This window comes from Euprymna scolopes, chromosome 12, assembly GCF_053919585.1.
Source record: "Euprymna scolopes isolate OS-2025 chromosome 12, ASM5391958v1, whole genome shotgun sequence".
Classification (NCBI taxonomy): Eukaryota; Metazoa; Mollusca; class Cephalopoda; order Sepiida; family Sepiolidae; genus Euprymna; species Euprymna scolopes.
The window spans coordinates 75,675,394-75,819,572 of NC_136493.1; the positions used below are offsets into that span (position 1 = coordinate 75,675,394).

General features: G+C 33.2%; 2 protein-coding genes across 2 annotated transcripts in view; one reads left to right on the top strand and one right to left on the bottom strand.

The window, feature by feature from the left end:
* Nucleotides 1-12,275: 12,275 nt before the first annotated feature.
* LOC145291346 (GATOR2 complex protein MIOS-like) lies at nt 12,276-119,281 on the top strand. Its single transcript, XM_080137112.1, has 28 exons — nt 12,276-12,649; nt 20,092-20,235; nt 21,255-21,328; nt 33,014-33,093; nt 35,182-35,225; nt 37,321-37,379; nt 40,441-40,591; nt 48,111-48,209; nt 49,398-49,492; nt 55,348-55,389; nt 58,532-58,587; nt 59,619-59,692; nt 66,684-66,728; nt 67,005-67,123; nt 72,198-72,332; nt 73,298-73,373; nt 74,868-75,033; nt 76,978-77,049; nt 81,772-81,884; nt 85,863-86,044; nt 88,148-88,213; nt 90,050-90,122; nt 95,059-95,197; nt 102,608-102,649; nt 108,345-108,516; nt 110,365-110,467; nt 113,893-113,983; nt 118,131-119,281. Exons 2-28 carry the CDS (start codon nt 20,112-20,114, stop codon nt 118,201-118,203), a joined length of 2,565 nt encoding a protein of 854 aa, XP_079993238.1. The 5' UTR covers nt 12,276-12,649; nt 20,092-20,111; the 3' UTR covers nt 118,204-119,281.
* An 11,583-nt stretch (nt 119,282-130,864) lies between these two features.
* The window catches only part of LOC145291347 (uncharacterized), a 21,042-nt gene continuing 7,727 nt past the window's right edge, over nt 130,865-144,179 (bottom strand). The window contains exons 3-6 of the mRNA XM_080137113.1: nt 137,380-137,540; nt 135,372-135,600; nt 132,925-133,005; nt 130,865-131,975 (exon numbers count right to left, since the gene is read on the bottom strand). Of these exons, the coding sequence (XP_079993239.1) occupies nt 131,188-131,975; nt 132,925-133,005; nt 135,372-135,600; nt 137,380-137,540 (1,259 nt within the window). The 3' untranslated portion in view covers nt 130,865-131,187. The remainder of the gene's footprint in view (nt 131,976-132,924; nt 133,006-135,371; nt 135,601-137,379; nt 137,541-144,179) is intronic.

A 144,179-nucleotide genomic window follows, 5' to 3' on the forward strand; every position in this document is an offset into this window, starting at 1 on the left:
CTTTGACGTGCGTTTTGTTTGACAAAACTGATATTGCCGGCTGTTTGCTTGCTGGCAATAATTACACCTGATTTTGACCTCACATGCAAGAAAAATATACACATTTCTTTTCTTCATCTTCGTTATTAAGTACTTAGATGCTTGAAATTGGATTCCGAAATAAATTATTGGAAATTTATTAATCAATCATCAATGTAAAATATTCCACTCTATAATAAAGACCAATGTGTATTTATTTGTATCTATATAAATATCCACCTGTTACCCAAAAGTTAACGAGTATAAAAACTGCCGGACGGAAATATTTCAAGTGTTTAGGCGAAAAGACAAAGCAAATAACAAGTTAAACAATACTGCCCTCCACCCTCCACCCTCCATAATTCTTCACTCAATTTCCATAATGAGACATTTATTTTTCTTTGTTCTTTCTATACTAATTGCTATGTTTTTTTTTTTTTCTTATTTTTAACTTTCCAGTTTGGGATGTTTTCTTCTTTCTTTTTTAAACTTCACAGATTTAAACGTTAATAAATATGGATATAAATATTAGTACGAACACTGGGGAAGTATGATTTTTTTTCCTGTTACGTTTTGATGAGGAATGTACATTTGTTTGGTATAAAACACTGAAAAAAAAAGCTAAAGCAACTATTTAAAAGTGACTAAAAAATATCGGTTAGTATTTTCCAAACCACCTAATACAATTAAACAATTTTTTTCCAAATAAACCAAGTATAAATTAATCCATTTCAATATAAGCATGGATTTTCTTCAAATTTACAGGACTTTTTTGTTCTATTAAAAAAATTTCTAAGTATTAAAAAACATATTTTGTAAGTATTTTTATATCTGTGCTTGCTTTACAAAAGTTTTGATGTTTTAAGTTCATTATATCTTAAAATATTTATTCATAAAGTTTGGTTTGGTTGCTTTGTTTTACAAAATATTCAGGTTATTTAATACTGAAGCCAGTAATCTTGAAAAAGTTTTTATGCTTCAAGTTCTTTATTTCTTCAAATAGTTCTTCAATGTGTTTGATTTGCTTTTTTTTCTTTGTATTAGAAAATTGTTATTTTTTTTTTTACTTTGCAGAACATGATTGAGTTTTGCAAAGGAAAACGAAAAGGAAAAAAAACAAAAACAATAACATTAATGTTTGGTGCATTTTAGGTCAGAAAGCCAATATCTTCAGACAGTCTGATCTGGTAACACCAGGGCTGGAAAATGTAATGTAAACATGCATCTTGTTGCCCAACTCCCCACCCAGGTTTCCACATATAAATTTGGCCCCGATCATACTAGCCACTTACAGTGGCCTTGTGTGAGGTGGAGAAAAGTAAAAAAAAAACAAAAACGGTTCTCTTCTAATGTGTGATCTACCGAATGGTTTCTAATTCAATATGTAATCTATAGTTATTTCCATTCCAATATGGTTAGGCTTGGGATAAACTTCTAAGCTACTTAAACCATACTTTCAGTAGTTAATGGCTAGATCACATATTGGATTAGAAGCCATTAAGTAGATCACAACATATTGGATGAGAACCCCCAAAACAAGAGTGATTAAATGAAAGTGAAACAAATCCCTAATATAAATAAAAACATAATATAGTAACCTACACCGTTGAGTGTATGTTGCTGAAAGTTAAAACAGTGCAAGAAGTAAGAAAGTAAGAAAGTTCGGCTGTCACTTTTCTGTGAACTGTATATCTTTCGGTGAAGAATAGCCTTGCTCGACTGTGCAATAGAGACAGAGGCAGAAGAGAAGATGTGTTTCTTAATTGATTCCATTAAGCTCTCTGTCTAACCTGCAAATCTCAAAGGGTCTGGATGTAGTTCTTCAAATGGTGATTCGAAATTAATACATCCTGAAGTCTGATTGATCACTTTGTGACCAAACCATCTTGCAGGGGCTGCTCTCGGCAAGAAGAAATAAACGTTAAATGTTTATGACTGCCGGTGTTGCTCATCATGCACAATTGAGTTTTAAAAAGAAGCTAAATATGGGAAAAAGTTAAAATTAATTTTTGTAAATGTATATAAAATGTATAGATATTATTTAAACATAAGAACAATGATAAAGTCTGACAGAATAGCCCCATCGTCACCACCGTCACATAAAAACAACAAATTCTTGTATCATTCAAATTATGAAAATATCACCACAACTCATTACCAAATTAACAAATTTGATAACTTTATTTTGTTGTTGTTGTTAAAAAATTGTATTGCAATATATTATCATTGAAAGTTTCCAGTGACCAATATTGTGTTAACATTGAAGTTTGTTATAAATTGCAAAATATATTTGTAAATGCCACATAAGAATGTAGATATGTTACCATGGAAACAATTCTATGTACTTTTTGTTATTCACTTCAATAAATAAAACTTTTGAGAATTGAAAATTTTGGTTGAGTTTTTCAATTGTACATTATTGTTTGCTTCCTTTTTCTTTTGTATTTTTCTCAAATATTTTGCCATATGTTCACAATGATCGCTCACGTGCCCCCCCATATATATATATATATATATATATATATATATATATATATATATACTAGCAGTTCAGTCCGGCTTTCTGGGGCCCTATGTACTGTTCATAACTTGTCCTATGTGTGGATACATTTTATGTAAGATTTCAAATGTTTAGACCAAAAATTGTCTGAGTGATTTCGTAGAGACCGTGGAGGTCAAATTTTTTTAACTTTGACCCCAATTTTGACCTCTTAACATTTATTATTTTGGTCTCAAATCAAAAGAAAAGTTTTACCCATGTCTAAGTTACCTACATCTTAAATTTCAAGTGTTTAGACCCAAAATTGGTGGAGAAATTTGGTAGAATCTGCAAAGGTTAACTCTTTCAACTTTGACCTTTTGGCAACCAAATTTTTGACCCAAAACTAATTAAAATGCTTGCCGCATATCTGAATACTCATTATATACAAATTTCAAATGTTTAGACCCAAAATTGGCTGAGTAGTTTGCTAGACACCGCAAACTTTGAACTTTGACCCCTTGGTAGCTCAAATTTTCGACCCAAACCACTTAAAAAACTTGCCTCATTTCTGAATACCCTTTATGTAAAATTTCAAATGTTTAGACCAGAAATTGGCTGAGTAATTTGGTAGAGACTGCAGAGGTCAAATTTTTTTATAACTTTGACCCTAATTTTGACTCCTTAACATTTATATTTTGGGGCTCAAATCAAATTAAAAAGTTTGATCCATGTCCAAGTAACCTACATTTAAAATTTCAAATGTTTAGACCAAAAATTGGTGGAGGAGTTTGGTAGAATTTTCAAAGGTCAAATCGTTGAAGGTTAACCCCTTGACAGTCAAATTTCTGGTGGAAAACCGATTAAAAAGATTTTCTGAGATCTCAGTACTCCTTATGTCAAATCTCGAGTCTATAGACTGAAAATTGACAGAGTTATTTGGTAGGAAATGTACACACACACACACACACACACATACATTTTCACTTATGTATGCATGTAGAAGGACAAATTCAAGATGATTTAGATGCATCTTGGTTCCAAGCCATGGCACTTGATAGACTATGTGTTAGTCAGAAAACGTGAGATGAGAGATGTCTGCAGTATTCGTGTCATGCGGGGTGCAGAGTGCTGGACCGACCATCAGTTGGTCTGTGCAAAGGTTAAGTTTGTTGTGAAGCCCAAAGTGAAGGGACTTGGTGTGGCTATCCCAAAGTGGCTAATGTTGATTGTCTAAGGGACAATATTGTGAAGGAGAAACTAGTTAAGGAGATGGAAGAGATTGACTTAAAACTGTTGGCCTGCTTTTAGAGAATCTGTCTATGAAGTATGTGAGAGAGTTCTAGGTTAATGTAAATGTAGACATCAGGATTGGTTCAATGAGAATGATACTGAAATTCAGGCTCTGCTTGATTCAAAGGCCAGGGTGTTGCATGCTTATCTATTGAGGTAGTTTGATGCATGGTGAGCAAGATCAATGGAGGGCCAATTTTAAATCAATCAAAGGTGAGGTGCAAAGGAGGTTGCGAAACATGCAGGACAAATGGCAGAAAGCTGAGGAAGTACAGCTTGTCTCGGTTTCTAATAACACCAAGGTCATATACAGCCTACTGCGTGTGGTTTATGGACCATCCAGAGCACCTATCACTCGATTACATTCGAGGAATGGTCGGGATCTTCTTTGAGACCCTATTGACATTCTTCATAGATGGAGGGAGCATTTTGATGATCTCCCTTTCACATTGATCAGGAGTTTGTTTGGTCGATTCCTAGCAACCCAGGCAAGGATATCTTGGCAGAGGTTTCGTCTCTCTAGGAGGTTGTAGTGGTTGTCCAAAGGGTGAACAATGGAAAGTCCCCTAACATGAATCGTTTGCATGCAGAGATTTTAAAATGTTTTGGCCCCAAGATGATGCAGCGCTTGGTGGACTTGTTGCAGACTGCTTGGCATGATGAGTGTGTTCCGCAGGATTAGCGGGATGCATTGATGGTAGTGCTATACAAAGGAAGGGGTGCCAGAGATGACTGTGGAAACTATCGGGGCTTCTCCTTGCTGTCAGTAGTCGCCAATGTGCTCTGTAGGATCATGCTAGACAGAATGCTGGAGCACATTGCTAACAATGATCTGCCTGAGTCACAGTGTGGTTTCAGAAGTGGTCGAGGGACAGTGGATATGATTTTCACAGCCAGGCAACTACAGGATAAATGTATAGAACAGCGAAAGAGTCTGTATAAAGTGTCCATCAATTTAACCAAGGCCTTTGATACAGTAAATAGGGATGCTTTATGGCAGATTCTGAAAAAGCTTTGCTGTCCTGACAAGTTCATATACATCTTAAAGCTCTTCCATGATATGAAGGCTGTGATCAATGTTGAAGGAAAACTGGTTGATCCTATTTCAGTAGAAAATGGTGTTAAGCAGGGAGACATTCCAGCACCCTCACTGTTTGCTTTGTATTTCATCATGGTCTTTCGGGTGGCATTCAGGGGTTGTTCTGATGGTGTCTATATTCACTACCGGGCTACGGGAGGGGGGGTGTCAACACAATTTGTGTCTTGCTCTATGCAGATGACTGTGATCTTGTGTCTCATCCAGGCGCTGATATGCAGCATCTTGTGGATGCCTTTGCGGTTAACTGTAGCACTTTGGGCTGACTGTCAGTCTGAAAAAGACTGTCTTAATGTATCATTCTGCACCAGGCATGCCATACTATGAACCATCAATTTATGTCTATAGGTCGAAGATAGTGGTTGTTGCTAAGTTTGTGTACCTGGATAGCATGCTAAGTATGACTGGTGGCCTGGATGACAAGGTTTTATTACGGATCAATTGATGAGCGGGGACGTCAAATTGGTCTGGAGTGTGAAGCATGCGGAAGACTATGTCTGCATTCCCATTGGTCACTAAGGACACTTAGGCCTACATCATGCAAAATAATGTTATTTATTAATTTAATTGCCAGTGCCTGCTGGCTATGTGGGTCGAATCTCCTTGAAAGACACACATCAACCAACATATGCTGGCAGAAATTAGACTAGGCAAGCCAAATCATTTTTGCTCTTCTGCTTTGGAATCTGCCATTGACCAACATCTAATTGGAAATCCAGCTTGTGCCAATGTCTATAAAATGGATTGTTTCAGAATATTGTACCGAGCTGATTCTCAAAATCACAAAGATATTGAAGTCAGCCTCAATTCTTTATGCAAGCCGTTGCTTTGCTGATAAAAAAGAATTCAGTAAATCATTAGACTTGCTTGGAGATATATCTTAATCATTCTCATATTACCTCCATCTCAATTGCACATATATTTTATATTATTGTATATTTCACATGAATTCCCATTCACAATTTCTTTCCCCACCTTTTTGCATATCTCTGAGTATTTGCTCTTGTGTGACAATTTAATTTGTCTTTTTGCATCTGTTGATACCCAACAATTACCTCCTGATGAGTTTGTTGGTGAAAGGGACCCTTAGGGGTTGTGCATATATTATTTTCAAAGCGCTGTATAGTTTCTGTACTGCTAAAAAGTTATATATATGTTATATTCGCATATCTCTCCACATTCCATGAATAAACCAGAAATCAGCAAGGCAATGACGGCAGCAACAATGGCGACCCTAAGACAAATCTGTTCGCCGTTACAACGTAGTCAAACACAATAAATACACAGGACAATTTCAAATCCCATCTCTTTAGATACACACATCATTAAAATAACTCGCACCTTACTTCAACATAGAAAACCTCCAGAGAAAGCTGCACAGCAAAAGAAAAAACCTAAATAAAAAATCACAAACACTACCGTAAACGCAACTCAGATAGCATAAAAACGCAAATAATGATTCCACAAAACACCCCAACAATACGACACCGACTAGGTTACATTCACAACTTTCTCAGCCTTAAATCGATGCAACACACGCACACACACACCAAACAGATAATTCTCTACAATTCATTAAAGCACGAAAAACAAACACAAATAAAAAATACGACGGCCATTTTGACGCCGGAGCCGATGTGCCTTTTACTACGTCCGCACGTGCTGTATAAATAAGCCGGCCATCAGAGAAAAGTCAGTCTTCCAGCAGATCGCTGGCCAGAGCAGGTCGCCTCGCTACCAGCAGAAGCGGACACAGCTGTTCCCCTCAACTCTTTGCAGCAGCTCAGCGACAGCTGTTCCCCTCAACCTTCTAGCAGCAGCAGCGGCAGCAGCAATAGCCGTTCCCTTCAGCTCCATCCAGCAGTAGCAGCTCAGCGACAGCCGTTCCCCTCAACCTTCTAGCAGCAGCAGCGGCAGCAGCAATAGCCGTTCCCTTCAGCTCCATCCAGCAGTAGCAGCTCAGCGACAGCCGTTCCCCTCAACTTTCTAGCAGCAGCAGCGGCAACAGCAATAGCCGTTCCCTTCAGCTCCATCCAGCAGTAGCAGCAGCGACAGCCGTTCCCCTCAACTTTCTAGCAGCAGCAGCGGCAGCAGCAATAGCCGTTCCCTTCAGCTCCATCCAGCAGTAGCAGCAGCGACAGCCGTTCCCCTCAACTTTCTAGCAGCAGCAGCGGCAGCAGCAATAGCCGTTCCCTTCAGCTCCATCCAGCAGTAGCAGCGGCAGCTCAGCGACAGCAGTTGATTCAAAGTGCCTAGTCACCATATCACCGCTTGTTCCCTTGAGGAATACCACCAGCGAACCCCGACTCATCCCAGCGACTCCTCAGCGGCAACAGCGGTGGCGATGTTCCAGTCCCGGACGTCATCCCTAGACCGTACCAGCATCTAGGCCCCTGTACCTGCCCGAACCTGATCAGGCCAGGATCCCAACCTCTCTAATCCCTATTCCGGCCTTCCTGACGCCCGGCTGACCGTTCCGGCCTTGATTGAGGATATATATACTTATTCACATTGACCCTCAATAAAGGTTTAAACCAAATTACTTCGTTTGTTCTCCTTGCTTCCATACGCTCGTGTTATTTTATAACATATATATACACACACACACACACACACACACACACACACACACACACACACAAGGGGCGTTCCAAAAGTAAAACCTCTTATTTTCTTAACTAAAAAGTTGAAGACCTACGAAGATGAGAGTGGTACCATTAAAACGAGCGACCTTTTGTGCTTCAGAATTTATTTTTCTACATAGCATCATTCTCAATGCGGTTTTGCCAGGAATTCAATGATGTATCTCTGCTTCTAACACACGTCCATGATAGTTGCTTTCTTAGAGTCGCACATGTCAATATCTGCAATAGAGCTGAGCTTTGCAATCCCTTCTGATCCATTCAAATGGAATAAAAAAAATAGAAGGCATTAATATTCCATCAGTCACACGATTCAAATCCTGACCTTAAGTCTTAAGTTATTTTTGACTCTCATCCAATGCCTTTATCAACATGGCTATCATTAGCAGCGACATGATGGTCGACCCAGCCCCAAGCAAGCTAGAGCCAAGTGCAAGAATGTTCCAAGTAAGTATATTAGGATATTTAATTGTTTCTCCCTGCAGCAAAATGTGATACAAGGCCAGAAAATGGAAAAACCAGCTCCTCTTGAGGTGGTGAATCTGCTTGGGTACAAAAATAGTTGAGAACTGACTCATCAGCATTTCCCAATAGAGGCATCTCAAGCGACAGGCAATAAACCAATTCCTCCCCAAAGAAAGAAGGTAATGTCTGCGAGGAGGCACTATCTAGAATTGAACAATGCTCCAGCACCTGAGCAAGCTTTCACTAAGTGAGAAAAATGCCAATATTTTTATCTCTGTGCCAGGCAAGAAGGTATTTATCTCCCTTATGTGACACAAGGTTTGAAAGTGAGAATTGAAAAAGCCAGTGCACAAAATGTAACAAAAACTAAGTCCCATCAGTATTCATCAGGTAAGAGTGCTGAAAGTAATAAGTAATAAACTAACTCCTTCCCAAATAAAAAAGATGTGGTGATTGAATCGTAAAGTGATTTGTAGGAGTGCTAAAATGCAAATGGCCTTGATTGCTTACTCTCTTTCCTTCTCCGCTTTATTGGAATTCACATTCCTCCTGGCTTCCTAACGATAACACCTTTTAACATGAAGGCGTTAAATCAAATAATTTTCAACCAATGAAAATATTTCTAAGGCCCCTCCCCCTCCAAGTAACATGTACATACAAAAGTAATAAACCAATACGATTTTAGGAACCCATATAAGGCCAATGCACCTACCTGACATTTCAAAATACAACGGCTGAGAGACAACACTTGGGTATTTACTATTGACTTTTCTTGCTCCAACTTTACAACATGGCAAGAAAGAAGAAAAAAGAAAGAAAATACTGAGGAAGGAATTTAACTCTGAAATATATGTAAATTATAAATTTCAAACAAGTAAAATATTTGTTTATTTTCTTAAAATTGCGTTGTAATTTGGCTTTCAAGCGCACTTGATGCCTATTTCATTTTATTCAAATTAAATTGATGCTTCTATAACGGAACTCACACCCCTGACATATATATATATATATATATATATATATATATATATATATATATATATAGCTTTTATATTTTTATTTATATATTCGTTCATTTTTTTTTCCTTTGTTAAAACAATGACTTTTTTTTTTTATTCATATTAAATATTGGTATGGTTCTTCACTAAATACTAAGATGTTCCACGATGGCCTCTACCAAAACCAGGGACCATGCTACAAAGGTAAAACCTGGTGGGATGGACTGCCTAGAACTGCATTGAACGATACCTTTGCTTGACAGTAACAAGGACATCATCTACTCAAAAAATGACCCAGATTCTGTCAAACTGATTGTCCAGAACGTATTCTCGACTGGCATAGAGTTGTGTAACTTTATAGAAGATGTTCTCATTTCGTTCTTCCTCTCGTCTGTCGACCCCATTGAAGTGCCAAAAGAATAAATGAATTTTTTTAGAGACACTTTTATTTCCTGTCCGTGCTTTCCATACTATATAACAAATTTTTTTTTTTTTTTTTTTTTTACACAGTGGTCACCACTTACCAAGGCCCGGAAGCCATTCAGGGATAAGGGTAGTGTGGAGATTTGATGAAGTGTTTACTTAAGGGGGCGGTTCATTAGGAATTTGTTAACGTTGGACTTGAAGACATCCAAGTTGTAGTCAGGTAGGAAGCAGGCAGACGGAACAGAGTTCCACAGGCGTGCAGTTCTAAGAAAGAAGCTTTGTTCATGGAATCCACGTTTTGATTTAGGCACAGATAAAGAGTGTGGGAAATTTTTCACAGTGGATTCAGCTAGACGGGTGTTTTTCGTGAAAGATTGGCGAAGGGGGACCAGAGATTGGAGTTCAGACGAGCACCTGCCATGAAAATAACGATAAAACTAGGCTCGCAACGTCTCTTCTGTGGGAGAGAGGTTGCAGGGTAGAGAAAAGGGCTCGCAACGTCTCTTCTGTGGGAGCACCTGCCATGAAAATAACGATAAAACTAGGCTCGCAACGTCTCTTCTGTGGGAGAGAGGTTGCAGGGTAGAGAAAAGGGCATCTCCCACTAAGCCACGAAGTCTATTTTGTACTCTGTCAAGGCAGGATAGGCTGTTTTTAGCAGCTCCTGCCCAGATATGGCAGCAGTATTCCATCCTTGGACGTACTTGGCTTTTATATAGATAGAGAATTGCATCAGTAGTGAGATATCTTCTGGAGCGGTAGAAGGATCCCACCATCTTTCCAGCGACCTTGGCAACAGACTTGATGTACGTGTTCCATTTCAGATCAGGAGTAAAGGTCAAACCCAGAAGCTTGTCAAAACATGGGGCCTCTCCCAGACGAGAGCCATCCATCCCAATTGATGCCAGCTGGGGATCAGAGCGTTGATGATGTAAGGATAGGAGTTTGGTTTTAGATGCATTAAAGGTAACCAGCCACATCTTCCCCCACTGAACCACGCGCTCGAGATCAGAGGAGAGAGAATCGGAGAGAACTTTGTCATTTACAGCCTTGTATGTGTTGCCATAGATGGTCGTGTCATCAGCATAGATGTCAACGAATGATTTAAGTATGTGCTTAGGGAGGTCATTGATGTAGATCAGGAAGAGAGTTGGGCCCAGGATTGACCCCTGAGGGACTCCAGCATTAATACTGCAGGCCTCTGAGTTTTGTCCATCGACCACTACTCTTATAAGCCTATCGGAGAGAAATGATTTAATGATTGAGAAAACATTTCCAGTTATACCGTAGCTAGAAATCTTGTGAAGTAGATCCTTATGCCATACCTTATTTATACAGGACTGTCACCAGCTAGCAGGAATACATTGCCGTTTGTTCTCTGTTGTTCATACTCCACTCTCTCCGTCTTACTTCCCTGCTGCTATCTCCACATGACATCACCAGCCCTGCTACCTCCTACTGTTCCTCTCTCTATTTTATTGCAGGACTATTGTCTACATGGCGTTGCCGCACATTATGGTACATTCGGCACCTGTGCATTTAACATTGTGTATAAATTTAGAAAACTATACTTAATACTTTGTTAACTCTTCCCTTACCGCAGATGGAATTGGGTGCTTGTTTCTATTGAGACTTATGGTGGCAATTAAAAATAAAGCACAGAAATGTCTGTATGATGAGTCACGGAACGAAGATGGAATATTTACAAAATTACGTAATTTTATGAAGTTTTTTTATTAAAAAAAAAATCAAATTTTATTCCGTGTCAATGCGGTGGGGGTGGAGAGGGGAAGCAGCGCCCATGAAGGAATTAAGGGCAGACAACCGACTTTCATTTCGACCTTTTTAAAGACAACTGAAACGTACGAGTTACAACCAAACGATAATTTATTAACGTAACGTGTGATTTAAAAAAAAAAAAATTTCAGAACATAAAATCGACAAATAATAAAAAAATTATTTTAGAAGGATCATTTTTATATAAGTTTTTGCCTCCTCAATTTGAAGTCATTTTTTTTAAATTGATGTGAACACTAGAATATTTCAATTAAAAGTCAAATACAAACAGGTAAAGTTATAGAGGAATAAAAGGCCAATCAAATGAGGTATAGCTTGTTTAAACAGTTACATTAAATTTAGCTTAAATTTGCAGTTTTTGAAAAAATTACAAGTGCGGACTTACTTTTTGCCGGCAATTAATATATATATATATATATATATATATATATATATATATGTGTGTGTGTGTGTATATATATAGGTGTGTGTGTGTGTATGTATATATGTGTGCATATGTATATGTATTTTTATGAACATACCATTTGACACTCTTCGAAGGAAGATGGTCAAACCTTGACATATAGTCTCAATACACTTTACTTAAGATATAATATTAAAATGGCTTTGGCCTTCACTAATCGGTAAAAAACGGAAAATTTATTTTCAAAAAGAAAAAAAACAAAAACAAATTACTTGATCAACTTTTGCGATTTTTTTTAATATACACTCTTCATTCCGTGATAAGTATGTACAATATAAAAGTTTTTCTTCCTTTTTGTTTATCGCCATAAGTGGTAAATCAAGCACCGGCACCCAGTATTCTCCTAAAATGAAAATAAAAAATGTTAAGGTAATTTGTCCCGGTCAATGGAGGGGAGACTCTCTATACTATATTTTTGGTCCCAACCAGAGTGTCCCTATTGCCTTTTTTTTCGGGGAGCTCGTTTAACCCCACATTAAAAACGACCCTGTGTCACATTTTGCTTTGGTGGGAAAGCAAATAAATACTAAAAATGTTAGAAGTGCCGGTGAGTTAGGTAAATATATGAAATATATTAACTTTCTTTCGAGCAGTTTTATTTCAGTAGCGCCATCTAACGGCATTAGTGTTTTTACCGGTGTCGGTGGAAACTTTAGATAAGATTAATTTCCATTTGAACAAAGTAAAAAAGAATGAAAAATCTAGAATCAGTGTTATTTACTGATACCGAACAGTAAACGAACATACATTTTTATAACCACAAAGAAAAGCAAATACAAAAAAAAAAAAAAAAAAAAAAGAAACATGACGAAGTTGTCTTTCTTCGAAACGGTCCGAGTAAGTGAATTGGCTGCTAATTTGCTGGCGGTGTTGTCATAAGATGTCCGCACGGGACACGTGCTCCTCAGTCCAAAGGCAACTCGTATCTTTTTACAAGCGGATTTTTACTTCACTCAACCAATAAAAAAAGGGGTGAGTATTCGAAATAATGTTAACATTTTCAAGAAATTGCTTGTCTCTTGGGATGAAATGATTGTCGATATATTTACTATTTTCGTATTATTATTATTATTATTTAATCTAGCCGGATGTGAAGATGTTCGTTTTAAACGAAGAGGGGGTAAAAATTGAAATGTGAGAACACTCGAAAACAAAAACAAAAACACTTGAATGACATGTTTCGTCGACTACACCTCTAATTATCCACATCAATCGACACACAAGATAACAGTTATTATTATCTGACTTTGTACGATGCATACAATAAAACAAAAGTTAACTAGACATATTATTATTACCAGAAATTATCAATAAAGCTGTGCTCTTTTAAAAATTCTTCCAAAAGATCAAAGACAAGCAACAATAACTAAGAATAACGTAAGTGAACATATCTACCTGATCATTGCTGACTGAATAAGAACAATCTACTCCTAGGGATTAAATAAAAGATTTAGTTCGAAGTTCACGAATTCGACTATTAGGGTCCCAAGTCTGAAAAGATCACTTGAAGAAGGTAGGAGATTACATCGACCGGTGCTAATGCACTTACTGATCCGCGCTATTTTTTAAATCCTATTTCTAAGTTTAATTAAAGTTTTATGATGTTTTTTTTTTTTTTTAATTCAGTTGTAAGGTTAAAGTATAGAATAGTTTACAAAACACCCTCCCCTCCTAATATTAAGAATGGCTTTTTAAATAATAACGTTATTATTTCAGCGCGGATCAATAAGTGCATGAGTACCCTTTTGGGACTTACGCAGAATACAGACTGTGCTATTAAAAAATGATGTTATTATTTAGAAATCCATTCTTAACATGGAAAGCGGGGAGCGTTTTGTAACTCTTCCTTACTTTCACCTAGAAACAAAAAAAAACTGGTGCTGACTGCTGCTCACTGCTGCAGCTGCAGTGCTGCTGCAGTGCTGCACTGCACCTTTTCTGTTCTCGGTCAGTGGAAGAGAAATCCTTTATGACTGAGATAGTTTTTATTTTTGTCCTTATTTTTGGGGAGGTAAGTAAGTAGGAACAATTTAATAAATAAAACATACCGTGAAAGTTGAGTTGAACTTCCCCCATCCCGAAATAGCACGGTCCGTATTCTGCATAAGTGCTCTGCTCCTCTTTTGTAGCTGTAATAAATATCGGTACTCAGTGACCGTGCTGAAATAATAACGTTATTATTTAAAAACCTATTTTTAACATGGTGAGGGTGTTTTCTACCTATTCTGTACTTTAACCTTACAATTGAATAAAAAAACATATAAGACTCTAATTAAACGTGGAAATACGATAAAAAAAAAAAAAAAAAATAGCGCGGATCACACTCTGCAATATCTTTTGATGTAAGGCAATGCTCGTGAGTTTTTGTTTATTGTGTTGAAACTTTCAACGCAATAAACAAAAATTCACGAGCATTGCCTTACATCAAAAGATATTTAGGTGCTGAAAGTAAAAAGCACGTATGAAATGGTGTTTTTTAGTGTTCACTAAAATGTTTAAATAAGACTTTTTTTTTAGTGCTGATGATGCTGATCCGCGCTATTTTTTTTAAATCGTATTTCCAAGTTTAATTAAAGTTTTATCTGCTTTTTTTTATTCAATTGTAAGGTTAAAGTATAGAATAGTTACAAAACAAACACCCTCCCCTCCCGATGTTAAGAATGGCTTTTTAAATAACATTATTATTTCAGCACGGATCAATAAGTGCATGAGTACCTTCTTTTTTTTTTTAAACTACTTTGTTTTTCTTAATCTACTTTCTAGCTTAAATTGAAATCATTATTGATATTAGGTTGATGCAAAAATGTAGTTTCTTATGTTAAATTTATAGAGAAAAAACGACATTATTTTTGCACCAACAAAAGTTTCAAAACGATTTTAATGCAGAAATAAACTCCAATGTCCAGTTATAGTTAACAGTCAAAAACTCGTAAAATATATAACTGAAAACGTAATGATGATTTATAGCAAAGGCAGTAGAATTAAATTCCCTACCGGCTTGTATAAGCTTTTATTTATTTATTTTTTTTTTCGGTATTCGTGAGTCACACACGGAAACTGTAATAGGGGTCAAGGTGATGATTTAACTTTGGTTGACTTAATGCTAAAAAGAAAAATACTCTGTCACTAACCTTAAGTTTGAGTGGCAAGTCCCATCCCAAACAAAAACACTCGTAAAACGATACTTAATTGCCTAAATTTAACGGTAATCATGATCGCCATGTTATTATTCATGTGTCGATAAGATACTCGAACATTAACATCAAATTTAGAAACAAAAACATTCTTACACTTCCCACAAATATATATGGGTGGGTAAAGCATCTGATCCAGTGGATCGAAAGGATGAAGGTGCCAATTGACCACACAACTAAGAAAGTAGGCACAAGGCAAAAAGCTAACAGTAATAACAAAGAGAGATGACAGACATAGATGGTCAGTTAAAGACGATGAGTATTGTTTTATTTTACCAAGTGAAAATACTAAATTGTATGGCAATGAAGATCGTAAATCAAGATCGGTAGCTGATCATTAATGGGAACTGAAACTGCTGGTAGCCAGACATCAATAGTCACTGGAACTGGTAGTTAAACATCAGCAGGAACTAGAGCTGGTAGGAGGACATCAACAGGTACTGGAACAGTTAATTTGACATCAGTGGGCACTGGAAACTACTAGCTGGACATCAGTGGATACTGGAAACCGGAGACTGGATGTCCATGATCATTTGACCAGGTAGCTAGAACTGCTTAGCTGTTGGAGCTGCAGGAGAGGTAGCTGGAGGCTACCAGAGTCACTGGGAGCTGCAGGAGTGAACTGGAGTGACTGGATGCTGCTGAAGTTGCTGGCTGTAAAAGGGAGTCTTGGGAAACAGGCAGTAGCAAAGAGTGAAGTGTGTATCACATGCAGATAATTTGAAAATCTGAAAAGGGCTGTTTGAACTACTACTTCTGAGTTCCTCCGATTACTGGATTTGAACAGCTTGACTAAGCATGTCATGATTCGAGAGACTTCTTGTTCTCTAGCTGTCTTAAGGAGGTTTTTGCAGAAAAAGCATTTGCTTTATGAAAGAATATTGATGCTCCAGAAATAGTGCCAATAAACAAACAAATGGCTAAAATGAATTCCAAATCGACAGTTTTACAGTCAAAAGCTATCTGGTCCAGTGTCCACTGACATCTAACTACCATTTTCTGTGCTCAGTGATGTCCAACTAGCAATATCCAGTACACACTGATGTCCTCATACCAGCTCCAGTACTCACTGACATTCAACTACATTTTTGAGGTATTTATTGACTGCGTCTATATTAATTTTCGTTGTAAATTAAAAGTCTGTTGTTTTTGTTTAGTTACAAGTTTTATGTCTCTTCTTTGTGATCAAAACAAATAGAAATTGTTAGCATGCATGTTCGTGACATGTTGGTCACATGACTTTCACTGCCAGCAAGTGTATTTTCTTGTTTGAAAATAATAAAAGCAGTAATCTGACACACCATGACAAAGGTTGTTTCCCTTGTGATTTTTCCAAAAAAGCTGGTTTGACTCTATCACTGGAGATAGTGTCCATTCGATTTACCTTTGTTCGATGGTGAGATGCTTCTCTGACTATTTTAAAACTTTGAAGGGATCCTGGTATGGTGTTAGTGGTCTTGTTACCACATCATTTCAGAAAAAGTCTTGAAGTTGTTGTGGGATGGGGATAGTTGATGATGGTTGTCTGTGTGGTGTGTACTTCCGGATAGTTGATGATGGTTGTCTGTGTGGTGTGTACTTCCGGATAGTTGATGATGGTTGTCTGTGTGGTGTGTAGTTCCTGAGTGCAGAACTTGCAGTAGTGAGGTTGGATATGGTGTCATTGAAATGTTAGCCAGGTAAAGAGTGCTGTACTGAAGACTATTTCAACTGGAGCGCATTCTAGGTTGTCTTTGAGTGAGTTGCAGATTGACAAGAGGATTTAGGGTAGCTCCTCTACTCAGTTGCTGATGTTTTGTAGTTCGAGAGACTTTTAGTGCCAAGCAATTGGGTGAATTCCTGAAAAAGTGAAAACGGCAGTCTGTAGTGATAATGCTGAGTACACCAAAAATTGCTAATCACCTCTGAAAGATGGTCTTTGCTACTGTGTTAGCTGAGGTACCTCTGATGGGTACTGCTGTACTGTTACTGGCCACCTGAAGAAACATTCAACCACTGTGAGGAGGTACCAGTAATCCTGGCACATCAGGAGAGGTCCGATATGTCGATGTGGATATGACTGAAATGTGCCTAGCAGGGATTTTGTGTGATAGTGTATTTTGCATTTCTGACACTGAAATCACAGATATTGGTGTTCATGCTGGGCTAAACAAATCGATCAGCAATAATTTGACCATTGCACATTTGCTGGGATGTGACAAACCATGTAGGTAGTTCACAGTTTGCTTTCTGAGTGCCAGAGGTATATAGGGTCTGGGGTTATCCAGTTTTGTCTCACAAGTACAATATGTGTTGGCTAAAACTTCAGGGATCGTTGTGTCAGATTCGTAGGCCTATGTGTTGACATCGCATTTGGACAGGGCGTCAACTGTTGTCTTTTCTTTTGACATACTAGATATCGGACGTGAACTGTGAGATATCCAATCTCCTGAGCCATATGTTTGTCTGAGTTGTTTGATAAGGAAGTTGTCTAGGATTTCTGGTCGGTCAAAATGTGAAATTTTAGTCTTCCAGTAGATGATAGAAGTGTTTAATGATGAGGCATATAGCCAAAAGTTCTTTTGAGAAAGTGCTGTATCTGAACTGAGCTGGTGGTAGTTTAGCGGAGAAGAATGCGATGGGTTTGTGCTGGTCACCAAACTCCTGTTCTACCACAGCTCCAGTGTTCAAGGCATCTGTTGTTAGATATATCTGGGTCCGACTGTCTTTGTTGAGATGCACTAATTAGAGGCTGTAATGTGTTAGATGGTGGAACACTTCTAAGTGTTGTTCATGAAAATCAGTGTCCATGCTAGCCACTAAGATGTCGTCAATATATGCATAGACATATGGTAGGCCACACAAGACTTCATCTATCAGCCTCTGGATCGCGCAGTCCAAAGGGCATTTTGAGGAATTCAAAGTCCAAAAGACTGCTGTCTTTGGGATGTAGGCCTGAGGCAAAATCGTGGATGTGGGACAGGATACTGGTTGAGTACTGTGTATTCCACACAGATTCTGAATTCCCTGTTGAGTTTGGGTACAAGATACAGTGGTGAGATGTATGGACTGTCTGAGGGATGATATTATCTGTCAACATTTACTCAAACACTTTGGCATATGCTAATTTATGTGAAGGGAGTTGTTGTGGCCATGAATATGCTGTCTGTCCAACGGTCATTATGTGGTGTTAAGTTTGATGTTTGCTTGCATTAGTAGGCTTAATAGGTTGCGTAAGGTCCTTATACCAGCCCAAGATTTCTGTGTAGTGTTGGTCATGCTGTGTTGCCACGCTAATCCTAATCATGTTTAAAATCGATGGAGTCTCTGTGATCTTGATGAAGTTATGTTGTCAAACAAGGTACTTGTCATCATGGACAGCCAGGTTGTAATATGTCAAGAAGTTGGAACCAAGGAAGGGTGTTCTGACATTTGCTATAGTAAATGATCACTTAAAGTTTTGCATAAGATTGATGTTCAAGGTTAGTTCTTTGTTCCTATAAGTTTCTATGATGGAATCATTTGCTGCCCGAAGTTGAAATGGGATGGGTTTCAAGGTGCATCTGTTGGTGGGTTGTAGGACACTGATGGCCACACTAATGTCATCTAGGAATTTGAGGCCATTGTTATGGTCTCCCATGTAAAAGAGACAACTATGTAAGTGTGTACAAACAAATATTGTTGCTGCCTGTTAGTTTATTCATTTCCTTGGGTCCTATTGTGTCTGCAAAGAGGTTAGTATTTGTGGATCTGATCATCGAAAAATTGATAATACCAACATTCATCCAAGTTGTTTCTCTGTCCTCAACTTGACCTGCGGGTATGGCTCTGATTCTGTGTGCGTGATGCTGGGCTTTGCTGCCTCTGGCGTGACTGTTTCAGGTTTCTTAACTCAGCATGTATCTGGGTCATCTCATCTTTGAGATGTTGTGTGTGGTTTTCAAGGTAATTTTCAACTTGGTGGACCTTTTGATGGGTCAGAGAGTATATTTTATTGGCTGAATCAGCCGCAACATTTAGGTATGTCTCTACTAGGGCTAGGACTTGGATTATGTTTGGTGATGAATAATCCATCTATAGGCCCCTGAGGATGAGTTCAGCCATAGTGTTGTTCCTGAGGCAGCTCTTCATCAGGCACAGGAGCTGGGATGGGGTTCTATCACCCAGAGACACATAAGAGAATAAGTCTCTGATGAGAGCTTTGCCCGAACATCCTGTTCACTTGGGGATGGTCTGGAATGTTGAGAAGGATGTCTTCTATTTCTTCCACTATTGATGATGATAGGGCACACAAAATTCTCTCGAAACACAACTATATGCAAAATTAGACACTCGTCTTTTTATTTACATTACATTTTTGTACATTCAACTCACTGAATCGAACCATTTGCCTGATGACACACTTAAATTATGTTTCTTTTTGCATTCTGAAGGCTGTGTGTTAACTCTAGGAAGGCAAGATGCACCTGGGTTCTTACATTTTTGTATCGATATGCCATTAATCTTGTCACATTTCATCTGATCTTGTCTCATCTTGTAACTGGTAACATAGCATTTCGAAAACTTGGGTGGTTATTTGCATTCCGTCCAACTTATTGAGGCAGTCGATGCCTTCTTGTATTAAGAAACATGACTGATCTATCGTCATCACAACTCCCATGTGTATGATGTGGACACCACCCAACAACTTGATGGTCATGCCTGAACAGTAAATTTAAATTCGCTGGCTTCTCAGATACTATCACAGTAATAGATTGTGGCTGCTCTCCTTTTACAATAATTTTTGCATAGTCCAGCAACTGGTCGGTCCAATGGCAATTTGTCTACACTGGGATTTGCATGATAACAAGTGTTTGGAGCCCACCAGAAACAATTAGGCCATCTGTTGTTGAAATGCGACAATACACAATGCTGAAAACCTTCAATGTGACATCCAACAAGAGTGTGAATGTGACAAAATATTGATTTTTAATCACTTGAATTAAATCATTTACCCCCCCCCCCCCCAACATCATGTTTAAATCATTTTTGTGTAATTCAAACGATAAGAGTTTGATCCAGACTAGCATGATTCACCTAGGTTCTCTTGCACTGCTGTACTAATACTAAAGATTGGACTCAGCTGAGCACCTTCTATGAATTTTGCATTAAAAAAATGGTTCTTTTACGAAAACAAAGTTTCATTTTATTAATTTTATTTTGTCATGTACTTTTTCCCTTTTTTCTTTTTTTGCTGACCAGGTCATCGTTTACTTCCTGCCATGAGTATTTGTAAAGGGGATGTATTGTGGTCAAATATAAACCATGATAATTTCATTGTATGCGGAACAACTGTTACTTTACATAAAGTTGAGAAGACTTCCAACTTAACGAACAAAGCCAAATGTAAGTATAGTTTTACCAATTCTAAATTCACGATTCCAATACAATTAGTGATTCTGATTCTAAAATGACTTAAAAAAAGTAGGATTTCATTATTTTTGTGAAGGATTGATTTTCTTCTACTTTTAAATGTAGATCTAATTTTCTTTTTAATTTGTCAAACTTCATAATGTTTTCGCTTGTTTGTATTCAAGATTTTGATAAACTCATTTTGAGATTTCCATCTATATTTTTCACTTGTGTCATTTTTTCCCTACTTATCCACTTGTGTCATTTTTTCCCTACTTATCCACTTGTGTCATGGGTCGTTTTTACCTAAATTGGTATTATGATTATGAATTTTTATTTTACTACTAAATTTAAAATCTATTAATATTTATCATTTTATCAGCAACAACAATGGAAAATAAAGTTTTAAACAAACAAAAAAATGAATTGTTTTTGGAATTAGAAATCAGGCTAAAATTTTTCCAATCCCAATACTGATTCTAATACCTCAAATATTCCTGATTAAGATTATTACTTAATTGACAAATCAGGTCACTGAAGAAATTATCTCATAAGATCAGGAACTTCACAATTAAAAATTAAAATGTTTTTCAGCAGTTGTAACCTTTTACTCGTATGGTATCTTATATGATGTAAAGGAACATGATGCTTATATATTTTAACACTTGTATTATTAACTGCTGAGAGTACGTAATTTTTTTATGAAGACTTATGCTACGTGGTAGCTGTTTATTCACTTACTAGAGAGTTTAATCTATGCGTGGAGAGGAAATGCATTAATTTTTAATTGTAGCCAAAAAATAATTTTTGATAAAAGAAGGTAAAAAAAGGTATGAGTGTATATTTCAAGAGATTGGCTCTTAAATACCTTTTTATCCTATTCAAACATTTTTCAAATTATATTTGATATTTTGCTATCATAGATACACTAGTAAAAATTATTAATGGAGACGATAAAGAAAAACAAAGAAAAAAGTGAATTATCTAAATTGTGCAATAATTTGTCTTCACAGGTATTCCTCTATCAGCAACAACAAGTGCTGTTCCTCTTTATACTTGCCCACCTACAGATATTCACTACATGAAAGTAAGTATACATTTTAGTATGATAAATCTTTTTCGTTTTTTATTTTTTGCTTCATGTGTGCAAGCAGTACACCCCCCCCCCCCCACTCCCAATATACTTTTTTGTCTTTTTTTCACAATTTTTTTCAGCGGATTACAATCGAATGGACACTAATCTACCCAATTATATACATATTAAAAAAAGAATACAAAATCAATATTTAAATATTTGCAGAAGGTGCTCAGTTTCTAGTTAAGTTCCTATTTACTTGCCTCCCCACGAGGACAGTTAGACACAAGGTCAGTTAATGTGAGGAAAATCCAGCTTCCCAAAAAGGGTCAATCTGGATAGAAACCAACATAAACATTGTCTCAGTCATGAAGGATTTCTCCTTCACTGACAGAGGACAGAAAAGGCGAAGTGTAGCATCAGAATACTACACTGTGATCTTGGCCCAAAGTCCAGGTAGAGAAATAAAAAAAACAAAAAAAAACGTCTTAAACTGGAAAGTTTAATGAAATAATGTGTCACTCGGACAAGAAATGTAATTGAAAATAAAAACCAAATTTATCAAAAATTTGTGAACGATTTGTTAGCTTTAGCAAAAAAAGTTTTTCGATATTTAAATAAGTGGGCAAAAATACTTAATAAGTTTTCCAAACATCTCGTTTTCCGTTAGTGACGTCACTTGTTTTAACTGATATTTATTTTGTCTATTTGTTGTAATTCTTGTTAAGTTTCACACCCCTTAAGAATTACGACAAACAAACAAAAATAAATTTCATATTTAAAAGTAATTTGATGTCCAAAATCTAAGGCATAACATTTTCAAAAGCCAATAATTATGACCCACTAGGTGTAAATATGGGGGTCAAATGCCTTCTTGAACCCCCCCCAAAAAAACTCCCTTAATCTTACCTTTTAACCCTACGTACGAGTGGCAAGCCTCCTCCTCTTAAAACCTTCTTGAGCCCTAACAATAACGCTAGTGGCAAGCTCCTCATCAAACAAAGTTCCTTGGTAAGCTACATACAAGTGTCTAAAAAAACCCCTTCCTTAAAGAAAAATACACCATTTATTACCCATAAAAAAATAAATTATCAACTGTCCTAAAACACTAGAATGGTCTCGAAATGGTGAATTATTTTACATTAAATTTATGTGAAACTAACCCCCACTCTAAATTTTAAAATTGTTTTTTTGTTTCTATCGAGTCTTCAGAGTGTTCACAAATAATTTTTCTTAGCTCTATCATTAACCCAAAGTCAGAGTGACAACCTCCCCACCCTCTCATAATTGCACAATGACCCTCTTAAAACCACACATAATCGTCTTTAGAAAAAAAAAAAGCACACAGGATTTATCTCCGATAGAAAAAAAATGGTTAACTGCCCTAAAACGCTAGAATGGCTCAAAATGGGGAATCATTTTACATTAAATTCTAAAATAATACTTGTTTATCTTTCATTAAAGTTTTTTTAAGGTATTCACACGTAATTGCCTACAAAGGTAAAATTGCATATTTTGGAGAGGTGGTCAGATGGGGTGGGGGGTTAACGGAGGTATTAATCTACAATAATACCAAAAAAATATTGCAATATATTCATTTTTAAACAGTCGTAGATTTCGATTTCAGTTATTTGTACATATAATGCATTACAATTCAGCTTTGAGTTCTTTAACTTCTTTTCTTTTAATGGATACATGGCATTTTTAAGGAATTGCAGCATATTTATGTGCATTTACTGCAGATTATTTGGAAAGCATTAATTTTTGGAGATTTTCAGTAGCATATTCTAATTCCTAGCGCAAAAATACACTGATATGGTAAATTTCATTGCTTAATCTTCTGTTTTAACAAAGATATAGCATTTTTACTGAAAAAGTAGTGCAAAAAATGTGACAAAATACATATGGTGTTAAAGAGGGAAAAATATCCAAACGTGTGAGGCACAAAAATAGTCACAACTTCCTTAATTTTAACTGGATTTAAAAAATTTAAAAAGATTCTTCAAGCTCTTTCTATAGATACCAATATTGAAATATTTTAAGCCATTTCAATTTTTTCATGTGTATTGCTAGTAGAAACTGTGCTCAAATGCTATTTAATAGAGAACATAATTTCTTTTTTCCTAAAATTTGAAAAGAATTGGATAAATAGTTTTTATGCACATGTCGATGAAAATGGTGACAAACGCATGTCATATGAGAATTTTTGTGTGCTGTTACTCGCAGAAAAAATCTTATATAAATGAAATGTTCGTTGTTATTATTTAGAAAGCATAAGTTTGTAATTATGGAAAGGAAATGAATGTTTTAAATTCTTTGAAAAAGAATGACCGACAATGAGCATTATTTTTTGTTGTTGTTCTTGGTTTTTGAGTCGCAATAGAACATCTCAAAGTTGAGGTTTTGTAGTACAAATATAAGTAAAGGCACAAACTGTGTTCAAACATTATTTAATAGAGAATATAGTAATTTCTTTTTTCCTAAAATTTGAAAAGAATTGGATAAAAACTTTTGCACAAATAGATAAAAGTAGTCACAATTGCATATAAACATGAGAATTTTTGTGTGCTGAGATGCACACAAAAAATATGTAAACAAGTGTTCATCAACTAACTTATGAACAGAACAGTATTCATTTTATTTTTAATAGAGGAGGTTGGGGTAAAATGGATGCTTTTTTTTTTTACATTTTTTGTATTTATTAACAATCTTTGAAATATTCATGGTAAAAAGTTAGACCAAAATAACATTTCACATCCCTGAAAATATCTTGCAGAAGCTTTTCTTTCTCAGAGCAGCTATTCTTATAAAAATTTTGATTTGAAAATCATTGATAGAACTGCCCAACTTACCCCAAGCTTGAAGTAAGATGGTCACGCTATTGGGGTAAGATGGGCATTCTACTATCTACAAACATGCTGTAAACTCCTAAAAAGGAAGCAAACGTGAACTTTGTTAAGAGCAAATATCTCTTAACCATCACTTGCTAGAAAATTGTTAAGAGCAAATATCTCTTAACCATCACTTGGCTACAAAATTTCTCTTTTAGAGCAGCAACACAACATCTTTAAATGCAGTTTCATCTTACTTTTGATAAATTTTCAGTAATTCAATTGCATCAGTTTATGTGATCTAGGGAATTACCACAGCTAATAGCATGAACCTGGACTAAGGATAAAAAGAAACAATTTGCACCACATTTTGTTTATGATAACACCTGTATTCATGTATTTGTCTAACATGTATTTGCTTGTTTTACAGACATTTTTTTTATAAGTGTAAAATAATTCGAACTTTACAATCAAAGTTTCCTCATCCTGCCAAATTTTCAAATTACATAGACCCCCCCTCTTCCTTTGTAAATTTGACCCAAACGAATATGATCATCGAACATTTGCACAATCCATAAATTGACAAAGCATCGAACATTTGCACAATCCATAAATTGACAAAGCATGAAGTGCCCAATTTGCAAGTTGAAACCAACAATACCATCAAACATGCTCTAACAAAAGAAGGTAAAGTAACACTAACAGAGTGTCCTTGAAAAAGTAAGCAACCCATCAATAGTGTCAACAGAGTGTCATTGAATAGTTAAGCAACACAACAGTAACATCAAGAGTGTCATTGAAATGGTTAACAATGCACAGTAGAGTCCATATTTATTCTGCAGGTAATTAGCTAGATGTCAAACTTTGATGGTCCTGAAAAATTTTCAAGTTCACAAACAACTCCCTAAAAAATTGGATATGTGAATAAAATTCTGGTAGGCAAATTAAATCCAACTAATATGATCAAGCTTCAAGAGTCAGACAAGCTTCAACTAACAATAGCACCAAACGAGTTCCTTAATGAAATCAAACAAAACAAGATGAAGTAGCAACAACAGCATATCATTGAATAGGTTAGCAACACAACAGTAATGTTAGCAACACAACATGCCAGGAAAGTGTCACTGAACAGTTAAGCAACACAGCAGTAACAATAAGAGTGTCATTGAAAAGGTGAACAATGTGCAGATGAATTCCTGTCCATTCTACTCGTAATTGAGTTCATATTTGTCTTACTTGCACAAGAAAGACAGCTTTGCACAGCGTCTCTCTGATCCTCTCAAGACAGTAGGAACTGATAATTTCCGAAGAATGTCATCTTTCTGAACATTTCCGTAATCATCATGGTCTGCAACAAACACAGCTGTGTCTTGACTGACATCTCCACTGACTTTTCTCAGGAATAAGCTCCCATATGAATCCTCTTCAGAATCTAAGAAGTCAATTCGAAAGATGTAGTTGGCTTTTCTTCTTTTGCCTGTGACTTGAGCCACAACGAAATCACATTCAATGATTTCATCATCATCATGGCCACTACTTTCACTACTAGATTCAACTAATTGGTCTGCGTCAGATTCATCCACATCTCATTCAGACTCGGACTGATTTTCGTTGTGGAAAAGCTTTTTACTAACTTTTTTTGGTTGTTTCTTCTGAGCTTTGCTCTAGCTAGCAATTTCATCTTGGACAGGTGTGGCTGTAAGTATTTTGTGTTCCCTTCCTTTCTTCCTCTACCAGTTATTTTCTTAGGTTGTGCTTTCGGCACTTGCACAATCACAGATGGTGATACATAACTGTCCATCTTCTCAATACTTAGATCAACCAAACTGTCAGTGTGTTTATCAGCATTATCCTCATCAACGTTGATCATTGGCTGATTTGTTGTTTTGGAAACAGCAAAATCCAAGTCTGTAAATACTTGGCTGTTGTACGGATAAATGCCAGTTTTACTGAAGCCAGCAATTGCATTTGCAGGTCTCATTCATCTGTGCCTGACAGACAAGTTGGGAAAGGTCATAAATCATAACCGTTCTTCTTGGATTCGAACATAGCCATGCATCCATTGTGAGGTTGAATGCAGTTTTGAAAGGACCAAATACAGATCTATCAAGAGGCTGCAGACGATGTGAAGTGTGGGGTGGAATAGTTAGCATAACAATCCCCTGCTCTTTTGCCAAATCAATGAGAGGCATGATTGTCGAGAATCATCAGAACAGGTCCTGATTTTGGCAATGTACATGCTTGATGAAATAGTGCATGTATTGGATAAAGGCAGATTCATCAATCCACCCTGACTGTCTAGCTGTACCAATAGAACCAGGTGGTGCTCCATTTATGAAGTGCTCCTTATAATTCACTCATGGAAAAATAAACATAGGCGGGACACACTGTCCTGTTGCAGAAATGGCATTAACAACTGTCTCAAGGCAACCTTTCTCAGCTAACGTTATGCTGCCAACCTGCTTTTGTCCCTTAGCTGCAACAACTGCTTTGGGTGTTTGGACAGTTGTGCACCCAGTCTCATCCACATTATAAATTTGACAAGGGCTAAAGTTGTACTTGTCCATTAGGTCGGCCAAATTATCAAAAAACATAGTTTGTTAAAGGCAGATGCATGTGCAAATGATTTAGCTTCAGGCTTTCGGATAGACAGCTGATTGCGATCACTAAAAGTTAACCACCAGTCCCAACCAGCTTTCTTTTTCTCCCTCCAATTCAAAGGCATTGTGCATACTCATAAGCCAGCTCGACTTAGTGACACTTAAGCCATGAAACATATTTGCCAATAACTTAATATGCATAGCCAGATCTTCTCCCATTTCATGAGAAAAAAACCATCTTGTTCTTTTTTAATGCATCATAGCTGTAATCAACATTGTTGCCTTCCTGATATTTCATAGAATATCTTTTAAGTGTCATTCTTGGCACAGCAAGTTGTTTTGCCACTGTTGAAACTTTTCCTCCATGACTGCACGACATGCACACCTCATCACATCTTCTGAAGTCTTTCCACGGTCTGTCTTGCATTTGTAATTGCGTGGCATTGTCAGGGAAATTGCTTTTTGCTTGTAGCTGCATAAGAGAAAAAGTCATTATCAGGGAAATCTTCAAAGGGCAGGGTAATCCAAAGAACATTCAAACAATCATATCTAGTATGCGATGGACATAGTAACAACTTTTGTGAAAAACACAACTAACACTTTGATATTGAGAAACTTTGACTACTTTACAAAATACATAATTTTTATATAATTTTGATTTCATGACATGACCATAAGCAAAAGAAAGCTAACTTCCCAAAATTTAAATAGCATGCCATGACTATGATACTACCACATAGCAGTAGTGTCATGCCAAAAAGAGCTCAATGATCTTACAACAATCCTATCTATGTGCCCCAACAAGGGAGTTTTCCAAGGATTATTGCGCATTCATCCATCATGTGTTGCCCTACATAATTACCTATGTGCCAGCAAGTGTTAAAGCAATGCCTGGGAGGTCATCAAATTTAGTTATCCATTGCTTGTGGTTTTGAATTTTAAAAAGAAATTAACCAAACTTGTTCCAGTGGCAATTGGGGTAAGTTGGTCACATGCCCATCTTTCCCCAAATGAAGATGCCCATCTTACCCCAAATTAAACTTTTGAGTTCCACCCAATTTTTTCCTAGACAGTGGTAGATTAAGAGGTTTTTCACTTTGCATGAAGATAGTGCAAGTAGAAGAGGTCAGAAGAATGCCTGAACCTTTCTACTAGGAACACAATGGTGGCTAGCGGGAAAAAATTTGTTCACATGGAAATATTTATTTTTTATGTGCAAAATTGGATTTTTCCATTTATTTTGACCATCAAAAATTTTTTAGGGCAATTAAACTAGGGTAAAGCAAGAGTTTTCCACAAGCAATATCGACTCATGAAAATCACAGCTGATATCATTTCCAATAGGGTGCCCAACTTACCCCAACCTCCCATATTATTTAGAAAACATAAATTTTTAATTATGGACAGGAAAAGAATATTTAAAAAAAATAAATTCTTTGAAAAAGAATAACTGACAATGACCATGCTTTTAAATGTGTTAAAACACACAAACCATTTATCCAGTTAAGTAAAAGAATAACTTTTATTGGGTTTGTTTTACAATCCACAGAGGTATGAAAAAGTCAAAAAACAAATATATAACAAATAAATGTTACTGAAGGCAAGTTCTTCTTCTACCTATCTCTGTAAATTTTTGGTGTTGTAAGTTTATTCTGTTAAAAAAATAAGTGTCAAGCGTTACATGAAAACAAGAAAAAATGTCCGCGTTGTCTCTTGAAGTCTTGACAATGACATAATGATAAAAAATTATACAATATAGTGGTAGGAACTCACCTGATAATTGTCACGATAACCTGAAGCCGTTAAAATGAAATTTAACTATCCTAATTAGTTTAATGTACTTGAAAACATAATTGTAATCTGTACAAAATTTCCTTTCATTTGATATGCTACAAGCCATATTTTGTTAATAATTTCTTTGAATTGTGTTGTGGTGGCCATCTTGGACCTGGTTACCATCTTAAATTTCTTGGTTGCCATCTTGGATTTTTCACGGTGTAATGATGACAAATGATAATGTCCATCAGAATAATATTTCACATAATGATAAAGCCTTACCTCCCATTTTTTTAAACTGTTCTTTTATGATGCTTCTACTTAAAGCTGTTAAAATGAACCTTAATTATGCTAATTAGTTTAATGTACTTGAAAATGTATTTCTGATCTGTACAAAATTTCCTTTAATTTGATATGACACAAGCCATATTTTGTTAATAATTTCTTTGAATTGTGTCATGGCGGCCATTTTGGATTTCTTGGTTGCCATCTTGGATTTTTCATGATGCTATAATAGCAAATGATAATGTCCATCAGAATAATACTTCCTATGATGATAAAGCCTTACTTACCAATTTTCTTAGCCGTTTTTATGATGTTTCTACTTAAAATGAAACTGAAATATGCTAATTAGTATGCAAGTTACAAGGTGAGATAGTTGTAAATAACACTAACTGAACCTTGATGGCATTATGATATGTTCAAAATTTCATCATAATATCTTAAAAAGATCTGAAAATACTGCCCTTTTTAAAGATGGGTTAGTCCGTAAATTGTGCAAATTTCCTACCATTTTCAGTCACAAGCTTATAAGCATTTGAATAGGACTGGCTTAAGGCAAAATATCCAGTGAACCACACATTTTTTGATACTTTGAATGATCGTAACTTCAGTTATAATTAGCCGATTTTAAAAAAACTAAAGATATTTCTTTGTTTTTATGCTCTTTTCAATAATGCTTGATTTGAGTTTATTCGATCTAAAGAAAAAAAAATGGTGTGGTATTGCTAGTTTTAACTATATATTTGTGATAGACTCTCATGATCTATTTACAATTTCTGATCATTTTTTTTTTTTTTTTTTTTTACACGGTGGTCACCACTTATCAAGGCCCGGAAGCCACTCAGGGATAAGGGTTATTGCAAGTACAGTACGTTAGTGTGGAGATTTGATGAAGTGTTTACTTAAGGGGGCAGTTCATTAGGAATTTGTTAACGTTGGACTTGAAGACATCCAAGTTGTAGTCAGGTGGGAAGCAAGCAGATGGAACAGAGTTCCACAGGCGTGCAGTTCTAAGAAAGAAGCTTTGTTTATGGAATCCACATCTTGATTTAGGCACAGATAAAGAGTGGGGGAAACTTTTCACAGTGGATTCAGCTAGACGGGTATTTTTCGTGAAAGATTGGCGAGGGGGGACCAGAGATTGGAGTTCAGATGAGCACCTGCCATAGAAATAACGATAAAACAAGGATAGGCTTGCAACGTCTCTTCTGTGGGAGAGAGGTTGCAGGGTAGAGAAAAGGGCATCCCCCACTAAGCCACGAAGTCTATTTTGTACTCTGTCAAGGCAGGATAGGCTGTTTTTAGCAGCTCCTGCCCAGATATGGCAGCATTATTCCATCCTTGGACATACTTGGCTTTTATATAGATAGAGAATTGCATCAGTAGTGAGATATCTTCTGGAGCGGTAGAAGGATCCCACCATCTTTCCAGCGATCTTGGCAACAGACTTGATGTACGTGTTCCATTTCAGATCAGGAGTAAAGGTCAAACCCAGAAGCTTGTCAAAACACGGGGCCTCTCCCAGACGAGAGCCATCCATCCCAATTGATGCCAGATGGGGATCAGAGCATTGATGATGTAAAGAGAGGAGTTTGGTTTTAGATGCATTAAAGGTAACCAGCCACATCTTCCCCCACTGAACCACGCGCTCGAGATCAGAGGAGAGAGAATCAGAGAGAACTTTGTCATTTACAGCCTTTGATGTGTTGCCATAGATGGTCGTGTCATCAGCATAGATGTCAACGAATGATTTAAGTATGTGCTTAGGGAGGTCATTGATGTAGATCAGGAAGAGAGTTAGGCCCAGGATGGACCCTTGAGGGACTCCAGCATTAATACTGCAGGCCTCTGATTTTTGTCCATCGACCACTACTCTTATGAGCCTATCGGAGAGAAATGATTTAATGATTGAGAAAACATTTCCAGTTATACCGTAGCAGGAAATCTTGTGAAGTAGACCCTTATGCCATACCTTGTCGAAGGCCTTTGATATGTCAAGAGCAATTGCCCTAGAAAGGAAGCCTTTGTCAAGAGATTCACTAATCCCGTGAGATATAACCGTTAGCACATCTGCAGTAGATCTTGCAGAACGGAAACCATATTGTGTGTCACTAAGAAGGTTGTTTCTGCTGAGGTGGTTGACTATTTAATATGGATTCCAGCAACTTACTCATAACACACAGGAGACTTATTTGTCTGTACTGAGAGGGAGATGACTTATCACCTGAATTCTTAAATACAGGGCAAACTGATGAGGTTTTCCAGGGAATTGGAAAGCACTTCTCCTTAAGGCAGCGCTTAAACAGTTTCGTAAGTATGGGAACAAGTTCTGGTTGAAGCTTTTTTAACACTATAATTGGGATGCCGTCAGGGCCAGTTGCTTTACTGGAATCAAGGTTCTTGATTAGCTTGGCGACCTCATGCACGAATATTTGTATGTTACCTAGCGTGTTCTGTGTTATAGGAGGAAATATGGGGAGTTGATGGCCTTTGTCGCATAGGGTAGAATTAGCTGCAAAGTTCTTGGCAAATAATTTGGCCTTGTCTGATGCTGACAAGATGGCCTCTGGTCCATTGATAATGGTTGGGATAGAATGCACACTTCTGTTCAGGATCCTATTTGTTATTTGCCAAACCTTGGATTTAACAGACTGGACATATAGCTCTCTTGCATTTTTTATTACTCTTTTACAGTGGTTGCTGGCAGTCCTGAAAGCAGCTTTAGTTTCAGTGCATCTATTACGTTGATAGTTATGGAAAAAGTGATTTCTGTGCGCGATAGCAGCAGCACATTCTGAGGTGAACCATGGCTGGCTGTTAGGTTTTTGTTGGAATTTTTTAGATGGTATGAATTGGTCTATGCCTACAATTAACCATTCGATCAGATCTGATACTATAGAGGACATTTCCTTTTTAAACATGGAGTGCAGAGGTAAATCAGATATAAATGTACGGAAGCTATCCCAGTCAGCCATAGAGTATCAGTATACAGTACGGTGGAGGGGTATGTCTGGGGACTTATTACATTTCGTTTTTATCTTAACTGATATGACGGAGTGGTCGGAGGATCCTAGAGGAGAATGAACGGAATATGAACATAGCTCAGGGGAAGTTGAGAGAAAAAGGTCTAGGAGGCTTGCATATTGACCGGGTGTATCGGGCACATGGGTGGGTTCGCGAACAATCTGAGTGAGGTCATAAGCAATGGCAAAATCATGACAAAACCTCCCCTCATCGTCTGTCTTATGGACGTTGAAGTCACCACAGATGTGGATGTTAGCCGAGGGATGTGCAGACAGGATGTGGTCTATTTTCTCAGATATGCTCTTAAAGATAGTAACTCCGCTGTTGTGGGGCCGATAGAGGGCAAATATAAATGCAGTGGTGTTAGCAAGTGCAACCCGGAAGCACATATAGGGTAAATTAGGATCTTCTCTAGAGATATCCCTGCCACACGGGAAGCCATCTTTAATGTAGGCACATATTCCATGCCCATGGCGATTTTGGGGGTCAGATTTAGCTGTTAAGTTAGAGTATCCATTAATTATGAACTCATTTAGGGAAGTGGTCGGCCCTATTCCAGTTTCGCTTAGAAATAATATGTTCGGTTTCGTCTCCTGTAATTGGGTTTCAACCTCTGGAAGGTTGGAACGTAGACCCCTGATGTTGGAGAAGGAGACCTGGTAAATATTTTAAATAACTTGTAAGCATTAATAATTTTCTGTAAGTTTCTTAAAGAAATAAAATATATATTTGTTTAAATAAAAATCAAATATTCAAACTATATTTTTACTTGCTTCTATAAAAGAAAAATAAATTCTTGAGCTTGTAAATTTAGTTTCAGTGATAATATGCAAGTACAAATTGTAAAAAGGAAATCATATGAAAACTCTGGATAATCAGCGATGAGATTAAATATGGCCATCCTGACTTTGCTGTAATTTTACATTTATTGATTATTATTATTAACATAGAATTCCTTGAGGAATGGCTAATGAAATAGTTGAAAGCACTAATACAAATGGAAATAAAAACATTGAAACATCAATTGCTAGTTTTCTTTATTTTATTCAAATATCAGTACTTGTGAGCTCATGAAAATACAAACTGAAGAGGCACTTCTTATATTTTTTTTTTTTGTTTTTTTTTTTGGTAACTATACAAGTAAATTTTTACTATTTTTAAAAAGAATATTTTTTTTATTGCAGTGTGTTGCTCTATATCCTAAACCGGATTATCCAAATTTGCTAGCCGTTGGTCAGGTAATCGGGAAAGTGGCACTTACAAAGTAAGTTAACATTTTATGAAATTGACTATTTTTATTTTATTTTTTTTTTACCTAAACTACAATCATCTATAAAAAAAAAAGTGAATGTATGTGTGTCCAGCTCACTTCAATAATCATGTATGCAAGTCTATTTTTATGAGCAAAAAAGAGACTTTTTTAACTTCAGTATTAACTGGTCATAATAAAGAAGGAAAGAATGACCCTATATGCAAATTGGGACTTTTAAATAAATAAATATTTGAATAAAATAAAATACGCATCAAGTGCGCTTGAAAGCCAAATACAATATAATATTAGGAAAATAAACATATTTTACTTGTTTGAAATTTATCACAAATATATTTCAGAAGTATCCTCCATCGTCAGTGTGTTGTCTCTTTTTTTTTTTTCTTTTACTTTTCTTCTTCCTTGCCATGTTGTAAATTTGGAGAAAGAAGTCTGTAAAGAGCCGCGCATTGTTTCTAGCGGTTGTATTTTGAAATGTTTGAACTGTGCGTGGGCAATGTGAGAATAATGTCAAAGAATGAGGGTTCATATAGAAACGTTCTTTTAATTTGAAATTTAATTTTAATTTAAAATAACGTTTCTATATGAACCCTCATTCTTTGATGTTATTCTCGCGTTGCGCACACACAATTCAAACATTTCAAAATACAACTGCTAGAAACAACGTGCGGCTCTTTACAAACAGATTACTTTCTCCAAATTAAAAACATGGCAAGGAAGAAGAAAAGGAAAAAAGAGACAACACACTGAAGATGGAGGATACCTCTGAAATATATTTGTGATAAATTTCAAACAAGTAAAATATTTGTTTATTTTCCTAATATTACATTGTATTTGGCTTTCAAGTACACTTGATGCGTATTTTATTTTATTCAAATTAAAACAACGTTTCTATATGAACTCTCATTCTTTGAAATAAATATTTATTTAAAACAAAATACATTGACTTCAAACCATTTTTTTAATAAAAATATAATAATACATTCATGTAGGGCCACTCTACAATTTCTTATCTCAAAATGCGTATTCATGCATATTTTCTTGCTAATTTTGATATTTAAACTGTTGTCATATCAACAGGAAACAGATTTCTTATGAGTGATAAACATGTCACTAAAAAATGAAGAGAGAGAAAAAAATAACTTATATTTTTTTTTACATTGAAAATTTAAGACTTTTAAATAAATAACTATTTAATCAGAATTATGGAATACATGTTTTCAAAACATTGTTGTAATAGGAATGTATTTGAATTTGGAAAATCTTAAACAATATGTTATTTATTTTATGTATTTATTTTTATCATTAATAAAAGAAATTTATTTTAAGTCTTAGCTTTTAGAGATATAACTCCCTTGTTAAAGTAAAAAAAAAAGTTTTTTTCTCATTGTCATAGATGAAATGTAGACTTGTGGTTAAAGTAAAAATAAATATTTCTTTCAAACTAGTGGGAGGTATCTAGTCTTGCTGGGTTGTAAAATATGCTTAAATATATTTTAATTCATCCAGATTTTGTATTTATTATTACAGAGTCAATTGTCTATTGAATATTATATTTTACCTAATATATAGTAGTGATTCTAAAAGTAAAAAAAAAAATGATTTGGGTGCCATTAACTAGAATCCAAACCAAAACATTTAGTGCTCCAGCTGCATCTCCTACTGATGTAGCTATCAAAAGATAAATGAGGAAGATTTAATATTAAATGACTTGAAGAAATGAATTGAATTTGAGCACCCACAGAAAGAAGTAAAAATATGTCAACAAGTTGAAATGAACAGTTGCATTTCAACTTGTCGATATATCTCTCTATGTGTTATTCATCTAAACAAAGATTTTACTCATTATAAATAGTCCTTGGTGTATGGTTACTATTACCTGTTAAATTCAATATTATGTGGCCAGTAGTTTAAGAGTTTATTGATTAAATCTTTTCACACACACATAGATACATGCACACATATGCACATACATCTACCGTTTTATTTATATAGAGAATGCATTATTTGGCCTCTAACAGCTTTTTTAAATTGACTGAAATCTGTTTATAATTAATTTTTTTTTTTTCTATTATTTTTTAGTATTGGAGATTCTAAAAATGGTGATTTAGTCGGAAAAGAATTTGGTAAGAGCAATTGAAAATTTTTTTTTTATGTGTGGAGGAAGTACAATTTTTTTTATTTATACAGTGTCTTAAAGCTAATAACAAAATAAATTATATAATGCAATAAAAAAAAAGGCTCTTCACAATTCTTATAACACCAAAGCAAAATCCACCTCCATCTCAACTATAACCCTCATCACTACATTGCAGAACAGTTACCTTTTATTGCATATTATCCAAACACAACTTTAAAACCATATAATGCATTTTGCTCACTATCAAAAAACACTTAACAAATATTAAAACACTGATCCTTAGCTTCTATCTCTCTCTCTCTCTCTATATATATATAGAGAGAGAGAGAGAGATAGAGATAGATAGAAGCTAAGGATCAGTGTTTGAATAATATATATATAAAGTAGTAGCGTTCATGTGTGTGTGTAACTCTCCTACAGCCCACGTCAGTGAACCGCTCATGACCAAACCTGGCATGATAATGGTCCCTCATAGTGCACACAATTTCAAGGTTAAGGTCAAAGATCATGTAGAGATACTCTCCTACAGCCTACATCAGTGGACTGATCTTGACCAAACTTGGCATGATGATGATCCCCCACCTAGGGATGGTGTACACCATTTTCCAAGGTAAAGATCATTATCATAACCTATGTATATATACTCTCGTACAACCCACACCACTGAATCGATCATGACCAAACGTGACATGATGTTCTCTGACCTAGGGATGGGGGTACACTATTTTTCAAGGTCAAGGGTTAAGTTTGGGACTTTGCTAGTTTATCATAATCAGAATTATAACATACATTTAGAAAACCCAATATCACCTAAAAAGTTTATGAGTAGAACAGGCTCATTAAGTCAGGTGATAGTTTAAGTGCACTTGTCACGCACATACTATCCTGAAATCACAACTTCAACACACAAAATTCTGTTATAGTTATACATGTGGACTACACTAATGTCAGATGCTTAATCGAATCAAGTCTCCTTTCACAAACTGATGAATACGTGAGTACAATAGTTATTCTTATTACAAGAGTTTTACTGTTCAATTTTTAGAAGGGAGTTTTTATTTCTTTTAAAAACTGGTTAAAATATTAAGGAATATAGTTTCGGGGGCTAACACTTGATTTCTACATAACATACATAAGATACATAAGATACAAAGATATCAGAATGTTCAATCAAAATTCTCCTCTACTTCTCAAACAGTGAAGAATACTAATTTTCCTCTTGCTAATTTGTCACTTAATCATGTTATAGTTTATCTTTATTATGGTCTTTTCTGAATTTTGCTAGATTTCAGGACAAAAATTCATTTTATTTGGTGAAGTATCCAGCTAAGTGCTATTACTTGAGGTAACATCACTTGGAGAAAGTGCACCATTCCTCATATGAGTCAATCCATAGCTGTGTTGAGAGGATCATATGTGGCTTTGAAGACTGTTATTTTGAATATTTGGTCCGTGTTTACTTGTAGAGTGAAATATTCTCAAATCAGATTGTCCTGACAAACCCATTATACAGAGTGTCTGAAGACATTTGAGGATAATAGGCAATTCAAACTCTCCTGACCATTTGTATAAACTACAGTGCAATGACAGATCCATGATTAGATGGACCAATTGCAAAATATAAGTAAAATGTCTTGCTTGATTATTTCCTGATTTTTATGTTTGTAATTTAATTTACAGGAAAAGTTGAATTCATCTAAAAACAATATTTAGTGGATGTGCATGATGTATATCCTCATAAAAATGTTAAAGAAAAATTTAGAGGGTGATGAAGAAATTCATAAGAAATATCTAAACCAGGAATATCAGTTTACATTAAACTTACAGAATAAACTGCACTCTAAAAATTGAACAAGAAATATTAAAAAAGAATGTTATAATCTGAAAATGTGGCACTTATTCAATATTCTTCTAAAAAAATTTTTAAAAGAAAAAATATTCACCAAATATTTTATTCTTGATGTTGATTTTTAGTTTTATTTTCATAATTTTATGAATGTAAATCTCTCATTTTTATCATATGTAAATAATATGCTAAATGGTTGAACTTTGCTTATCAGAATGTTTGTTTTTATTTGTAGCTCAAAGACATTCACGGCAGTGCAACTACCTGGCATGGAATCCTATCGAATCAAATTTTGTAAGAAAAATCTAATTCAGTGAACCAATATTGTCTGCTTGAATAATCCTTTTGTATATTAAGTGTTATAAAATTTTTCATTTGGCCTAAGGAGATTCTGTAAGAATTTTTTCAATGAAAAATAGCTTCAATAGATATTTAGTGTAAAGACAAAATGTGGATATGTAGTTAAATGACGTCATTGTGTTTCAAACTGGCACCGCATGTTAAGATGCCAGCATTAAACTCTTTCTCTATTTTTACATTTATTTCTCTCTCCATCTTGAAAAGTCACAAAGAAATTTGTTTATGTATGTATATGTACAGGTTCTGCCATATGTATTAGGTTGGTGCAAAAATAATGCTTTTCCTCTATAAATTTAACAATATAAACTTTTTAAAATTTAAAAAGACATTATTTTTGAACCGATCTAATAACTATATATTCTTTTGTTTGTAACTTTGGTTACACATTAGTTTTCTTCTATTTCATGTATCATTTGAAAGTAGAAACTTTTATTGTTATTTGATAAACATTTTATCATTTATTTAAAATCTTTTTGTCTCATGCTTGAAGTTAGATATTTCGTGAATGATTTCTAACTTTTCATACTTGTTGCCATTTTGTTTGTGTTGTTTGCCAGAATCTTCAACTGATTCTCTCTATATCTTAAGCATCCTAAAAACAAAAATTATAAATTTATAAATGTCATAAAATTTTGTTTTATTTTCATTTCAGAGACACATTGTGTCCACTTGTTATGTATTTGTGTTACATTTAATATGTGGAAATAAAGTTATATAGTTACTTATGATGGACTCTTTTTTTTTTTTTTTTTTTTTTTTTTTTTACAAGGGTGTCACCACTTATCAAGGCCCAGAGGCCACTCAAGGATAAGGGTTAATAGGTATACATTAGTCATTGTGATTTTAGCATAGTAAACAGTGGGAATTTTGAAACTTGGATTACTTAGGGGGACGATTCAATTAGAACTTGTTCACATTGGTCTTTTTCTTTTTTTTTTTTTCATAGGTATCAACTCATTATCAAGGTCAAGAGGCCACTCAAGGATAAGGGTTAAAGAGTGTACAGTAGAAATTGGACAATATAATAATCATTAGTAATGAAAATTTGGTAAATTTGATAACTTATATGGAACGGCTCATCAAGAACTTATTTACGTTAGACTTGAAGACAACCATATTGTAGTCAGCCGGAAAGCAGGAAAACGGAAGACAATTCCACAGGCGTGCAGTTCTAATAAAAAAGCTTTGTTCATGGAATCTACGTTTAGGTTTAGGCACAGATAAAGAGTGGGGGAAATTATTGATAGTGTTTACAGCTAGACGAGTGTTTCTTGTGAAAGTTTTGCGAGGGGGGACCATAGATTGAAGCTCAGTCGAACACTTTCCATGAAAATAACGATACATCAGAGACAAACTCGCAACATCTCTTCTGTGAGATAGAGGTTGCAAGGAAGAGAAAAGGACATCTCCTACGAGGCTACGAAGTCTATTTTGAACTCTATCAAGGCAGGCCAAGTCCTTTCTAGCAGCTCCTGCCCAGATGTGGCAACAGTATTCCATCCTTGGACGTACCTGGCTCTTATATAGATAGAAAATTGCATCAGCAGTGAGATATTTACTGGATCGATAGAAAGATCCCACCATTTTTCCAGCGGCCTTGGCAACAGATTTGATGTACGTGTTCCATTTAAGATCAGGAGTAATGGTCAAGCCCAGAAGCTTGTCAAAACTTGAGGCCTCCTGAAGACGAGAGCCATTCATTTCAATTGATGCCAGATGTGGATCAGAATGTTGATGATGTAAAGAGAGAAGCTTGGTTTTAGATGCATTAAAAGTAACCAGCCACTCCTTTCCCCATTGTACTACATGCTCAAGATCAGAGGAGAGAGAATTGGAGAGAACTTGGTCGTTTACTGTCTTAGATGTGCTACCATAAATGGTAGTGTCGTCAGCATAAATGTCTACAAATGATGTAAGGATGTGATTTGGAAGATCATTAATGTAGATCAGGAAAAGAGTTGGGCCCAGGATTGACCCCTGAGGGACACCGGCATTAATACTGTGGGCTTCTGATTTTTGCCCATCAACAACTACTCTTATGAACCTATCAGAAAGAAATGATTTAATAATTGAGAAGACATTTCCAGCTATACCATAGCTAGAGATCTTATGAAGTAAACCTTTATGCCATACCCTATCAAAGGCCTTAGATATGTCAAGAGCAATTGCCCTAGAAAGGTTGCCTCCGTCGAGAGATTTGCTAATCCTATGAGATATAACTGTAAGCACATCTGCTGTAGATCTAGCAGAACGGAAACCATATTGAGTGTCACTAAGAATATATATATATGTATATGTAATGACACTCTAACACAAGCTGACAATGCTCGTTAATCTTAAATAACTGTCTAGAAGTAGAATCATTCTGATTTCAAAACTAGATGGCGTTTTTCAGCCAGGAAAGAAACTCTTAAATCCTGTGGCTAAAATGATCATTTTGTCTTGATTACCAGATTATAATCATAGAGGCTCAGAGAGTTGTACTCATATTTTACAAGCATTTGTCACTAATTATCCAATGGTGTAGAGTTGTTTCTCTGCAATCTCATCTGTCACGTGAATATACTAAAAGTCCTATGTTGATGGTGAAGTGGCAAAGTGTTCAGATATGATCTTTTTGGAGGCATATAGTCACAGTTGTGCACATATCGGACCATGCAGATTTGCAGCTGGCCTACAAAAGACACCTACAAAGTTCAGGATGATGAAGAGATGATAGTTGAAAAAGGTAATATGATACAGGAAATCATGCGTTTATATGATGGAATAATCAAGGGGGAGGGATATTTAATGGATGCTTGAGTGTTGTTTTTGCAGTTGTATAATAAGTAATAACTTTGTATAATGTGCTAAAAGTGTTTTGTCATTGTAATAACTTTGTATAATGTGCTAAAAGTGTTTTGTCAGATGCAAAATAGAGAAAATGAAATTGAATTCTTTTCTTTATGTTTTTCTTTTTGTTTGAATCTTATTTTATTTATGCATTAAATTCCAGTTGGCTGCTGGCTTAGAGAAGAACCGACATGATGGATGCATTGCAATTTGGGATGTAAACAGTAAGGTGGCTGAATCTAGCCTTCCCCCAGAACGAATGCGTTACAGCAGCAGTGAGTCATCTGTGATAACAAAACCCTATCTGGATATAGGTCAGTGAAAAAGACTTATAAATCTAATAAGTGTCTCGGGTAATCTCTCTCTCTTTCTCTGTCTCTCTCTCTCTATTTGTGCGTGTGTCTATTTCTATGACTATCTATCTATCCATCTATGTAATAACTAATAAATGCACATGTATGCATTTATTAGTTACTAGCATTTCAGCCTGGCGTTGCCCGGGTGTTTGGAGGTGTATGTTGAGCAAAAAAAAAATTTTTTTTAAATGTGACCCCTATTATGACCCCTTACAATTTATTGTTTTGGGTTATTATTATGTATTAAGTTAGACCCATGTCCAAGGAACCTATATATCAAATTTCAAGTGTTTGAACCCACAATTATCGGAGGAGTTTGGTACAGTTCTCAAAGGTCAAATCGTTGAACTTTGACCCCTTAACAGCCAAATTTCTGGCTAAAAAAGAATTATAAAGATTTTCCCGAATCTCAGTACCCTATATATCAAATTTTGAGTCTGTAGACTGAAAATTGACATATATATATATTAGTAATACACACGGACGAAAAAACGCTTGGGATAATCACAGATTTCAAGGTAGTTCTACTAAAATAGCCATATTTTTTAAACCAAAGCACTTCAAGTCTTCAAATTACTACTGTTTTGTTCGGAAATGAATATACTTTCAAATGAATTAATAAATATGAATGTACATTATATATTTTAAGAGTTTTAAGCAAATAAAGTGATAAAAATGTGAACGTCATAAAATGGCGTTTTCGGTAAGGTTTTGTAATGACCCCCCCCCCCTGTTTTCTAAAGGTCCGTACTGTGATTGTATGAAGAATTTCGTCATGAAATTTGGGAACCAATCAGAAGAGATGTTAATCTTAATACTGTCAAGTGTCCGAAATATTTTTGACCATTTCTTTTTTTGTCGTGTTAAAAATAAGACTTTAATATGACGAGTATCGAACATTTTGAAAAAAAAATTCTTCGGACACCCAGTAGTAAGTAAATCAATCTTTTTTACTATCTTTATCAATTAAAAGTATTATTTTATGTTGAGTAGGACCGCGGTAATTGATAATTTAAAAGGACCTACCCGAAAAAAAAATTGTTTCTATTTCTTGAATTTGGTCAAATGAAGTTAGTATTACTAGAAGCAGCAGCAGCAGCTCCAGCCTGTAGAATCAGCAATAGCACAGTGTATAAACAACACGCGTTCTTTAATTTTTATTCAAGAACGAATTAAGAAAAACATGAAAATATGAATATAAATGTTCTTATATGTTTAATGAGAGCTATTTTGTTATCAGAATAACATTAGTTTAGAACTATTCGGTTTTCAGAATGTATAATAACAACAATCCCAACCAATTCGGCATTATGAATCTGTTGCGATTTCTCACATTGCTCGTCAAATTTAAAAACATGGTTAAAAAAACAAAATAAACTTTTGTAGATATATAGCTTGCATGCACTTTTATTCTTTAAATTAGTTTTGAACAACGAATTAAAACAATGTTTTACTGCGAACAGCCACAAATGTTTTTTTTTCAAAATCAAAATAAGTATCAAAATCTCGTTTATACATAGATTCGAAAAAGTTGTCAAAAAACAAATATATAACAAATAAATGTTATCAAAGGCTTAAAAGTTACTTTTCTACCTAACTGGATAATTTTCTAGTGTTTTTATTTAATGTAACATGTTTATTCAGCTCGAAAAACGTACAGTGTTTACCGATGTATTGGAAAATTAAAAATGGCGCCCGGCCCGACTCTCTTTGACACAGTAAGTTTGAGAAAAGGAGTTAAAAATAAAAAAAAAAAACTATACAAAATACTGTTAAAAACTCACCGAATATATGTCAGCCTATGTCACGGTAACATATATTGAGCGAGTTTCTAGCAGTATTTTGTCTACTTTTTTATTTTTAATTCTTTTCCCCAAACTTACCGTTTCAAGAGAGTCGGGCGCCATTTTAAATTTTCCAAAACATCGGTAAACACTGTTTTCAAGCTGAATAAACATGTTACATTAAATAAAAACACTAAAAAATTATCCAGTTAGGTAGAAAAGTAACTTGCTTTTGATAACATTTATTTGTTATATATTTGTTTTTTTGACAACTTTTTCGAACCTATGTGTATAGTAATACAAACCCTCAAAATCTATATCAATATTCTTGAAATTTTAAAAGCAGTTAGAAAACACATCAAACTACAATTAGGAAGCTTTTTATTTCGTTATTTTTTTTTTCTACTTATTAAGCGAAAGATATTTTTACAACCTGCTCCAGCGTAGTATAAACGGCCTATGGAATTAACACCTTCAACCTCGAAAATAGAAATCAACAAATTTTTGAACGCTCTCTTTGAAAAAAAGCTCTCTTAACTTCACCTCTAATCCAAATTATGTGTGGCAAGTCTCCTCCTAAAACACTCTTTAACCCTAACAATAACACTAAGTTTGAGTGGCAAGCCCCCCCCCCCAACAAAATACCTCTGTAAGCCACATACAAGCATCTAAAACAAACAAAAAATAGATCCTTCCTTAAAGAAAAATACACATAAAAATAAATTGGTTAACTGTCCTAAAATGCTAGAATGGCCAGGAAATGATGAATTATTTTACATTAAATTTTTGTGAAACTAACCGCTCCCCCCTCTAATATTGTTTTTGTTAGCTTTGTCTCTGTCAAGTTTTCAGTATGTTCACACATAATTTTCCTTAGCCCTACAATTAATTCAAAGTCCGAATGGCAACCCTCCCCATATTCTCATTGCATAGAAACCCTCTTAAAACTACACATAATCATCTTAAAAAAAAAAAAAAGCATGCATATTTTCCCCATAGAAAAAAAAACAGTTAACTGCCCTAAAATGCTAGAATGACCTGTAATAGGAAATTATTTTACATTCAATTCTAAAATAATTTGTTTATCTTTCATTAAAGTTTTTCATGGCATTTTATACATAATTTCCTAAAAAGGTAGAATCACATTTTGGAGGGGTGGTCAGAAGGAGTTGAGTGGGGTTAAACAGAAGGTGTTAATCTACAATAATACCAAAGAAATATTGCAATATATTCATTTTTAAATGTTCTTATGTTTAGATTTAAGTTTTTTGTACATAAAGCACATTACAATTCACATTTGAGTTCTCCAACTTCTTTTCTGTTTATGGATACATGGCATTTTTAAGGAATTGCTGCATATTTATGCACATTTACTGCAGATTATTTGGAAACCATAAACTTTGGGAGATTTTCAGTTGCATATTCTGATTCCTTGTACAAAAATACACTTATATGGTAAATTTCATTTCTTAGTCTTGTGTTTTAACAAAGATATGACATTTTTACTGAAAAAGTAGTGTAAAAAATGTGACGAAACGCATAGAGGGAAAAATATCCAAACGTGTGAGGCACAAAAATAGCCATAACTTCCTTAATTTTAATCAGATTTTAAAAATTTAAAAAGATTCTTTCTTAGCTCATCAAGCTTTTTCTATGCATACCAATATTGAAATATTTCAAGGTATTTCAATTTTTTCATGTGTATTGCTATATATATATATATACTCACTCGTAGCCAAATTGAATATTGAAATGCTCATATATTTGGTTCTATGGGATGAAACTACATAAACATTTGTAGGCTTTTTGAAAATTATAATATTATTCTATGGTTAAAATTTTATGACAATTTGTTAAAAAGAACCTATATTTTCAAACCAATAAAATATGACCAAATTTGCCTACACTTGTATGAATAATGTCCTGCCGGGAAATTCGGTTTTGCTGCTTCAGTTGTCTCCTCTACATTTGTCGCTTTTGTTGCTTCGGTTGTCTTCCCTGTGGCCTTGCCAGGCCACTAATATATATATATATATACACACACAGGGTGGAACGATAAGTGTTGCCTTAAAGAAAACAGCACTACTGCTTTATTTTAAAACTTTTATTGAAAAAATCAATTCAGGTAAATTGATTATGTAGTAGAGCTGACATCTATTCAATGTATCCGCCTTCAGCCGCAATCACCGCCTCAATATACGTCCGGAACTGGAAGCATGCCTTTTTCATAAGCGCTGACGGGAGCTTGGTGAATACTCGGCGAATGGCGGCAATCAAGCTGGCTTTGGTGTTGTGGGAGGTCATGTTGGTGATGTTTTCGACGTATGACCAAATGAAGTAATCCAGCGGATTCAAGTCGGAAGGAAAGGAGCCCGTGAGAGAAGATTATAAAGTTGTAGCACTCTTTCTGAAGCCAAGCCTGGGTCTCTTTGGATTTGTGGGCTGGCACCAAGTCCTGCGGCCACATTCAGGGTCTACCAACAGCCATCAGATTGCATCAGGGAATCACCACACTCTTCAGCACATCCAGGTACACTTTAATATTAACTTTCAAGCCAATTTTGAAGATGTGAGGTGGCATGATGTGACCTTCATCTAACATCACATCAAAGACCATAACTGTGGCCGGAAACTTTATTTTCATCACCCTCGGCATGTCCCTGTTATTCATCGCAATTCAGCAGTACATTTTGAGGGTGCTGGCAATGGTCCTGTTATCATAACTTGGATCGGTAGAGAGCATGAGTTGTACAGCAGCACATCTCCGATCGCGCTCATTAAACATTGTGTCACTTCCAGACATGATAGAAGGCTCTTATTGCCCTTGGGATTTGTACAAAACTGGCCAATTCGTAAATGATCTGTAACAAAAAAGAAAACTGCTTTTCATCAAACAGTAATGGATTAATGTCGTCTTTTTGTAGGGTGACAATTTTATCATTACACCTTGTGTGTGTGTATATATATATATATATATATATATTTGTCATCCACATACAGTACTGTTTCGTTGTATCAAAACTCATCAGTGTGGCTAGACAAACACCTTTCCCCAGCCGTGGATTGAACCTACAACCGTCGCATTGACAGTCGGCAGCTCTCGCCATTTGGCTACGAATTAGTGCCGTAAATATTTCTCCTAGAGTGTGAATTAAATCCACACCCTCCCGTCGCACAGTGCTCAAACCATCAGCTTGTTTACAAACAAATTAATAGTGCGCTTCGCTTAATTGCTTTTAAATACGCGTCGGGTGAAAATATATTTACAAAGTGCTCAACCCAAAGTGGGGGGCTTTAATTGTCATCCACATACAGTACTGTTTCGTTGTATATATATGTTTATTGTGTGTATATATATATATATATATATACATACACACAGTAACATTTTTGTTTATTTTTAACTTTTGCTCTGAATTCTCTATTTACATCTAGTTTCAAACTTACTTTCTATCTTTTCAACTCTTGCCTTTATTCTGTTTTTTTTTTCTCCACCTCTCGTTTTTTGTTTTCTACTTATATTCAATTCATCTCATGCTGAGGAAGTTTAACTAATGACATGATGTCCCTATGTATATACTGATTTTTCATAGACTTCAGAATTTTGAATCACTCTTGAATTTTAATGAAATTCATTATCCTCTTTTTTATTAAAAAAATTTTTTTTATCAGTTTGTTCAAGCTGGGGATGAAACATCCTACCGGATGCCAAACATTTATGTGCTAACTCAGATATTCCAACCGAAAAATCCTTTGTCTCTTTAAGTGCAATTATTTGAATCTCTCTCACACTTAATTCACCGGGTATATTTGCCAGGTAGTTTTTGAAATTCTTTTTCATGAGTCCAGTTGATTCTATAATTACTGAAATGATAGAGATCTTCCTAAGATTCCAGTTTCTTTTCATGTCACACATAAAACCTTGGTATTTCGTTGTCTTTTCTCTCTCAGCTCTGTTTAATCCAGCATCATCGGGGACACTAACTTCTCCTAAGGTTGCTTCTTTTTCCGTTTTTGTCCCATACCATTATACCAGGTTTTATGGCACCGTTTTCTAGGTATATAGCTGTAGGAATTGTATAGTTAAAGTGGATGGTGCATGACTTTTTTCAGACTATTCTTTCTGGTATTTGTTCCCAGGATTTGTTGCTGCATTCGATATTCAACTTTGTACAGATCGTTCAGTAGAAATATTTATCCTCTACTATATAATATGTTTTTAATTAGATTTTTTTTTCCACCAACTGCACTCATACATTCATGACTAAAAGTGTTTTTTGCTTGTTATTGAAACATCTTTATCTATTTTTGTTTAAGCATAACTTAAAAATTGTGTTGTAAATTTTCCAATTAATACTTAGCAATCTATTGTTTTTTTTTTTTTTTACTTTCTAAGCAAATTTTTGGAAACCCAGAGGTGGACATTTTCATATTATTTTCCTTGTTTAAACATCTAATGATTATAATAACATCGTAAAGTATGTACCTTTACAACTTTTTCAAGATTTCCTATATATTTATATATTACAATAGAAAAATGCGAGCATGAAAAGTAATATGGTTAAGCTTAAACATGGAAAAGTAAAGGACTAGTTGTCAAAACTGGAAAAGAAAAGGACAAGATATTCTAGTAAAAAATATAATAAATTTATAACTTAAAATATTGCAGCATTAAGAATTGATTATATAATAAAATAAATTGAATTTAAAACAAAATTCTTAATGCTGCAATATTTTAAGTTATAAATTTATTATATTTCTTACTAGAATAGCTTGCCTTTTTCTTTTCCAGTTTTAACAACTAGTCCTTTACTTTTCCATGCTTTAGCTTAACCATATTACTTTTCATGCTCGCATTTTTCTATTGTAATCCATGATTTTTCTAGGCTTCCAATAAATTCACTTATCCTTTGTTTAATTTCAGTTTTATTTTTTTGCCCCCATAAACACATATGTAATAACAATTTATGGCACTCGTGTGCTTTCAATAAAATCCCCCAATTATCTCCCTTTCATTCCCTGTTTCATGCGTTACTTCTCTTTTCGCAATAGTAGTGAATTAGTAGCAACAGTAGTCGCTGAAGCGATGTGGTTGCTATGGGAACCAGTCATAAAATGTGTTGCTCACCTCCTTACATATTTTTACGATTTTGAACACCAGAAAATTCATAACAACTTTTGTTTTACTGAATGAAAATTGGAAATTTTTTTTCACAATAAAGCTGAGAAGGTGACCTATAAACTATAATAATTGTTTGAAATTTGGTTGAAAAATGAGTGAGGGGTGAAGCTTTTGAAGCAGTTCTAAATGACTAAAACTGCCACTTAACCATATATTCAAACACGGTAGTGTTTGAATATATGTATTCCTGACTCTTTCTCCCTTTACATTTACTCTGTCATATTGTATGTTTCTTTGAAAAGTATTAAATATATGTGCTTACATACATTTTTATAAAAAGATGTAAATATCTGAATAAGGTTGGCTGATTTGTTCCCCTTTGATTAATGCTTCTCTCATCTTTGCTTTCCTCTAGCAATGCCATTTTTTCACAAAAAATCTTCACAATGTCGTTATTATTTCTCCTTTTTCTTATATGGCTTTTCTGATGAAAATTCAGTTGAAAAGCTAATCTTCTTTGGAAGCATTTCACATGAACCCGCATCTGTTAACTAATTGTTTTATTTTTCAGGAATGTCAGAGTCTAGCATATCATTTTGTTGGAAACCTGGAGAATCAAAAACTTTTGTGACGGGGATGAGTAAATGCCTTCGAGTTTATGATATGCGCGGTTAGTATTTCTTCTTCCTCCCCTGCTCCCAAATATATATCTGATATTACATACTTGACAGTTTGGTTTTTTACTTTTGTATTTGTTTCATTTTATTCTTGAATTGCATGAATACCTTTTGATTTTTTTTTTTTTTTTTTCCCTTTTTTTTTTTTTTAAACAAGAAGCTAAGAGGCAGAGGGGGTTGCTTATATAATGGATGCAGAGAAGCAAAAATTGGCTATGTAGTGTCAGTCTTGTGTGTGATCAAAGTGGAGAAGAGAGTGAATATTAATGAATCTTGAAATAAGATTTAAAATATTTTGTTTTAGTTTATGCTATTCCATTTTTTTAAATATTCACTTGAAAATAAATAATTCAATGTGTAATTGACATTATCTTGATGGAAGAAAAACATGTGTATGAGAAGTTGTCTAACTTTTTTCTTAAGATTATCAATGTTATGTATATTGTCATTTATAAACTTCAATATGAAAATGAAAGAATATTTTGTCATTTTTTTCATTTAATCAATTACACATTAATGGTATTTGCTTTTCTTGAACTTTGAATCAAATATACATATTTATTTTGGTTGAAGGAATATCAGATTGATTTTTATCGTGAATATGCTTAAATATATTATAATTCATGCAGATTTTATATTATTATAGAGGCAATTCTCTATTGAATATTATGTTGTACCTAATATATATAGTAATGATTTCAAAAGATTAAAAAATAACTTGCCAAAATCATAAGATTTGAAACTTCATTAGCTACAATATGGACCAAGTCTCTACGATGAACAGAATGAAAGGTAAAGCCAAATGTGTGACCTTCACCTTGTCCATGACTTTGGATTTTGATTTATGATATTAAAAAATTGAATATATAAGTCAGAGATAAGTGACTTGTTCTGTTAATTACAAATTACTGCTAATTAAAAGAATTCAAATGGAGTTTTTTCAGACATAACTCAATCTGAGGATTAAGGAATATTTGAATAGATTTAGTGTCATCAAAGTATATATGAAAAAAACTTAAGAGAAACAAATGTTTATTAACTTAGTTTTAGTATGATAATAGATGAATAAAATTTGTACAGCTGAAGATGATTTCAATAGTTAGCCAATGGATTGTGATGGTTGCTTGCTAATAAAATGATGTTTTAACTTGATTCCATTTTGTTTTCTTGATTTTATTCAGAACCGAGCAAACCTCAAATCTCAACACAAACCAAAGGACTTTATGGTGTTACAATTGATCCATTATTTCCTGATAGAGTTGTATCTTTCACTGAGGTAAGATTTTCTTCGTTTTTTTTTTTACATCAAATAAAATGATTGTCAAATGTGATAGGTTCATAAAAGTGATTGTCAAATGTGATAGGTTCATAAAAGTGATTGTCAAATGTGATGGGTTCATGAAAATGATTGTCAAATGTGATAGGTTCATAAAAGTGATTGTCAAATGTGATAGGTTCATAAAAGTGATTGTCAAATGTGATGGGTTCATAAAAGTGATTGTCAAATGTGATAGGTTCATAAAAGTGATTGTCAAATATTATGGGTTCATGAAAATGATTGTCAAATGTTATGGGTTCATGAAAATGATTGTCAAATGTGATAGGTTCATAAAAGTGATTGTCAAATGTGATAGGTTCATAAAAGTGATTGTCAAATGTGATAGGTTCATGAAAATATCTGAAAGCATATGTTTTACAATGAAGTTATTGTTGTTATTTTTTTGTTTTTATAGATGGAACTTGAAAATTAAAAAAAAAGCTGCTGAAATAATAAAAGAAATTCTAATATTTATGTATTCTTATTTACAATCATGCTTCTGACTATTTAGAGAACTCTATCCTAAATAGAGTGTAAGTAAGAAACCTGCATATCCACAAACACATATTTTGTTGTCTCTGGGATTTATTGATGTTGCTAAACGTAATGCCTAGTAGACACTGTTCTCATGTGTATAAGGTTTCTTTGTACACGGGTTTTTCAGGACAATCTGACATGAGGATACTTTCTTCTACAGATAAACCCTTACTAAATATGATTAATTGGAGAGAGAAAAATTATGTTCCCAACTTCTTTACTAATTCAGGAAGAACTTTAATGGAATATTTGAATATCTATGTATCTCATATAGAGATCGAGTGTTAGCCCCAAGAATTAGGACCCTTGGATTTTTGAGAACTATGATTGAAGTAAAATAAAACAGAAAAAGAGCTTGAATGCCTACAAGACACTGACCTTGAGTATCTAAATTCTCTCTGAATAGGGATTTGTCAGGACAACCTGATATGAGGATACAAATAAACCCTGATCAAATATTCAAAATTATATAGTATTCACTGCCCAAATAAGATCTCAGTATGGTTAACCCATGTAGTCTTTTAAAAGAAATGGTGCACCTTCTCCAAGTAATGTAAAGTAATAGCACGAAGCTGGATACCCCACCAAATTAGATGAATTCTTGTCCTGGAATCCAGTAAGACTAAGAGATCACATGAAAGATATATTATAACATATTTAAATGGTAAATTGGGGAGAAGAAAATTTTATTCAACTTCATTACTAACTCTGTGTTTGAGATGTAAAAAAAAACTCTAATTGAATATTCGAATATCTCATATGTAGATCAAGGAAAGAGGCCCCTTGATTTCTGAGATCTTCAACTGAAGTAAAATGCTAAAAAAAAAAAAAAAAAAAAAAAAAAAAAAAAGAGAGCTCCAGTGATTGGTGTCTAATGCTCTACTGATTGAGCAAATTAAATTACTACAGGAAGTGACAAATAATATTGTATTTTAATGAAACTATTCATTTGTTGTTTTCATTTTCATATTTATGATACTGATTACTGAAAGCATTCTACTCTTTTTACACTAAGTAGAAACCACCATTTCATTTACCAGAAGGCTTAAACCATAGGGAAGCATATCTTTATTTTTATGTACATAAGAGTTATCCACTTATCCATGGATGTGTATTCCTTTCCAACTAGCAGTAATTAACATGGCTTTACTTTATCCAGGATTGAACTGAACTTTTTTATAGTCTGGCATTTTATCACTGGACTATGAAGCTTTGCCTGATATATATTTAAAAAAATTTTTCAACTCAAATTGAAGTATAAGGGCTTAATATGATAGGGACTATATTTATAGGGGGCAACTTGGGTGGGTTGTTGAGTAGCAAGATATTTGTTACCATTATGTTTAAATCTCTGCATAATGGAGCAGGGGGGAAATTCAAAAGGCAAGTGGTCTTAGGAATATTAGAGTAGAAAATCTTTTCGCATCTAGGAATCCTCACAGTGAAGGAGTGTGATTTTGTTGCTAGTTGGGAGGAGGTATTTATGTTAAGAAGCTATAGGTACAGTAAATCCATGGAAGTATTATATATTTTTAAATCAAAATGGGAGATTTGTAAACCAATGAGTTTAAGGCCTGATCATTGATTTTGTCTTATGTGTTGCAAGTTATGCAAAACAATTTCTTTGTTTTTTTTTTTTCTTTTTCCCTGATGATTTTTTTTTTAGTGTAATATTCAAACTGTGTTTGATTATATAATTTCTGAAGATGAAACTGTTGTTGAAATAATAAAGTTCTACTTGAGACAACTTTTTTAGTCTCTTCAGATTTGAAATCAATTTATCATTATGCTGGAGTCACATCTTTGGATCTGAAAAGTGGAAAATGTATTGAATTAAAAGTGTGAAAGTTGGACCACACAATATATGTGTATTGTTACATATGATTGATGAACAACTGTTTTATTACCTCACAAGATCAGCTTGAAACAAATGGGACTAAAAATTTAATAGCATTGATTTTAATTATTTACTTATTTATTCTTCTAAGATTATTTAAGAATGTTATAATATATACTAGCAGGTTGCTTGGCATTGCTTAATCATAAAATATGCATGAATATTATATTTTAATTAATGCAGAATTCTTATTTATTATAAACAGAAATACGATAGGTATTAAATGTAATGTTAAATTCCTTTTAAAAACAATGAAGTAAAAATAAAACGGAAAGAAACTGCGACATGTTATGTTTTTTCTTGTAAGTAAAAAAAAAAAAAAATACTTGATCTGAGATTGAAACCAAAACCTAAAGACAGTCAGTTAAGTACAATAACCATTAGGTCAACTTAATATGATTTTTAAAAAGTATTTTCAAACCTATTTTTTTAACATAAGTAATCTGTCATATCAACAGTTCACACATGCGCATCTGTGAAACAGTTGACAAACAAATAAAAATCTAATGACATACCAATTTTTCAATTTTGACCCCTTAGCAACCCCTTTTTTTTTCCAAATGAAAACTGATTAAAAAGTTTTTCCACAATTTCAATACCCTATATACCAAATTTCAAGTCTGTAGATCAAAAATTTGTAGAGAAGCAGCTTCACACACACATTCTCACTTTTCTAGATATACTAGCAAGCTGTCCGGCATTACCTGGTTGTAAATTATGCGTAAATATTATATTTTAATTAATGCAGAAACTGAGACATGTATATATGCAAATATTATGTTTTTTCTAAACAATTCACTTCTTGTAAGTAAAAAAAAAAAAATACTCAAGCTGAGATCAAAACCAAAATCTAAGGACAGTGAGTCAAGTATGATAACCATTAGACTAGCTTGATACAATCTTTAAAAGGTGTTTTCAAACTTAACATGAAAAAGCTGTATGACATGATGGACCAGTCACCAAAGAAGCCACCTAGTAGTTACAAGAAATGTTCTGGGAATGGCACCAGATTATGACAAGGTAAAAGGTGGTTTACTCGGTGAAGTTAACCTTTGTCACGAAACGTCCTAGGAACTGTACCAGATTGTGACAAAAGGATATGAGAATATGAGGATTAGTTGGTTAGATGTCTTTTTGTAAGAGCTGAAGAGGAAAGGCATACCTGGGATTTGGGTGTGGCTGATTTCTTCATTCTTTGAGGATGACGTCTTCATGTTGGAGTCCCTCTGGCTAGAGTCGTCTTCTAGCATCACTGCAGGCATTGTTTTGATATTTAAACATTCAAAGCAGATCAACAACTAGTTAAGTTAAGGTAAAATAAATCAGTTAAGATTTATAAATTACAATTGTAATTTATAAATCTTAACTAGTTTATTTTACACATATATTACAATATTTTACAATTTTAAAATTACAACAATTAACAATTAATTTTGAATTATCAACTGTTAAGCTAACTATTTAGCTACTCCTAACTAGTAGTAAGGGAAAGGGGAGTGCCCTCCTCTCTCTTATAAAGAGCAAAAGTACACGTGCTCACCTCATGGCTTCCAGTAATCGAAGAGAAAGGGAATCCTGAAGTTGCTTTGTGGTTCCCCTTTTCAGTGTATTGCTCTGCGTGACCAAATCACAACAGCAACAACCATGCGCATTCATGAAACAGTTGAGAGATATAAATCGGATGACTTCACAATATCAATTTTTTAATTTTGATGCCTTAGCAGCCCTTTTTCCCGATGAAAACAGATTAAAAAGCTTTTTACATGTCTTAATACACTATATATAAAATTTCAAGTCTGTAGATCCAAAATTTGTTGAGTATATAGGTTGAGAAGTGTCTCTTCGCACACGCGCACACACACATTCTTACTTTTATATATATATATATATATATATATATATATATATATATATAAATTTTGAAATACTTTCAGATTATACCTTGTACAATACTGTAAAATTAAATTAAAGTCCATATAAATATTAGTGTAAATATTTATAAGACAATCCCAATAAGAAAAAGAAGTTCAATATATGAGATAGAGCAATAGTATAAATTAAAAATTTAATTAAATATTCAGTAATTTATGACATTTATTATTCGACAAGGAATACAAAAATTTAAAGTTTTTTCCCAAATAAATAGCTCATCTATCAGAGGAAATATTTTTAGCAAAATGTTTATAGGCAGTCATAAATTTTGCTATTTTGCACATAGATTGAAAAACTAAAAAACTTGCATGAAAAGTTTAAAAGAAGCCAAGATTAAAAAAGGATATTCCATGGTGTAGCTAGGTTCAATGAAGAAAAATACAGGCATAATTGTAAGATCCAATGCAATGAAGAAATTTATAATTCAAATGGAGAGTTTTTAATGTTCAAATGTGTGTGTATATATATATATATATATATATATATATATATATATATATATATATGCATATGAAGAAATCCATAAAAACGCAATAAGGTAAAATCCATTGCAGACTGTGATATTTCCACAAGTGTACTATACAAAAAGTTTTTCTGTAAAGTTTAAAAAAAAAATTTTACTGAAAAATTTCTAATACAATTAATGCATCTAAATAATACTAGTGCTATATATAAACATTTTACAAAAGAACTTAACTGTCCCTTTCCAATCTTAAAAAGCGCCTTGCTGACAACATAAAAATTATACAACATGAAAATAATATTAAAAAAATATTTAAAATTCTTGAAGCATCATATATTCGAAACCTTTAACCCACTATAAATGATATTGCATTCGAGAAAAGCAGTGTTCTAAAATGTCTTGTGTAGTTTGTATTGGATGAACTTTGTTAAAGGTGTCCATGAACTTGCTGATTTTAATACTCAAATTTTTAATCAACCTATATTTTTAATCGACTTTTCATTAACTTATCGCTGTTTACTGTATATTTTAGTTTTCACTTTTAATTCTCATTTTTGCTCCTTCATACTTTTACTTCAACACCTGCTGATGATTCGTGGGAAAATCGAAAGCGCTTATGACAGCAACAGTTATGGAATTATGGATATTTTTGATTTTGATACAAAAAATATTATACGGAAAATCGAAAAATTAAAAAAAAGAATCATAAAGCAAAGTGTCTCCATTGCATATATATATATATATATATATATATATATATATATATATAAACATTTAATGTAGTTATTAATGCATATTAATGATCATTTTATATAACTACATAAAGATAATGAATGGTCCAGATTAAAAAAATACATTTTGATAAATATGCCACTATAAGCTTGAGAAATTACATAGTTTTGATAAACACCAAAACTCTAGCTTAAGATAAATTTCTTTTACAAAATGTTTTAAATTTCCATTTCAATGTTTTTTTTTTTTCAGAATCAAGTTTTTGTGTGGAACCTCAGAAGTTTATTAGCACCTGTATCCTTTTTGAAAATGATTATTTATAGATTAAGAATTTTCAATGAATTTTTATTTGCTTCAACAAAATAGTCTCTTACTAACTCCCAAAAGAACATCAAGAGCCCAATGACTTTGTAGTAGTAGCTAAGCACTATAGTTTCATAAATAAAACAATAATACATTAGTTGGAACTATGATGTCAAAGATTAATTTTTCATCTATAGATGTCAGCAACTCTTCTATGCACATTGCATAGCAAAATAAACAAGACAGAAAAATTCCAAATTAATCAGATGTTAGATCTCACTTTGGGATGAGTCACACGACCAAATATTCCAGAATGTATAATTGTAAGAGGGAGGAGGGAGTGAAAAGTTAAGAGATGAAACAGGAGAGAGGTGGATTTTGTTTTAACAAAGGTGTTCATTTCTGAGTAGCTATACTCTGAGATCATTGATTTTGAATCTTCTAGGAAGTTGTAAACATTTTTTAGTAATTATTATGAATGGGGTTGTTGGTTTGCGGAAGATTATGGCAAAGGCTAGGGAGGGATATAACACACTACAATGGCAAACACTTGTTGATAGTCACTGATTGTGATCCAGCATATTTTACCATTTGGCGGCCATTGTCATGGCAGAAACATCAATATTCTTTGAGTGTGGCCTACTGTAGAAACTGCTTATTACACTGACACTGCATTTGTCAGTGGGGAAATCAGGGAGTTTTCTGCCAGCTGAGGAGTGTGCCTGCAGTTTTGGTGTGCCTATATGCCAGTAGGCAACAGCATTGTGATATGATGCCACTGCAGTATTAAGCAGATTGCATTTAGCAAAAGGTGCTCTGTTCAAGAAGCAGTGTATTGGTACAATGTTGTGTTCAAGGTCGATACATCATCGTTGACTGCACCTGCCAACAGGATCTGCAGATATGAGGTTAGGATAAGGAATGTCAACCCTTGACTTAGTACTCATGTCCCCGGCCTCTGCACCAAACTGGTACTGTTTTGGTGTTGTTGACTCTGTATGGGTCAAAATGCCTTATTATCAATGCACGTTCAAGTCTCCAGAAGGAATGGTAACAGGTGATCAGCCCATAGGCCGCTATTGTTGACAGTATCTTGTGCCATGTGAAGGATGTGCATCCTGTCTAGCAGAGCAAATGATGAGACTTCAGATAATACTAAGTGTATCACACTGTCTAGCCAACAAACGACACAAAATGAAGAAACCTCAGAATCACCCGTGTGACTAAGCCTACTCCAGAGATTACCAGCGCAACCTTGTCTGTGCTGTGATCAGGAATCAGGTGAAGTGTAGACAATGTGTGATGAGGCAAATGTCATGGCAGCAGATGCAGAAATGGCACTGTGCATGCGTACTTATAAATCGAAAGTGAGGCCTATACTCATTTGCATACATGTGGGCCTGATAGGCATAAAAAGACAAATTTCTGAGTGTAGGCAGTCCTGGTTTCTGAGTTGGGCAGATCCTTGCATGGTGTTCGTTTTGGTATTGACTGCCGTTGTAGATGATGAAACAGAAAAATCCAGTCTTATGATTAAGTCACTTGTTGCTTACATATTAAATAATCCATATTAAATACTCAGTTTGTCAGTGATGAATAAACTATAAGTAACAGTGTTATAATAGATATAAAATTAAAAATTTTTTTTTAATTTTAGATATAAAAAAGAAGAATCTTTTTTTTATGTGTAGCGGAAACGTGCTGATTAGAGTTTGTGTTGTACACTGAAACAATGTAAAGAAAATAATCCATGTTTTTTAGAAATATCAAAATATTTGCACCGTCTTAAATTCTATTGACATTGACAATATGTGAAAGATTTATAAAAAATACATTTTTTAAGGAAAATACCACATATTGTCTTCAGTTATTCTCCTCTTTCATTGTTCACTTATTGTTTTTTTTATTTTTTAGCATTACATATAACCTTATTAAATATCGAATATATTTACATGCAATGCTTCAAGAAAACTATATCATACCTTTTTTCTTTTTAATTACTACAAAGTCAAATGCCACTGATGTGTAAGGACCTAATGTGATAAGAGCCAGATTTATAGAGGTGCAGCCTTGGTAGTTGATCAGCAAAATGTTTGTTTACATTGCATTTAAATTTCTTCATGTTGGTATGTTTGGCAAGGGAACTCCAAAGACAAATGGATAAATTGCTTAATGAGTTGCCTCCCTTTCCTCTAGTTCTTTTTGTGTATTTTCACTTTGCTGATGTCTTTGTAATTCTACTGTTAGCCATCAGTTGCCATTAAAACACCTGAAAATCATTAAATCAAAAGACACGTAGACTTATTTCTATTTTTATAAGGAAGAATATTTCTTCTGTTCTATCATATCTGCATAGGCAACAATTATTTCATTGATACTTTATCATTTTATGGCTAATTTAGTTGAACGCTACTGTTTGTTGTTTGAATGCCTGACTTAGTTGCACAAATTTCTGTTGCATTATGCAATCTGATCTCTTTTCTTCTGATCTTCTGTTTATTCTTTTTTCCTTGTCTGTTTGTCCATTCTAAAACATTTTGTTTCTCAGATATGATGTCATCACATCGCATTTATCAGATGTTATCAACTAATTATGACATTTCTTTCCTAACCAGTTTTTGTTTTAAACATCTTTTTTAACTTATATTTGTTTATCAATTTTTTAATTGATTATTGTCCCACTTTTCACAAATTCTTATTGTGCATCTGTTCATTATCACCTGATTTTAGTCATAATTCCTAACTGAATTCTATTTCTTACATTCTTTTGACTTTTATCTGTGGAGTTGTTTATTTTTATTTGTAGTGGTTCCTGTTCAAAAATTAACTTATTTTAGCAAAACTTTCTAAACGAATTTTGTTTTAGTTTTATCACAGGTTTGGTACATTGTCAATACAATGTAAAGTTCTTATGTATATCATTAATGACTTCATAGTCAGAGTTCTTTAAGTTAAGGTCAAGTAAAAAGAGTGGAAAGGAAATTAATTTAATTAGCTGGTGTACAATGATTGGTGATTCACATTGACTTTATCTAAAAATAGCCAACATTTCAACCCAAATACTCTGGCACAATATTTTAGATGACAACAAATCTCATTAAATTTCTAATTGAACCTTAACTGTAAATTTTAGGAGATTACCATTTCTGAGGTGAAACCAGTACAAAAAGTCAGTTGGTGCCCAACACGGTAAGCACAGACATTTTTAACATTTTCTAAAATACTGTTAAAGTAATTTATTTTGTGTCTTTTTAGAAAGTTCTTTTGAATACCAAAAAATATTTTTCTGTGAATTTATTTTAATTTAATTTTAATAAAAATGCCCTCGTGCAATTTCTACTGGAATAATGCAAGATTATTGGTGAAATTATTTGTATTATTTGGACTATTCTTATTTTGGATATTATCGTGTTTCGATTGATTTAACCCCTAATCTTCAGGTACATCTTGTTAAACTCTGGAAGCTACACAGATTGATTTAGTCTATTCATTTATTTAATCTATTCATTTAATCAATCTATTCATTTATTTAATTTATCTATAGGTTACCCTCATCGCATCAGCCATAATCAAGTAAAAGTCTTAAGCAATTTGTTATTGTATTCTTAGTATGCCTTTACTGAGGATCAAACCTTCAATCTCAGGTTAAATTGTGTATCCCTTTAAAAAGATACATTTTTATGTTTGCTCTTATTCAGATGCATCTTGTCAAACTCATGAATCTGTACAGAATTTTGAACAAAATCCTATAAGTAAACGGTTCCATGATCCATGGAAGTAATTTGCTCTTGTTCAGTCATCCACGTCAGAACAAGATTGGGTATAAGTCCTAAGTAATTACTTCAGATATATCCAATCATGGCTGTGGAATGAGAGCAAGCTATCATCCCCTGGATTATCTAAAGGGTTCTGTTCGAAATTTCCGACAGATTCTTGAATTTGACAAGATTCACCTGGAGAAAATCAGAGAAAGGTAATTTTGACTGAAACATAAGATCAGTAGTTCAAATAATTTAAATTATCAATCCTTATCTCAAAAATTTTGAAACATGATGACAGAGTTGGTAGTTTTCTTTTTTATTTTTATTTTATATTTATTTAAACAAAAACAAAATAAAAAAAAACTTTACAATCTATTGTTATTTTGAATGAGAATATCAAACAGAGGCCAGTATCAAGTTTTTTATGTTCCTCAAATTTTCTTTTCGTTTTCGATGCAGAAGTGGCTTCCTGAGTATCTTGTGCAAAGACAGTTGCTCAATCCGACATTGTGATATCATACACACATCCACTGGTAGGTGTCTTGAATTCTGTTCTTTTGTAATTTTTTTTACTCTTGTTAACCCCCAAACAAAACATATTGCCACTGAAGCATAAAAGCCTACTGTGATACAGACCAGATTTATAGGAGCAACTTGGGTAGGATATTGGGGAGCAAGTTGTTTAAATTTCTGCATGTTGTTATGGTTGGAGAAACAGAGAGGGAATTCCAAAGTGCACTGAGGTAAAAAGCTATTTGAGTAGAAAATCTAACAATATCTATGCTGAAGCCACCAGATCAGGATGTCAGAATATTGGGTTCCTGACACAAATGCACCGTACGTTAAAACATTTTGTTTTATTTCCTCTAACCCTTTGCAAAACTTAACCGTATTCTGCAAAACAAAAACAACACTCGTTCCTCCTTCCACCCTCTCCTTTTTTCCCCTCTCTTCCTACTTCCTGACTCAACATATGAAACTACCTTCAACCTACAATTTACAAACTTTTCTTCATACCCCCTTTTGGACACAGAATTAAAGAAACTATACTTTAAATCACTGAAAAACCAGACAACATAGTTACACAAAAAATAAATGTCAGACCACCATGGATATAAAATAAACTAAACATTGACCTAACACTCACTAAATACAAGAAAAACAATACAAATAATTTAACAAACAGATGTAAATTTGGAGAACTTAGAAAAATATGCAGAATACAAAGAAATATACACAGATGGGTTGGAAACCATAAATGGAATGGTGCAGCATATACAGATGGGTAAAACCAATACCAAATATGACTGCCCAATGATATCTCAATATATACCGCTGAACTACAAGCCATCAAAATGGCACTCAAATATTGAATCAAAGACAACAACAAACAAAAGTTCATCATATATACAGACTTCCTATACTGTATCATGGCTCTTAAAGAGGAAAAAACTAAACACTCTTTCATCACAGAAATTATACAGGAATATAATGAAATAATCGAAAAAGGTAAAGTAATTGAATACCAAGCCATTTTGGCATCCAAGGAAATGAAAAAGCAGACAAACTGGCTAGAGAAGCCACAAACCATCAAATCAAAAAAATCAAAATACCACAGGCAGACCTGAAAAAAAGAAATAATGAATATCTGGAAAACAGGTGGAAAGAGCAATAGAATAAATGCACAGAGAATAAATTGCATGAGCATCAGATAAGAATCAGAAGTGAAAAACAAAAAGCTTTGAAGGGAAGAAAAGAGGAGATTGTACTGAACCGAATACGAATTGGACATACAAAACTAATTCAAAATCAAGGCGGAGGAAGCACCAAACTGCATACTCTGCAACCAACAAATAGCAATCAAACATTTACTGACAGAGTGTAGCAGACACCAACACATCTGAAAGAAATATTTTAAAACATCAAACGTTGGAGAAGTGTTCGAAGAAGTGGAGGCTCAACAAATTGTAACATACTTAAAAAGACAAATTGTAACATACTTAAAAAGACAAATTGTAACATACTTAAAAAGACAAATTTATTCAAACTCCTGTAAACTAAATAAGTAACATTTTAGAAAAACAAACTTTTCAAGAAATTTAAAACATCTTTCCAAGAAATTAAAAATTTTCTATATCAACAAACCTTTTCTTGGCATTAAATGATCCCTAGAGGTTGAGGTCCTGGATATGACCTAAAACTATATCTGATGGTGAGGCCCCAGCTTGTGGGCTTTGGGGAGTGTGGAGCCACCTTTTAATTGCCATTGCTCCCAGGTCCACTCTGGCCTGGAGTGGTAGTACCTGTTAGGGTCCCAACTATGGGTTGAATAGAAACAGACTTAAAAAAAAAAAAATTAATATATTCTATTAAAAAATTTTCTTCAAAATCATTGTATTCGGCATTAAGTAACCTGAAAAGGGTTGATATGCTGTAAAACAACCAACCAACCTAGAAGTTGAAATACTGTTAAACAAATACACTCACTCACTCCAATATCTATGTAGCATTACAAGTTGATTTTTTCTTTTTGGATAATTGTTATTTTATCAACTTGCACGAAAAGAGCTATGTAAAAGATACTTAAAACCGTTTGAATTATGCAAATACCATCAGTAGTTCAAAAGTTAGGAGAATCTTAAGTGCCAAAATTTAGGCTTTTCTGTGGACATTTTTCTTTAGAAAAAGTGGGCTTAATTACGGACCTCAACATTTCAAGAAATTCGGTAATTTCACCACCATTTATTTATTTTTTAAGCTATTCTCATGAAACTTGGCACTCTTATGTAAAATTGTGTGCTCTTTCTGATTATGCAATCAAATTTGATGTATCTCTTTACCATAGGCCATGAATTATAAATTAAGATGTACAAATTTCAATGTTTTAAAACTGGCGCATGGTATCATATAGTGGGTGTCTATTTATGAACAAAACTAAGTATTATAGTGGTATTTAAATATAGCTTTATTGAGAGCAGGTATTTTCCTGCCTCCTCACCAAAGGAGAGCTTAATCTGGGTGTAACCATTGAATGCATTCATGGCCGGTATTTATTACTCCCCTCATAGAAAAAAAAAATTGAGTAGATATGAAATAATCTCAGAAATAAATCAAAGAAAATTTTTCATATAGATTTTGGATTTCTGTAAAAGATGGAAATTCCCATAGTCGACCAGAACTTATGCATTTTGGGACCAGTCCAATTTCCAATTTTGTAAATCCTTTCTATCTGGCCCAAAATATGTCTCTATTTTCTGAGATGCAACCATAAATCGTACTCTACATGAATCCTTAATGTTGCTTTCACAGTACCAGGATTGCTATTGTAAAATACAATCTTTAGATGCTTCAAGCAAAGTCTTCAGTAATGCACTGTCCTCATTGCTGATTTTGAGTTTTGCATCATATCAACTCAGACAACATCCAGAACATGACTCCGGATGCTCCAGATCGTCTCCTTGAAAGCTGTCAGCAATGTGTGATGATATCGCCCCCCCCCCCCCAAAAAAAAACGAACTCGTGTTTTAACAATCTTTAGCTTTTCTTTTTAATGACATGTCAGAAGATATCAGAAAATGAGCTTAACTAAATGTGTAGGTTATAAACATAATTGTGTTTTTAATGGAGGAAGGAAAGTCCTTAAATCTAAATCTATTTCAGGAGGTAGAGGTTAGTCTAATCTATACAGATAAAATGAAGTACAAGGTGGAACAATAAATTTGTCACCCTAAAGAAAACAATGCTACAGTTTTATTTCATAACTTTTATTGAAAAAATCAATTCCGATAACTTGATTATGAAGTATAGCTAACATCTATTCATTGTAGCTGCCTTCAGCCTCAATCATTTCCTTGATACAGGAGGTCCGAAACTGGGAACATGCGTTTTCCACAAGCGCAGACAGGAGCTCGGTAAATACTCGGCAGATGGCGGCAATAAGGCTGACTTTGGTGTTGTGGGAGGTTATGTTGGTGATGTTTGTGATGTGTGATTAAACGCAGTAGTCTAGTCGGGGTAGTAGGGGGCCAGTGAGAGGGGTATGAAGTCATAGCACTCCTTTTGAAGCAAAGCCTGGGTCTCTTTGACTTGTGAGTCGGCGGCAAGTTCTGCTGCCACACCCAGGGTCTGCCAGTGGCCACCTGATTACACCACAGGATCACCACACACTTCAGCACATCCAGGTACACTTTGGTGTTGACTTTCAAGCTAACTTCGAAGATGTGAGGCGGCATTATGTGACGCTCATTTCAAACCACACCAGAGACCATAAACATGGCTGGAAACTTTGTTGAGCTGTGCCCTCAAGCATTGAACCATCCGGATTTGCATTTTGATGGTAATGGCAATGGTCCTGTTGCCATAACTTGAATCGGTAGAGAGGATTAGTTGTACAGCAGCTCATCTCCGATCTTGCTCATTGAAGTTTGCGTCACTTTCAGACATGATAGCAGGCTCCTATCACTTTTGGGATTTGTACACAACTGGTCAACTAGTAAATCGTCTGCAACAACAAAAGAAAACGGGTTTTCGTCAAATGAGAATGGAATCGTGTCTTTTCTAGGAGACAAATTTATCGTTTTACCTTGTATTTGTTCAGCTGTTTATCAGCTATAAAAAATTTACTGAATGTATTTCAGTCAAAATTAGCGTGTGAACAGACTACAACACGGTATGTCAAGTAGACCTGAATCAACACTGAAAGTCATGAAATGCTAAAATGTCCAAAGAAGGCATTTATCATTGAAGTTGGCTTATAATGAATAGGTTTTCCTAAAATTGAAGTAGATGAGATCAATTTCTCCTTTTATTCATTTAACATCACTTTGTAAATCATCTGTGTCTAAACCTAAACGTAGATTCCATGGACAAAGCTTCTTTCTTAGAACTGCACGCCTGTGGAAATCTCTTCCATCTTCCTGCTTTCTAACTGACTAAAATATGATCGTCTTCAAGTCCAACGTAAACAAGTCCTTGATGAACCGTCACCTTACGTAATCCAATATTCCAAATTTCCACTACTAACAATTACTACAACTGCTGTACACTCATTAACTCTTATCCTCGAGTGGCCTCCGGGCCTTGCTAAGTGGTGACTCATTTGTAAAAAAAAAAAAAATCCTGATAACAACTATATTATTCACCAGTTGATGGTAATTTTTGTTATTTCTAAAAAATTACCATCAACTGGTGAATAATATAGTTGTTATCAGGATTTTTTTTTTTTTTACAAATGAGTCGCCACTTATTAAGGCCCGGAAGAAATAAAACAGTAATTTTTTTTACCTTGTTTCCACCTTAACATTTAAAATGATTACTTTTATACGGTTTAGGGTATGCTGAAAACGAATATCACATTTAAATTTTCTGCAAGTAGTTTTCCGGATATTAAGCAATGTCATTTCTTATGTTGTCACTGGTGGCCATCTTGATATGCGCAAGCGTGCAAACGTAACCCCGAGAAACTATGCGCAAACGTATGTACCAAGATGGCCACCAGCAATAACATAAGAAATGACATTGTTTAATATTCAGAAAGCTACTTATTTGCAGAAAATTTAAATGCGATATTCGTTTTAAAGAAAAATGTTAAGGTGGAAACAAGGTAAAAATTTACAAAATGCATCACAACGAAATTCTTTATCAAACCTTTATCAAACCGCCTAATCATTATTATTATTATTATTTAGATATATTTAGTTAAAAAAACGAGTTTGTTTTACAGATTCGAAAAAATGGTGTTGACAGTGAGTTAAAAATAAATTCAAGTTTCACAATATATTTTATTTAATTATTAGTTGAAAGTACAGAATAGTTAACTAAACACCCTTTCTTACCCATGTTAAGAATGGATTTCTTAATGTTATTATTTCAGCATGGTAGAATAAGTGCACAAGTACCTTTTAGTTGTTATATATTTATTTATTTATTTATTTATTTTTTTTTTTTTTTACCACTAAAAACAACAAAATTGTATTGTTTGGAAATCAAATTTGAAAAACTTGATAATTTTTTTAAATTGACAAACTCAGAATAAAAAATGAAACTTTTTTCTGCTTTCGTTTTGAAAGTAGAAAAAACAGTTTTCTATTTTTAAGAGAATACAAACTCATTAATACCCTGACTGTAGACAGCTCAGAGCCGTTTCCCTTTCAGCAGATTCGAATTTCTGTAGAAGATAATATTTTAAAGAAACTTCCGCACAATTAATAATTATACAATATTTACACATTATACATGAAAATAATTCTGAAACTATTATCTATATGAAAATGGATGATATATACCGATTTATCTTATCAATTTTGAAATATTCCTTGTCAACTTTGCTTCCTGTCGTAAAAATAAAAAATCAAAGACCAGTAGAGATAGACTTTTTTTTTTTTTTACATAGGCGTCACCACTTATCAAGGATAAGGGTTAAAGAGTGTAGAGTAGTCAAAAGGACAATATAGTAATCGATAGTAATGGAAGTTCGGTAAATTTGTTAATTTAAGTGGAACGGCTCATCAGAAACTTGTTCACGTTGGACTTGAAGACAACCATATTATAGACAGCTGGAAAGCAGGAAAACGGAAGACAATTCCACAGGCGTGCAGTTCTAAGAAAGAAGCTTTGATCATGGAATCTATGTTTAGGTTTAGGTACAGATAAAGAGTGGGGGGAATTATTGATAGTATTTACAGCTAGAGGAGTGTTTCTTGTGAAAGTTTGGCGAGGGGGGACCATAGATTGAAGCTCAGTTGAACACTTTCCATGAAAATAACGATAAAGCAGAAACAAACTTGCAACATCTCTTCTGTGAGATAGAGGTTGCAGCGAAGAGAAAAGGACATCTCCCACCAGGCCACAAAGTCTATTTTGAACCCTATCAAGGCAGGACAAGTCTTTTCTAGCAGCTCCTGCCCATATGTGGCAACAGTATTCCATCCTTGGACGTATCTGGCTCTTATATAGATAGAGAATTGCATCAGCAGTGAGATATCTACTGGATCGATAGAAGGATCCGACCATTTTTCCAGCGGCCTTGGCAACAGATTTGATGTACATATTTCATTTAAGATCAGGAGTAAAGGTCAAGCCTAGAAACCTATCAAAACTTGAGGCCTCCTCAAGACGAGAGCCATTCATTTTAATTGATGCCAGATGGGGATCAGAACGTTGATGTAAAGATAGAAGCTTGGTTTTAGATGCATTAAAAGTAACCAGCCACTCCTTTCCCCATTGTACAATGTGATCAAGATCAGAAGAGAGAGAATCGGAGAGAACTTGGTCGTTTACTGTCTTAGATGTGCTACCATAGATGGTAGTGTCGTCAGCAAAAATGTCTACGAATGATGTAAGGATGTGATTTGGAAGATCATTAATGTAGATCAGGAAAAGAGTTGGGCCCAGGATGGACCCCTGAGGGACTCCAGCATTTATACTGTGAGCTTCTGATTTTTGCCCCTCAACTACTACTCTTATCAACCTATCAGAGAGAAATGCTTTTAATAATCTAACATTTCACTTTTTTCTTTATTACAGAGTCAGACAATTTAGAGCCAACATATATTCAACGTTACTCTCTTTGTAAGTATATTACTCTGTTTTGAAAGAATATTATTTTGCGTAACTTGTTTGGATATGAAAGGCATTTCAAAATGATAAACTAAAAACTATTCACTATTGCTATATATTTTGTTTGTATTGTTGGCTAGTTTTTGACTATAAAATATTATTTATTTATCCTTTTTTAGCTCCTTACATAAAGTGGCTTCATGCCTTGTCTGGAGCATTTTCTATAAAAAAATAATTGGCTATTCATATTTCTGTGTAATTAATGTACCGTTTTGTCTTTTTCTGTAGGTGAAAAGAATGGGCCGATTTCATCATTTGCTTGGCATCTTTCGGAAGAAAATCGCTTCCTTACCATCACACCAAATAGTGTTTTATCCGATGTAAAGATTTTCAATCGAATTACTCTGGTGTGTGTTTTAAACTTCTTTCATATAAGTAAAAGAGAATGCATGCATGCTTGTCTGAGTATTGACAATAGGGTTTTAAATTGTGATTGTCACATTGTGTTCTCCGCAACATCAATGTCTTAGTAACCATCATATCATGTTAACAGCAGCCAACATAACTATGCCGATTGAAATGAGATGGACTACTCTTAAAATAAAAAGCAACAAAACATAGGTTCCTGTCTAGAATTTCCCTTATATTAACGAAAATAAAGGAAAATTTATTTGATGTTGATACCCATGACGAAACAAAAATATCATATTCCAAAAATTATGTAAATTGATCCAGTTTTATTAATATAGAAGTTTATTTTTTAACGATTAATGAGAATTTATATGCATTACAACATTAATTTATTAAGTATGAATAATTGTTGAGTTATCTCCCTTGGTTTTTTTAATTATTTTTTCATAATGGCGAACGGGACAGTTACTCCTAGGATATTCATGAAAACAATCAAAGACACAAACATCAGCAATCAGGACATTGGTTTTCGTATTTTGTTCAATTGATTATCTTAGAAAGGAAGAATCTTCAATAATAAATATTATATGATATTAATGAGTTTGAAAGAAGTACTTACCAAAACAAAATATAAGTTCCCCCTAACGAAGATGATGTACTGCATCACAAGTTGATTGCAATGATGACAAAACTACATAAACTTGGCGCAACCAGATCAGGCTGTCGGAAGATGACTCCCTGACACAAATGCACCTACATTAATATCATCCTGTTTTTGTTTTTTCTTTTTAATTTTGCACAACTATGGCATGTTCTGCAAAGGCCAAAACAAAAACAACATCCAATGGAATTTCATGGAATAAGATCTAATTATAACGAACTTCTTATACTCATTTCACTCTTCAACCCAGCCATTGTCTGCTTACAAGAAACCTTCCTACAAAACAATAACCATTTCAAAACACCAAACTATGAACACTACAACTATTTTCATAACACAGGCCTTCGTGCTAATGGAGGCACCTCAATTTTTGTAAGGAATAACATACCTCAAAGCAATTTCTCTGTTAAAACAAATCTCCAAGCAATCACAACTCAAGTCACATTACACAAAACAATCACAATCTGCTCAATATACCTCCCTCCTCATGAACCAATAAATGGAAATGAACTAGAAAATTTAATAAAACAACTACCTCCACCATCCATTCTTCTAGGAGACTTTAACTGCCACAGTACGTTATGGGGATGCGAAGTCACAAACTCAAAAGGAAACAAAATTGAACAATTAATTAACAAAAATAACTTGTGCCTTCTCAATCAAAAAAAATCCCACATATTTAAATCCAACAAACGGATCAACTAGTGCCATTGATCTTACCATGTGCGATCCATCAAGCTTCTTAAATTATACATGGAGCACTTACGAAGAACGATGTGGAAGTGATCACTTCCCCATTATAATCAATTACAGTAACCCCATCCAAAACCACATACCCAGATGAGACACAAACAAAGCCAACTGGGCCAAATTCAAAGAACTTTGTTCACTACAATTAAGAGAACGTCAAATCCAAACAATGGAAGAATTCACAGAAGTACTCATAACAATAGTCAAAAAATGCATTCCTAAAAAAAACAAACCATGGTTCAATCCAGAATGTAAAATGGCTATTAGACAGAGAAAGGCAGCCTTAAGAAAATTTAAAAAACAACCAACAACCAATAACTTAATAGAATACAAACACCAAAGAGCTAACACTCAAAAAAACAATTAAAGAATCCAAAAGAACCTGCTGGCAACAATTTATCAACAAAATCAACATCACCACTAAACCCAAAACCACCTGGAAAATGATTAGGAAAATAGCCAGAAAATATAATCTGAACCCAATCAAATACCTCCTCACAAATAAACAGAAAATAACTGATAAAAAAGATATTGCCAACACACTAGCTAAAACATTTGCCGAAAATTCATCATCAAAACACTACAATAAACAATTTCAAATACTTAAGAAACCTGAGGAAAAGTTCAAAATAAACTTTTACTCCAAAAACCAAGAGCCTTAAAATGAAATCTTCTCACTCAATGAACTAGAAACTGCCATAGAAAAATCCCATAACTTAGCTGTAGGACCAGATGAAGTACATTACAGCTTCCTTAAACAAATTCCGGCCGAATCATTAAAACTCCTCAAAATTTATAATAAACAAAATAAGAAACAAAAGATTTCCCAACTTCATGGAAACAAGCAACAGTAATACCGATACCCAAATTGAGAAAATAAATATCAAACCTAGAAAACTACAGACCAATAGCTCTCACAAACTGCCTATGCAAAATGTTTGAAAGAATGATCAACTACCATCTTGTATGGTATTTAGATGACAAAATAATTTGTAAAACCCAATGTGGATACCAAAAAAATCAAGGATGTATAGACCACATCACTAACCTCAAAAATTATATCAGAGAAGCTTTTATCAATAAGGAACACATAACATTTGTTTTTTTTTTTTTTTATCTTGAAAAAAAGCATATGAAACCACTTGGAAACATGGTATCATAAAAGCTCTCCACAACATTGGACTAAGAGGCAGGCTACCTGAATTTATTAAAAACTTCCTCACAGATCTTTCCAAGTTTGCATAGACTCTACTTTATCAGACTCACAAAATCAAGGAGTGCCCCAAGGCAGCATATTGTTAACAACTCTCTTTAACATCAAAATCAACAACATTATAAAAGAACTCTCTCCTGATATATATAGCTCCTTATACATAGATGACTGCTCAATCAGCTACAGATCAAAATGCATTCTCACTATCGAAAGAAAATTATAACAAAACATAATAAAATTAATAAATGGGCAACAGAAAATGGTTTCAAATTTTCCAAAACTAAAACAAAATGCATTCATTTCTGTAACCAACGCAAACTCCACCATGACCCAACCTTACAGATCAAAGGTGAAAAAATTCCATTTGTAAATGAACACCAGCACCTAGGAATCATTTTTGACAAAAAACTAAATTTCATTCCTCACATCAATCACATCAAAACCAAATGTAATAAAACATTACAATTCCTACGAGTCATCGCCCATACAGATTGGGGAGCTGACAAAAACACACTACTCAAACTATATAGAACACTCATCAGATCAAAAATAGCAGTTTTATATATCAATCTACCAGAAAGTCATATAAAAACCCTCAATACAATATGCCACTCCAGACTAAGACTAGCACTAGGAGCATTTCCAACATCCCCTATAGAAAGCCTATATGCAGAGCGCATGAAATCTCTCCAATGCTTTAGAAACTAAGACCTTGGTCTAAAGTACTACACAAAACTTACAGCCAATCCCACAAACCCAGCACACAATATCACTTTAAATCCAAACTGTAAACATCTTTTTGAAGAAAATGCAATCAAAACTTTTGGACATAGAATAAAACCGATCTCCAAAGAAGCAAATCTACCCATAACTAAAATTCACGAAACTGTCCTACTCAAAACCCCTCCCTGGAACATCATATCCCCTAACATCGACCTAAGTTTAAGTAAATATGAAAAGAAACATACTCATCCAATAACTTATGATAATCTCGATAAAATCAAAGAACCAAACCACACACACATCTATACAGATGGGTCTAAACAAAATAACGCAACAGCCAGTGCAGCAATACTCAATAAATCAATCAAAAATAATCAAACCTCCCAAAAGAAACATCAATCTTCAGTGCTGAAATACATGCTCTAATCCTAACTCTCAATCTAGCCTCGAATAACAAAAAATCCAAATTTATAATCCTTTCAGACTCCCAAGCTACTCTAAAAGTGATTAAAAATAAAAAGATGGACAACCCCCTATTAGCAAAATTACTACAAAAATTAATTGAATTAAACAGTAAAAAAAAATCATTTTCTACTGGATACCAAGCCATTCCGGTATTAAAAGTAACGAATTAGCAGATTAAGCAGCAAAAAACGCCTTAAACTTCCCAATCGATGCATATTTTTAAATTCCATACATAGATCTAAAAAGTCATATCAACGCATATACAACAGAGAAATGGCAAACTTACTGGAATGAACACCCTAACAACAAACTTCACAAAATCATGCCAAAAATTAAAAAACAAGAACAAAATACACAAACAGAAAAGAAAGTCAAACTAACAAGAATAAAAATAGGCCATACTCGCTTAACCCACTCATATCTCCTAAAAAAGCCAACCCATCTGCATACCTTGTCAAACACCACTCACAATCAAACACATATTAATTGAATGGACTGATTTTGTAACAGCGAGAAATCGATTCTACAAAGAAAACAATATTAAAGAGTTATTCGATAAAAACAATCCCCACACCATAATCTCATATCTTAAAAAAAATTGGCCTTTATAAAAAATTTTAAAAAGAACCCTTTATACAATGGTCCTGGATATGACCTTAAACTATATCCGATGGTGAGTCCCCAGCTTGTGGGCTTTGGGGAGTGTGGAGACACCCTTTAATTGCAATTGCTCCCAGGTCCACTCTGACCCAGACTGGTAGTACTTGTTAGGGTTCCAACAATGGGTTAAATAGAAACCGACTTAAAAAAAAAAACAAATATACTCTATTAAAAATTTGTTCTTCAAAATCACTGGATTCGGCATTAAATAACCTGAAAAGGGTTGATATGCCGTAAAACAAAAACATCCAACCAACCAACCAACCAACTAAAACTACATCAAAATTTCAGTTCAAATTACTTCTGTGTCCATCCTATTCTTATGCTTTGGCATCCAGTGACTACTATCTATTTCTAGATCTAAAAAAAAAATACTCCAGGAGAAAAAGGTTTGGTTCCAATGAAGAAGTGATATTGAAAACGAAGGTGTATTTTGAGGACATTTCTACAACGATAGTATCAAATTATTAGAGAAGCATTGGAAGCAGCCTCTTTCGATTCTTTTGATGGACAAAGTTGAATTTTGCTTTAAAGTTTTATTATTTGGGACTTGTTCAGTGATATGTCGCAATAGTTTCTATTTTTCTTTGTTTCTTAGGACTGGTCAAATGAGTTTGCGTTAATGGAAGTATCAGGTAAATACAAAGAGGAGATCCGCCTCCCACCAGAATTGGAAAGCAAAGATATTGGAATGATTATGAAGGAACGAGCACTCAATGGATATGGCATGGAGGTTTGTTTTCTTTGTTATTTTTGTACTTTTTCTTCAGTATTATAATCACCAACTTAGAGTTTCATTCTTTACTGGTCAATAACTAACATAGTGATGAATACATAGGAACCTGTCGAGGACGTCACAAACACCTGTGTTCTGTATGAAGCTTTAACCCCTGGTGGTATGTTTCTAAGCACTTTTGTGCAGCTGCATTTTATAGTGAATGACTGGCTACACGTGGTGTTGTGTTATATCCTTTATAAGGTAACCCTGTTAATATGCATGGGCAGAACGTGACGAATATAGAAGAATTTAAAAAAGCCCTATTTCCTACAGTTGTAGTTCCTGTGGCGATTGACAATTAGATAGTTTGGCAGAGATAATGTGTCAGGAGATCATCGTGTATGACAACTGCTTTAGTTTGTAGAAAACTGAAATATATCTAGTAGTGGGGCTCATAGATGTCATCGGTCATCATAAGATTAAGTGATTGATGGTCCGTCAAGAATTAGATCTTTTTAAAAATGAATAAAAACATGGGTGCTGGAATTTAATTTTCTGTTGTTCATTTATATAATTAAAAAGATTAACATCTATTCTACTTAAATTTTGAAAGCTTAAATAATAAAGATATGTACATATATCTTTCATACACAATTATAAAGATTTGCTATTTAGCATTTCATTGACATTTTGTGAATTCTGAAAAATCTCTGCATTCATTCTTTTTATCCTGCTATATGTTTTTCAAAAATAGATTGCATAAGGAATTAATTTATCATTGGTTAGAGCTTTTAGTTCTCCTCTTTCTCATCTCAGTTAGTTTGTGTTTCGATATATTTCCCCATAAACATGGCTCCTTTCGTCTACAAATTATAGCACAAATTGAGGTTGTAACAGTAGTGTTATTTTTATGCAAAAAACTTTGTTCATATAATTGTTTTTCATTTGTATTGAATTTTATAATATTTTTACTTTTGTAGATAGACAAACCAGGAAGAAATGCCAAAGTGGTTTTTGATGATCAGATTTTATGCCGTTTATGGACATGGATGGCTCGTATCCTTCAAAATATACTCAGAATTTCTTAAAGAAAATTTAAGATTCCAAATTGAATGCATTCATATTCAGAGAATAAATTGGCAGATCATGTTAAGAATGTAAATAACCAAAATAATACAAATGATTATGTAGCCTTGGTACGCAATCACCTAGAGATATTGTTTTGGTTAAAAACACTGGACCTTATCACCTTACTGCGCTAACATCAGGAAGGACATCCAATCTATAAAAAGGTGGTCTTGATTAAAGAAATGACTATCAAAGAAAGTATGTCACATTTCAGGCTATATATGTATATATGGACTTGATGTAATGTTAGACATGTAAACCCAACATGTTGTAGCAGAGTATGCTGCAAAGAAACATAGGACAAGTAATAACTTGACTCCTTTTTTTTTTTTTTTTGTGACAATGACATTTATTTCCTCATTTCCGTCCATGTGTGACGTCACCCATGTCTCTATCATGCTCTTGAACATGCTTCTTCTCTGACTTCTTTCCCCCCAAAGATTGTTTCAAACATTTTTGTGCACGATTTTTTTTTCTTCACACATAGCTCAGCATTAGTATACATGTGTCTGTGCTCTGTTACAGAGAGAAATAGGGATAAATAAAGACCTGGCCAAAGATAGGCTAGTTTTGAAGTCAATTTGTAAATGCTGTCCAACAAATGTTTGCATAATGATCTAAAAATAGGTTGCATTGACAATATTGGAAGCTTTGAGATGAGATGAGATTTTTTTTTTCTTTTAACAGAAAAAGTATAAACAAAGAAAATAATGTAACCATTTTTTGTTATTAATACTGAAATAATATTGTGCATTGAAAAATACTTTCTTTTCAGTGCTTTTACCAAAATGCTGACTAAGCCATACTGTGACAGTAAAGAAGAACACCTATTGACCGAGAAGAGAAAGATGTTTTGTATATTAGGGCTGTTCATTTGTCAGAGTGGGAGGGGTTTTCTCTTTGCAAATGGAGACTTTTGTAGTTGCAACTAATTAGAATATCTGGAGTTCAGCTGAAGTGAATGAAAGGATTAAAATGGATGGCGGCAGTTGAACTTTGGACATCTTTGGAATTGATATTTGTTGATGTTAAAGAGGGGTTCATTGAATTTCACTACAGAATTCTGAGACATACATAACTGTATACATCTTTGTTAATGTAGTGTAGTTGCTAACAAACTGATTTCTTTTATCTAAATGCCAAAACTAATATTACACAATGATCAAACACTTTATATATCCTGGGAATAATATTAAACTGCATTCAGTGGTGATTTTGGTAGTCAAATTAAGTTGTCGCTCTAGAATTTTAGCACATTGTAAAAGATATGTATTTGTATAAGCAAACAAGCAATTAATGGATGTACTGTTTATGGTTTACTTGAGAATTCAATGACCAATGTTATATTTCCTGTAAGTCAATATGTAACCATTTTTTGTTTCTGTTTTAATTTAATTTCCTTAACAAGTTCCTTTTCTCTAGTGTCGAAGGAGCTCAGCAAAGATAAAATGAGAAAATCTGCCCAAAACTCTTTCTATGGTGTGGAAAGTGTGCTATCCAATTTAAAAAGTGAGAAAACTGCTGTCAATTGGCAGGGATTAGAAGCAAGTGAGACTCGAGCCAAATATCTTTACCGTAGTGAAGAAAGGTAATGAAAGATTTTTAAATTATATTACGTTTGACTTAATCTTTTTTTTTTTGTGGGAGGAAGGGATGCTTGCTAATCATGTCAAGCTCAAATTAAATAAAGCTGTACACACTATTAATGTGCAAAATTTTAAAGTAATAATCTCTCAAAATATCTAAATCGCTTTATGTAATGAAATTTGTAAAAACTAAGTCAAACATTAGTCCTAATGTTAGATTATTTAAATAAAGCAAATTGAATGCTTCAATTAAATAAAATTGTAAATAAAATTCAAGAGACTATTCTTATTAATTTAAATAATTTAGTAAATTTTAACAACACTTAATTCAACAGAAATTTTTTATTCATTAAAAAAAATATTTCATGGAGTTTTTGGTTTCCTTTGGATTAGACAAATAATGCTTCAAGAAAAAAATAAGGCTACGATTTGTATATAAAGAAAATGTTTGCTAGCGATATGTGTAAATAAAATATCAGATGAATGTGTAATGTGAAATCTAACCAAACCTAACATATCCGTGCAGAGGATTTGCTGAAAGTGCAACATTTGTCCAGTGTAAAGATTATTTTAAGAGTGAATTGATTACACTGGCATGGTTATGTGGAAGGTTCATTCTCTTGGGTAAACCATGGATGTCTTAAATCACAGGAAGGTTGGCCAGCCAAGGAAAACTTGAAAGCAAGTAGACAAGACTGCACAATGGAATTTGGAAATGGTTGACTCACTAACCAGTGATAACTGGAAAATAAGCTTGCATAATATAAGAAAATGTCTGACACTTGAACAAAGGAAAAGTGATGTTAAATGAATAGAACAAAAAAGAATGATATGAGAGGCTTTTAAATCACAGGAATGCATCCTAAAGTTACGACTAAGTATCTAGCACCTTGTTAAGAGTTAATCTAAGGTCAATTTTACCTATAGATTGTAAGTTCAATCCCTGATGAAAGAAAAATGAACAAGAACATGTCAAATATGAGACTGCATACCTCAGCCTGACAATGTAAGGACAAGCCAAAGTCTTATATGGGCATTTTCATATTGTATGAAATATTCTCAAAGTTTTTCTACAGAAACGATGACTCAAAAACTATGTGATAAGATTGACATTTTGTATGATCGTTCTGGTTACCATGGATCAAATTTGGGAAAAATCAGAAGTTGAAATTTTGTCAAGATTTTGAGCATTGCTGAAATTTTTAACCTTCAATGAGACTTCACCTTTTAAAATTCTCATGCTTCCTGAAATTTGCCAAATTTACATCAAATATCACCTCTTTTGTACTCATCAGCATCATGACTCATACACTGTTCATTTCCCTCACAATTGTACATTATCTTATGTTCGAGATGCATACACTTTTAATGGGCTGTAGTGCACCTGCATAATGTCATTACATAATGATTTTATTATTCCTATCCGCATTTAGGAAATTTCGACTCGTCAGCCCGAAGTACCTGAACTTCCATGTAATGAAAATTTGTAACTAAATCTGTTTTATTTTTTATTTCAAATAATTTGATCATGATTTATGGAGTGAATATGCACAAACGCAAGTTGACAATATTCTGTGCAGTTTGTTATTTTATCCAAAGTTTGAGGCAAATGATGAACCTTAATTTCCCCAAATATCTCACTGCATAAGTGAATGTTGAAAACCTGTGAATTAGGAATTCAAATCCCACATTCACAGCAAGAACTCTTCTTTTTACTATAACTACAAAGAACATTCCTTTCTTCCTTCGTGTGCTGAAGATTAAGCAGCATTTCAATGAACAGAGTTTATTTCCAAGAACTTCCCAAATCTGGAACACATTATCATGGGACTACTTCTATCCAAAGTCTGATTTTTTTACCTTTTTTTGCTGCTTTCATCTCACTAAAATTATTTTGATATCTTTATGAAATAAGCTTCTTATTGATTTTATCTTTTTTTGTTCAGGTTTCATGCATTGCAGATGTGTGGCTGGGGAAACTTGCAAGATCCAAATGGTTTGAATAAATTACTAGAAAAGTAAGTCATTTAACTTCTTTAATACAAAGTTTGGGATGATTAAAATTTGATAAAGAAAAATAAATTTTCAAACTGAAGCTTTGGCTTGACTGCAGAAAAAAAATGATCAAACACATGTGGGGCATCATTATTAGTGAGGGAAGATTTTTGTTTTCTTTCTCGCAGAAGAAATATTGCTAGTCTTTCTCTACTCTACCATTATTTTTATGGAAGGCACTCGACTGAACTTCAATTTTTGTTCCTCCTTCTAAAACATTCACAGCAAAAACTCTTCTTTTTACCATAACTGCAAAGAACATTTCTTTCTTCCTTTGTATGCTGAAGATGAAGCAGAATTTCAATGAACAGAGTTTATTTCCAAGAACTTCCCAAATGCGGAACATATTATCATGATACTGCTTCTATACAAACCACAACATGGTGGGTTTCAAATCCAATACTTTAATTTACTTAGGGGTTAGTTGTGTATTTAAGGAATATTTTGCATGTGATTATTGTAAACTGTTTTTGTTTTCAATATATTATAAAAAAAAACAAAACAATTAAAGTGTTAGTGTTATCAAAAAAAAAAATAAACATGAATTTTCACCTCGGACATAAAATATGAGTTGCTTACCAGAATATAAAAAATGTAATGAAGATAAATCGTTACCACCAAACAATGTTTGAAAAAAATAATTATTGTTTAACCATCAATGAAGCTTCAATTTGTTTCTTTTTTATTTTTTTATTTAACACTGGTTAATGCAGTAGAAAAATGTCGAAGTTTTCATATATTTTTAATCTCTTTTTTTATATGAATACAAATGTAATATTTGATTTAAAGAGGGTTTCTGTCAAACAAACTGGATTCATCTTGGCTCACTCTTTCAGTCAATGATGATAACCACTTAGTCACCATCACACTCTTATAATATTGTCTAATATTATTTATTATTAATAAATTAAAGAATGTATTATTATTAGTAGTAGTACTTACTATTGTCAGTTACATTTGCTGCTGAGAGCAAAAATAGCTTCCTTCTGAAAAGTATTCCAAACTGGATGAAGTTTATTTTCAAAGAAATTAAATCGAATTATATTTTATTTTACTTAACAAGATGAATGAATATTCAACAAATGAAAATGGCTAGTCAAAATGAAGTATTGACTTGTTAGAATCAGACTGCCTTTACTTTATATATATATATATATATATATATATATATATATATATATATATATATACATACGCACATACCCACATGCAGACATGCCCTAAATAAGATTTCTTTGGTATGGCTAGCCATAACTGGCTTTTACGAAGAATGGTGCGCGATCTCCAAGTAACAGCACAAAGCTGGATACTCTACCAGATGAGGAATTCTTGTCCTGGAATCCAGTAAGATTAAGAGAACACAAGAAAGACATACTATAACATACTTACATGGTCAATTAGGGAGAGGAAAATTATGTTCTTTACTAATTCAGTGTTTAAGATGTAAAGAAAAACTTTAATTGAATATTCACACATCTATTTATCTCATATAGAGATCAATTGTCTCTAGAAAAGAGATCCCTTGATTTCTGAGAATTTCAACTGGAGTAAAATGGAAAAAAAAAGAACTTGAATGCCTAGACATAATCCTAGAGTGTTTAAGGGCAATCTGGCATGAGGATACTTTTCTCTGAAAGTAAAAGATCTTGGTAGGGCTAGCAAACACTGGCTTTTATGAGGAATGGTGCATCTTTTCCAAGTGATGTTATCTCAAGTAATAGCACGAAGCTGGGTAGTCCACCAGACAAGATCAATTGTTATCCTGGAACTCAGTAAGACAAAGAGACCACAAGGAATTTATTGTGGATTCTCCTCAGCCTCCGTTTTGATCTGTTGCTTTGGAAAATAGTGACTTGTGTGTTGTGTGAAGTTATAACAATATTTCAATCCATTATCCTATTTTTTTAATTTCTGGATCTATAAATTTAAGTCAAGGTTACAATGAAATCTGACCGACTATGCGTGAAAAACAGAACAAAAAAAACGGAAAGCACAAAAAAAGATCAAGGGTGAAAAGTAAAACAACCCTACATGAATTTTAGGATGAAGATTATTTGGATTCTTTGAACTACTGCTCTCATCTTGAGTATCATTTTCACAATGTTTTGGTTGATGTAGCCTCTGACCTTCTTCAGGTATCTTGTTGAACTCTCAAATCTGCATGGAATTTCGAATACAACCTTTTACTTAATCTACGGAGATAGCATGCTCTTATTCCATTAACCATGACTGGGTAGAAGTGCTAAATATTAGGTTGCTGCAAAAATAATGTCATTTTTTAACGTTCGACTTCCAAAGATCATAACTCCTTTCATAATAAACTTTATTAACTGAAATAAGAATCAACACATTTTTGCCAACGACAGACAAGTTTATTTATCGCATTAGCATAGAAATCTGAAGTTCTAGAAGTGATGAAGTCATTGAAGGGTGATTCGGTATCATCTTGGATTTTGAAGCATTTTTCATGGAGGAAGTTGCTGAGATGCTTGAAAAAGTGATAATTGGTTAGCCAGGGGTCCGGTGAATATGGCAGATGAGGCAGTCTCGTAGCCCAATTTGTTCAGCTTCTGCAGAATCAGTTGAGCAATATGCGGGCGAACATTGTCATGGAGGAGAATTGGTCCCTTCGTATTGACCAATCTCCGGCACATACGTTGGCGCTTCTGATGCATTTCGTCAATTTGTTGGTAGTACTTTTCTGCCGTAATCGTTTCACCTGGATTCAAGAAGTTGTGATGGACGAGACCGGCCGCAGACCACCAAACAGTCACCATAACCTTTTTTTGGTGCAATTTTGGCTTTGGGAAGTGTTGTGGAACTTCTCTGGTATCCAACCACTTTGCTCGTAGAGGACCCACTTCTCATCACACGTCACAATCCGCTCAAGAAATGGGTCGTTTTTGTTGAGCATCAAAGACACCTCAAAATGATGATTTTTTTTTTTATCATTTAATTCGTGCGGCACACATTTATCCAAATTTTTTTATTACTTCCCTATTTGCTTTAAATGGCGAATGACTATTCAACAGCAACTTCTTGTGTGGTTTTGTGAGGATTGGCTTCAATTAAGGCTTTCAAATGTTCATTATCAACTGCAGCCTCAAAGATGACCGTCTTCATCTTTGAGACTCTCGTCACCATTGCTAAATTTCTTGTACCACCGTTGTGCAACACATTCATTAGTGGTTCCTAGGCCAAATGCATCATTGATATCACGAGCTGCTTTTTGGCCTATTGTTAAATCATCCAGATTTAAATTTTTTCCATGCTGTCGAAAAGCCTGCAAAAAATGAAGAGATTGAGAACGATAATGAATAACACGATTCGATAGAGTGAAAGACGTGCTTCAACCATGTATTTATTCATTACACCACAGATCTGTGCAGGACTGAAGAATCCAAACAATATGAAAAGCAACCCCTAGCATTGAAAATTAATAATGGATGACAATAGCTTAAGTGTACAATAAACAGAAAACCCCCAACTCTTATGTACATATTAATGCACTAAGACATTTTGTGCTTGTACATACGTTCTCACCTTTCACACCTATTTAAAAAGTGAAATCATCCAATCAGCAAAGATGGTCATTGTGATTAATCTGATGTTACTAAGGTAAAAAATTCTGACTATATCCATTTTGAATTGAATTCTTCCAAAGTCAAATTAAAACCAACAGTCTGATTTCTTACAATAGAGAGCTAACCCCTTTTTCTTAGCTGAAAAAAACATGGATTTTACACCTGAGGAAGGTCATAGGTTTCAATGACCGAAACGTTGTTTCAATAACACCCAAGATGAAAATAATTGACCGAACAATCAAAACCAATACAAAAACTTAAAAAATACATCAACAGTGACAATACAAGAACTGGATACTTAAAAAATACATCAACAGTGATAATACGTTTAAAAAAAAAAAGAAAAGATGCTAGTATGAGAAAATAAATTCTAAAATATACAAGTAATTCTGAAAAAAAAAAAAATGGAAAAAAATTGTTTGTAATCAGGAATTGCTTAATCATTTTACGTTAAATTTATACTATGTACTAATGTAAATTTTAAAATCTGAAACGTTAGAGCTGTGACATAATAAGTTAAGAAATTAATGATGTTATTTTCTTTTACTTATCAAGGCTGAAGGTCACTTGAGAATGAAGTTTAATAAGATGGAATGATTGATAGTTGAAAAGTGAAGGACATCATGAAAGGGTGAGGATGATTAATGGAATAAACTTGTGAGGATGGTATATGAGAGGAATCTGTTGATGTTGGATTTGAAAATGACTATGTTGTAATCTGCACCCAAGCAGTCATACAGTAATGTGTTTCACAAATATAAAACCATAGAAAAGAGGTTTGTGCATGGAGGAAGAAAGGAAAGTTATTTTTTGTTGTGGTAGCAAAGTGTTTTTTTTTTTTTTTTTGCTGTGAATATTTTACAAGGTGAAACTATGAATTACAGCACCTCTCATTAAAGTAACACTAGAGTAGAGAGAAACTAACGATATTTATTCTGTGAGAAATCCACTAGATTTTGAACTCTGTCTAGGCAATGAAAATGTAATATATTTTGAATGAAATAAGTGTTCAAATCGATAATGATTAAAATGTAAGATATTTTGAATGCAATTTTGTTGATTTTTCTCTTACAATTTCCCCCTCCTTTTTTTTTTTAACAGATTACAGAGTGAATGTGCATACGAAAGGGCCGCAGCTATTGCATTATTTAACCTTCAGATTAAAAGATCATTGGCCATTTTGAATACACCACGCAATGCAGACGCTACAGAAGGTACAGTCAATCAATGATCTGTTTTTCTATTTCTTTTACTCATTTTGAAAGAAGCATTTCTACTCTAATAATTTTTTTCAGAGTCCTTATTTATTTACCGCCTTACAAGAATAAGGATAGACATAATGCAGTTATTTTAATGTTGGTATAAGGGAAGGGCGATGATTCAACTCACCCCTACAGTCTGTAAAAATGAATCAAGCTTTGCTTTTATTTAACCGCACAGAAATAGATGATTGGCATTTGTTGGAATGAGTGACCTTATGAACTTGGATGAAATTAGGGAAATCTTGAGGAAAGATTAGGAAAAGGGGAAATTTCACATTTGCTCAAAATAGTGGAAATTGAATGATTGTGCATTGTTGGTAGTGCCAATTGTTGAGATAGATGGTCAGTACTTCAATTATTGACATTATCAGCATTCTCCTCTTCCGTTTTTACATTGCTTGAAGGAAAATAAACCTTGTGTGTGTGTGTGTGTGTGTGTGTGTGTGTGTGTGTGTGTGTGTGTACACATATTTTATAATACATTTATTAATATATTATAGTACATTTTTAAAGATATCATATTTTATAATACATCTATATAGATTATAATCTTGCTCTCTCTCTCCGCCAATATATATAATACATCTACAGGGTGGTTACAAAGTCTGGCAACATAATGTAGCCAGACTTTGTAACCACAAAAATTTCACGCGCAAGCAACTTTGAGTGGGTATCCATAGTCTGTCCAAGACTAAAGTAGCCCGCTGCTATATATATATATATATATATATATATACACAGGGTGGTTACAAAGTCTGGCAAAATAATGTAGCCAGACTTTGTAACCACCCTGTATTTTATAAAGGGCGAATGTCTGCATGTATGTATGTATGTCTCATTAAAACTTTTGAAATTTAAAATGGATAAGAATGATTCTGATGTTGTCTTAAAGGGCAGGTACTAAGATGCATGATATGTGAAATTTAGAACAAAATATTTATTTTTCCTACCTTAACGACTGCAGAATCTGATGAGTGATGGGGTCGTGTAAAATTCTCTTATCTCCGCAGCTGTGACCTTCACCTCTTGGATATGTTAACTACATAAATTTGCAACGTCATGGTATGACTGTCGGTGTGGCTCAATGGGTTAGGACGTTGACTGAGAAATATTAGTTTTTGCATTCGCATTCATGCCCACTTTACGATGGATGTTTTGTTTTTTATTAACATATTTTTTAAAAATGTTTATTTCAGTAAGCTTTTGCATTTAAACGGGGTTGAAAGATTTAAAAAATATTTTTTGTTTTGTATTATTTACTTGGCTCAAAACATGATTTTTTTTTATTGGTAGTTGATTTAAAGATCCGATTATTATTAAATGCATGAATATTACGTAAATACCCAAATCTTCTTTTTTTTCAAATTGTAACCGCTTAAAACTTTTTTCTTACTCACCTGACCCTATTCTGAATTCGTAGCAGTGGACTTTTTTTTTTATTACCGAAATGGTCATCAACAATGTGTTTTTTGTTAAGTTTAACATATTAAAAGCTGATATAAATTATAGCATAATAAAATTAAATCAAAGCAAAAATCATTTTTCGTATTTCAAATTATTTAATCAAGTAAAAATTCCATTTTTTACTTGATTACTAAATTTAAAAAGCTTTTTCTTTCATATAAAATTCAGTTTTTATGATATTTTTTTTTATTCAATTCTTCGGTAATTTGCGAGAAAAACTTAAATTTAGTAATCAATCAGTAATCAATTTTTACTTGATTAAATAATTTGAAACAACAAAAATGACTTTTAATTTAATTATTTTTACTGTGTAATAATTTTTATCAGTTTGAAATAGGTTAAATTAAAAAAAAAACATTGTTAATGACAGTTTTGATACAAAAAATAGGTTCACTAATGTTGGCCTACTACGAAGTTGGAATGGGGGATGTGAGTGAGAAAAACGATAGTCGAATTAGGGAGACAACAGCTACATGAGAACCCAATAAAGTGCTCAATATCTTGGGTAGAGGGCATGTCGTCCAGAAAAATGTCAGTGTGCTAGAAAATCTGTGGCATTATTGAACATTGTAAGAGTAAAACATTATATCAATATTTTTGATATAGCTAGCATTTTTAAATGCTGTGTTGTATGGGAGGAGCAACATTAATATGTTTTATCATACTATTTTAAGAAGGGTTTTGATATCCTAAGAATAGCAAGTATAGTCAAACACAACTTCATTTTCTTTTTTTTATATGACCTGGGCAACGCCGGGTAGCCCTTCTAATCTATATATAATTTATAATGCATTTTTTCATATGTGTGTGTGTGTGTGTATATATATATATATATATATATTGAATACATTTTTTAATATGTATATATACTTTATAATAATTTATATATATTATAATGATACACATGATCTTCTGTTTGCTGATGATTGTGCCTTTAATGCTACCTCTAAGGCATGCATGCAACACAGTGCAAATATATTCTCAGAGGCTTGTGAAAATTTTGGTCTCACAGTCAATGCCAAGAAGACTGGTGATGCATCTGCCTGCTCCAGGAAAACCATATGCAGAATCCAACATTTCAATTGGGGGACAAAGACTCAATGCAGTTGACAAGTTCACCTACCTTGGCAGTACGCTCTCCCATAATGTAGTCATTGATGATGAAATCAACACTAGACTCACTAAAGCAAGCGCTGCATTTGGCAGACTCCACAGGAATGTATGGGACAGAATAGGCATCACCTTCATGATAAAGATCAAAGTCTATGAAGCTGTCATACTCACCACCTTACTCTATCGATGTGAGTCATAGACTTTCTACCAATGGCATACTAGAAAATTAAATCACTTCCACACCACCAGACTGAAGAAACTACTTGCAGGAAAGGATACCAGACACAGAAGTCCTCACTTGTGCTGAACTCCCAATCATCCCTACTATCCTGATGAAGGTTCAGCTTCATTATGCGGGTCATGTAGCCCGCATACCAGACTACAGACTACCCAAGAGGCTTCTGTTTGCTGAGCTTCAACATGTCAAGTGCTCCCATGGCGGCCAAAGAAAATGATTTAAAGACACTCTGAAGGCATCACTGAAGGCCTTCAACGTAGATCCGTCATCATGAGAGCAGACAGCTTTAGATAGAGCCAAGTGGCGCGTTGCTGTTCATGATGGCGCCTGCAAATATGAAAGCTACCAAAAGGTTACTGCAGAGAAGTGCAGAAAGGACAAGAAGGACAATGTTTTGAAACTCTCAACATCTGCTGTGATTCCCTGTTCCCACTGCAATAGAACTTTTCAAGCAAAGATTGGGCTTATCAGCCATATCCGTACCCACCGATGATGACTTCCCCCACCCTCCCCTACAGGAGGATCAGATGATCCTCGTCGTTTCAACGGACGAACACACACATATATTTTTTAATATGTATATATACTTTATAATAATTTATATATATTATAATGATACACATGCACGCACACACATTTTATGCTTTTATGCACTTATTTCAAACTAGTGAATATATCTCTACTAGATTTTGCTTTTCATAACAGATTGACAAAAATGTTTCTTTGAAAATTCTTGGACTATTCAAGGGATGAAATTTGGGTATTTTAAAGAATTTTTAGAGTGCATAATATAGAAAACCATTTGAAAATGAAAATATTTCAGATTTGCATTAACTTTTCTCTATAGTCATTAGGCACTAATTTAGCAAGATTTTTTGGATTTTTAATTTCTTACATTTTAGATATTTTCTAGAATCAAGATCATGGAATGAATTTTGATTCAGACTGGAATAAGAATTCTAGACATAAAATTTACTTTCATCGTATCTTGTTTTTTGTAAGGAGATATAAAAGTCGTGAAAAATTGTTTTGTTCAGGGAATTAAAGTATGTTTAATCATATTGTATAATTAAAATTCAGTTGTAATTAATATTTTTTTCTCTATATTTTTTTAGATTCAGATCCAAACAGTAGCCTGGGTTTGGTTGGAATGGCTCTTGCAGGTTTTACTGAAAACAAAGATGCTCTTTGGCAGAAAATGTGTAGCAGTTTTCGGCAGCAGTTAACAAATCCTTACTTACGAGCTATGTTCTTCTTTTTGTCCTCCCCACAGACTGACAATTACATGGATGTCTTGGTGAGTTCATTTCTTATCCACCTTCCTCCAAAAAACAAAAGCAAACAAAAGCAAACACCCCTTTACAGATATTTTGCAGTACAATGTACAAAAGAACAAATTTTTAATTTGTTTTGTTTTTTTTCCCAACATCATGATGAATATGGTGCTGTCTAAGATGGTAGCTAGAGAGATGCACTAGAACATCCAAGCAGTCTGTCAGGGTTTGTTTTTGCAAATTGCTATCATCCGTCCAATGTCAAAACAAACTGTTATATAGTTTTTTAATGAGGATTGGGATTTTATTAATTTCTCACTAGAGGGCCACAAATTCGTTGACTGCAACTCCATGTAGAGAGATAACCCCCATAGAAAATGGGTCAATTTATAGGCCATATGTGGCGATTGTGATACAGTCCAGTCAATAGGCTGGCCACATCATGCTCCGGTATCTATAAGTTCATTCCCAGCTGTATTCTCCAAGCTGATTCTTCTAAAAATCAAAAGCTTACTTCCCCTTTTTGTTTTCCTCCAAAATATATACTAAAATGTGGTGAGTGAGTGTCAATCATGTTAAGATCAAAGAAAATTATGTGAAAAAGTGAGGTTTTGTGGGAGTAATATTTGCTTAGAGTAATGTTTGACTGTCACTGTAAATTTTCCTTCTAGAAGTAATTTTTTTAATAGTAATGGATGACTATTAAACTGTAAACCAAACCATTCCAAGTGTATTGTTTGCTAAAGTACTTATCCCCCAATAGAAATCCGTTTAACAACTTTATTTAGCACTAGCAGTTCAGCTTAGCTTTTATCAAGCCCTATGTACTGTTCATAACTTGCCCTATGTGTGAATACACTTTATGTAAGATTTCAAATGTTTAGACCAAAATTTGTCTGAGTCATTTTGTAGAGACCACAGAGGTCAATTTTTTAACTTTGACCCCAATTTTGACCTCTTAACATTTATTATTTTGATCTCCAATCAAAATACAAAGTTTTACTCATGTCCAAATTACCTACATCTAAAATTTCAAGTCTTTAGACCCAAAATTGGCAGAGGAATTTGGTAGAATCTGCAAAGGCAAACTCTTTCAACTTTGACCTTTTGGCAGCCAGATTTTTGCCCCCAAACTGATTAAAATGCTTGTCGCATGTCTGAATACCCGTTATGTATAAATTTCAAATGTTTAGACCCAAAATTGGCTGAGTAGTTTGCTAGAGACCACAATGGTCAAATCTTTTGAACTTTGACCCCTTGGAAGCTCAAATTTTCGACCCAACCGATTAAAAAGCTTGCCCTATCTTTGAATACCTTTTATGTAAAATTTCAAATGTTTAGATCAGAAATCGGCTTAGTAATTTGGTAGAGCACAGAGGTTAAATTTTTTAAAACTTTGACCCCAATTTTGACCCTGTAACATTTATTTTTTGGGGCTCAAATCAGATTATAGAGTTTGATCCATGTCCAAGTAACCTACATTTAAAATTTCAAGTGTTTAGACCCAAAATTGGCAGAGGAGTTCGGTAGAGTTTTGAAAGGTCAAATCATTGAACTTTGACCTCTTGACAGTCAAATTTCTGGCCGAAAACCGATAAAAAATATTTTCCCAAATCTCAGTACCCCTTATGTCAAATCTTGAGTCTCTAGACTGAAAATTGGCAGAGTTATTGGGCCCATAACCTCAAGAATTGGAAGCCATGTTTGATTTTAGAAAAGTTTCCAATGGGTAGCTTTTCTATACGAGTCCTTAATATGAAGAATTTTCAGTGGGTTGCTGTTCTGTACAGGTTCTTGACTTTGTAATTTTGCAAGCAAAGAGCAAAAGATCCTTCTTGTATTGACATGAAAAAATTATGTGCTGGAATACTAAAATATTACATTTTTATGGAGCAATTCTGGTTTCTGATTGGTTGATAACAGAATGTGAATTAATATGATTCGTCAGTTCCTATCGGCAATAGAATCTCAACTTTCAAGAAGGATACCCCATTATAAATAAAAAATATTGCAATAATTAAAATATCAACTTGTGTTCAAGTAATCGTTTACATTTAATAATAAAAGAACGATTGATATGCTAAAGTACTGAAAACACTCTTTATATATGTTTCCTTCTATTTCAGAATGAAAAAGGAATGGCAGTTTGTGACCGTGTTGCTTTTGCCTGTACCTTCTTACCAGATAACAAAGTAAGTGATTTACCCTCTCCCCCACGATTTCTCCATACTACTTTATCCACCCACTTACCACTGAGATTTAGAAATGTCATCTCTATTTAACATCACTTTCCCCTTGGTCGTCAGGGATAAGACATTCTTTGATGCTTTACAAACTCCCTCAACAGTCTTCACTGTTGAACAGGTCAACTGCTTACATATTCCACTCTATGGAAGTTTTGCTTTCAAGTTTTCTTTGGCCAGCCAACCTTCCTACAAATTAAAACATCTATGCTTCTATTATGTCTAACGCTTCACATGACCATACTAATGCCCTATTCTCTTCTTCGCAACTTCTTTCCCACTGAAGAGACATTGCAAGCCTGTCTCTGCTTTATCGTTATTTTTTTTCATAGCAAGTGCTCATCTGAGCTCCAATCTATGGCCCTCCTTTACTAAACTTTCACGAAAAACATTCGTCTAGCTGAAACCACTAGCAATAATTTCCTCCACTCTTTATCTGTGCCTAAACCTAAACATAAATTCCATGAACAAAGCTTCTTTCTTAGAACTGCATGCCTATAGAACTCTCTTCCCTTTCCCTGCTTTCCAGCTGACTACAATATGGTCGTCTTCAAGTCTAATATAAATAAGTCGTCCCCTTAAGTAATCCAATTTACCAAATTTCCACTACTAATGATTTCTACGATATTGTCCCATTGACTACTGTACACTCATTAACCCTTATCCTCGAGTGACCTCTGGGCCTTGATAAGTGACTCCTTTGTAAAAAAAAGAATGTTCTTAGAATAAGCTCTATGCTGGGCAAATGTCGTGCTTTCAGCAAAATCTTCAACCTAATGTGTTGGGTTTGGTCAGATTTTGCGTTGCAAAACCATCTAATCATGAATCTGTTATTGCATTGCAGTTGAGCTTCTTACACAGCTGCTGTACAACTTATCTCAGATGTTGAGGGGGCAGGCATCAACAAACAATATATCTGTAGAGCATAAAGTATATCATTGATAAAAATAACCTTCACCAATGTTGCAAGACAGGTTATAGTGATGGAAAAGGGTGCAGAGATACAAGTTCTCACAGAACAAGCAAAAGGCTTATCCAAACCACTAAAAAGTCCTTCAAGTTGATGCAGTGGCAGACCAGCTTGTTTCAGTGAGGGTAAAATGTTGTATAACTGCAAAAATCTAGATAAATATTTTTGAAAGCGAGTTGGAAAAATTGGCCATAAGTTTATGAATAACTTATAAGTAGGGCTTAGGACAACAGAATATTGTTATCATTGTTTTGACTCTTAAGTATATACCCAACACAGTTTAGACAAAATTAATCAACCAAGAACCACATCACTATCTGAAAACAAGATATCAATGGATATATACTTGATAGTGGAAACAGTGAAAAGAATATTGTTATCCTACCCCTACTCATAACTTAAAATGAGATCTAAAAAAAGGGGAAGCGTTTTCACCTTGTATCGAATGTTTTAAAATGTTTGTATTATTTGTATTATTCAAACTACTATTCTCATCTCAAATGCTATTCTTTGTTGAAACTGAAGATAACATTTAAGATTAGAACCATAGTCCGAATAATCCAAATTATCAATCTTTATTTTAAAATTTCTAAAACCGTTTCAAGAGATATTTTGTTTAAATACAATGCAATAAAGTGTCTTCTTAATGTTCACTCTTCAACTGTGTTTAAAAGCTTTAAAAGCTGGATAATAAAATTGGTTGATATCAATTTTTAAATTTTTTCGCTATGGAAGCAATTCCCTTTAAAAAATTCTTTACACAAACACAAACATATTTTTTTGTATTTTGTATTAAGTTGCATTTTTCTTTTCAGTTGGAAGAATACATTAATAATTTGTCTTCCCAATTAACGGATGCTGGTGATTTGGATGGAATTCTTTTAACAGGTTAAGAGATTTTTTTTTCACTTTATTACTGGCATTGTCTGATTATCAAATGTGTGGTTGTACATAAATTTATTTCATATATGAAGAGTTTGAGTGTAAAATACAATAAATTCAATTTCTTCAAATTAAAAAATTTCAAATCTGTAATTTAAGTGTACGATCTTATATTGCGAACAAGAACATTTGACAAATATGGGGTGTGGTTGAATGATGAATTGCAGAACGTTTGTTGTTCAATATAGCTGTGTATGTATATGTATAACTAATACAACAAATATGCTTAAACAGTTACAAGAATCAGTGATGAGAGTTCTACACTTTTATAAAAAGCAGAATTCCGCTTTTTTGCGTTAAATCTTTTTGCATCTTTGTTTTTTTTTTTTGTACTTGTCCAGAATTCCCACTAAATTAAAAAACAAAAAGAAAAATCTGTATCATGTACATACCCATGATGGAAAGAAAAATATTCTTACGAAAATGATGTAAATTGATTAAGTAGTAACATACTTCCTAACTTTCAGCGTAGTGCTACTGGAAGTGGTAACAAGGCAGATCAGTTCTTTCATTTTATTGTTCTTTTTTTTTCTTTTTTTTTTTACATAGGCATCACCACATTATCAAGGCCAAGAGGCCACTCAAGGATAAGGGTTAAAGAGTGTACAGTAGAAATTGGACAATATATTAATCATTAGTAATGAAAATTTGGTAAATTTGATAACTTATATGGAACGGCTCATCAAGAACTTATTTACGTTAGACTTGAAGACAACCATATTGTAGTCAGCCGGAAAGCAGGAAAACGGAAGACAATTCCACAGGCGTGCAGTTCTAAGAAAGAAGCTTTGTTCATGGAATCTACGTTTAGGTTTAGGCACAGATAAAGAGTGGGGGGAATTATTGATAGTGTTTACAGCTAGACGAGTGTTTCTTGTGAAAGTTTGGCGAGGGGAGACCATAGATTGAAGCTCAGTCGAACACTTTCCATGAAAATAACGATACATCAGAGACAAACTCGCAACATCTCTTCTGTGAGATAGAGGTTGCAAGGAAGAGAAAAGGACATCTCCTACGAGGCTACAAAGTCTATTTTGAACTCTATCAAGGCAGGCCAAGTCCTTTCTAGCAGCTCCTGCCCAGATGTGGCAACAGTATTCCATCCTTGGACGTACCTGGCTCTTATATAGATAGAGAATAGCATCAGCAGTGAGATATCTACCGGATTGATAGAAAGATCCGACCATTTTTCCAGCGGCCTTGGCAACAGATTTGATGTACGCATTCCATTTAAGATCAGGAGTAATGGTCAAGCCAAGAAGCTTGTCAAAACTTGAGGCCTCCTGAAGACGAGAGCCATTCATTTCAATTGATGCCAGATGTGGATCAGAATGTTGATGATGTAAAGAGAGAAGCTTGGTTTTAGATGCATTAAAAGTAACCAGCCACTCCTTACCCCATTGTACTACGTGCTCAAGATCAGAGGAGAGAGAATTGGAGAGAACTTGGTAGTGTCGTCAGCATAGATGTCTACAAATGATGTAAGGATGTGATTTGGAAGATCATTAATGTAGATCAGGAAAAGAGTTGGGCCCAGGATGGACCCCTGAGGGACACCGGCATTAATACTGTGATTATTCATTCTTTTATTGTGAAGCGATTTATTGAAATAAAATATAAGAAAAGGACAGAAAAGTATACAGATAAAAATAACAATCGGTCTTTATTTTCACTTTTAATAACAAAATTAAAAAAAATTTTTTCTTTAAAATTTTATAAAAAATATGTATATGAAATTATGAAAATTAAAAAAAAATTTACAAATGTTTTTATTTGAATTTATACAATAAATATTTATGAAAGTATAAAAATAAAATTATTTAAATCAAAATAACAAATGAAATTATTGAAATCAAAATTTCAAACATCATAAAAAACATAATACATAATATTCTCAAAATCGTTTTAAAAGATTTTAAAGTGTTTTCAATAATTCTTTAAAAGAACATTACACAAAAAGTATTTTCAATAATTCTTTCAAAAGAACAGAGCACAAAAAGTGTTTTTAATAATTCTTAAATAAAAATAAAATTAATTTCAATAATTCTTAATTAAAATAAGGCTTAAAAAAACTTTCTAATGATTATTAAATAAAAATAAAAATAAAAAAAAAATGACCGGAAAAACATAAAAGAGTACATGCATAGGGGAGATATAGGCATGAGAGAAAAAAAGTGAAGGAACTGATTTGCCTTGTCACGAGTTCCAAGTAGTCATATGCCGGAAGTTAGGAAGTGTGTTAACTGACTATAACTCAAGTAGTTTTATTTTTATAAAGAGAAGTCATTCTTCAAATTTAAGTTTTCCAATGCCTCTCCCCATGTTAATAGTTCTCTAAAATCTCAATAATTAAATTTGTAGTTATTTCTCTTGTTTTGAAGATGATGTTGAGATAGTGTCACTGTTTGCTTGGCCACAAAATTTGATTTTCTTTTTTATTTACAAATAAAACTACTTGATCAATTTACATTATTTTTGGTATATCATATTTTCTTTTCATCACAGGTATTTACATCTTACAAAATTTTCTTTGTTTTGTTTAACATAAGAGAAATTCTTGGCAAGCACCTTTTTATTTTAAAATGTGTTTCTAGAAGAACACGGAAGGCTGCATGCTCCAGATTCAGGTCCCACTTGGAGGGCTGTGGATGTTTGGAACGAGCAAAGATTGCTCTGAATGATGCACTTTGAATGTTGAGAATACATCAATTATTGACCAAAATATGACATTTTTTTAATTCAATAATTTATTAAAGTTGTCTCGAACACTCTGTATAAGATTTTATTAAAATGTAGAATATGTCTGTAACCAAAGCTCAGTCAGTTGTATCAATTCTACCTTCGACTGAAGGAGGTAAGTAAAATTTCAATAGAGTTTTTATACTTCCTCAATAAATCTTATTTAAGAGAAAAGAATGGTGATACCTTTTAAAACAATTTACATAAGCTGTGATTATTTGTATATAATATCATGTTTGTAAGTTTAATAGCTTACTAAAAATATTCAACAGACACACACACGTCTGTTGTATTAGTATAGACTTTTTCAGATTTAACAGGGTAAATTTCACTCATTTTAGACCAGAACTTGGTGGGAGAAAGAGTTTCAAATGCATCTTTTGCAACAGTCGTTCACCATCTCCACAAATTCTTCTTGCATATTATCTGGGAGAAGGTGCACATTCATAAAGAATGGGTTTCTAATCTAATTTTGATTCCATTTCACTCAGTTTGGGAAAATAAAATTGCAACTCCATCCACAGAGAAGCTAGATGTGATTGCACAAGCTGCACCATATCTAGTTCTCCAATGTTTTCACTTTTATCAAGTGCCTCACTTAGATGTTCAAACATTTGACTTTGTCTTGTAACCACATTTGAAGAATTCAGCGAGTTCCTCTTTTAGTGATTCTACTTTTGCTACCACATTCCCGCGTGACAACCAGCGAAACTCAGTGTGAAGGAGTAACACTTCTTCATCATTTCCAAACTCTGGCACAGTAGGGAAAACAGTCTTGTATTTAGGGTCCTTGATTTGGTGGCATTTACCATGTGCACAACATCAAGTACTGATTTCAACTCGGGTGGGAGAGTTTTAGATGCCAGAGCATATCTATGAAGCATACAATGAAGATGCCTTGTTTCAGAATTCACCTGATTCACTTTTCCTCAAAACCCTGATTGATGGCTAAGCGTTGCTGGTGCTCTGTCAGTTGTGCATGCACATACAATATAGCAAGACAGTTCTCCCTTAAAAAACAATGAGACTTCATTAAAAATGTCTTCACCTCTTGTAGTCGAATTTAAGATATGACAGAACAAGAACTCCTCCTTGAAGTCTTGACCACTGATGTATCGTGCAAACACCAGGAGTTGAGCACAAGCAGCTATGTCAGTCGAATCATTAAGCTGGATTGCAACTTTTCCCAAAGATGCTTCCTTTATTTCAGCAATTATTTGTTGTTTGACATCGTCAAACATATCTACTATTCGTCGTTTGAGAGAGGTACTGAGAGAAGTAATCAGCATCACTTCCAATAACACAACGTATTATGTTCTTTGCAGAAAGGGACTATTAACTTTTCTGCAATGTTGTGTGGTTTCTTTACTTTTGCAATTTTCAGTGATACTATATAGGATGCACGCAAACCAGCTTCATTTTGTTGCTTGAAATGTCCTGAACAATCAAAGCGTGCTTGCTTCAGTCCCTCTTCTTTTTGCTCGAAGAAAGCCAAATTTTTACTTTTAAAATTTGGATGACAACTGTTTAGATGGTGTTTGCTTCATGTACTCCACTGATAAAACTTTGTGGCATAATACACACTGTGGAAAATCAGTCCTATTTTTGTTGATCGCAGTGAATCCATACTGAATGTAGCTTTCATCATACTGCCATCACATTAAAATTAAACACAGTTATAACATAATATGATATTAGAATAATCAATATGCAATTGAAAACACCAGTATACCTCAGTTAGGCAAACAAAATGTGCTGGAGACAGGGGCAACAACTCTGATGTGTATCAGCTAACTGACTGTCCAGTCTATGTAACCTCACCCTCACTGTTTTAAAAATAAACCAACACTATATGACGCGCGTGCACACATACATACACTAGATTCAACTATTAGTAATCAACGCTGTAAATTTAGAAACCAGCGTAGAACAGTGAGATTGAAGGAACACACCCTGCTAGCACTGAATTTAATAATCCATAACTACCACTATTTAAAATATGTTTCTCATCAGCGATCTAAGTAACCTTAGAAATCTTCTTGTGAACCCCTGGAAATCTTCTTGTGAACCCCTAGGAGTTTGCGAACCCCAGTTTGAGAACCCTTAGTATAGATGATGATCATAGTCTTTTGCATCTTTTCAGGTCTCTCTGAGAAAGGTGTTAAACTTTTGCAAAATTATGTTGACCTCACGAGTGATGTCCAAACTGCCTCTTTCATTGCTATATCCACATTTCCAAGCAACTTGTCTTCTGACAGTCGAGTTGATTCTTGGATTCACGGGTGAGACTTGTTTCTTTGCTTTTTCTACATAGTTTATAGTAAATGTGGTTTATGATTAAAGGACTAAAACTATTCTAGAAAATAAAATCTGTGATTATAATTGTACTTTGATAATTTTTTTTAAATGAGGATTGATGATTTAGATAACTATTCTCATTTTGTTGATTTTAACATTTCACTGATGTAATCTTTATTTTTAATTAATTAGTTTTATAACATTTCACTGATGTAATCTCTAACCATTTCTAATTAATTATTTTGAACGCATTTCATTGATATACTCTCTAACAACTTTTACTTAATTCTACATTTCACTGTTGTAATCTCTAACAAATTTTACTTAATTATTTTTAGATTTCATTTGTGTAATCTTTAACTAATTTCATTTAACAATTTTTACCACATATCACTGACGTACTCTCTAACCATTTTTACCACATTTCGCTGACGTAATCTCTAACCATTTTTACCACATTTCACTGACGTAATCTCTAACCATTTCTACCACATATCACTGACGTAATCTCTAACCATTTTTACAACATTTCACTGACGTAATCCCTAACCATTTTTACCACATTTCACTGACGTAATCTCTAACCATTTTTACCACATTTCACTGACGTAATCCCTAACCATTTTAACCACATTTCACTGACGTAATCTCTAACCATTTCTACCACATTTCACTGACGTAATCTCTAACCATTTTTACAACATTTCACTGACGTAATCTCTAACCATTTTTACCACATTTCACTGACGTAATCCCTAACCATTTTTACCACATTTCACTGACGTTATCCCTAACCATTTTTACCACATTTCACTGACGTAATCTCTAACCATTTCTACCACATTTCACTGACGTAATCTCTAACCATTTTTACCACATTTCACTGACGTAATCTCTAACCATTTTTACCACATTTTTTTGACGTAATCTCTAACCATTTTTACCACATTTCGCTGACGTAATCTCTAACCATTTTTACCACATTTCACTGACGTAATCTCTAACCATTTCTACCACATTTCACTGACGTAATCTCTAACCATTTCTACCACATTTCACTGACGTAATCTCTAACCATTTTTACCACATTTCACTGACGTAATCTCTAACCATTTTTACCACATTTTTTTGACGTAATCTCTAACCATTTTTACCACATTTCACTGACGTAATCCCTAACCATTTTTACCACATTTTTTTGACGTACTCTAACCATTTTTACAGCATTTCATTGACGTAATCCCTAACCATTTTTACAACATTTCACTGACGTAATCTCTAACCATTTTTACCACATTTCACTGAGGTAATCTCTAACCATTTTTACCACATTTCATTGACGTAATCTCTAACCATTTTTACCACATTTTTTTGACGTACTCTAACCATTTTTACCACATTTCACTGACGTAATCTCTAACCATTTTTACCACATTTCATTGACGTAATCTCTAACCATTTTTACCACATTTTTTTTGACGTACTCTAACTATTTTTACCACATTTCACTGACGTAATCTCTAACCATTTTTACCACATTTCACTGACGTAATCTCTAACCATTTTTACAACATTTCACTGACGTAATCTCTAACCATTTTTACGACATTTCACTGACGTAATCTCTAACCATTTTTACAATATTTCACTGACGTAATCTCTAACCATTTTTACCACATTTCACTGACGTAATCTCTAACCATTTTTACCACATTTCACTGACGTAATCTCTAACCATTTTTACCACATTTCACTGACGTAATCTCTAACCATTTTTACAACATTTCATTGACGTAATCTCTAAGAATTTTTACATTTTTTTGACGTACTCTAACCATTTTTTCCACATTTCATTGACGTAATCTCTAACCATTTTTACCACATTTTTTTGACGTACTCTAACCATTTTTACCACATTTCATTGACGTAATCCCTAACCATTTTTACAACATTTCACTGACGTAATCTCTAACCATTTTTACCACATTTTTTTGACGTACTCTAACCATTTTTACCACATTTCATTGACGTAATCTCTAACCATTTTTACCACATTTCACTGACGTAATCTCTAACCATTTTTACCACATGTTTTTGACGTACTCTAACCATTTTTACCACATTTTTTTGACGTAATCCCTAACCATTTTTACCACATTTCATTGACGTAATCTCTAACCATTTTTACCACATTTCACTGACGTACTCTAACTATTTTTACCACATTTCATTGACGTAATCTCTAACCATTTTTACCACATTTTTTTGACGTAATCTCTAACCATTTTTACCACATGTTTTTGACGTACTCTAACCATTTTTACCACATTTCATTGACGTAATCTCTAACCATTTTTACCACATTTCATTGACGTAATCTCTAACCATTTCTACCACATTTTTTTGACGTACTCTAACCATTTTTACCACATTTCATTGACATAATCTCTAACCATTTTTACCACATTTTTTTGACGTAATCTCTAACCATTTTTACAACATTACATTGACGTAATCCCTAACCATTTTTACCACATTTCACTGACGTAATCTCTAACCATTTTTACCACGTTTTTGACGAACTCTAACAATTTTTACCACATTTCATTGACGTAATCCCTAACCATTTTTACAACATTTCATTGACGTAATCTCTAACACTTTTTACCACATTTCACTGACGTAATCCCTAACCATTTTTACCACATTTCACTGACATAATCTCTAACCATTTTTACCACATTTCATTGACATAATCTCTAACCATTTTTACCACATTTTTTTGACGTACTCTTCCCATTTTTACCACATTTCATTGACGTACTCTCTAACCATTTTTACCACATTTCATTGACGTACTCTCTAACCATTTTTACCACATTTCATTGACGTAATCTCTAACCATTTTTACCACATTTTTTTGACGTACTCTAACCATTTTTACAACATTTCATTGACGTAATCTCTAACCATTTTTACCACATTTTTTTTGACGTACTCTAACCATTTTTACCACATTTCATTGACGTAATCCCTAACCATTTTTACAACATTTCATTGACGTAATCTCTAACCATTTTTACCACATTTTTTTGACGTACTCTAACCATATTTACCACATTTTATTGACGTAATCCCTAACCATTTTTACAACATTTCATTGACGTAATCTCTAACCATTTTTACCACATTTTTTTGACGTAATCTCTAACCATTTTTACCACATTTCATTGACGTAATCTCTAACCATTTTTACCACATTTCATTGACGTAATCTATAACCATTTTTACCACATTTCATTGACGTAATCTCTAACCATTTTTACCACATTTTTTTGATGTACTCTAACCATATTTACCACATTTCATTGACGTAATCCCTAACCATTTTTACCACATTTCATTGACGTAATCCCTAACACTTTTTACCACATTTCACTGACGTAATCCCTAACCATTTTTACCACATTTCACTGACATAATCTCTAACCATTTTTACCACATTTCATTGACGTAATCTCTAACCATTTTTACCACATTTTTTTGACGTACTCTAACCATTTTTACAACATTACATTGACGTAATCCCTAACCATTTTTACCACATTTCACTGACGTAATCTCTAACCATTTTTACCACATTTCATTGACGTAATCTCTAACCATTTTTACCACATTTTTTTGACATACTCTAACCATTTTTACCACATTTCATTGACGTAATCCCTAACCATTTTTACCACATTTCATTGACGTAATCCCTAACCATTTTTACAACATTTCATTGACGTAATCTCTAACCATTTTTACCACATTTTTTTGACGTACTCTAACCATTTTTACCACATTTCATTGACGTAATCCCTAACCATTTTTACAACATTTCACTGACGTAATCTCTAACCATTTTTACCACATTTTTTTGACGTACTCTAACCATTTTTACCACATTTTTTTGACGTACTCTAACCATTTTTACCACATTTCATTGACGTAATCTCTAACCATTTTTACCACATTTCATTGATGTAATCCCTAACCATTTTTACAACATTTCATTGACGTAATCTCTAACCATTTTTACCACATTTTTTTGACGTACTCTAACCATTTTTACCACATTTCACTGACGTAATCTCTAACCATTTTTACCACATTTCATTGACGTAATCCCTAACCATTTTGACAACATTTCATTGACATAATCTCTAACCATTTTTACCACATTTTTTTTACGTACTCTAACCATTTTTACCACATTTTTTTGACGTACTCTAACCATTTTTACCACATTTCATTGACGTAATCCCTAACCATTTTTACAACATTTCACTGACGTAATCTCTAACCATTTTTACCACATTTTTTTTACGTACTCTAACCATTTTTACCACATTTCATTGACGTAATCCCTAACCATTTTTACAACATTTCATTGACGTAATCTCTAACCATTTTTACCACATTTTTTTGACGTACTCTAACCATTTTTACCACATTTCATTGACGTAATCTCTAACCATTTTTACCACATTTTTTTTACGTAATCTCTAACCATTTTTACTACATGTTTTTGACGAACTCTAACAATTTTTACCACATTTCATTGACGTAATCCCTAACCATTTTTACAACATTTCATTGACGTAATCTCTAACCATTTTTACCACATTTTTTTGACGTACTCTTCCCATTTTTACCACATTTCATTGACGTAATCTCTAACCATTTTTACCACATTTCATTTATGTAATCTCTAACCATTTCTACCACATTTCACTGACGTACTCTAACCATCTTTACCACATTTCATTGACGTAATCTCTAACCATTTTTACAACATTTCATTGACGTAATCTCTAACCATTTTTACAACATTTCACTGACGTAATCTCTAACCATTTTTACCACATTTTTTTTACGTACTCTAACCATTTTTACCACATTTCATTGACGTAATCTCTAACCATTTTTACCACATTTCATTGACGTAAGCTCTTACCATTTTTACCACATGTTTTTGACGTACTCTAACCATTTTTACCACATTTCATTGACGTAATCCCTAACCATTTTTACCACATTTCATTGACGTAATCTCTAACCATTTTTACCACATTTCACTGACGTAATCCCTAACCATTTTTACCACATTTCACTGACGTAATCTCTAACCATTTTTACAACATTTCATTGACGTAATCTATAACCATTTTTACAACATTTCATTGACGTAATCTCTAACCATTTTTACAACTTTTCATTGACGTAATCTCTAACCATTTTTACAACATTTCATTGACGTAATCTCTAACCATTTTTACAACATTTCACTGACGTAATCCCTAACCATTTTTACCATATTTCATTGACGTAATCTCTAACCATTTTTACCACATTTCATTGACATAATCTCTAACCATTTTTACCACATTTCATTGACGTAATCCCTAACCATTTTTACCACATTTCATTGACGTAATCCCTAACCATTTTTACCACATTTCATTGACGTAATCTCTAACCATTTTTACCACATTTCATTGACGTAATCCCTAACCATTTTTACCACATTTCATTGACGTAATCCCTAACCATTTTTACCACATTTCATTGACGTAATCCCTAACCATTTTTACAACATTTCATTGACGTAATCTCTAACCATTTTTACCACATTTCACTGACGTAATCCCTTACCATTTTTACCACATTTCATTGACGTAATCTCTAACCATTTTTACCACATTTCACTGACGTAATCTCTAACCATTTTTACCACATTTCATTGACGTAATCCCTAACCATTTTTACAACATTTCATTGACGTAATCTCTAACCATTTTTACAACATTTTTTTGACGTACTCTAACCATTTTTACCAAGTTTCATTGACGTAATCTCTAACCATTTTTACCACATTTCACTGACGTAATCCCTAACCATTTTTACCACATTTCACTGACGTAATCCCTAACCATTTTTACCACATTTCACTGGCGTAATCTCTAACCATTTTTACCACATTTCATTGACGTAATCCCTAACCATTTTTACAACATTTCACTGACGTAATCTCTAACCATTTTTACCACATTTCACTGACGTAATCTCTAACCATTTTTACCACATTTCACTGACGTAATCTCTAACCATTTTTACCACATTTCACTGACGTAATCTCTAACCATTTTTACAACATTTCACTGACGTAATCTCTAACCATTTTTACCACATTTCACTGACGTAATCTCTAACCATTTTTACCACATTTCACTGACGTAATCTCTAACCATTTTTACCACATTTCACTGACGTAATCTCTAACCATTTTTACAACATTTCACTGACGTAATCTCTAACCATTTTTACCACATTTCATTGACGTAATCTCTAACCATTTTTACCACATTTCATTGATGTAATCTCTAACCATTTTTACCACATTTCATTGACGTAATCTCTAACCATTTTTACAACATTTCATTGACGTAATCTCTAACCATTTTTACCACATTTCACTGACGTAATCTCTAACCATTTTTACCACATTTCACTGACGTAATCTCTAACCATTTTTACAACATTTCACTGATGTAACCAATTTTACGTAATTATTTTTTCAACATTTCACCAATGTAATCTCTAACCATTTTTAGATGCATTGTTTAAATTTTGCAATCTTTATGTCAAACTCGGAAACTTATGCAGAACTATATGGAAGTATTGTTTTATAAGTTATTATCTGTTAAATAAATTTCACACATGGAGTCAGTTGATGTAAGGAGATAAAAAAGAAAATAACTACTTCAGTCAAAAACTGACCTACAATTAGTAATGGGTGGATAGATTGTTACTCCAAAAACAGCAATTCTTTCTGCTTTGTCAGAAACATCACTCATGGAATGTAAGGGCAAAATAAGAAAAATAAGAGTTATAAGGCTGCTACAATCAAACTTAGGATCCATATTTTTTTTTACTCTACTTACTTGTAATAAGGATTGGCATAACAGATGTATCAATTAGTAACTAGTTCTATATGACAGTCATTTGGAGGTTGAAGGTTCAATCCTTACAGGTGATAATCAAGAAAAACCTGAAATAACATGTCTACCTGATCATGGCTGACAAAACAAGAACAATTTACCCTTGTGGATTAAATATAGGGTTAAGTTTGAAATTCCATTTATGATCTCGAGTTCAACATTAAGATTTCCAAATTCCAAAAGATGCACCTGAAGAAGATCAAAGATTACATTGGCGGAAACAAGATAAAAGTAGTATTCTGAATAGACCAAATAATGCATATAATTATGCTCTATTGAAAGATCTAAATATTAACATTAACCGTGGAAGCTATTCAACAGATTATTATTTAATGTTTTCTTTTGTAGATACCGCAGTTTATTAAATCAGTGGAAGTTATGGAAGCAAAGGTAAGCAATGGATGTGATTTAAAAAAATATATATTTAGCCTGAAGATTTTCTTCTGCAATGAAACAAACGTTTCTGTGTAGCTTTCTAGTTATGAGTATATTTTTATACTACTGTGCGCATACTAGTTAAATTATCTGTAAAATTATGTTTCTCAACTCATTCTGGACTTAAAAGCTGGATTATGAAAGTACTTCAGTCATGAATAGCAGGTTTTAAAAATCTCAAATAATTTTTATGTTAACAAATGATGTTGTGTTAATTTTTTTTGCTATTTTCATTATCAAATTGTATCTAGAAGTAAATTTACATATTTTTATTTTTTTAAATTAAAAAAATTTTTTTTATTACATTTTCACCCCAAACAAGGCAAATTGTCACTTTGGTGTAGGGGGCTACTATCAGGGGCAACAACTACTGGGGTACTATGTAGAGATTTGGGCAGCAAGATGTCTGTTCACGTTACACTTGAACTTCTGCACGTCAGTACTGTTGGGGAAGCAGGGACCTGGAATGGAATTCCAGAGTCTAGCGGTTCTGGGGAAGAAACTATTGGAATAAAAAGATCTTTTACATTTAGGGATCTCTACAGTGTGGGAGGGGATTTAGCAGCCTGTCGGGTTTGTCGAGGGTGCTCACGTCGTGGAGACACAAGTGATTGCAGTTCGTCAGAGCATTCACCACTAAAATACTTGTAGAAAAGGCAGAGGGATGCAACATTTCGTTGACGTGACAGAGGCTGAAGCTTAGATGCCAGTTCAGGGCCTATCAGGTTTGCGACTCTTTTGAACCTTGTCAAGGAGCGAGAGATTAGTAGCAGATGCACCAGCCCAGATGTGACAGCAATACTCCATACATGGGCGAATGGTGGCCTTATAGAGACACAGGATACTTTCGGGTGTTAGTAGTTGTCTAGCACGGTAGAGAGAGCCCACCTTTCTTGCAGCGGCCCTGAAATGCCTTCAATGTAATTGTTCCAACTCATGTTTCCTGTGAACGTTAGGCCAAGGAGTTTGAAAGATGTACTCTCAGATAAAGAGTCGTTGGCCATTGCTATAGGTGGTAGAGAGGGTTTCTTGTAATTATTGAATGAAACTAGTTTAGTCTTGGCGGCATTGAACGTGACCAACCACTTTTGTCCCCATTCCACCACAAATTGGAGGTCTTCCTCTAGTGTTTCTGCCATTTCTTTAGAAATGTGTTCATTCGTCTTCCTGTCGTGCCTGCCATAGAGTGTAGTGTGATCAGCATATATACCTACCTCAGAGGCAATTTTGTCGGGGAGGTCATTTATGAATATCAGAAACAATAGAGGTCCAAGGATAGAACCCTGGGGCACCCCCGCATTTATATCATATTGTTTAGATGTACGACCGTTGAGAACAACCTGGATTCTTCTCTTATCTAAGAAGGATTTAATTATGTTAAGTATTCTACCAGTGATACCGTATGATCTAATTTTCCTGAGGAGACCCTCATGCCATACCCTGTCAAAAGCCTTAGATATATCTAGAGCTACCGCTCTGCCCTCCCCCGCTTTGTCCACTGAAATAACATTTGTAAAATAAAAATTATATTGTAAAAAAATTTTTGCAGTTTATAAGAATTATCTTTTTTGCTCTTTACTCATCCTAAAATCAATAACTCTTGTTTAGATTAAAAAATTTATAAAAAGATAGCATATTGTTCCTATCTTTTTTGCTATAAAGAATCCTTAAGATAGTGATTTTATAATTCATATGAGGGAAGTGAAATGAAGAAAAATGGATAATTTTTGTCTTTTATATTTAAAAATGTGTGTATTTGTTTGCATTTTATTATGTATAGAAAAAAAGAGTGGAAAAAAACCCCAAACTATAAGATATAAAAGATAAATAACATGAAAAAAAAATTGCTGATACAATTGCTTGATTTATTGTCCTATATATAATTTATAGGAGGTGATCCCAATGCATGGATATAAGCAGATTGAAGGCAAAATAAGACACAAATGTTAAATGAGTTTTTTTTTATTATCATTCTTGTTTATAATCACAAATCTTGCTTGCAATGTTGCTTGATACAGGGTTTGTATAGCATAATATTTTAGGGAAAATTTCACCATTTAGGTGTGAATTTCAACTATTTTTAATACATGCCAAAGATGGGGTTAATATTACAGTGAATACATTCTGAATTTAATAATTAAATAATGGTAGGTTTTAATTGTTTTGTTTGCTTTTCTTTGGTTTACTATTATTATTATTATTATTATGCCTAATGTATAATGTTTTTAGTTTATTATTTTATTTCTATATTTTAAAGTTTTATTTTTAACTAGCAGGATCGATTAGTATTGCCTGAAAAGATATAAAAGATGTTAAATAATTGAATTGCAAATTTTTCTTATGTTTGCAGCTCCCCCTCAATAAGAAATTCACCTGGAACCTTGTTTTGTGCTTGCGTATACATGTGAACTGGAAACAGTTAATTTATACATGTTATTTCAGAGCAGTAGCAAAGAAAATGTATTACCTACATTAGTTTCGTAAATTAGTGAAATTGTAATTCTTTTGTTTTATAAAGTGCTAGGTAAGTTAAAAATGTGTAAAAAAAAAAAAAAAAAAGAAAAAAAAAAAAAAAAAGCTAAAGTACAATAATCAAGCAATACTTTCATGTATATTGAAAATGGTTAAAAATGAAATAGGTTGATGGTGGCCAGTATCAAATTTTGTATATAAAAATGAGAATTTCTTGTACTACCATAATCACAAAATAAGGATTAAATATTTATGAAGAATTATTGGAAAATGTTATAATCATTACTTCTGAGGTCTCCCTATGAGTGAGAAATCCTTCTAGACAAATCTAGTAAAATTATTAAACTAGTATTCTTGTGAAGATACTTTACAATAGTCCCAAAAATGGTTAAAGAAAAAAAAAAGTGTTACAGTTGAATGAAATGTGAGCAAAACACATACATTAAGTATTAGGTGTCAAAGCCATACTTGAAACTGGCTAGCAGTCAGGTAGAAAAACAACTTAATTAATTAGTTATGGCTGTTAAAAAATGAGTAAATCTGGTCAATGTAAAAAATGATGTATTCAGTGGAAATAACCAGTGTTATAGTGTGTTTTTTAACGAAACTAATAAAACTGTATTGTTCACAATAAGCAGTCAAAAAGTATGTTGTATTGCTATGTGTGGTAAGCAGAGAGTTCTATGTTTTTGTCAAAGCAAGCAAGGCTCGATGCCATATTGAATTGTAGTAAAATCATTCTGAAAGTGTTTGAAAATGCAATCTCTTAAACCGTGAAACGAATCTGGGCAGCCAATCAAAATGCTAGAAATTAACCCCCCCCCCCCAAAAAAAAACAAAAGGGGGGGGGGGCGTTCATTATTGACATACTGAATGATGTTGAAAGGGGGTGTTCATTATTGACATACTTAGATGACTGTTAATAAAACAAAATGATAAAATGAAATAATCACAAACGTGTGTAATAATTGAACCTTATGAAATATTGGGTAATGGTTTAAACTTGGATAGGAAGACATAGCTATGAATGAGAAAGTATCTGGCTATAAGTATAACTTGTTTGGTATAGTGATTCTCTTTGGAAGTATTGTAGGAATTTAGTATATTAAATTAAATCGATTGATAATAACCAAAAAATATGCATCTGGTATTGGCAGGTAGTGTGACCATATTGAATGTATATGTGGTGTCTTTTTTTATTGCTATAATGATGTTTTCTAGAGGGGAAATATTGTGTCTATTTTATAAATATAGAGATTAATTAAAAAAAAAAATAAATGCAATCAACTCATATCAGACTTTTTTGATTAAAAGTTTTAACTCCTTTGAAGCCTCTACTTGAATATAAAAGGCAAAACATTAATCTCTTTTTTGTTGTTTGATTTGCTTTTGATTTTTATGGTTTATTCTTTTTCCCATTTTATTTTGTAGTTATGTTGCCTGGACACCTCTCCATAACAGTTACATTCTGTCGAATTTTATCTCTATATTCAATTTCATATATATTGTGTATATATTTATATATACAGGTTTTACTCTTAAACTAATTAGCCAATCATTAGGAATTTTACACCACAGCTGCTGGAGGTAAAGGTGGAAAATGTGAACTATCTTTTGTTTAATTTCATGCAAAGGGGGAGAGAAAAAAGGGAACGGAAACTCTTGAAAATTCAGATCCTTCCTATTTTTGTGAAAATTTTACAGTAGGTATTAAATATCGATTAATAAATATTCCTAAAATTTTAGTTTCCTTGGAGTATTTTAAAGAAATTTTAGGGGGCATAATATGTGTACAACCTCCCATTTGAAAATCCAAATATTCAGATTTGCATTAAATATGATCCATAGTCATTAAGACACCAATTAAGCAAATACTTTTTTGAAGACCCCTTTAGCTTGAACCTTGAATTTTAGACATTTTCTAGCATCAAAATCATGTAATGGATTTTGATTAAGTTGAAAAAAGGATCCGCAATAAAAGGTTTAACATCAGTTCTTGATTTTAGTTTTTGTAAGGGAACATAAAAGTGATGCAAATCTGTTTTGTTTGGGGAATTTTACCTATCTTGGAATGAGTATTCTTCTAGTGTGTGTGTGTGTATATATATATATATATATATATATATATATATATAAACTGATGTACTCAACCCATTTTCTCTTTCTTTCTCCCACAGCATTCACTCCAAAGTTTTTCCTCAATAAAACAGGCAAAGTATTAATCTACTGCTTGTTTGATCTGATTCAGCCTTTTCTTCATTTTATTTTGTCCATACATTGTTGGATTTTATACTTACATTCAAATGGATGACAGAATGTGTGTGTGTGTGTGTGTGTGTGTGATGCTAAAATATTTGTGAATGTGTGCAGATTAATTTCTAATGTTTGTGTGTGTGTGTATATATATATATATATATATATATATGTATATATATATATATATACACATTATTTTCCTTTGTCTAAGTATATATGTTAATCAATTAATATATATATATATATACATTATTTTCCTTTGTCTAAGTATATATGTTAATCAATTAATATATATATATATATACATTATTTTCCTTTGTCTAAGTATATATGTTAATCAATTAATATATATATATATATATACATTATTTTCCTTTGTCTAAGTATATATGTTAATCAATTAATATATATATATATACACATTATTTTCCTTTGTCTAAGTATATATGTTAATCAATTAATATATATATATATATACATTATTTTCCTTTGTCTAAGTATATATGTTAATCAATTAATATATATATATATATACATTATTTTCCTTTGTCTAAGTATATATGTTAATCAATTAATATATATATATATATACATTATTTTCCTTTGTCTAAGTATATATGTTAATCAATTAATATATATATATATACACATTATTTTCCTTTGTCTAAGTATATATGTTAATCAATTAATATATATATATATATACATTATTTTCCTTTGTCTAAGTATATATGTTAATCAATTAATATATATATATATATACATTATTTTCCTTTGTCTAAGTATATATGTTAATCAATTAATATATATATATATACACATTATTTTCCTTTGTCTAAGTATATATGTTAATCAATTAATATATATATATATATATACATTATTTTCCTTTGTCTAAGTATATATGTTAATTTTGTTCCAGGGCTTTGTTTGATATTGTATGGCAAGGAAGTGATTCTGTAAATCATGTTCAATCTGAAGTTTTTGTCAGCTGCCACTCTTGCCGTAAATCTGTCTCTCGCAACATTCAACCCTTAATGAAGAACAAACAACAAAGTTGGACACGGTCCAGCAACACAGCTAAACATGTTAAGGTAAATTTCATTTATAAAAAATCATGAAGAGAAGTAACAAAATATATAATTTTAATGGGATTAGTCAGAGCAAATGGATATATTTGTCATATATGATGGTATATATAAGTGTGATTCATTCAATAAAATATTTTTCAGCAATGAAAAATAAATCAATGGTATGTAACTATCACTCTGTATTTTTCAAATAATCATAATTTTACTGTGATACTATGAAATGGCCGTTTCACTCCTCCTAGAGTTAGGGCCATCAAGAGAGATTAGCCAGAACAATGAATGATAATAAAAGCATAAAATGTTGATACATTGAACTCCACAAACTGGTGTGCTATGACAATTAATGTCTTGAATGCCAGATAACAATGTCGAAACTAAGCTGAGGAAAAAATAAAGATGCCACAAGTTTCCGGCAGTAAGTTGAGAGAAAATTAGATGTATCCAATTTCTAGTTTAAAGTATTTTATATTCAGGGGACGCAGCTGTTCAAAAATAGGGATCTCAGCATGAGACAAAGAAGCTTTATACTGGGGCTGACACAATATATGCATCAACATTAGCAGATAGTATTTAGATTCCTAGATATGATGGTATCACATACACACATTTCAGGCACAAATAAGTTATCTTTAGAACTTGTCTTTTTAACTTTGCATGACCACTGAGACAATCATTGGGCTATTTTACTACTTTTTAATGTTTTCTATAGAGATCTAACATCAAGAATGCTTAGAAAATTATTAACTCTATATTAGATAGTTTTTTTTTTATATAGCTGCATTGTTAACCATGAAAAAGTTTTTTATAGTTTGTGAAATTACACATACTTTGAATTTTAGTTTAGGTGCTATTTGTTATCAGCCAAATGATTCCAGTATCCTCTTGAAGACTGTTGGACTGAAACTTGATGAACAAGTCAGGCCTAGATTGAAGTTTATTTGCAATGAATATGGTTGGATTGTGAATTTTATTAATGACTAGCTGGGAGTACCCGGCGTTGCCCAGGTGGATGATATTGGCACAAGGATGAAGCAATGTTAAGAATGGCTTCCACATGGTTAAAAAAAAAGATAGGTGGGATCGATCTCAAAAACGTAGAGTAATTAGTCTTCCTCGCTAACCATTAGGCCAAAGAGGATAAAGAATTGAATGAGTTGGTAATTAACTTAAGAATCATAGGAGTCGCCACGCATGCGCAGAAATGAATGCTGCTTTTAAAACTGGCTGGGGGCCAGGTAAAGTATTTATTTGCTTTCTCATGAAAGCAAATTAGACACAAGGTCATTTTTAATGTGGGGGGAAAAACCAGCTCTCCCCCAAAAGGGGGCACTCTGGCAGTATCCCAATAATTAGTAATTGTCTCAGTATGAAGGGTTTCCCCTACATTGACTAAGGACTAATTGGTTAAGTGAAACATCAGAACAGCTGGCTGGGGGCCAGTTAAGCTTCCTGCTTTCTGTCGTTTGCGTTCGAATAGTTTCGCTTTATACGAAAAAGTCAAACAAACACTGGAGATGACGGCACGGCGGGAATTTGGTTTAACTCAATCAAAAAGAAGATAGATACAGTGTCCGTTTGCGGATCTGAGATATTATGATCTGGGAAGTATGCAAAAACTTCTCGCGGAATCTAACGCCGCAAGAAACTCCATGTGAAAAGCCTTTTGTGGACATACACAAATGCCTTTTATATATTAGATTCCACGGGTTGAATTTTTTTTGGGGTGGAGGTGGGAGGCATCACCTTGTATCACAATTATGTCTCTTTTTGATACAATGTTTAATACGATTAAAAAACAAATGGAGCTATTAATTTACTAACTTTTATTTTTTTCTGTTTATTTTATTTTAGGTCTCATGCTGTCCGCATTGTCGAAATCCCTTGCCTAGATGTGCACTTTGCTTGAAACATTTGGGTACAGCTTCTGGAGCGTTTTCTATTGAAAGTGGTCCTGGTAAGTAAATTTCATTATAAGGAGTAGATGTGCATTTACATATTAGAGAAAATCAGATATATATGTACATTAGATCAAATTAAAAGGGTTAACGTTTCTGAATTTTTGAGATGTGGATTGGTTATTTGTATTATTATTCATCGGACTACTGTTCTCATCTTGAGTGTGATTTTCATAATGTTTCTACTGATGTAACCTCAGACCTTCTTTAGGTGTATCTTATCGAATTCAGGAATATTTCTGTCAAATTCAGGAATTTGGACGGAATTTTGAGTGGAACTCTTTATTTACTTCACGGGCGTAGCATGCTCTTGTTCCGTCAGCCATGACTGGATAGAGGTCCTAAGTAATTCGCAAATGTATATTTCGGTTGCCCACACTGAGGATTGAACCTTCAACCTTCAGGAGAATATCACTTTTACAATTGATTTTTCCAAGTACTCTAACCACTGCACCACGGGTCCTTGCAGACATTCCCAAAGCATTCCCGAGTTCGACAAGATACACCTGAAGAAGGTCGGAGGTTACATCGATCAAAACATTGTGAAAATCACACTCAAAATTGAATAAAATAGTTCACAAAAATCAAACATCAACTTGTAAACAACTACAGCTCAATATTCATAGGAATAGAACTGAATATTTGTGTGTGTGTGTATATATATATATATATATATATATATATATAATGCATTTTTAACAGTCAAAATCATTTTAAAATTATATTTATACTAAAGAACATACGCTAAAGAATTATATTTTTTTACAGCTGTTTCAAGGCAGTGTTTATACATAACATTTTCAAGCACCTGATTATTAGATCAGCAAAAACAAAAATCAATAGCAATGCCCAAAATCGTTCTGTTTCCAGCAAAATAATCAAATGTAGAAATGATTAATTATTAAATTAATTTCACATCACAATGCATATTGTTTTAACCCAAGAGAAAAGATTAAGAACCATGAAGATTGAATATATTTTTTTTAAATTATTAAGATATATATAACAGAATACAGCATCACAGTTTCTAAGATTTATAAGGAAAGATTTTTGTTAAACATCAATTTATAGGCCATACTCTAATTCTCCTTTCGAATAAGAAAAACCTTTTATAATTTTTGCATTAAATTAAAACAAAATTATGTAAAAGCGAACTCTTCAAAAGTGTTATCTACATGAAAAACATTTGGTGACTTTCTTAACTAGTAACAAAGTAGAGCATATTTATATATAAATACATAGATGTATAGTAATAAAACAAAATTATTTATTAGTACATATATACATAGTAATAGAACTATGTATATGTATTGAGACGCATAATCTGAATAGGGAATAAAAAACAATCATAATTTTTTGAATGTCAGAAAAATTAGTGTTTATGATTCTTTTAACTATATAAAATAGTTTGTTTTTGTTTAAAACTTAATTTCCTGTTGCTGGTACTAATGATAAAATGATAAATATTTATAAATTTTAAACTGCCAGTGAAATTAACATCTATAGATCTTCATCCCAACATGTGTATTTTTATATTTTTGTCCATGGACTTTTGTAGTAATTTGAAAAAAATCTCACTATGTCTGTCTGTCTATCTCCATTTTTCAAACTTTATCTCCTCAGAAATAAAAGGTCACAGAAAAGCACTATGGGGCTTAAATGATTACATTTTCTGTGCGCTGTTTTTTTTTTTATGGATCTTTAGCCAGTTAATATAATTGATAAGGATTTTATATGTTGGGTTGTTCTGACTTGTGTGGTAATAAAACTTCTCAAATGCACTTACAATGTTAGGCTGTGTAAGATGTTAACTTTGGTCAAAATCACCTGTTGCTTCTTTCATTAGATTATTTTGATTATTGATACTCACTGAAGATGTTCTGATACAAAATCTATCTAAGAACACTGTCAGGCATATAAAGTACCTTCGTATGAAATTTCCTAAAAATCAGCCCAGTGGTTTTCAAGTCCACAGAAAACGAATTCACACACACGCAAACACACACACACACACACATTTATGCAGAAGACAGGCCGTGATATGTTTTTAGATAGGATTTTCAGATTAAATCCAGTTCTTATGGCATGATTTGTTTATCAAAATGTTAGATGAAAGTACAGATTAGTAAGAAAACTTCTTCCCTTTCCCATGAGGATCTACATATGCTTGTGTGCATGTGCATACGTTACAGATTACACAGAGCGTAGATCACAGTTGAGTATATTACATATAATTTAAAAATAGACTAACGGCTAGCGTACAAAAAGCATAATTTACTAAAAAAAAAAAAAAAAATTAAAAAACCCTGACACAATAAAATTGTGTAAGAAAGAACAAAACAAAACAGAAATGAATTGATAATTAAAAAATAGAAGGTTAAGAAGAAAAAGAAATGTTATCATATAGTCTGACGCATGCTCAACTGAACACATGCACACATGAATTATAAGAACCATTAGCAAAGGAAAATACATACAATGAGAGAGAGAGGGGAAGAGTAACCTCTTTACACACTGTGGACCCTGTAGAATAACAGGGAACAGCAATCTGACAGCTACAAAGCTACTATTAAGGTGATTTGTATCATATGCATGGACACCCATGCGCACACACACATACACACACACACACACATGGCTATAATGACTTCTGCATTAAATGAACTTGACATTGGATGAAATATGTCTCTTAGGGATGCCATATTTTAATTTTAGTAACTGTTCATTTAGAAAGCAAAGAACTGGATTCTAAAATATAAGAATTTTCAGAGCTCAGCCAATCAGAATGGATTGACTTTGATAAGGGAGCCTTTATTGTTTATGAATTAGAAATTGGAAAGGTTATGATAGGTATATGTATGTATGAGCTAGTTACGGTCTGTGTAATCACAGAATCTGTTGAATGTGTAGAACTTGTTCTGATGACAACTGATAGCAGTAGTAGGACTAAATATTTAGAGAGAAAAATAGACTTCTTCCTCTAAAGATGTTGCGATTGTGATGGTGTTGCTTATAGGATGCAATGTAGTATTTTATTATCACGATTGAATGTGTTTAAAATGGTGTTTGAAAGTTACATAAGACAGTGGCTATTAGCCTCGATGTATTAAATTTTTATGTGGCATCTGTTGTTGCAAACCTACGATACTTTTATCCAGAGGGAAATTTCTTTGGCTACTTTATTAATATAGAGATGTACACTTGTATGCAGTGTAATGATGGATGAATGTGAAACTTGGTTCGTGAAGGGTTGAAAGAAATATGAGAATGATATAATGGATGTGTAATGCCAATCTTAAAGACAGACATGATTATGAGACATTCATTCTTTTTTTGTTTTTTGCATTTTTTTTCTTAATATTTTTGTGACATCTTTGTTATTTATTCTGAAATTTTTGTTGCTTTTTATCCATTCTAAATTCAGATTCAAAAAGTTCTCCATTTGACAACTGGTTTACTTGGTGTCAATCTTGCCATCATGGAGGACATGCAGGCCATGTCATGGATTGGTTCAAGTTAGTGTTTTCTTTTTTTTTATTCTTCTTTATTTATTACTAAAGCCACTCTATTTAATATTTTATTTAAAATAATGGCCGTGCCATGATCGATGTGCAATTGCAAACTGATCTCTTCAATCATGCTTCATCATTCATTGTGATTATGAATGTTGTACGTATTTCGTGTCAGATGGTTTGATCATGTAGAGCCTTGTGCATCTTAACATGCCTGGATATCCCAGGCACTATTCCATTGAGTGCATAAGAAGTGATGTGACTTCATGAAATGTGACTTCATGAAATGTGACTTCATGAAATGTGACTTCATGAAATGTGACTTCATGAAATGTCAACCTTTTTGATTAGACTGCATGGCGAGAAGGCATGAAACGTTGCCTGGTTTTTAGTTTTGGGACAAATAATTGCAATTGGGAATTAGAAAAGTCAGAACTTTTGGGAATATCGGGATCGGAAAAATTTGAGCCTCATTTTTGATCCCAAATCAATTCTTTTATTTTCCTGAAAATTATAAATAAACAAACACAGATGTATTTGTTTATTTATTAGAAGAATATTTATTTATAACATGAAAGTAAGGGTCACAAAACCAGGATTTCTGGGTCCAATTCAATTATTTCATTGGTAAATTATGGCAAACGAGTTCACTTACTTTTCTTGCTTTAGGAAACCCTTTGAAATGCTCACACTTATTTTAGCATCTATGTGATAAAAGTCAGTATGTTACCCCATCAGAGTTCACAGTTAAATTAAAAGGGTTGAGCTGCTCCTGACAAGTTTTATTTTAATTTTTCTGGCACAGACCTTGTCTCCTGTTGTCTAGAGTGGTCATCTTTGAAGTAATCCTATGTTTTATTTCATTTATTTATTTTCTTTTGCCACAAGTCATATATAAAATTACTCACAATGAGTTAACAATACTTCATTTATTTCATAGATTTAGGCAAGCCCGTTCCACAACAAATATCCTAACTGTAATCTCTGAACGTATATACCATTCACTCGACAAAGCAGGGGAGGGTAGAGCAGTAGCTCTAGATATATTTAAGGCTTTTGACAGGGTATGGCATGGTCTTCTCAGGAAAATCAGATCATACGGTAACACTGGACGAATACTCAACATAATTAAATCCTTCCTAGATAAGAGAAAAATCCAGGTTGTCCTTGATGGTCATACATCTAAATAGTACAATATAAATGCGGGAGTGCCTCATGAGTCTATCCTTGAACCTTTATTATTCCTAATATTCATAAATGACCTCCCTAACAAAATTGTCGCTGCGAAGAAAGTAGGCTCTCTACCGTGCTAGGAAGCTGCTAACGCTCAAAAGTATACTGTACCTCTATAAGGCCACCATTCGCCCATGTATGGAGTATTGTTGTCATATTTGGGCTGGTGCATCTGCTACTAGTCTCTCGCTCCCAGGCAAGGTTCAAAAGAGTCGCCAACTGAACTGACATCTAAGCTTCAGCTTCTGTCCCATTGACGAAATGTTGCATCTCTCTGCCTGTTCTACAAGTATTTTAATGGTGAATGCTCCAACAAACTGTAAGCACTTGTACCCCCTCGACATAAATACCCCCGACAAGCAGCTAAATCCCACCCCTACACAGTAAAGATCCTTAGATGTAAGAGAGCTTTCTACTCCAGTAGTTCTTTGCTCAGAACTGCCTGCCTGCCTGCTTATTACGTTTTTTTTTTTTTTTGCTTAACACATACCTCCAAACACCTGGGCACCCAGGCAAGTATGAAATAGAATGAAGTTGACCTACATGTACCAATCCATCAATCCTTTCAATTATACAAAAAGCTATGAATAGCTTTCGATATGGTAAACATGAAATTATACAAAACCCTAGAACCTATATAGAATTTCCAAGTTTGAAAAAATGCATTTAAAGAAAGTTGGAAACTGCATCGACCTGAACATTGTGAAAATAACTATGAATAATTCCAACTAATCTTTATTTCAAAATTAGACATGTGCTATAATAGGTAAAGGTGTTCACTAATAATCAGTTCTAAGGGATGGTCTTCCTGACTATAGCTGATAATAACTAAGAATAATGTAAGAATTTACACTTCTACCTAACTAGGGCTGGTGGAATGAGAACAATCTACCTTCATGAAATAAATAAAGGATTTGGTTTGAAATTCTATATAGATATTACCTATTTGACTATTAGGTTCTCATATTTGAAAAGAAGCACCTGGAGAAGGTTGGAGATTACATCAAAACGTTGTGAATATAAGAACCAAGATAAGAATGATAATCTGAATAATTCAAATTATCAATCTTGATTTCCCAAATTCCAAAACATAAATTATGATGATATTTTTTATATCTGTCTATAACCAAAACTCCATATTTATCAAGATGTTATATTTTCAAAGATTTAAATAATCTGAAAACAGTGAAAATTGTCATATTTTCAAAACACTGGATACAAATTGTACTTAAAATGTAATATGATGCATTTGATAAAATAACTTGCAGAAACCAACAAACTGTGATTATGTGTTAAGACCTATAACTTTGATTTAAGTCTATAAAACATTTGGGAATGACCTTTTTAAAAATGCATCTCTTGGTAAAGCATGGCAGTTTCTCTTAGGGTTTCTCATCAAGATTAAGCACTATCAGGCTGATCTAGCATTATCCAGGGTCTTAATTTCCATAAATATTCACTTTAGAAAGCCTTGCTCTAAATAATATTGCAATTGCTTTGTGTTGGGGAAATTACATTGCAAATGCATTTGTTTAACAAAAAAATAAGTCAGTTGTGAAACTGCATACCTCTGCTTGATAATGTAAGGCCAAAGTCTTATCTGGGCTGTACATATTGTATGAAATATTCCTGAAGTTATAATATGAAAATGTTGATAACCCCAAAACTATTTGATCAGACTGAAATTTTGTATAGGTTACTGCTATCAAAATTCATAAAATTTGAAAAAAAATCAGAATTTAAATTCTGTCAAAATTTTGACCATCACTGAACCTTTTCAAGGTCAAAATCATATTAGATGGAAGACTTCATTGGCTATAATATGGGCTAATTAGTGAGTCTCTACAATTATTAGAACCAAAGTTATTGCAAAAAGTATCAATTTCATCTTTTTGTCAACTTGACCTACAAAATGAAATCAGTTGGTCTATGACCTATAATTGAAATAAGTTTGGTGATGGTTGGTCAAGCAATGTGGATGTTAGACGGCACACAAACAAACTCAATGGAAAACATAACCTCCTTGGAGAAGGTTAATAACTCTTTCTAAGGAAGAGCGCAGAGGATCCAACATAATTTTGGTTGTTGATTTTTGATTAGGATTCGTTGAGATTAATCGCTTTAAGTACTTTTTTGTCTTTTTAGCAGTTTTTCCTGTTATATACAGGATGTCTGTAAAGTCTGGTTAAAAAAAAAAAAAATGGTCGGGTTTTATTTTCTTTCGACTGCATCAAGATCTGGCATAAGGCCAGAAGATGGGGAAAACCAGCTACTACAAGTGGACAATTTGATCTAGTGCAAAAATAGTCAAGAATTGATTGCCTTGACATTATCCTTTAGGAATGCCTCAGCTGAAGGAGATAATACCTGGGAGGTTACATCTTCTAGAACTTAGCCAAACCTACCTATTTGAAGAAGAGTCTGATGATTCAAGTCAGGCAGAATGTTGCCAGCATGAACTAAGGCTTTTGGATCCAGATTTTACCGGGCACCTTTTGAGATACAAAAATTATTACAAGAAATGTGTTTTTTTTTTTTACTTCATAATTGTAAAATTCATTTCCATGTTGTCAGTATAGTTCAAGGGAAATAACTGTGATTATACTAAACAAACTGAGTTATTAGGATTGTTTGCGGTACAAATTTCAGATGTATTGTATACTTTATTTTTTGTCTTTATAATATAACAGCAAAAATTTCTAAATATATTTTGTAGTATAAACCATTTTGTAGTATGTAACCATTCTATTAAAAACATACTTTTTATTTTATTTATTTTTTAAAATGAATTAATCACACATTATATTCTTCTGGGCAAAATAATGACAAGATTATTTTCATGCGAAAGATTATGAAATGTAAAACTTAAAATTTTTTTTTTCTTTTTTAAAATGATTTTTCTTTTCTTTGTTTGCAGAGATCACAGTGATTGTCCTGTGGCTGGTTGTTCCTGTAAATGCATGGCATCGAATTGCACCTCAAGGACATAAAAAAAATATTTTACAATTTTTGAGATGAAGATTGATAATTTAGAATATTTGAATTATAAAAACTACAATTCTCATTTTCAATGTTATTTTCATGTTTCAGACTATGTAACCTTTGACCTTCTTCAAGTGCATCTTTTTTAACTTTAGAACCTAATAGTTGAACTTGGAAACTTGTTACAAAATTTCAAGCTTAATTCGTGTTTAATCAATGGGAGCAGATTGTTCTCATTTGGTTATCCATGCCAAATTAGAATTATTAATTTATCTTATTTTTATTAGATTGATAGAATGAAAATCTATCCTTGTGGATTAAATAAGGGTTCAGTTTGGAATTCTCTATAGGTTCCTGAGTTCAACATTCTACAGTTCGGAAAGGTGCATCCAAAGAAAGTCAGAGGTTATCTTAGCAGGAATGATGTGAAAATAACAACTAGGATGAGAATAGTTGTCTGCATAAAACAAATAATAAAATTTATTCATTTCAAAAAACAAAACGGAAACAAATGAATATGTCTATTCTGGCTGACTTGTTAAAATACTCGTTATCAATATTTCAAACTGAGATATAAAGAAACTTTTTTTCTTCCAAAACCTTTTTTTTCTAAAGAAGTCGAGCCAAACTTTATCATGGTTCATATAAATACAATACATTTTTCTTGCTTTATATGATCTTCCTTTCTACCTTCCCATTTTTACACACCATTTTTCTATCTTATTTCGAGCTTGATTTCATTCCCATGAAATAGCCATTATAAAAGAATCAGTTCCCTTAAAAATTGCTTTCTGCATATTTGACTTAATTATGAAAAGAATCTATTGGAACCTTTAAAAAAAAAAATGAATAATTTATAATCTTGAATTTATTTCTAAAGTGAAGGCTACTTTACTATGTACATAAATATAACTAGAAAAAAAAAAAGGAAAAATTATGATCGATTGTACTCCATTTTTGTATTTATTGACTGGAGATATTCATTTTAAATGAAGATGTGAAAACTGATTTTAATACATTTTGGAACTATCTGTATAAAATGTATCTTGCCGTTTTTTTTTAATTAAAAACATTTTCAATAATGAAGATTTGTATATTTCAATTTTTTATAGGAGTTTTTAATTGTTTATTTTTTTATTTATTTTTTATTTTATTTTTTTTTTAAAACAACAGATTCATTTAGTAAAAACAATTAACCCTTTGCTTATTAAATATCATTTTCAATATCAGTATAAAGTTTCAGATATCAAAGGGCACATTTCTGGAGCTAACACTTACTCTTTGTATAAGATACATAAATGTCGCAGTGTTCCCTTTTACCTTTCAAATGTTGAGTTAGCAAAAATGTGAATAACATTAATTTTACTTTCCCAAATTGACCAATTAACTATGTTATATCTTTCTCTTGATCTTATCAAACTCCGGGATAAGATTTAATCTAGTCTTGTGGAATACTCAACCAAGTGTTGTTACTTGAGATAACATCACTAAGAGATGGTGCACCATTCCTCATATGAGTTAGTGTATAGCCATATTGAGGGGATCTTACTTGGGCTTCTAATAGTTATTTTGAATATTTGGTCAAGGTTTACTGGTAGAGTGAGATATCCTAATGTCAGCTTATCCTGATAATCTGTTGTTCAGAAAGATTGAAGATGCTCCCTATTCTATTGCTTAGTATTAATCTCATCCATGTACTGTGAAATGATGATGCAAACTACAGCCAAGACATTTGCCAGCAAATTTTAGAAAATCATTACAATGACTTATTAATTGATAACTAATACTACTAGTAATAATTACTTGATAATATCTAAGAAGGCCTACGAGTAAAACGCCCAAAACATCATGATACCAACATTAAAAATGAGGAAACCAAATATACTTAATAATTTATCAATCTTGACACCATATTCATTCATTTCCAAGAAAAAAAATGTGGAAATGTTTTTTTTTTTATTGCAGTAATGAAGCATTTGTTTTGACTCGGAAACAAGCCAGAGAAAACAGCTCTTTATGGGAATGATGTACCACTCCGATTCTGTACTTGTAGCAATATTTTAGTGTGGGTGTGTGAAAATAATGTTAAAAATAGTATTTTCCACATAAGGTTAGAGTAATGGAAAACGTTTGCAATTAAAATGTATCTATCAGGATGTTATATGAGACAGGAAGTCACCAGAGATACATCGTGGACATATCTTCCTCTTTTTTTTTCTCTGGACTGTGGGAGAAAGCTGTTGTGCTTTGAGAGTTGTTTCCATTCCTTTATGAGGATGGGTACAGGGTGTCATATGTGCACTGTATTCCCAACAACAACTAATATGGAGAACCAGTTGAGAAATTGTGAATAATGATAAAAAATACATTTTGTAAAATCATTTAATTTCCTAAAATTATCTATTAATATGTTCGGTCAAACAGTGTTAACATAAAAGCAATACTAATTTCTAAATGGAAATTTTCACTATCTCAATCAAACAACCTATTATTAGTTATTATTATTATTATTATATTAGTTTACAATTAAGAAAAAATTATTACCAAAAAGGATTCATTTATTCTGTTTATAAAAACGTGTGTTGGTTATAAGAACTACTTAGCAAAAGATTTTGATTGAATATTAGATTATAAAACTAACTACATCTTTATTATCATCAGTATTGCTACTCATGATTATAGATATCTCTGAAAAATACAGATTTTTTAAAATAGAAATCTTTCTTGATGTAAGGAGCTAAAAAGAAAGCTGATTATTGCAAGGATAGTGCCTATTGAGCTTTTGTCTTAAAAAAACCAAGTCTATAAGTAAGAGGAAAACAGTCAGCAAGAAGAGAGTTCCGGAAACCTGCAAATTTTGTAAATAGGAAATTTTATTATATCAAGGTATCAAAACAACAAATTTGAGAAGATCTGTAGACCAACGAATCTAACAAATTGTCACAAAGGAAGCAGAAAACAGATCAAACAATTCTGAAGAACACATGTTATAATAGTATTTGTAAAAAAGCTTGAAATTAGCAACATCGAATCTGCTAGAGAGAGGAAAGGATGGACCCAACCAAATTGCAGATATGCTTCTAAACCTTAAGAACCCTCCAATGGACAGATTCACCAAATATAACAATACTTCATACAAAGCTGTAATATGTTTACCCTTCTGATTCTTAAAAAAGTGTTGCGGCTTTCAAGTGCCAAAAGAACCTGGACAGAAGGTAATTAACTAGAAATTTTGTTTACAGAAGTAATGGATAGATAGAAGCTGCTTCCTCAATTTACTTTTCTTCTCTATCTTCTCTTGATTGGTCATAAGGATTTTATTAATAAACCCAAAAAGGGTTTATACACTGATAGAATAAGGTACATCAAAAAAGAGAGCATAAGTGCTAATGGGTAAAAAAAAATAATTGTTTTTATTTCATTTATTCTTAATCTTTTGACTTTAAAGACATGGAAGTCTATACAGGCTAATGATATCCAGAATCTGTGTTGTGGAGCGATATTGATTTTCTTTACTATTTGAGGCTTTGCCAATAATGTGTTACAAATCGATGTTCAAAATCTATAAAAGATAAAAACAAGATATTTCTGAAAGTCTTGTGTATTTTTATAAAAAGAAATTGATGAAACGTGTTATAATGATGGCATGTATTTATAGGTTTGAGGATAAAGGTTGAGATAGCATGATTATCAGTCAAAAGATGAGGAACACTATGAACCATTTTGTTTTGTAAATGTGAGAAATTTATCAAACTATGAAATTTTTAATTAAAAAAAAGTTACAATTTCTTTTTTTTTTTTTTTTTTTTAAGGTATAAAAAATTTTGTTTAATAAAAAGTTCATAAGTAATTATTTATTTATTTTTTTTATAAATCTTTGAAATTTACAAAGCAAAACTTTTTGTAAATAATGTCTGCAAAAGCTAATGTGTGTTTTATAATTCACCGGGAAATAAAAGAAACTGGTGTCTCGTGAAAATATGATCCTTTGGTCGTTTATGATTTTGGAGTACCTCAAGTATAATTCGACCAATGAATAAATATTAAAAATGGTTTTACTTGATTGACAAGTTTTAACTTTTGAATTCTTGTAAATCGAATTCTACTAATAATTGTGAGGATCGTGTTATGATGCTTTGCAGGCTTTGTTACATTATCAATTTGTTCAGTTCTCAGGCCACTTACATGATAGTTTTCAAAAGACTATATGAATGAGTTGTGGTTTGACAATCAATAATTAATGAGAAAACAAAAAGAACATTTTAAAAATTAAAATACAAATCAACTGCATTATAATATGATTTTATTTTTGAACGATAATTTTAACAGAAAATAAAAAAAAAGGTAAAAATGTGTTTATCTTTACTACTTTTATTCAATATTTTGATCCAAAATTTGGTTACTTTGTTAATTATCTAATACCAACACCAAAAACCATTCCATCAATTTTCATGTAAAATAGATTTTGTGGGTAGGATAAAGTCATCACCTGAATCAAAAATTTACTTGACATAAGTTAAAAAGAACTTTCCAAGGAAAGATTTTGATCATAGAATTTGGATTTTGAATTCATATTTTTAGAATTATTTATATAAATAAATCTGTTAAATAATCATATTGAATTAGAAAAACTACTTGTCAGAAATCCATAAACAGCAACGAAAACATTTTATTTATTTTTTTTGTTTATCACTTGAATCTTGATACTTATACAGTAAGAACTTTGCATAAAAATAATGGGTTTGAGATTGGTAGCAGAAGTTTCTTACTATCCTCAATTTTCCCGGACAATTGCAAAACACAAAGTGGGCTGAGAGAGCTGCTAGTAATTATAATTATTTTTTCTTTTAAGTAATGGCATCAAAAGTAGGAAGGATTTGAGTAGATAGAAAAAATTAAGAGGTATATCATCATCCAGAAATTGACTTAAATAGAGCAGAGAGTAATTTAAAGGAAGTTTATTATCACTTGCAAGGAAAATTACCAGCCGTTATCAGTTATAAATACACTTGGCCTTCGGGACAAGATCAAAGTGTAGTATCTGTTCCGGCAGATACTGCAAGCAAAGACCATATGTGGGGGTGACCCCACATATAAGATCTTGGTCAATGTGGGGGCAACCCTTCATACCAATTGTCACTATCCAGCTCCCCTACTCCCCGGGGAGTTGGTCCCCATTTCCCCTTCGCTCCTCACATTAAAAATCGGCCTTGTGCCTAATTTGCTCGGTGGGGGAGCAAATAAATACCATCTGTTCCGGCAGATACTGCAGCAAAGACCAGATGTGGGGGAAACCCCACATACCTGACCTTTAACCAGCTCCCATTTCCCACCTCTCGGGAGCTGGTCCCCTTTTTCTCTTCCCCCTCCCTTCACTCCTCACATTAAAAATTGGCCTTGTGCCTAATTTGCTCGGTGGGGGAGCAAATAAATACCATCTGTTCCGGCAGATACTGCAGCAAAGACCAGATGTGGGGGAAACCCCACATACCTGACCTTTAACCAGCTCCCATTTCCCACCTCTCGGGAGCTAGTCCCCTTTTTCTCTTCCCCCTCCCTTCACTCCTCACATTAAAAATTGGCCTTGTGCCTAATTTGCTCGGTGGGGGAGCAAATAAATACCATCTGTTCTGGCAGATACTGCAAGCTATGACTAGCTATGACTAGCAAAGACCAGATGTGGGGGCAACCCCACATGTCTGACCTTTAACCAGCTCCCATTTCCCACCTCTCGGGAGCTGGTCCCCCTTTTCCCCTTCCCCCTCCCTTCACTCCTCACATTAAAAATCGGCCTTGTGCCTAATTTGCTCGGTGGGGGAGCAAATAAATACCATCTGTTCTTCAGATGCTGCACTTCTATTTCTTGTTCTTTTTTCGGTGGAGGAGAAATCCTTCACGACTGAGACAATTTTAATTTTTGTACCTTTTCTCCACGTTAAAAAACGACCCTGGTGTCTAACTCTGTCCCGTGGGGAGGCATAGTAAATAGGTATAATAATAATTAACTGAAAAAAACTAGAATATATGTGAGAAGAAATCACTGGTAATGACTGTGCTGACAAACGTTTTTTTTTTTAATCTCTTGTTGACATTGATTTACTTGATTAGTTTTTAGAATAAGGTACTTACAGGAGAGACTATGTGTAGGTTGCCAACATCCATAAGTGAAAATGGCCCTATGGAACTAACTGGATTTGAACTGGGCACACTCAGGTTATCAGTCAATATCATTATCCACTTCACAGCAGCCAACTCTCAAATGAGTAGTAATAATCATTTAAAATATACAGTCAATAAAATTTTAGATATTCTAATTTAACTCTAATTTAATTCTAATTTAACTCTAATTTAACTCTAATTTAACTCTAATTTAACTCTAATTTAACTCTAATTTAACTCTAATTTAATTCTAATTTAACTCTAATTTAATTCTAATTTAACTCTAATTTAACTCTAATTTAACTCTAATTTAATTCTAATTTAACTCTAATTTAACTCTAATTTTACTCTAATTTAACTCTAATTTAACTCTAATTTAACTTTAATTTAACTCTAATTTTACTCTAATTTAACTCTAATTTAACTCTAATTTAACTTTAATTTAACTCTAATTTAACTCTAATTTAACTCTAATTTAATTCTAATTTAACTCTAATTTAACTCTAATTTAACTCTAATTTAATTCTAATTTAACTCTAATTTAACTCTAATTTAACTCTAATTTAATTCTAATTTAACTCTAATTTAACTCTAATTTAACTCTAATTTAACTCTAATTTTACTCTAATTTAACTCTAATTTAACTCTAATTTAACTTTAATTTAACTCTAATTTAACTCTAATTTTACTCTAATTTAACTCTAATTTAACTCTAATTTAACTTTAATTTAACTCTAATTTAACTCTAATTTAACTCTAATTTAATTCTAATTTAACTCTAATTTAACTCTAATTTAACTCTAATTTAATTCTAATTTAACTCTAATTTAACTCTAATTTAACTCTAATTTAACTCTAATTTAATTCTAATTTAACTCTAATTTAACTCTAATTTAATTCTAATTTAACTCTAATTTAACTCTAATTTTACTCTAATTTAACTCTAATTTAACTCTAATTTAACTCTAATTTAATTCTAATTTAACTCTAATTTAACTCTAATTTAATTCTAATTTAACTCTAATTTAATTCTAATTTAACTCTAATTTAATTCTAATTTAACTCTAATTTAATTCTAATTTAACTCTAATTTAACTCTAATTTAACTCTAATTTAATTCTAATTTAACTCTAATTTAACTCTAATTTTACTCTAATTTAACTCTAATTTAACTCTAATTTAACTCTAATTTTACTCTAATTTAACTCTAATTTAACTCTAATTTAACTTTAATTTAACTCTAATTTAACTCTAATTTAACTCTAATTTAATTCTAATTTAACTCTAATTTAACTCTAATTTAACTCTAATTTAATTCTAATTTAACTCTAATTTAACTCTAATTTAATTCTAATTTAACTCTAATTTAACTCTAATTTAACTCTAATTTAACTCTAATTTAACTCTAATTTAACTAATTTAACTCTAATTTAACTCTAATTTTACTCTAATTTAACTCTAATTTAACTCTAATTTAACTCTAATTTAACTCTAATTTAACTCTAATTTAATTCTAATTTAACTCTAATTTAACTCTAATTTAACTCTAATTTAATTCTAATTTAACTCTAATTTAACTCTAATTTAACTCTAATTTAACTCTAATTTAATTCTAATTTAACTCTAATTTAACTCTAATTTTACTCTAATTTTACTCTAATTTTACTCTAATTTAACTCTAATTTAACTTTAATTTAACTCTAATTTTACTCTAATTTAACTCTAATTTAACTCTAATTTAACTCTAATTTAACTCTAATTTAACTCTAATTTAACTCTAATTTAACTCTAATTTAACTCTAATTTAACTCTAATTTAACTCTAATTTAACTCTAATTTAATTCTAATTTAACTCTAATTTAACTCTAATTTAACTCTAATTTAACTCTAATTTAACTCTAATTTAACTCTAATTTAACTCTAATTTAATTCTAATTTAACTCTAATTTAACTCTAATTTAACTCTAATTTAACTCTAATTTCATTCTAATTTAACTCTAATTTAACTCTAATTTAACTCTAATTTAACTCTAATTTAACTCTAATTTAATTCTAATTTAACTCTAATTTAACTCTAATTTAACTCTAATTTAACTCTAATTTAATTCTAATTTAACTCTAATTTAACTCTAATTTAACTCTAATTTAATTCTAATTTAACTCTAATTTAACTCTAATTTAACTCTAATTTAATTCTAATTTAACTCTAATTTAACTCTAATTTAATTCTAATTTAACTCTAATTTAACTCTAATTTAACTCTAATTTAACTCTAATTTAACTCTAATTTAATTCTAATTTAACTCTAATTTAACTCTAATTTAACTCTAATTTAATTCTAATTTAACTCTAATTTAACTCTAATTTAATTCTAATTTAACTCTAATTTAACTCTAATTTAACTCTAATTTAACTCTAATTTAATTCTAATTTAACTCTAATTTAACTCTAATTTAACTCTAATTTAACTCTAATTTAATTCTAATTTAACTCTAATTTAACTCTAATTTAACTCTAATTTAACTCTAATTTAACTCTAATTTAACTCTAATTTAATTCTAATTTAACTCTAATTTAACTCTAATTTAATTCTAATTTAACTCTAATTTAACTCTAATTTAACTCTAATTTAACTTCCAAATCTGACCCCCAAGATCGCCATGCGCATGGAATATGTGCCTATATAAAAGATGGCTTTCCATGTGGTAGGGACATCTCCAGAGAAGATCCTAACTTACTCTATATGTGCTTCCGGGTTGCACTTGCTCAAACTACTGCATTTATATTTGCTCTCTATTGCCCCCACAACAGTGGAGTTACTATCTTTAAAAGCATATCTGAGAAAATTGACCATGCCCTATCTACTTATCGTTCAGCTAATATTCAGAAGACACTACTATGGTAGCACATCTAAGACCGTAAACGACCAAGTTCTCTCTGATTCTCTCTCCTCTGATCTTGAGCAAGTGGTACAATGGGGAAAGAGGTGGCTTGTTACTTTTAATGCATCTAAAACTAAGCTTTTATCTTTACATCATCAACGCTTTGATCCCCATCTGGCATCAATTGAAATGAATGGCTCTCGTCTTGGGGAGGCCTCATGTTTTGACAAACTTCTGGGCTTGACCTTTACTCCTGATCTTAAATGGAACACATATATTAAATCCATTGCCAAGGTCACTGGAAAAATGGTGGGATCTTTTTATCGATCCAGTAGATATCTCACTGCTGATGCAATTCTCTATCTATATAAGAGTCAGGTCCGTCCAAGGATGGAGTACTGTTGCCACATCTGGGCAGGAGCTGCTAGAAAGGATGTATCCTGCCTTGATAGAGTTCAAAATAGACTTTGTAGCCTTTTCTCTTCCCTGCAACCTCTTTCTCACAGAAGAGATGTTGCAAGTTTGTCTCTGCTTTATCGTTATTTTCATGGCAAGTGCTCGGCTGAGCTCCAATCTATGTCCCCCCCCCGCCAAACTTTTACAAGAAACATCCGTCTAGCAGAAAACACTATCACTAATTTCCCCTACTCTTTATCTGTGCCTAAACCTAAGCGTATATTCCATGAGCAAAGCTTCTTTCTTAGAACTGCACGCCTATGGAATTGTCTTCCATTTTCCTGCTTTCCAATTGACTACAACATGGTTGTCTTCAAATCTAATGTAAACAATTTTTTGATGAGGCGTTCCATATAAGTTAACAAGCTTACCAAATTTCCATTACTAAAGGTTACTATATTGTCCGATTTCTACTCTACACTCTTTAACCCTTATCTTCAAGTGGCCGCTGGACCTTGATAAGTGGCGATGCCTATGTAAAAAAAAACGTTGGTTTACCCAACATAGTTCATCATCATAGTTTCCAAAGTGGGAGCTATGACAGGGGTATTAAACATACAACACTTTAACAGCATACGGTTTTATAGGTAAAGCACATGGCTTAATTTTATGATTGACAATTAAAAAAAAAACTATTTTCAAATATTCTCTATAATATTTATTATATATATTAATAAATAGCTAACGATACATTCCAAGCTGCAGTTAATGTTTCAGAATTTCAGAGATGAAGATAATTGAGATTGTTTTGATTACTTCCTTGGTTGTTATTTTCATAACATTTCACTCGATGTAACCTCTCAGTTGCATCTTTTCGAATTTGGGAATCTTTATGCAGCATTTAAAACTGATTCCCAACATAAAGATGCCCAACTTCTAAAAGGATGAAACGACAATTACATTCGTTGAAATGTTTTGAATATAATGAGCAAGATGAGAATAGTTTTCCGAATAGTCAAAATCGAATTGAATGTATTTTTAACTCAAGAGTTTTACTTTCTGAAATTATTTAAATTTGGTCATTTGAAACAATTAACCTACCCCTTGGGCTGTATTGGTACTCTACCTAGGTATGTCAACTTCCACCTTTTTCTAATTTCTAAAATATTTGTAAAATTTCTTGAAAAATGCACTATTTAGTATTTGCATGGGATAGCACATAGTTTTTATAAGCAAAAAATATTAGAAATTTGTTTTTTAGCAAAATTAATGTGCTTTCAACTAATACTAAATACTCTTTATGCATACTTTTATTATGAGATGATCTAAAAAGAAATCACTTAATTTAAAAAATATATTTATGTAATGTTATTTCTTTAAACTTATAAAAGACATGTCAAGACTTATGTAAGATTTAAAATCAAGTATTAACATCATCATTAATAATGTGTACTCAGACTATTCAGTTTTTGTCAACATATCACATTTCTAATTATGCAAAGTAGACAAAGTTAAAAACACCAAAACTTTTTAATAGCATATAGATAGATTGAAATACGTGGATATTTTTCATTTTTTTTTAAGAAAAAAATGGACCATTTTTAAAAATTAATTGTATTCAAATTATCTCAAATCACTTATTAGCTTCCTGACAGCAAAATCTGTGTTGACCAGTATAATAATTGTTCATGGATGATACTTAGCTTAACAGTTTAGAAAACATCACAGAGAAATCACAATTAATTGTGGCTTACTACAGAAACTTATGTTATGTTTAATGGTCATTTTTCTTAATTGTTCATGATAGCACTTAAAACAATGAAAATTCCACAGTTGACGTATCAAAACAAACAGTTTTATATTGTTTTGTGAGTTTTTTCTTATGATATTTTCCATAACTTTTTTTTGATTTGACATATTAAGTCATCTGTTCCTATTTGTAATTATTTCATGTAACATTAAATTCAATGGTAAAAAAATGTAACATTTCTTTAATGGTGGGTGTGATCAACACAAGTTCACCATTTTATCAAACCTCTCTTTAGATATGTTTCACCTTTATTTTTAATAGTTTTTATATGCTTTCAAGAGTATTGATGTTTTTCTTAACTATTACTTATTCAACAAGAAATTTTCCATTTAATATTTTTATATCTTAGTTTTCTATTCATTCTAGTGTTTTTCTAAGTCACCTCTTTTAGCTTTAAGCAAAATTTAGTATCAAACCAGCTTCATGTCCACTTCTACGCTTGTGGAAAGACAAGTAAGTAGAAACTATTCGACTAGAACAAACATAAATGCAAACATTAAAAAATGAAAATATTCATTTATTCAAAATCAGTATTCATAAAAAGCTACTGAAAAAAGACTAAAGAGTATTTTTGTCAATTTACTTCAATAAAACACGTTTCAGTTAAAAATAGCATAAAAACAAGTTTTTTTTTTTAGGAGTGGAAGGAAGGGACAATGGACCAAATCTTTAAGAGATTGAAACATTAATTTCTTTGCTTAAAAATGTTTCCTTTCACAAAAGGGACGTTGCAACCCTATCTCTGCTCAATTGCTATTTTCATAGCAAGTGCTCGTCTGAGCTTCAATCTATGTTCCCCTTTGCCAAACTTTCACAAAAATACTCGTCAAACTACAACCACTATCAACAATTTCCCTCTATTCTATGAACAAAGCTTCTTCCCTAGAACTGCCCTAACGATAACTATGCTGTTGTCTCGGTGACCACAGTACATTCATTAACCCTTACCCTCGGGTGGCCTTCGGGCCTTGATAAATGTTAAAAAAAATTCTATGTTAAAGTCTATCCCCATAACAGGCCAAAAAATCTATCTAACATATTAGGTTGTTTTACTGGAGACAAAATTTCTAGTTGGTCAAATTTTTATTTTTGCTACTCTCATTGACTAAAAAAATTCTAACTCGTCTAATTTATTTAGGTTCTATATAATATGTGAGTATATGATATGATGTAATTAATATGAATACATCTAGGTTCCTCTTCACGAGAATATCATTGGCTGATGTAATCCATAAATATGGACAGCTAGAGCAGCCTATGAGAGATGTCAAAAGATATGCCAAAAACTTAAAGCTAAAACATTTTACCAGCTACCACTGTGAGCAACCAATCGTTAAGCCAATTTACTAGATTGCATTACATAATTACTGTAGCCAAGACCACTTAGATGTCTCAAACAAATATATCCATTTCCAAGACAGATCACTGTAAAAATTCAACATTAAATTTTATTGAGAGGCAATAAAACGGTACTTCTAAAGTCCTTAGCAAAATTTGCAAATTAATTTTGTATTTTTTGTACAGGTTTCATGTTGATATTTTTTAAGGGTTTCTTTTTATACTGGCAACCTTGTTTATGCAAGAAATATCATTTTCCTTTTCTTAATTAGCATGAGAGGTAAGTGTTAGCAGATCAAAATCTTTCTTCCAGTAAAAATTCTCAAATGTTAGATCTTTCTATCCTTCTTATAGGTATGGCCTTGATCATGAGACATTTGGAAATGTTTCCTCATGTCTTGTATCATTTATATAGACACTGTTGGCCAATTGCACAACTTCAAAGTCTGTGACCAAACGAGAAAACTTGGGCAGGGCATCTCAGTCAACAGACCAGTCGATTCACACACATAATATTTGTGTGGGTCTTTATGTGGGAAATATTCACCAAATGGACATTTTTTAGAAGGATTAGGGGAGGTCGGGGTTAATTCTATGTCATATTTTCTGCACAATCCTAACTTTATTGAATCCTTAACACACTCGAGTTTTGCTTGAGACCAAACTGTTTTTAATGGGCATGGTATTATAAAAGCTTTCCCATGAGAATCACACTTAATAAACGATCTTCTATCATCAGGGTTTACATAATATAAAGGTTGTTCATTTTGTGAGAATTGGCAGAGGTTAGTCAAGGAAAGACGTATGCTAGAATGATGGACACATGTATAAGCTTGTTGTGACCAAATCGTATTGCTTGGACATTGGATAAGGAAGGCCCTTTGCCATTCATCGCACTGGATGAAGAATGAATTTTCTGATGGATGAGCAAAATAGAACTGCCTTCTCATGATAGCCTCTCTGGTGCATGGGTTGGTGCCTGTGTATGGTATGCTATTCGTGGAAGGAGCTATAACTTTCGGACCACACACATATTGATGTTCGTTGTATTTTGTCCCTGTTGGGCATGTGACAATTTCCATCTCTCCTAAAACCGTACATTGTATATACTTATTCAATAAGTGTGGATGCTTAAACCGCATTTTGTTTTTCAGAATGTTTTCCTCAGAACAGGGATTAGGAAGTTTGTCATCATCTGAAATTTAAAAAAGAATACTATTATATAAAAACAATAATGCTATGTATTAACATAAATAGGTCTGTATCCAAAAACCTTTTTCATCAAGTTAAACGCACCCAAAGACATTGCCATCCTATCCTCCTACCGCCCCCTTATAACAACATTCCCTATATCATAACAGAAGAAACTTAGAAATATTGCCACATAGTACCTAACATATACCAAGCTCTGAAAAACAATATTATAGCCTTGCAACTACCCCTCCCAAAATTATACTCGATTTTATCGTTGCTATTTGCCATATCGGTTGCACCTGTCAAAAATACCACTCCATAGATAATAGACACCTCGCAAACTGTTAAAATAGAATTACCACGCAGCCACAATATACCCCCAATTTAACCCTAAAACATATACCCCTTAAATTTAAAAATAAACTCAACACTATGGTAAAGACCATGTACACTTTTTTACATCATACTATATATAACAAGTTTTTCCTTTATTTAGAATTCAATAAAGCTTCCCCAAACATTCTATAATTTCATTTAGTCTTTTTCGCTCCTAATGAACCCTACGCTAGACGCCGCATCTCCACCATGCTACCTAGCATCTTCTCTACTATTCTGATGAGAAGCATTAGGCTTCGAAATGCCTTGGCATAAAGAGTCCCTCCTATCCCCCAAATAATTGCTTGCATTCAATTACTCAATAAATGAACCAATCTATATCCACCAATATATAGTTTTGTGACTTCATTTCATACTCCTGTTGTTCTATATATATATATATATATATATATATATATATGTGTGTGTGTGTGTGTGTGTGTGTGTGTGTGTGTGTTGTAGAGTTGATGGGTTCCACTAATGCTTCTGAAATTGGGATCATCCACAGATTTCTCAATCAATGGATTGTTTAAATCTATTTCAAATCTAAAGTGGTTGTGAAAAATTATACGTACCACATTCGAGGTCAAATAAATGTTTTACATCATCTTTTGTGCAATGTCTTTTCACTCCATTCTCTTCACAGATAATTTCCACTATTAAAAAAAAAATGGAAAGGAAAGGAAAAAATAAAATTGCAAAAACAAAACCAAGTCAAATCAAATAAGATCAATTGAATAAGTTCTTTAATGTTTTGTACATATACTTGTTCTCTCTGAAAGAAAAAAACAAACAAAAAACTTTTCAGCTAAATTAAAGTAGCAATAAAATTCAGATTTCCGTTCCATGAACTCGCATCTATGGAACTCAATACCACTTGAGAGTATGACTACAACATAGTCATCCTAAAGTCCACTATCAACAAATACTGAACTTGTCACTAGTTGTCTGCAATCCTCTAAAGTTTATTTATACTTGTTGCATTGCAAAAAAAAATTGTAACTTTTATTAACGATTCCATGGATGGAATTATTTTGGAAGGTTACACTGCATTATAATAAACAAATAAATTCTTTTCCACACATATTGTGTTTATATTAAATAATAAGACTTTGTGCCAGAGTTTTTCATATTAGTCAAGGTTCAATTTTGGCATCAGCATAGGCGTCCCTATTGAGGAATGCTGACTTATCCGTTTTCAAATATTTTGGCTATTATTAGGAATTGTTTTGAATTTTTTATATACCCTTCCTTATCCGAGTGAGTATTGGTTTCGTTCGATCCCAAGAGATTATTCTCTCAGACATTACTCCCTCTGTTGGAGGAGAGTTCGTTTATTACAAACTAGCTGGGGTACCCGGCGTTGCCCGAGTGGGGGGGGGGAGTTTTAAAAAATGTTATGGTAGGTAAGTAGGAAGGATCAAACCCGGAGTCATGAGTAAAAGTAGGAAAATAAAGTGTGAAAAAAAAAAACAACAAAAAAAAAACACATCTGCAACGTTAACAGTTCGCCCACCAAGAAAAGTCCATTCCAGTTGTTTAGGAAAAAAACAAAAACAAAAAAAACGACTACGGTAGGTCGGCGCGAACGTGAAAATATAATGTGAATTGTCCAGCACGCTAACCACTACGCCACACAGCACTACAGCTTAGTTTAGTGATTTTAAATAACTTCACATGAAAGAACTACAAAGCCAAACCGGTGTTCTCTTCTCAACTGTTCCTTGTGAACGATCCCCAAACGGTGTTAAGTGGTGGCAGGGGGAGGAGGAATTTATTAGAGAGAAAATATTTTACCACTTCCATTGATCTTAACCGATTTTGGCCGTGACTTCTCAGCAGAAAAAGTATAGAAATCTAAGATTATCGAGGAATTTGAGAAATAATAAGCCTATAACACACCTCAGATATTGTTCTGCCGTTTGTGCATATTATATTTGCATGAAATATCTTGATTTTTAATCCTATTAATGTCAAAATCAGATGGGCAGAAAATGAGTTCATTTTATTTATATAGAGAAGATAGAGAAGAGAAGAGATAACCTGAAACACCACTACTGCAGAATACATTTTATTTATGTCAGTGTAAAGGGAAAAGATCGATTTATAAATTTCACAAACATGTAAGACGGGGGGGGGAGGTGCAATGTATATAGACACAAGCTTTAACCTTTTAGTTACGATCAAAGTGTAATATCTGTTCCCGCTCAGTTAATGAGAAATTCTTGTAGACCGAGGGCAGTTTTATTTTTGTCCCAATCAAAAATTGTTATCTTTTGGGGATCGGATTTTTTTTATTGTTTAAAATAAAACAGTTTAGTGTTTAACTCTGTTTTTGTGGGGGGAAGGGGTAGATAAATAGGGGCACACGCTTTTAAATTAGTAAGTGTAAGTTTTTATTATACTTCTGCCCTATTGTGCTGATCCGATTTAAAGCTAGTGACCTTCAACAGCAGAATCTGAACTTTACAAGATATAATGCACATACCGTTTCTTTATATAGAGTTGGTAGCTATATCCTCCATCCGGTTGCATATCTTTTATTAGGCTGAGAGGATTATTTAATGATGGGAGAACTACACACAATACGTAGTTAAAACAAAATTGTTTAAAATAATTGTCAACGCTATTGATAATTTACCATTTATTTATTTATTTTTATTATGGCTTATGATTTAATTCATGGTCTGAAACATGAGGTAAATCATATGTCCATGACGTCACATACAATCTATAATTATTTTGTTAAGGTAATGATTTAAGCTCTATTTATAATAAGTTCCGAATGGGTCAGTTAGTAGACTGAAAATCTCAAAGTTTTTATTTTGATTTCCAGTTATAGTTTCTGCTTCATTTGTTGGGAATTTATTATTTACTATTAATGAAATGTTTTTTTATTTCTGAAAGTAATTAAGATCTTTGCTATTTCGGAATTAGACGAATAAGAGAATTCGATAATGCGATTGACGGACGGACAGCTGAATAAAATCTCTATATAAGAAGTATAAAAAATGCGTCCTACCTTTGTCTGGTGTATTGAAGCTGATGTTATAATGCGGATTATCACAATCTGTTGTCTCATCGAACTCTCTTTGTGAAACAAGTGAGAGGTATAATTTTTTGTCTGCTGGGAACCTTATTAATCCGGGGTTTCTGTCTGTAGCAACGGCCACGTATGTATGGAAAGCTTTTCCTGGTTTGATAAAATCGTGAGAAGCGTACATTTCCACTCTTCCGCAAAGTACATCAACCTGAAATAAAACATTACAAACAATTGTTACATTACTGTCCTCCATAGATTTGTTCATAGAAGAACGTTTGAAGTTAAAAAGAAAAGCTTGTTTGGTTAATCGATCCTTATCTGCATCTGTTTATGAGATTTACACTCTTTTTAGTTATGGAAGATCATACTAACCTAGAATTTTCTGTTTTTCTAAATGTTGTTGGCATTCGTCAGTTTAGAAGACTATGGGGTTGCACTGTCTTTTGTGACTGAATACGCCTATTTTCGATCTACATTGTCAGTTTCAGACGTCGCCGATGTAGGTTGGTGCATTGTATTGGTGGTCTGTTGACTTTTGCTAACTGGCCTTCCCGAATAGTCTTTTGGTCTCCTCTCATTCCGTGATGGACTATTAGCTAGTGGTCAGGCCTTTGATTACTTTTTGTCTCCAGATGTTGCAGACTTTGGCTTTGGGCTCCCATGTCAATATCACATACTTTTATGTCGCGTTTGCACACATCGACATAGCGGAGGTAAGGACAACCAATTTTCTTTTTGCCAGTGGTGAGTTCACCATAGATAATGTCTTTTGGGATTCTACCATTGTCCATACGATGCACATGGCTTATCCAGCATAGGCATCTTTGGTGAAGGACAGTGAACATGGAGGGGATACCAGTCCTTGTGAGCACACCATTGTTTGTAACTTTGTCTTTTCAAGAAATTCCAGGAATTCTCCACAGACTAAATGTGTTCAAGGTTGTCCATGCTTCACTGCCATATAACAAGAGTGCTGATGACACAGGCCATGCAAATGTTCACTTTTGTGGAGATGGTGGATGTTTATTTTCCCATACCCGAATTGTCAATTTTGCAAGAGTGGCGGATGCCTTCTCGATGTGCTTGTTGAGTTCTACATTAAGAGATAAATTGTCTGAGACTGTGGACCCGAGATATTGGAATTGATGGACTAAGCACTGCCTATTCATAGTGATGATGGGAGATGATGGGGATCCTTGGTTCATGACCTGGGTTTTCTTCAGACTGACGGTGAGGCTGAATTCTTTGCAAGCATTGGAAACCCGTCCATGAGTCTTTGAAGTCCTTCTTCAGTGTGAGATTTTACTACCGCATCATCAGCAAACAGTAGGTTCGTGATGGTAACTTGTTGGACTTTGGTCCTGGGTCGAAGGCGGCAATCTGATCTAAAGCGAAGGTAAACTCTGTCTTCTGACGAATTGAAAGCTTGTTGTTAGATGGAGTTGCACAGTCTGTTCCATTACTCATTTACACAGCCATGTACTGTTTACTTTACCTTGGACTCAATGAGAGGATCTAGTTTCTCAGAGTTCGCATTGTGCCAGTCAATGTTTTGTCTACCCTTTCTCCTCCCATAAGCTGGGATTGCAGCAGAATGTGGCCTTTTTCAGATTTTCCCACATTTCTGTAGGCGAAGCGCTTGAGTGGATATAATCGGCTGCGAAGTTGGCCTCAAACTGTTTTGGTGCTTGGTCTTGGTTACAGCTTGTTTGGTGTGGAAGAGTTTCTTTCTTTGTAGTTGGACTCTGCAGCGTACGAGTGAGTGATCGGTTTCACATTCAGCACTGTAAAACTAATCAGATTGATATAAGATTTAATGTCAATCTGTTTATTTGTTATTTGTTGTGCCTTTTGTTTATTTACGAGTTCACTGTCGATAACTAGACTGAATTATTGCGCTTAAACGTGAACTGACGTATTTTATAGTATGTACTTGTTCAGTTGACAGTATTTCTTGTGATACAAATGTACTTAAAAATGTTCGTACCTTTACTTTTGCTGTATTCTGACGATCGCATTCGTCCTCAGAGTTTGTTATTGGTTCAATTATTACGTTATGTGTTTTCGTACTGTGGTCCGGTGGTAATGGATTGGTTTCAATTACTGAAGTATTCACTATTGTTGAGATCAACTCCATTGTGACAGGAGCTATGAGAAAATCAGAATAAGTGCAAGAATTTAATAAAATACACTGAAAAACACTTTAGCAAGAGTTAAACCATTTATTTTTCGGAAAAGAAACACAAATAAAATGGATTATCCTTTATCCGCAGAGTTTCAAAAGAAATACTTTCCTTCTCATCAGAACAGAGAAATTAGTATAATAAGATTTAGTAGAATAAGATTTTACTTGTAAAGAAATGGAATTCCATATTCCAAGCAAATATAGTGTGAAGTCCACACATGAACTAACGCAAATACTAAAAACGACGCAACCGGAAAACAAAATTATTGCTTCTTTCGATGTAGAAAGTTTATTTACTAATGCACCTGTAGCAGAAACAATATAATTATTAACAACATTTACAATAATCCCTCACTCCCTCCACTTAAAATTAATAAAAAAATATTTAAAAGAATATTATTAATCGCTTCTACACAAGTACCCTTCTATGAACCCAACGGTAACATATATACCAAAATAGATGGAGTTGAAATGGGATCAGTCCTTGGAACGACCCTAAGTGAATTCTACATAGCAGATCTAGAGAATAAAATATTTTAAAATAATATAAAGCTCCCTATATATGTACGCTACGTGGATGACATACTTATTTTAACCGATAATAATGAACAGATATACAAACGACAGGACCTCTTTCCAAAAACTCAGACCCGAGATATTGGAATACTAGTTCACAGTAATAAAAAAAATCAATTTCTTGACGTGCTTATAAATACGTTCAATAATACTTTCAACACATCTGTATATAAAATACCAATCAGCATGAATTCCAATCTCCTTGTTATATTATGGGGCTCTAAAAAGGCTTAATGTTACGTTGCATGTATGAATATGTCCTATAACGACGTACACGTTGAATAGTTGGGTTTATCTTTTCTGTATATTCATGTACGTATAAATGCGTGTATGTATATACGTCGTATCATTTAGTTGTTCGTCTAGTGTGTATATTTTAACATTTATGCACCAGTTCTAACAGGAAACGATTGACGTAGACGTACCAAAACAGTTGTAGACAAACAGTTCTTTTTAACAGGTGTAAATAACAAAACACATACCTGAATTATTCATGAACATTTATTTTCATGATTCGGCCGGCATTTTCAGAAATTACACGTTTTTACATCTTGGCTGCCTGAAATGACGCTGCCCCCTGCGTCATGGAGAGACCTTTTTTGAGTTGTCCGTTATATTTGATGCCCAGCTAACAACTTCTAGAATCTCCCCAATCTGCATACATTTTATCACATGTCTGAAACCAACAGCTAATGTAACCCCAATCTAGTTATTTGTTTATGCGAACCAAAAATAATGTTTACATCTATTTTCTATTTTCACATTCCTTTTGCGATATTATTATATTATATGTTAATCATTTTTTCCCAATTATTTGTTTATTTTTCTAATCATAATAATTGATTCAGCGACCCGCCGTCTCTCGAATCAATTATTATTATTATTATTATTATTATTATTATTATTATTATTATTATTATTATTATTAATAATAATAATAATAATGTTTTGACCCTTGGCCCTGCTTACCACAGTTAACACAGATACTACGCTATGATCACAGCCCAAAGGGTCACAACATTACATCCTGAACTTTAAGAACAAGTGCCCACAACGGTACAAGATAGTTGTCAAAAAACAAATATATCACAAATAAATGTTATCAAAAGCAAGATAAGTTACTTTTCTACCAAACTGGATATATTTTTCGTGTTTTTATTCAATGTAACATGTTTATTCAGCTCGAAAAACATACATTGTTTACCGATGTATTGGAAAATTCAAAATGGCGCCCGACTCTCTCTTAAACACGGTAAGTTCGGGAAAAGGTGTTATAAATAATAAACTAGCCAAAAATACTATTAAAAAACCACCGAATATATGTCAACCTATGTCACGGTAATATATATTGAGCGAGTTTCTAGCAGTATTTTGTCTAGTTTTATATTTATAGCACTTTTTCCCAAACTTACCGTATTAAAGAGAGAGTCGGGCGCCATTTTGAATTTTCCAATACATCAGTAAACACAGTGTGTTTTTTCGAGCTGAATAAACATGTTACATTAAATAAAAACACTGAGAACATATCCAGTTATGTAGAAAAGTAACTTATCTTGCCTTTGATAACATTTATTTGTTATATATTTGTTTTTTGACAACTTTTTTTAATCTATGTGTACAGTAATATAAACCCCAATTTTTATATAATATTTTTCAGTCCGTTCTTTTAATGATAAATAAAACTTTTCACTGAGTATTTTCAAATATTTTAAAGCAAGCATTTTTCACGGCAGTGTTTTTTTCTTTTATGATTGGTGAATTATCAATATTTTAGCACGGGGCGTAATTCATTTCTTTGAAATATATTCAAAACTTCAATTTTTTGTTTTTTTATAACATTTTAACTGTAAATAATTTACATAACGAGTTTGTTTTACTGTACACATAGATTCGAAAAGTTGTCAAAAAAAACAAAAAAACAAATACATAACAAATAAATGTTATCAAAGGCAAGATAAGTTACAAACATGCCGACATTTTTCTTTTTAAAATATATTGATAAACATTGTATGATTTTCGAAGCGATTACACGTTTTAAAGTGAGTAAAACCACTAAAAACCTTCCCAGATAGGTAGAAGAGTAACTTATCTTGCCTTTGATAACATTTATTTGTTATATATTTGTTTTTTGACAACTTTTTCGAATCTATGTGTACAGTAAAACAAACCTAAAATTTAATTTAACTTGAAAGTAATATTTAAAATACACGTGCATACACTGCACAAGCACCCTTATTATTATCATAATAATAATAGTAATAATAATAAAAAAAACTGGTGTAGATGACATCGACTGGCGCCACACCACACCAACTAGTTGTGAAGGGTCAGGGAGGATGGAAAGACCGAGGTGAGAGAGTACTGACCAAATCTCCACTGGAAGTGTGCAGTTCAAATCTGGTACCTTGGGGAGGCATTTTTGTCACCCAATCCCCAGAAAAGCCGATACCAACGAGAAATCAGTAACAACGGCTGTTGCGATAACATGCAATAATCTGCACAAGTGGTCAAAAGGTGGAGAACACTGGAAATTTGGGGATATTTGTCACTTGGTCTCCAGGGAACACCACAGGTTACTGCCAGTGAGCAATCACTGATGATGGCTTGTGAGACAACTAATACGCTACACATTTTGATGAAAAACATGGGGAAAAAATGGACATAGAAGAACAGAAAACCAAAACTTTAAATATAATTTCTGTATTTAAAGTAATAGTTATTTAAAAATCTCAATAAGGGGCACTCTGGATATAAACAAAAATAATCTCAGTCATGAAAGATTTCTCCTCCACCGACCGAAGACAGAAAAGGTAAAATGTAGCATCAAAACAGATACTACACTGATCTTGTTCCGAAGGCCAACAATTTGTTTAATGTTTCTTTAATTATTTGTTCCCTAAATTCATAATTCAGTTTTATCAGTATTGAAATGTATATTGCTTTAAAATTACTTAATTTTACATAGATAATGTTTATATTTTATATTGAATAAAGTTCAGTTTAAATAGTAATCGAACTGTGTTCCTTTTTCTTTTTAAAAATGTTTTATTTCTCTTTTTCAAATGGCCCTCATATAGTACTGACAGTCTGACAAATCTTGCCTGCAGACATTTTCAGTTAACAGGCCTTCTTCTTACTCTCGGTGGCTGTGGTATTACTCAGGAGGTCCACCCTCCTAGGCCTTACCACCCGGCTTTCGGCGGGTGGGACAAGTTTATTGCTTGTTGCCTGAGGCGCCCTGACCGGGGAATGCCGACGGGGATACTCAGGCAATTTTGTAATTACAAGAGTTCCCCTCCTTTAGGGGAGCTCGCTTAGATCCCCACTTTCTGACCCTGTGTCACATATTGGTGATGTTTTTTTTTTTTTTTATTTTTTTTTTACAAAGGCATCACCACATTATCAAGGCCCAGAGGCCACTCAAGGATAAGGGTTAAAGAGTGTACAGTAGAAATTGGTCAATATAGTAATCATTAGTAATGAAAATTTGGTAAATTTAATAACTTATATGGAACGGCTCATCAAGAACTTATTTACTTTAGACTTGAACACAACCATATTGTAGTCAGCCGGAAAGCAGGAAAACGGAAGACAATTCCACAGGCGCGCAGTTCTAAGAAAGAAGCTTTGTTCATGGAATCTACGTTTAGGTTTAGGCACAGATAAAGAGTGGGGGAAATTATTGATAGTGTTTACAGCTAGACGAGTGTTTCTTGTGAAAGTTTGGCGAGGGGGGACCAAAGATTGAAGCTCAGTTGAACACTTTCCATGAAAATAACGATACATCAGAGACAAACTCGCAACATCTCTTCTGTGAGATAGAGGTTGCAAGGAGGAGAAAAGGACATCTCCTACGAGGCTACGAAGTCTATTTTGAACTCTATCAAGGCAGGACAAGTCCTTTCTAGCAGCTCCTGCCCAGATGTGGCAACAGTATTCCATCCTTGGACGTACCTGGCTCTTATATAGGTAGAGAATAGCATCAGCAGTGAGATATCTACTGGATCGATAGAAAGATCCCACCATTTTTCCAGCGGCCTTGGCAACAGATTTGATATACGTGTTCCATTTAAGATCAGGAGTAATGGTCAAGCCCAGAAGCTTGTCAAAACTTGAGGCCTCCTGAAGACGAGAGCCATTCATTTCAATTGATGACAAAAGGGGACTTGTTGATTTTCTAAATACTAAATTCTGTTCCTTAGTTCCTTTTAAATAACGAAGGACTTTAGCTCTGTTTAAATCCTTAATTATCGGCCTTGATAATTTTTGTGATAGTTTTGTTACTGTGTAGGATATGTCGGGTCTCGTAGTAGCCATTAAATAGATAAGACTTCCTATAATTTCACGGTATAATTTATCGTCTATGAATTGTATGTCAATATTATTATTAATATCATTTTCGACCGGTGTAGAGCGTTTCTTGCACTCTCTCATTTCAAATTTTAATAGGATTTTGCTAATGTATCTCGATTGATTCATTTGAAGTCCTTTTTCATGAGTAAATTCTATACACAAAAAGCATGATATTTTGCCAAGATCGGTCATTTTGAATTTTAAAAATTTAATCTGTTCTTAACATCGGCCAACATTATATCACAATTGGATGCAATTAAAATGTCATCGACATTTTGGGTAAACAAACAGGGGTCAACTGGGTATTGTTTTAATTGTTGTTCAATCATATAATCATGAAATACTGTATTCCAACACTGAGCGTTTTGCTTTAGACCGTACAGTGATTTGTTAAGCCTTCACACGCAATTTTTATTTTTCATTACGAATCCCTCTGGAGGGGGTAATGTAAATTTCACAGTCAGTTGTTACATTTAAATAAGCATTTTTTACGTCCATTTGATGGATGTTTAGGTCATATTGCGATGCGATTTGCAATAAAATTCTGATTGTCGTTAGGTTGGTGGTTTGTGAAAACGTAGAAAAATATTCTATACTGTAAATCTGAGTATCCTTTAGCAACAAATCTAGCTTTGTACTGTTCAACGCCTGATGCTGTAGTCTTTTTTGTAAAGACCCAATAGGTATTATTTTCTGTCAAAGCATCTATTTCGTTTTTCATTGCTATTTCCATTCATCACAATGTTCTGAATTAATTGCTTCGTTAAAGTTTTTGGGCGTATTTTCCATGGAATAGCAATAGTCGATTTGATAATCTTTCAAATTGTCGACCACAAAAAATCGGACCGTCTTCTACTTCTTTTTGGGTGTCTTTCGACTTCATGATGATGATGATGATGATGATGATGGATACTCTTATCCCCGTCAACGGCTACTTCATTGTCGTAATTTGTTTTAATAAGTTAAGGAAATATAATTTCATTTTCTTCATATGATGGAGTCTTTGAAATTTAACGTGTCTGTGAATTTTACACATCGGATTCTTTTTATTTTATTCTTCTCTGGAAAAAATACTAAATAGGCTGGGTTGTTTTTATCCAAGGAATATACCGCTATTTAATTTGCTATTTTTATCTATAAATGCGAAGCAAGTTGAACCAAATGCATGCATTTTGCTTAAATTTGGTTTTATACCACAAAAAGCTTCATATGGGGTTTTAGATAGTCTTTTGTTAAAGCACCGGTTGCGTATATATGTAGCCGCCATAAGTGCGTACGTCCAGAGGTTTTTTGGGGAGTTTTGATTCAATGAGTAAACATCTTGCCATTTCAAAACGTGTCCGCCATGATCTTTCCGTAGTCCCGTTTTGGTGTGGTGATTTAGAAGCCGATTTTTTATGCTTGATACGATGGTTAATTAATAAAAATTCAGTCTTCATTAGTAAATTCTGCACCATTGTCAGAGCGAATACAATTTACTTCACTGTAGGGAGCCATGTCGGCTAAATAGTTTTTAGTTGCTAGCAATGTATCAGATTTGCTCTTTAAGAAATAAACCATTATTAAACAGGAATAATCGTCTACAAAATCCAATGCATACCTGAAATTTTGTCTGCCCATCGGTTCCACGAGACCGTTCAAGTCACAATGTGCCAATGATAGGATTTTCTTGT

Coding starts and splice junctions, on each gene's coding strand:
- LOC145291346 (XM_080137112.1), top strand. CDS start 20,112: ATGAGTATTTGTAAAGGGGATGTATTGTGGTCAAATATAAACCATGAT. Junction 48,210..49,397: donor TCGAGTTTATGATATGCGCG/GTTAGTATTTCT, acceptor GATTTTATTCAG/AACCGAGCAAACCTCAAATC. Junction 73,374..74,867: donor TTTATGGACATGGATGGCTC/GTATCCTTCAAA, acceptor CCTTTTCTCTAG/TGTCGAAGGAGCTCAGCAAA.